Source organism: Opisthocomus hoazin, chromosome 16 (genome assembly GCF_030867145.1).
Source record: "Opisthocomus hoazin isolate bOpiHoa1 chromosome 16, bOpiHoa1.hap1, whole genome shotgun sequence".
In the NCBI taxonomy this organism is placed as follows: domain Eukaryota; kingdom Metazoa; phylum Chordata; class Aves; order Opisthocomiformes; family Opisthocomidae; genus Opisthocomus; species Opisthocomus hoazin.
In genome coordinates, this window is record NC_134429.1 from 16519752 (window position 1) to 16657761 (window position 138010).

The following is a 138010-nucleotide window of genomic DNA, read 5'->3' on the forward strand; positions in this document are numbered from 1 at the left end:
CCAGCTCCAGGGCATTTCATGGGAGTCTTCTGACATGAATCTCTCTGTGCCTCTCATCTGGAGCTCAGGAGATGTCATTGCTGGCACAGGGAGCTCCCAGATCTGAAGAAACAACCTGGGATCCCCAACATGGAAGATCTACCCCCCACTGCATGGGCCATCTTGATGTCCAGTGGGTCAAGCACCAGCTGCAGCCGAGGGATCAGCAGAGCTGGCTGGGAGTCTCAGCAGCCAAGGAGGAGGGAGGTGGCTGGGCTGGGGCAGCCTGGCTGCGGTAGGTCTGGATGCCCATCATTTATGGGCATGCCTGTCATCTAACATGTCTCTCACAGACCGGGATCTGCAACACCCCGGCTGTTTTTCATCCTTTTATCCTTTACCGGTTCCTCATGCCACACTCCAGAGATCACCTTTGAGTGCGGAGCTCTGCTTTGGCCCTCATTGCCATGCACCGGAGGACTGTGGTAGCACTGGGAGATGCTTCAATGCTGAGCGAGTGTCCGAGCAGCTCCTTCTTGCTCACCTCCCAGCACAGTCCTCTTGCGCCCATCACCTGGACAGTACGTGCGGGTCCTGAGGGATGAAGGATGCAGTGTGGCTGGCCGAGGGATGCTGGGTGAGCATCGTGGCTCTTCTTGCTGAAAGCTGCCTGGGATGTGCAAAGGGAAGCGTGTGCATGTCAGAGAGGGCACTGAGACGCACCCCTGGGCAGTGCGTGGAAAGCAAACATGGAGAGCTCTTCCGTACGCCGGGATCGTGTTACACGCCTCGCTGTAATTAGCCTCTGGCTTGCCTTGCAGAATGAGCAATCGTTTCTGTAATCTGCCAGAGCAGAGTTATGGGCATGTCAGGCTGGCACAGGGGGGCTGTAAAACCAGACCTGCCTGACCCACAGCCATGATTTGTCAAAAGGAAACCACCTGGCCAGAGAAAAAGCGATTTATTTGCTTCTTCCTCCACTCTGTTCTTCCAGGCAGAATGTCCGCTCCTTGGGGAGTCCCCAGCCCTGCCACCACAAAAAGCAGCCATTTGTGCCTTGTTTGGGTCTATTCCCCGATGCGTCTAACCCACCAACACACTCCACACGAGCATCCTAAAAACCTGTGCTTTCTGGTCCCAGAAACATCCTGCACTTCTCCCCAGTAGCACAGAGACATGTCAGGAGAGTTTTGCACTGCTTCAAATGGCTCTGTCTTCCAGGCCTGCTCTGCATGGAGTTTGGGTGCCTCTGCAGTGGTGTGCCCAGGTAAACAGCCCACCTTCTGCCTAAATCTTTTGTCTTCTGTTTGTTTCTAGGAATGTTTCATAGGACGTGTCTGAAATGCAGCCGCGGCCAAGGATCATCTCCAGCAGCATGGTTTTTCTACTGACCATGCCTCGCTGAAGATCATGCACCAGGAAAAAGTCACCTACTGGCCCCACAAGAAAACACCTTGTTACCCAACCACCTCTTATATCTTACAAGCAGGTCAAGGACTTGGGATGTAACTTCGTTCAAATTTAAAAGCACATTCCCTTGAGCTGCTGAATTTGGCCTGGAATATTCAGCCAAATTCCTGGTCCTCCTGATGCACTGTAGAGACCTGATGAGACCTTCCAGCTCCTGCCCCTTTCTGCCCATAACTGTTCATCCAGTATCTGACCCTATCAATGCCAGCAGCACTGGGCCACCTTTTCTGTGTGCCAGTTTGGATGCCCAGCGCATGACAGCATCTTGTGTTATGGTAGATGACTCATTTGGGACCTGTCCCTAGTCCCACTCTGAGATTTCCCCTCCAGCCTCATTATTACCTCCCAGCCTTGATGGATGGGCTTATTAGCCTTAGGTTACTCATGAAACATCTTTCTTCCATAGTTTCTGATTAAAAATATCTTTCTGTTTCATCTTTATGGGAAGTACAGCACTGATTGCTGGGCTGCAGCTTCATTTAACCTCTTTGGCCTAAGTTAGCCAAAAATAACTAAAGACGGCAAGTTTTCAGAAATATAGCTCCCTCCCAACCTGCTTTTCTGGATGTGGAGAGACATTCTGCTCCAGTGTTGGTTACTTGCCTCCAAGAGACCCCGCCTGTCTGGGCACTGCCAGCACATCGGGGTGTTCTTTGCCTCTAGGAACCTTTTATGGTTCAGTGGTCATGAAGGCTGGATTCGACAAAAGTCTGGGGAGATTGATGTGTTTGGGGTGTCTCCACCTGCTCTGCTTGGGTACCCAGCACCTCAACACCTGCAGTTGCCTCAAGCCTGTGTCTTGCCTGAGGTCAGCTTGGCCAAAGGCCACAGAAGCTGTCTTCCTTACCCCGTCCTTGGGCGGTGCTGACACTGCTCAGTTTGCACCTGAGAGCATACTGGTTAGAGCAGTTTGCCTGTAACCAGAAGACTGGTTATCTAGGCTGCTAGCACCAGAGGAAACTCCTAGGAAGGGCCTCACGTACAGCTTACACTTCTCACTGAGGAGCTTTCTTGTTGGAAAGAAGCAAAAGTGAGGATGTCAGACCCTTGCCTAGGGAGGTCAAGCAACTCTTCTGACCCCTAAGTGAGAACCCATGTGCTGGACAGGTCCTCCAAAGGAATGCAGCCCTTCCTGATCAGAAGGTCCCTCTGCCAAACACAGCAGGTTGTCTCCAATGTCGGTCAACCTCCAGACGAGAGACAGCTCCAGCACTGTCCTGCTTTTGGTGTTTCCTACTGTGTCCCAGCACAGCATGCTGCCCAGCCTGAGCCGAGCCCCATGTTTCATGCACAGGACATGCAGATGCCTGAATCTGCTCCTAGAGCTGAGACCTCCCATTGGATTTTGCCTGGTGGCACAGTGCAAGGTGGAAGGTCTGCAGGAGAAAGCTTCATCCCGTGTTCAGCTCCAGCTGAACGACCATTAGGCCAAGGCAGAGGACCTACAGGTGAGTGCAGGATACCAAGGCTGGAAGAACAGGGTTTGAGGGGGCTGAATTAGAGTGTGCACCCAGACTGGTGTTTCACAGTGCCTGGAAATGCTGCCTGGTGTTTGCTTCCTTTATTTCACCACTCTCAGATCCAGAGAAACAGCTGAAATCTCTGAAAACAGTGAACTTTGAAGGGAAAAATAACGCTCAGAAACTGGAAAGATCAAGGGAGCTTCAAAGGCTTTATATTCCAAGAATCTGGGATTATTTTTGGGAAGGCGAGTGGGGCAGAGTCGAGAAAGGCAGCAGACAGCCCCTGCCTCTGATCCCACCGGGCTGTGGGTGCTGTCAGGCCAGCTCATCTCGGATTCAGTTGGGCAGATCCCAGGCTGAGGAGAGCCAAGACTCGGATTTATTTCTGCATTTCCCCGTTATCCAAATGTCCTGCTGGAACAGCACCAAAACACAGTGCCCACAGTTTCGTAACACTATTTTCTACTGCAGCGCATGGTGCTTGCACATCCCGCACCCAGGCTGGGCTTCCTGGTGCAGTCAAAGAGCCAGGTGAGGCCAAAGCGATATCGCCTCTCCTACAGCACCCCAGATATTCAGATATTCAGATCCAAGATAAACAGAAGCTCCCCCACAGTGTCACCGAGAGGTGAGAGAGGAGATGAGACAGTGGATGCCAGCCCCGGAGGAGGGGACATGTCCCGACTTCATTGCTCTGTCCTGAGGTATACGCTCAGATTGTGCAGGGTGATTCATACCTCTGCCTCGACCTGGCTGCAACTTCGCCCTTCAGCTCTGAAAGCTCTTCCTCCCCTCTCCAGAAATATTTCTCCAGCAGCGAGGTAGGATCTAGCAACAGCTACGAAACGAGGCACATTGCCACCCACCGTGCCCACAGGTTAAAGATGCTGCTGTGAGAGATGCTAGAAACATTGCACTTTGGGGCAAATAAAGTCACGGTGTCCAACAAAGGATTAGCTCCCACCAGCACGAGAGACAAAGGCAGAGGTGTGATCTGTTCCCCTAATGCTGTTGTTTTTTCTGTAAAACTACAGCATCTCTTCGTGCAGGGACCCCCTCCCACTGGATGGACACGTAGCTACTCTACAAAGCCCTGGTGGCCTGGCTACAGCTGATGGGCAGGTGGGAAAAGATCGCTGTGCTGGCCGGGAAAAGCCCATGTATGTTTTCCTTCAACGTTTGCAGGTAGAGGAGCTGGGTAGCAGCTGCCCTCCAAGGAGAAGATTTTTGCACATCAACAAAACAATGCTGTCTGCAGTCAAGGCGCTTTTCTGTCAAGGGTTTCTGAGGTGGCAAAAAAGTGGCCACTCTGTGGGTTTCTGCTTGAAACACCTTACTCTTTAAAAATGTGACACTGGTTTAAGGAAATAAATGGTTGAAAGCTATTACCCCCCCCAACTCTGAACTCTAAAGCACTTCAGCAAAGCATCCATATGAGGCAAAGGCATCCCAGGTTTGGCTGGTCCAAGCAAGGTGGGTGATTCACCCTTGCCCAGAAAGCAGCGTGCTGTCTGCTCCCCTTGCCGGGAGGCTGCTCCGACTCCAGACAGACGCCTCACACACCGGTTTCGCAATCCCGCTTGGCAGCTCAGGCTGCGGGGTTGCAAAACACGAAGCTGCCCGCAGCAGTCACACTCCGGCGACTCATCCGAGAGCGAGCCGTTGAGCTCATCTGTCAGGGGTGCCAGGCTTTCCAATAGAACAGACAAAGATTTGGATAAAGCAGGATTTTAACAAGCAGTAAATTGGCAAAGTCCATATTTCCTACTGAAACTGAGCAAGGAAAGCAGCTACTGGAATGCCCCCTGCGTTGTGGATGTCAAGACACTTGCAAGGTGCTGGCTGCTGGCAGGGAGAGGGAGGGACAGGGAGGGAGGAGAGAACGTTTTTCATTTTTCAATACATTTTTTTCATTAATAAAGCACCTGCGCGAGTGCACATCAGGCCCCCGCTGTGGTGGGGAGCGGGGTCACCACCGCGCTGGGTGGTTGTGTTGGCTCCATCACCAGGCAGGGTTGTCCTGATTGAATGTGGTCAGAAGTAATCCCACACAATTATTCTGAACAAGCACTGTTTTCCTTGGAAATAAAGAGCCTTCTTTCAAAATATCCCATTTTCATGAAGTATTGTTTTTCTGCTGCCAAGTTTGATTGGGACTTTTTCCAAAAATTATGATTTTTAAAATTTTCTCTCTTTTTTTTTTTTAATCTGAAACTCTCCCAGAAAACTCCATCAGAGAGAATGGAAAGAGCAGGGAGAGAATGTTTTCTGTTGGCTCAACACCGCACCCGGACTCAGCGTGATGAGTAACCCCGGGTTAATTAACAAAGGTGCTGTGCTGCCCCGAAGCAGCTTGCTATTGCTGTGCACCAACGGCTTGCTGCAGACTGCGACTGTAAACCTGAGGCAAGCTGAAAAACCAAGAGACTCGGGTCTGAAATTGTTGAGATTACTGTAAAGGAGCAGAAATTACATGAAAGTACATTTAAGCTGCACGCGGTGGGTCAGGGAGGTGGACAGCCTGCACACAACGCTCCCTCTGCCTGCGGGGCTGGCAGACCCAATGTTCTCATTTGCACTGATGTCTGCAGCGTTCCTGAGGTCCTCAGGAAATGTTTCTCTTTCCTTCAGCTCTGAGGACTGGCTGTGTCTCTGCTCCCTGCTCTTCCCAGAAGTTTTTTCCTCAGCTTTTCCCAGATCCCAGCCCCAGCTGTGGACTTCTGCCTGCATCTACCTCTGCAACCATATCCCCCTCCTTAGGGCAGTGCCAGGGAGGTGCAGTTTGGCCGGTTCTCTAGAGCAGTTTTCCTCGCTGGAAAGATCTGAAGAATAGGTTGCAAAGAAGCAGCTCACAGCCATGTAGACATGGGGCAGGAGAAGGGCATCTGCCTGGGTGTGTTGTCACGTTGCCTGCTGAAACCAGACGAGGACAGTCCTGCTGATAAACAGCACGGAGAAGACTGAAGAGGAGGAAGCCACTAAGTGCTGGTGCTGAGGAGGAGACTGAGCACTCAGGATAGTTCTTCCCTCGGTGTTTTCTGACTGCAGGGACATTGTGGAAGAGGAGAAACTTCTCATGTGGCTCCAGCTCCTGGCAGAGAAGAGCGTGCAGCTTCATGCTCAAGCACGCAGTACACAGCCAGTAATGCTGCAATAGAGTGGCAGAAAAACACACGGAAAAAGCAAAATCCAGCAGAGTCAAATCGTCAGCACCCACCATGGGACGTTCAGCACTCTTGCCTAATGTACAGAAATTGGATTAGGAATATCTCCCAGAAAAGGAAAGTAAGAAAACCTCTTTCTCTTGGTCTAGCGTCTCCCACACAGGGAGGGGGGATTGTTAAACTGGTGTGGGGTAGCTTTTCCAACCACGTGACAACGGGCAGGGCCTCTGTGTCATTAAAATTGCCAGCCTGTGCTTTAAATGGCATAGTTTGCAGGCTGAACTTTAAAGCTCCTGGACTGTCATTACAAAGTTTCCTAGAACATTTTGGCGTGTGAGCTTGTCCCTGGCATCTAACACTGATAACCAGGCCTCGATGCTGGTGCTTTCCATCCCCAGCACTGCAAATGAGAACATCAGAGGTTTCTCTTCCCTGTGAAAAGCCCATAACCCAGCCAGGTAATTAATTTTCTGCTTTTGAGGAGAGCTTAGTCTGGCAAGGAGTTGAAGGCAGGAGCATTAGCAGCGCTCAGCTCCTGCTGAATCCCGGGAGAGATGGATGTACCTGCTCTTAGGGGCCCGCTCAGCTGGGAGGCAGCTAGGGAAAGCAAAATGGGTTTGCCAACAGGAATTGCATCCTGGGTCATTATTTTCAGATACTTGAGTGTCAGCCAAGGACATACAGTGAGAGTGTCCCAGCGTGAGCCCTCTTGATTTTGTCACCCTGTTATTCCGCCCTGCACGAGGTCGCTGCCTATCCTGGGCTTTGTGTGGTTGACCCAGCTCTGCCTGGCTTCTGACCAGACCTCGGGGCCATCCAGCAACAAGCAGGGCCCAGTGCGTGTCTCAGAAAACTGACACAATGAGGAGGTGGTGTGGCATCCCAGGGTACCAGCATTACATCATTTCCCCATCCAGCACACAATGTGGTGGGGTTTCACCGTGAGTTGTGGTGTTTCCACATGGGACATCCTCTGGGCAGGGGCAGCTCTGGTTACTCAGGGACATGGAGGCTTTTCCAAGCGTTCTTACAAACCAGATGGGTTATTGCACAAATTGCAGCAGATGTTTCCACCTTCTCCTGTCCACGGCTGCTTCAGGAGGTGCAGAGGGGAGGCTGGGGTGTTGTTTCTGCCCCCTCTCATTGTTGCAGTAGTTGTCCTAAGGGAATGGGGTAACAGCTTTCTCCACGTGCTGGGATCTGTGACCGACAGGTCCGTGTGAGGTGATATGATGAAAGAAAAACACACATTTTGCCAAGTCTTTTTGCACTGTTTGCTCTTCATTGACAACTGCTGACTGTGCCCCAACCAGCTCCCCAGTGCAGGTGGGTTGGCTGGTGGCAGCAGGTCAACATGGAGGTGCTCCTGCATGCTGACAGCAAGAGCTCTGAGTTCATGGACAGCCTCTCTGCAAGTCCAGACACTGCTCCCAGGTCAAGTGGGCTAAAATGGCCAGTTGGGTCAACAAACTGGGCTATGCCTGCCCAGCACAACGTTCCTTTCACGTTCCCAGCCTCAGCACCCGCTCTTGACCCCGAGAGATACGAGCGCCAGCCACCCTGCAGACCTCGCATCCTGGGTTGGGTGCCTTCTGCACGATCCAGGATGGATCCCTTGTTCAGGCTTGGCCTTTCAGTGCTGCTGCCAAAGCGGGCACACATATCAGGGCTTTGATACGATCCAATGCCACAACATGGCACATCACCCTGGGGACAAACGCCTGTCTCGAAGGGGTGACGCATCTTCCCTCCAAGCTGCTTCTCCCCTCTGTCCCTTCCTCTGCCGCATCCTGCTGAGCCCGAAGAGAGCAGAAAATGACTCCGCAGCAGCCTGCTGCATTTTTGCAGGGGCTGGGGATCCCCTCCCCCCCGCAGCCGCTGCTGTGTGTAAGTGTTTTATTGTTTGCCTGTTGAGGTGTGAATGAAGTAATGGGCTTTCTCTGTCACTTCATCCGTCTCCGGCTGACAGCTTTGCTTAGACACATTGTGCTGTTCTGTATAAACCCTGTCACCTTGCCATCTCCAAACAGACAGCTTCCTCTGGGAAACTGTAATCAAGCCCTCCTGAGCACTCAGCTAGCACTGTCCACGGCTCGTAAATCACGGCGGCTTTCCTGGAAAATCGCGAGAGGAGACAGACGGACCGACACGCACGCACCCAGCCATGGGGTCCCACGGCTCCCGGGCAGGCGGGCGGGCAGGAGCCGTGGGGCTGGCCACGGGCAGCGGGGCTTTCTGGGAAAGAGGAAAGCTTTGGCTGCCGATGAGAGCATGCCTGGCTGGGGTGTGAGGACCTCAGCGAGGCGAGGAAATGTTTCTGCTGACCCCGGTGCTGTAGCAGCCCGTGCACTGTCGCAGCATCTCTGATGTGCCTGAGGTTTGGGAGCCAGGGCTGACCCACTAGCAGTAGTGATGCTTGCTTCATTCATGGTTTCTGTGCCCAGGCATTAGAGGGGTGACCTCTTTCTCTTGGTGATGCTGAAGTCTCCTCTGATACCAAGTTGTCGTCTCACATCATCAGAGAGGGATCATGAACCTGGCTGGACTGCTGCTCCTGAGTGCTCAGACATCTCAGGGTGGTGCTGGGCACCCCTCAACCCTCTATGCTGGGACAAGTATCCCCTGTGAAGTGCAATGGGAGACAGCACCCAACCTCAAGGACCAGCTGCCCTGGGGTCATGGCTCTGCTCCTCCATGCTGTACTCTTGGCTCATCAACTCTCAGCTTCAAAATCCTCGGCTTGGGCATCACTCTGGGCCTCCTGGCAAGCCACTTCTGCCCAGGATCCGTCAGTCCTCTGGGATCCAAGCCATCAGTGTGTCAGCAGCAGAGCTGCCACATAAACCTCTCAGCACTGGGAGAACAATGCACGGGGCTTATCTCCATCCACCTGGGTTTAAACACTGTGTCAGGAAGCAAGCCGTCAGGTCCCATTAGCAACCTGTACCTCTCAGTTATTCTGGGGAGGATGCTCAGCCACCTTCAGCCGAGAGCTGGTGGGAGATGACCTGGCCATCCCTGGAGCTGCACAGGCACCTGTGCACAGTACCCACTCGTGCATGCCATGGGGCCAGAGTGTCCTCATCAGTCGGTGCTGGGGAGACATAGCTGAGGGTTTTTCCCTCTTGAGCCTGCATTTCTCCAGGGACCTTTCAGCTGGAAAAAAGTTGTGTGCTATTTTGTGCCATTTTTATCCACTGGCTTGGGAAACTTTATGCAGGTGGGAGCAGAAGCAGGGTGGGAATGACCAGTTGAGCACCAGCTGGAGAAGGTCTGTCCTCCCTCTGAAGCGACCAGACACCCCACTTCCTGACAGACCTCTGTTGCCATCACAGATATCCATTTTAGAGAACAACAAGGCTTTATAGACCAAAGTATTCATTTCGTCTTCTCTTTTCCCTGGAGTCCATCACTAGGCTATCAAGCCTCCCCTTGCCCAAGCCCAAACCTGTCGCAGAGGTGCCGAGCTCCAGAAAACAGGCCAGGAGCTGCCTGTTTTGCAGCTCTGACTGCAAAGCCGAGGAAGGCGAGTCACTGGTCCAGCACAGTTGGTGGGGAGGCATATATCTGGCCTCTGATGATGGAGTGGTAAATACCAGTGAAGCGGGAGAGGAGACGGGGGCCAAGGCAGAGCTGGGGCTCTCTGTGAAATACAAGAGGACTTTATGTCTCTTTTAGGAGCCTGCAGCAGCAGGCTGATGTTGAGCTGGAGCACGGTGCATTAACCTGGGATTACGAGAAGACGAATGATCGCCCGCCCAGTGCTGTCATCCCTCAGCGTGACGGATGCTTAAAGACTTCGCCGGCACAGTCCTGGAGGATGGACCAGTGCAGCCAGTGTGTGTGCGGAGAAGCTGCCGGCGGGGAGAGGCAGTGAGCCCGGGCTTTGAATCCCCAGCCCAGTTCAGGAAACCATCAGCTTGATATGCAGCCCTAATTAGAGGGGAGTAAACTTAGCAAAGAATTCAAACATAAATTTGCTCTTGCTGATTTCAGAATTCGCACACGTTCACTGAGTGGACGGGTTCCCCCAGGGCCCCGTACTGAGCTCTGCACTGTCTCTGATTTATAAGGTCCTCTTGGACATGCTAAATATAGTATTAAGTGTAATAAATGTAGATCACTTTCCTAAATATTCTGTGATTTATGCCCAGGCTCCTTCCCCTGAGAGCTGGGCTCATAAATCCTCTGTGCAGAGCTGTCGCGGGGGGCACATTTCCTCGGGCGGCTTGGAGAGTTAATAAGCAGGAAGGGAGCACCAAGCATGAAAAGGAGCAGGGGAGAAAAGCCAAGATGGGGAGGGTCAGGGAGAAAGCGGAGGGAGTTGTGGGGAAGGAGGGAGGGTTCCTATCACCCTTTTTTTGGTGCGTGTGGCACCCTCGTGTTGGGCAGCGGGATGCTGTGATGCTCCTGCCGGGAAAGGGGCTGTGGACATCTCCTCCACGCCAGGCAATGCAGCCCTAAAGCAGTCTGTGGGAAGGGTCCTGCAGCTCTGGGCACTGCTCCGTGGGTAGGAAGCTGCAGCTGTGGTTTGAAGGTTTGCTTGGATGACCATCCTCCTGTGCTGGTTTAAAACCAGTTGCATCCTACTAGCACAGGCTGCTCTTTGCTTCCCTTTGTGCAGCATCCACCATGAAGATTAAATATGGAAAATGCTGACACAAAAGCTGGAGGATGTGCAGGGAAAGTCCGGAGCTCAGCTGGAGGCAATGGGAAGGGTTTTACCTACATCCAGCAGAGCACAGCCTGGGGAATGGATGTCCCTTGGGATGCCCAGGGCTGGTCTCTACCCCTCTCCTGGGGACTACATCAAGACCTGCACACCACGATGCCCTCTGCTACACAGGGCTGTTCTGAGAGCCTTGCAGTGGCATTAACCCCACCACAGCTTGGAGACGAGGACTGTTGCAGGAAAGGGCCGAGAGGTTTGAAACAACAGGGGAAGATGCTCTGCGCATTTCCTTGCAGGGCTGTGGCAGGGGCTTCCCTCAGCTGAGCTTCCACCTTCTTCAAACTTCCCTTGGTACTTATGCCTGCTGATGCAGTCCTTCCTTCCTGCCCTTCCTCCCCTTCCCAACCCGGGTACCTCTTTTTCCTTGTCTCAGGTGTGATTCCCTCCCTGTTGTTCCTCTATTCTCCTCTGGCAAGGTCCAGACTCCTGCCCACCGGCCCATCTTTCAGCCAAGACCTCATAGACCTTCACTCTCCTCCCCACCAACCATCTCTTCCCATCGCTTTCTCCAGTTCCCATTCTCCATCCCCATCATGGAGCACTCCAGCACATCACCCTGGCTTCTCCCTCCCATGGGACCATCCTCTCTGAAGCTATTGCTGCAGCTCAAGCACTGTCTGGGCAGTGGAGGGACCAGCAGCTAAAATCATGTCTCGCCTGAGGAAGCCAGGCCACCCTTGCAGCTATTTCCCACTCCACCCAATGCGAAAGCAGCCTAGGATGGGCTGTGCTATGCGACGGGAAAGCAATGCTGCAGGCTGGGAAGGGTTGCAAGTTCAGAGGAGGAACCTCTGGGCCAAACGGGATGGGGACCTGTTTGAAAAGAGCCCCCCAAAGGAAGGAGAAAGAGGAAAAAAGAGGGAGAGGTGAAAAAAAAGCTATAGACTGACATCAGCGTGCCCTGAGGAGAAAGGCTTGTTTGTGATCGCGGACCGTGCTTCCCGAGGAGGACAAGAGGGTGATTTATCTGCACGAACAAGAGATGGGTCAGGCAGGGAGAGATGTGAAACATGGATTTGGTCAGAGAAAACGGTCCCGACAGCCCTTGGCAGAACAAGGGAGGCTGTTGTGGGAGAGAGGACTCAGCAGTCCCGTTTTTAGGAGATGATCGCACCAGTTTGCCTCCTTGGTACATGCAAGGGCAACCTCAGTGTGCAGCTTCACTGCTACTCAACCACAGCCAGAGCAGGAGGGCTAGAGCGGGGCACGGCGCCAGCTCTTTAATGACCATACTCTGCATTACGGATTTCCAGTAAAAATCCATCATGATTAACGCGTTGAATTTGTCACAGCCTAGACTTTCATGACAAAAAACACGACTTTTTGGGTTTTCTCACAACAAGTCATGTTCTTTGTAATCTAATAAGCGCTGCTCCCCCACAGTCCTTTACAAACTCAGCTCTGTTTGGTTCCCGGGTCGTCACAGATGGGAAAATGACCAGAGCTGTGAAACACTTTCATGCCATTTGTCAAGTTTTATTAAATGGCTTGGAATATTTTTATTACCAGACAAGGGTGTCTCAGTGGGGCTGGGGACCCCGCGTGGGCCCTGCTCCATCTCCAGGGCTTTTGCGTGTTTTGTGTGACTCTTTTCCTCCGTTTTGCCCCCACAAACAGGCAGCCTTAATGAGAATCTGAGATTTCTCAGCAGCCTTATGACAAGTAGGGGAAACCTAGAGGAGCATTTGTATTCAGTTGCTTGAGGTATATCAGAGGCTTACGTGCAAAAATGACAACAAGTAGGCGGCGAGGTACAAAACCCCATTAAATGATTTTTCCCTTATTTGGAGGAGAGAAAAACCACCCCGTGCAGATTTGTTCCCACTGGTATCAGCAGGGCTGGTCTCACAGGTGAGGATGGGACGTGCGTGTCACGTCACAGGTGTGACACATTTTCTGCCCTCCAGTCCTGGCCATCTCTTCCCCACGCTGTGCCATTTCGTGCCATGCCAGACCATCCTGCCCCATCTTATCCCATCTCCTGTTCCTCAGTGCTGGTCTCCTCTTTCCTTGCTTGCAATTAGTCTGTAAAGTCAGTACGAGGATACTTGCATGAAGAATGCATCCAGTGCAGCCAAGAAGTCTCTTGGTCTAAATTGTTACACTGAAAACTGAGGAAGAACATGAAATCCTGGCGGCTGATATAAACTATAAAGTAACATACTGGTCTCACTGCACAATATATATGCGACCAGAGGGTATTTGTGATCCACGCCACAGAAGGCCTGCATACAATTTAGCTATTTGCTGCAGAAATTGCAGAGATTTGGCAAAGAATGATCAGAAACATGCAGGCTTGAAAAGCCCTTCTGGCCACGGGGCTTTGCGATGAGAAGTGGGAAGTCCCCACCGTAGGAAACCATCACCGTCACGGAGGCGGGTTTGTCGGGGAGACAAAAATATCTTAATCACTTTGGCCAGACTTTAATTACCAGGCAGAAGGATGGGTCTTTTCCTGGGGCAGACCATCCGCCCCTGTCAGGACAGGCAAGGAACAGGCAGGACCCCAGATGACCTGGATGTCCAGTGGGACTCTGCAGCACCTCTGTGTTTCTGTGTCCTGGGCAGTGATGAACTGGGCAGAATTTAATGCTAAAAGTTCATTTTTCTATTTCTGGGGAATTTTCTTCCTCTGACGACTGCAGGGCTGGGGTCTCTGTCTGGACTGCTGCCAGTCTGGGGGGATGAAGGTGAATCCCAAGCACACTGGAGTGCAGACGAGAGACCCACCGGAGGTGCAGAGCATGTTTCCCAGCCAGAAAGAAGCGACAGGACAGTCCTGAAGAGATCCCTCTGCATTTGTGGTATCAAACACAGACCACTGCTCAGTGCCCGTGCCTTAGGGCAGTGAATGGCACTGATTTACCCCATAAATTTTGGCACAGTAAGTTCTGTGGTACCTTGAAGGCTGGAGACTCTGTAAGATTAACTCTAAAATTGATAACCGGTAACCCTGGTCCAGTAAACCAGGGTCTGTAAAGTAATGTCTCCTAAGTCTCAAGGGCCAGGAGTTTGATTTGGTTAAAACAACGTCGTGCACAGTGCCAGTAGAAATGAGCAGGCTGCTGGGGAGACTGCTCATCGGATGCTGCATCACGTGCTGTGTGAGCGACGTGATGGGATTGTTTATCCAGAGACATTATTTTCCTCTTTGTAAGCCTCAAAACAATCAGCGCTGCGTGCATGCATTCCCCTGCTCAGCAAAGAGTGACACACCCTCCAGCCTAACCTGTGAATAAGGAAGAAATATTTGACTTTTATGAAAGTCTCTGCAGGCTGGAGGACAGTTTATGGGACCAGATCCAGTATGTAATACTGGGGTCTGCAGCCTAGTCTGGTCAGGAGGAGGAATCCATAAGGAAAGTACGGCTAATTTCTTAGGGCAATGTATTTTTCATATTACAGGTGTCAGTCTCCCGTCACACATATATAAAGAGGATCCAGGCAAACTCAGGGAATGGTCTTCTTCCAGGAATAATTGCAGGTAGACGGATGGGAAAGAAAGGACCAAGTCCTTTGTTAGGGCTTTTGTCCAGAGTCTTGGGTTGTTTCCTGGGTTGAGGTTGATGCTGGGAACATGGCCCAGCTGTGGAGTTCATAGAGGCACAGACCTGGGACACCAAATCCCCCCGAAGCCATGTCCAGCCTCCCTCCCTGCTGCCTGCAATGGTGCTGGATCTCCGAGAGGTCAGGGAAGTGCACTGCGTCCAAGCACCTTGTGTTTACTCTTCTGCCTTAGACAATCCTTTTCACTGAGCTGCAGATTTCCTGGCTCTGCCCCTCACAAGCTTGCTTGCATTTCTTTAGAGGTTTGCTGTGTGTTTTCATTTTGCAAATTCATTTTATTTCTTTCTCTCCTCAGTTCTAAGCACACTCTGATGTTTGCAGCTTTCCTTAACCTATTTGGCACTGGCAGGGGGTCAGGATCTCTCCGCTTTATCTTATCAGGATAGTAACTTCTCTTTCCAGATACGTCCAACTTGCCTGTTTCCCTTTTCACCAATCTAATTTGCTTCTAATCTTACGGGTAGTTTCAGGGCTGTTTCTCAAACCACTTCAGCTCTTCTGTTGTCTTTTATGGTAAGACAGAGTGATCTGTGCCCAAGGTTCCCTTACAGAAGCCTGGGGGTATTTATCTTGCCTCACTACCAAAATCTGCTAATTTGATGGCACGAGCAGCAAAGCGCGTGAGCCAGCAACAGCGGTTGTTACAGATCTGTACCCATCATTTATCTCCCTTTGCCATTTTGCGAGCACCGCTTCCATCGTCTGCCCCGGGGTTCACCTCCACTTGCAAAGCGACCCTGGAATGCACAGCTACAGCAAGCGGTCTCTTGCCTCCGTCAGTGCAGCTCCTGACAGCCACTCGGTTTCTCATGAGTTCTACCTGCTGGCTTGGTGCACCGCGTGTCATCGCTCCGCTGCCACGGGACACGCTGCAGCACACCCTGTTGCCATGCAAGGTTTTGGGTTTTTAACTTTTTTCTTTTATTTTTTTTTAAACTCCTGTTTCATACTCAGTAGTAGCACTGGAAAACACAGATATTTCTGAAGGACGTGAGCTCTTCCATCTGGTTTGGGGAGGGGTGGGTATTTTCTTGGAAAGGATGCATCTGAAAGCTGTCTGAAGGGGCTGTGTGCAAGGGAAAGCAGAAACGTCCTGGACTGGGACAACGATGCCTGGGAGAAATGTACTGCTGGAAACACAGGGCTGGTGGAGAGGAGCTTGGGGGTCTCCAGACAAACCTCCCATCGGCAGGAGGACTGCCTCCAGCACTAGATTGGGGGTGTCTGTGGCTTTGTCTGGCTGAGATCGGGAATACCACATCCCACACCTCTCTGGGGACCTGTCCCAAGTCTGCAACACCCTCCTGGGGAAGAAGAGTCTCTCAATGTGCTGCCTGGACCTACCAAGCCCCCAAATGCAACCGTTGACCCTGGTACCATCAGTTTGGCTCTGTGCTCTTTGTGACTGCCCTCCAAGTAGCTGCATCTGCACTTCATCGCAGGGCATCGTCAAGGTGCCACTGCTGGACGGCCATACAGTGCCTGGGCTTGGTCAGAGCTCAGAGGAGACCCCGGAGTCAAGATGCCTGGGCACCAGTCCTCGGATATCCATGTGGCAGCCTCCCAGGGACCCCACAGCTGCCACTTGTGTGAGCAGAGGTGATTTATGCTGACTTTTCATTTTGTTGTTTAGTAAATCAGGAACTTGGAAATCAGCTTGGTTTCTTATGTGAGCCTCGCTAACGGCCGAGGTTATCACAACAGCTATAAATCCCCCACGATTCTGGATGGGAAATCTCATTATTTCTCCTCTCTCCTCCCCTCCCTAGGCCATGAGACCTGGCAGAGACACAGGAGAGAGGAGTTGATTCAATCCAGCTCCGGCTAAAGTGATCAACCATGAATCATGATCTCCTGTAGACCCTCTCCTTTGCTGAGCCTTGACTCCCAGGGAAGCTGTGCTGGCTGGTCCGTGAGCAGGCACTGCCTCCAAGGCTGAAGCAGAGAGTGAGGTGGGACATCTCCTGCCCTGAAAAGGCAGACTGTCATGTAAGTGAGGTGGAAACCATGCTGCCCTCCTTTTTTTGTCCACTCCTGCACTCTCTGTGGAGACACAAAATGGCCAGGAGATAAAGTGGACAAAGATGCTGGACAACCACCATGATCAGGTCTTCTAGGACTGGGTAAGACTGCCAAAGGTCTTCAGCCAGCTTCAAACGTGAGGAAAACCACTCATGAACAAAGACAGACCCAAAGGGAATTCCTCTCCTCTCTTCTGCTGCCTTCCCATCTCTCTCTGTCCCCCACGAGGGGACTGTGTCTGCACAACCCTGTCCCATGGATCCTGCTCTCCTGCTGCCAGCACCCCTCCTCCTGCATCTCCTTGCCTTTGGTCCTGTCTTAGACAGATGCTCCAGAGCCTTGCAGTAGGCATGTGGGGAGGACATTTGCCTCCATGTCAGCAGCTCAAGGGAGTCAGATGATTTATGACCTTCCCCTGCACTTGGCAACCCTCTGGAGAAGCTGTGGGTGTCCACGTAAGTCCTTCTTAGCTAGTACAACTTGTACTAATTGCTGCTAAAATAAGGACTGCTGCATCACAGCACATCAGTGAGTCCCACATCTCCTTTTCATCCACTGTGATTCACTCTCTGCCACCCAATTTTTGGTTAACAGAAGAGGGTGAGATGGAGGATACCAAATCTTGTGGGTATCCCCATCGCAACACCTCCTCCTCGCTGGCCCACCCCATCAAGCCGTCCTTCCTCCCCATCTCCCTGGTGGAATCCCCTGCTGTCCCCCCTGGCCTTTCTGCCCTTCTGCTCCCCTATTTCTCATGGGGCATGAGATGATGGCAGGGGAGGGTGCTGCTCCAGGGGAGGGCATCCTGCTGACTTGTGTGATGGCTCTATAATATATTCCAGATTCCTCTCCATTTGCATCCCTGCTGCATCCCATCATATCCCTGTTTTTGGGGGTTTTTTTTTGATTGCTGCTGAGTGCAGATCTTTGTGTGCATATTTTTGTTAGTAGCTCAGTCTTTTCATTCTTATGTTCCTACACAAGTCTTGGATGCATCATCGGGGCTGAGTGACTTATTGCTCTTCAGTGTGTCAATTTATTCCACCATCTTCTTCTGACGCCACCATTGCTCATTTTATAACTTGAAATGAGCAGAACCAGGGTGGCTTTCTTCCCAGCACCCTCTGTGGTCCTGAATGATTCGAAGAAACCACTCAGCTTCCCGTTGCTACTTTTTGCCATCACCCTCTGTTTCTCTCCCAGGCTTCCAGCTACTCGCAAACATCAGATTTTATGTCTTCTTATGTCTTTTTATTGCTTATTTTTGTACCTTTTTCATTTTATAACATTTTTTGCCATTTGTTCTGATGAAATCCCATCCTAATTCCCTTGTTAGGTAATCCCTGGCATGCTTTACGCTTGCTTGTATTGCCTGCGCTAAGGCTGGATTTCCTTTTTCTGAAGTACCCCGTTCAGCTCAAATACACGATGAAACCCTGCCATTTCAGCAAATGCTGTTGATTTTCTCTCCCACAAGGGCCTTTCTGCTTTTCCTCTTAGGATATGAAACCTTCAAAGCCTCATTGATGGGGACATACACAGCTTCCATATCAAAGCTATGGCCTTAAACGAATTTGCCTTTAGGGCCCTTTAAATGAACTCTCCTCATTTATTTATTTTGAAGTAAGTTCCCACTTTCTAACACTGAGCAGCCTCCAGCAGTTCTGGAGACAGCACTTCCCCCAGTGACTCTGGCTAATTGCGTTGTGATCACTGGAAGTTAATAGCTCGCCACTGGCAGCTTCTTGAAGTAAAACCTCCATGCGGCTTTGGAGTGAGGGCAGAAACGGCAAGATATCTGGTTAAAAAACCCAAATACACAACCCAGGCAGTAGTCGTAACGCTGTGTGTTGCTGTCTGGCTCAGATCAGTCACCCCTGCCTGAACTGGAACCCAAATCGTTTGTACTGCGGTTGCAGTTATTTGTGGGAGAAATGTCGATTTTGATAACAGTCATTACAATCGGTTTAGAGGGACACAGAAGCTTAATTATGAAATCGAAGCAGTTTTGTCAGATGTGTTCCGGATTCCTTGACTCCAAATGAAAGACAGGAGAACGAGGCTTGAAACAGCAGATATTCCCCCAAATACTGCAGATCCCCAAACTTTTAAAACCAGAGTAAACTTGCAAGCGCAGTTATATGCCTGCCTGGGCTGAAGTGTGTGTCTTAGAAGCATCCCTTGAAAAATATCCTGTGTGTGCTGTGTTGAGAAATGACTCCTACAAAGTGCTGGGCTGTCCCTCCACGCTGCCCAGATGCTCGGGGGCTTGTGCGGAGGGTCTGAAGGCATGTCGCACCGCTGACGCATCCCCAGCTGCCACGCAGCGTGGGCTGGCAGGGTCTGAGCGCAGCATCTTGACCGGGATGCCCCGATCAGGACGTGCCTCCCAAAACAGCACGGCAGCTTCTCCCCCTTGAGGGCTCTCTCCACACCCGCTTATTCATAAATAGCAACTTCATCTCCATGTCCCGAAGAGGGGACACCCCTCCTGCTGTCCTCAGCCCCCAAATAGCTCCTGGGTGAGGAGGGTGGGCTGCGGGCTGCATCGTGGGACCGCCGAGCCTGGCGCAGGCAGCTCCCTGCCAGCTCCAGCCAGGAGCCAGCATTCCTCAACCGGCAAGCCTCTCGCCCCGATGAAAAGCCCCGATTCAGCTGCCTGCACGTGGAGTACCTGACACCTTCCCCAGCACAAAGAGGGCTTTCTGCCTCCCGCGCCCGGCTGCTGCCGGGGAAGCGGTGGGCACGGAGAGCTGCCTCTTGCAGAGAGGGGTCACCGAGCCACATCCTGCACACAGCCCCGGACAAAACCCGCTTGTCTTGGGGGATCGGTGGAGAACGTAGCCCGGGGCAGGTGGCTTCCCTCCGGGATCATGGCTCCAAGTCTGCCAGACTTCTGGATGGGATGGCTTTCCCGGGTCTCCAAGCCTTGCTCAGGTCAATGGGATGGTGAGGCTCAAAACTGCAAAGGTTTTAGGACCAGCCCTGTGGCTGGGCTCCTGTCTCAGAGCTGCTGACCTGGCCAGGCATGCTGGGGTGACTGGTGCTTCCGTGTCCCTGTGCTCCTCCACAGCAAGCCCTGAGCTGGGATGGAGAGGGGGGTCATGCCGAGACTGCCACACTGGTGGGTTGGATGGAGCATGATGATACGCAGGCTTGTCTGGGAGGTGTGGGGTAATCTCAGCACTGAAACAGGGTTTGTGATGGATGGAGGGTAACTCATTTAGAGATGTATCCATGGGGAAGAACTGGCAAGGCCATTAGTCTTCATGTTATGTTCTTTGCTCTCCCCATTCCCCAGGAGAGACAAAGTTGGAAGTGGTCCACAAAAGGTCCCACACCCGCCAGTGCCTAAATGCAGGCTACAGTGTGTGACATGGACCCCGCAGGGTGTAAATTACTCGTCTCAGAGACCCTGCACCAATTCTGCTTTTCATCCAGGGACTGTCAAATGTGATGTACGCAAGCCATCCAGGAGGAGAGGACCAGATCTCAGGGCTCCCGTGCTGCAGCTGAGAGCCAAAGCCTCTAGACTGCAGGCAGGGCCTCCTGTGCACACTCTCTGCCTGTGCCTCGGACCCTCTCCCTTGCTCACCAATGGTCTCCTGGTCCAACACTCCCAGTGAACTGGGAGGCTGCCTGGGCCCCCTCCCCAGCTTCCCTGTCCATCATGGAGGGAACCCAGCCTTGCAAACCTGTCTCTTGATCCAGACACCTAAAAATCAGGCTGTGCAGTGCAGAGCACCGCAGCAAACCCCCTTCTTGGAGCTGGTCTTGTGAAACTCAGGGTGCCTGTTGACTTCAGCCGACTTTGGTTCAGGTCCTGTGGTCACCCTGCCGCAGAAGCGCAAGGGCAAGTCATCCTCCCCAGGTCTGGTGTCCCACAAGCCCCAGGCGCTGCCCAAAGAGGCTCAGCCCATTACAGGAGACCAGGGAGATGCTGGATGCATTTGCATTCCTTCTGAATCGAAGTCAGATGTGATGTGAAACGTCACAGTTCAGGCAGACTGGCCAAGAAACCAAAACCAAGATTGCTCTCAGTAAGCTGTGCAAACCGTTTCTTGTCTCCCCTAATCATCATTCTGCCTTTTATTGCTCTCGTGAACTCTCTTTCAGAAAGCAAACTTGGCTTAAAAACCCCAGATCCATTCTAGGTTATTGCCCATGTTTCCAAAGAAACAGCTGAGCACTCTGGAGAGGAAGGAAGAAACCACCGTGAGGGCCTAATGAAGGCATAAAACGCTGAAGTCCCTGGCAGGTATCATCAGATACCTTTCCCAAATGTGTGCAAATTTTGCACGCGTGTGTCTACGCAGGTACCCTGGCACAGCTCACACATCTCCTGGCCATCGCCTGTCTCTGACAGCAACACTGCGTGCGGACTGCCGGATGGGTGCAGTGCTTTCACAAAGAAATGGAGGAGCCTTGCTCCATCTGTACGTAACCGCTGGGAAGAGCGAAATAAATGAGGCTCCAAAGCCTTCCCTGCTTGTCTGCTTCATGCGCGGAAGGACCCGGGCTCCAAGCTCGCAAGCAGGGTTTGCATCAGTGGCTTCGTGGAGGCCACAGGAGCTTCTGCTCCCCAGAGTAAGCTGGTGAGTAGCGCAGAAACGGGCTTGTGAACAGAAAGCATTGCAGCACTCGTAGCAGAGGGCAGGTCCCTCCATCGCCAGTGCAGCCCCAGGAACAGCCCAGTTGCTCTGGAGGTTGCAAGGCCCGATGCAGGCATTCCCATGCGATCAGCAGGCACTTTTACTGGGGAGAGGATGCTGTGGGGACTGTCCAGGGAGACACTCAGCTATGCTGCTGTTGCTCTTAGCGGGATGTGCTTGGAGGTGACAGTAGACATCTCTCCACCTCCTTCTTTTTCTTCCACGTCTCAGCATCTCTCCCTTGACTTTCTCCTTTTTCTTTCTCTCTCTTCTGCTTGGAGCTCCCCCATGCAGGCAGCCAGGGCAGAGATGCTATAAACAGGATATGGTCTCTCTGGAAATCTGCAAGCAGGAGCGGCTGAAGGTATTTAACAGTATCCCTGCAGTAAACAGGGATAAAGGGGGATCAGCTGCACGGAGCAGGGACTCAGTATCAGACAGAGCTGCTCTGCCATGACGGCTATTTACTGAAACAGGAAACAAATATTTTTTTGGCTTTTGCCAAAGAAAGATTTCCTTAAAAATGTGTTAATATTAGAAGTAAAAATGTAGCTTTTAGACATGTTAAGTGGCCACATTCACTGGAGTTTTATTTACTATATAAAGGTTAACATTGGTCTGTTTATCCTACGGACGAGATTTCCAGCAAATTACACGAAGGGTCATGTAACAGTCAGCTCCTGCTTGCCTGAGCTTATTTGCCAGAGCCAAATCTCTGGAGCCTGCAGAGCTGGAGCAGAGGGAAGGGATATTCAGAAGGATTCTGAGAACGGAGGAAAAGAAACAGCAGACCTTTCAGTGGCTTCAAGTTCACTGACTGGGAAGGTGGAGGCTGGGCTCATCCAGGTGCTGGGGTGGGGTGGTGAGAGGCAGAGATGCTGCGTCGGACCCCCCCAGAGCCGTCTGCGAGAGCGGTCAGTTGGAGGAAGGCTAAAGAAAACCCTTCATCAGTGCAAGCAAGCTGCTTTACTGCTAACCCCAAAGAGCCAGTTTAAAGCCTGGATCAGGAGATTTTATCCCTTGGCCAAGACTTCTTCTATAGTTTTACTATGATTACTCTGCTTGAGATATGGTGGTGCTCCAAAGAAACATCCAGTCTCTGTCCTTCATCCAGGAAGGACACCCTGGAACTTGTGCTGAGGGAACACAATCATTTAAATTTCTCTTGCAGACATGCTGTGCCTTTCCCGAGGGGTCAGGCTGCTTTGCACCTTGCCCTGTCCCCCATGATCTGGCAGACCCCTGCCTCGGACAGGCTCGGCGAGGTCGTCCCACCTCTTCCTGCTATTTTCAGGACTTGCTTCTGCCTGCAGCTTCCCACACTGCCCCGTGGGAATTCCCAAACTGTTGTCAAAGTCCTGGAAAATTACTCTGTGTTAAAAAATACATCAGAAAATGGGTACATTATTGATGGTCCTGCTATCAGCACCACAAAATCCCAACTGAGCGACGAGGCGAGGTTTTTCTTTGATGAAGCAACGCTGGTGCAATAAAGTAGCACTGCTATCTGGAAGAGATGCTTTAGTCCAATTATTAGCCCTAACATAAAAAAAACAAGGTGAACATCAAAGGCTTGAGATACCTAGGAGGTTGAATTAGGTAATTTACTACTCTTCTGATCTTAAACTCAGTGATGTGCGTAGGCTTGTTAGCTGGAATCAATGTGACCTTACGACGGTCGCAGCAGAGGACAGGCAGAGAGCAGGCAGGGGAGAGCCCGGCTGCAGTCGAGGGATCTTGGCTCCGCTGCGGCGTGGGAGATCTGGCCCTGGTAAATGGCTGCTTAGCACCTGGGAATACCTCGGCCACGGATTTTCATGGCCATTCCTCAGAGTGGTTGGCACCAAAAGGTGCAGTGTGACCGGCTGCCCGTGCACGGTGTGAAGAGGCACACTGGCCCCAACTCGCTGGGTCCTGCCAGCGCTTCCCCCCGACACGTGTACAACCTGGAGGATGGGGGACGGGCGCCTGGAGGGGAGGGACGGCCAAAGCCAGCTAACACCAACCCATGCACATAAAGAAAAGGGCCAGGTTTTGCACCAGCCGCCATGTGTGGTTCCATCTGGCTTCAGGAGCAAGGGGACCATCTTGCCCGACACAATGGGTTTTCATGGAGGGGGGCAGTTCATTTCTCCCTGCCACGTTTCACTATCTACCCACACCATCGAGGTGCAGGAACTGTTTAAAATAAAAAAATAGATTAAAATGTCACAAATACCACTTCATCTCCAAAACTGAAGGCTGGAGGCAGCCACGAGCTAGCCCACAAGGGTGCACAGTGGAAAGTCTCCAGCAGTGTTAGCCATATCTGCTGCTGTATGCATTGGATATCACAAGAGGGAAAATCTGAATCAGAAATAATGAACAAAGAGACATGCGGATGGTGAGAGTGGAGATGACTGTTCCCTGAACACAGGAGCATCCCAGTATCAGCCTGAAAGGGTTTGTCCCTCCCAGGTGAACCTTTCCAGGACCAGTCCTCCTCAGGGGTCCAACTTCTTGCCTTCATTGCCTGGTGAATCATGAGAGACCTCCCCAGGCCCCCATTTTGCCAGAGAGGTACGAACAGCTTTCCATGACCTTCATGGATCAGTGATTCCCATGCTCAAAGAGCAGGAAAGCTGAGCTCTGTCCTGCCCCAGGGAGTTGTTGTAAGTGGAGAGGCCCTGAAGGAAATCTCCAGCATGCCAAACTTCCTCTCCACCTCGTGATGGAGGGGCAGCCTGCACTGTCATGGATGGGGAGAAGAACATCTATGCAGTTAAATCCCAGACTGGTTAACCAGGGACTGTAGCTTCTCTGAGGGATCAGCCCAATACGCCACAATGGAATTCTCCCCTGGTTTTGGAACAGCAAGATGGGACTTCCCCCACTGCGTGCAAATGTTTTGCTAGATCTCCCCAAATATTTCCCCATATTTCCATATATTTCCCCATACTTCCATATATGTCCCCGTATTTGGGAGAGAGTGTTTAGAATCAAAAGGTGATTTTATTTCAAACAAAACAGCTTTCACACACTCAGTGTCTCAAACCCACGTACTCACAGCACCAGGACAACTGTCCAGCATTCAGGCACTGAGACATATCTGCAGGTGGTCAGTCCACAGCTCCTGGCAATGACACAGAGGAGAAGGTATGCCAGCTAGCGAGTCCTCACATCTCCTGGGCTCTCAGGCTGCTGACCATGGCTTTGGATACATCTTCTGATACCATTTAAGAGTAGGTGATTTTTTTCACACTGGTCCACCCCTGTGAGTCAATGGGCAACACTGCTGATTTACACACTTTCGACTCTTTTTTATTTTTTTAAGAGTCCTTTAGACTCCCTTTTTGGGCATAGTCTGTCCTTCATTTTATGCTGTTCTTTGTTTTGGGCTGCCCTTTTTTTTCCAGTTGGTCTGTCCTGAAAAGCTACTCACAGATGTGCTGTAATCTGAATTACCTTGGTGTCATCAATGCCCGATGTTCTTTTATCCCTTGTTGACATTTCTGCCTGAGCTTTGACCCCTATACATCCTCATTCAGACTTCATGTTTCTACTACTCATCTCCATAGATGCTCACAGACAGATCTTTTGAAGGAAGTCCAGTCTACTCCTGTCCTCTGCTCTGATCAGGGAAGGTTGTGTCAATAAGGGATGACTTCTGAGAGCTTCTCTCCTTTTCCTACACCCTGCCACTGCGCAGTGTTGTGAGGATTGTGGCTGGCACATGATCAGCTAAGGGGGACACAAAGGTTTCTGCATGTTGTTCAGTCTCATGTCTGCTGGTGGTGATGGGCAATTCTGGCATTATTTCTCTTTTCCAAACAACCTCCTGACACTCTGAGACAGGACAAAGGGCACAAAGCAGTGGGTACCAGCATGGTTTCAGAAATTTTATTCTGCACATGTAAAGCTGGCATGGCCCTCAGTTAAGAGCCTTTGTCTTCCCAGGAACAGCTGGCATAGGCTTTTCTTTCTTCTCACCTAGGGAAGACTTGCATCCATGTTTCTTTGACTGCTGGCAAGGTGATGTGGCCATGGTGAAGAGAGGAGTCATGTGGCCCTTCTCCTGTCCAGCTGGTACAACTCTAATGCAATGTCCTGTCTTTCTGGCTATTGCTATCTTCACACCATTGCTGGAAATGGCGGATTCATAAACTGCAGCTCAAAAATGTCGATGAACGTGTGGGTTGGCTCTGTTGGAAAGAAGATAATTTGTGGTGAAATCCACAAAACGTCTGGGATTTGTAAATGTTTTCATGATGACTTGGCTCATCTCCAAACACTCCCATCTACTGACAAACATGAGCCATGAATCACTGTGCACAGGAAAATCTTCCAAGCCCTGGACTTACTCCTCACCCAGCTACACTAGACTGCCAGCTCTGATAGCACTCACTGCCCCATGGGGAACAAGGGCTTCAGGGTCAAGGTGAAGGAGATACTTGGCAGCCCCACAGATGCTCTGTGTAGGTCCCTGGGCAAAGCAGGTGCTGACATGGCACACTAGCCCACAGGACAGAGCAGTGCTGGGACTGTCCTAGCTGATGTCAAGGCTAGGTTCCTTGACACAGCCCAGAGATTACCTCCTTTCCCACAGAGAGGATTTGCTTTCCACCTCTGAAGGTGGAAGGATGGTGACTCACCTAGCCAGGCAGCCTGGCTGCTGGGGACCATTCACCCAAACCCAAGTAACACAATACTCTGCTCTTGATTCATAAATACAGTGGCTGGCAGCAGTATGTTGGCTACGGGGGCTCAGCCTGTGAGCCAGAGACAGACTCACCAAAATAGCTGATGATTCAGGGGCAGGATGCTTTGTCGCTCTGTCCATGAGCCCACGTTCCTACCTCAACCCCGTAGTCAGGCCAGAAGAAGGCAGAGAAGTGATTTCCAAGCAGCTTCTGGTCTCCACTGCCTCCTGGTCTCTCCAAGAGGAACACATTAAAGGGAGTCCCTCCTTGTCAGAGCTTCTCATGTGGGCTGTTAGAGCCACCATGCTCTTCAACCCTGGAGCCCTGCATCCCCTGCTCCTTGAAAAGCAGCACGTCCCTGTAGGGTGGACATCCCACAGGGTGCCTTGATGGCTTTGTGGTGTGCTGTGTGTGGAATGTTGTTCCTGGGATTGCAAAGTCACAACTAATGGCATGTCATTCTGCAGGAGGGAATCAGACTTGGGGGTCCTCTCCCTCTTCTGCTCTAGTGAGCTCCAGTGCCACAATTTTCTGTGAAAATAGAACCACCACTGCTTTTTCCAGCGCTGGTGGCTGGGAGGAAGGACATGTTCTGCCAAGGAGGGCCTCCTCTGACTTGGGGAATGCAGGTATTTATGCCACTATAGCCTCCAGCTATGGCATGGAGCCCCATGGCTCTTCTTCAGAGGCATGTGATATGTACCCTACCTGTAAATGCACTGGAGCCCAGCGATCCTAGCCCTCAGCAATCTCTGGCAAGACACTTCATGTTTCCTCCTAAGTCACCTTCACTTCCAACATGAAACACAAGGAAATGCCAGGTTTCACTCTTGTTTCCCCATGGCTATGCTATGTTCTGCTTTGTTGAAGCCCCTTAGATCCTAGGATTGATTTGAGGATGCAGTCAAAGGCCAGCCCGCTGTTTATGTCTGATCCAAGCACGTATCTCATAAAGGACAAAATGTGTGTCACCATTTTGCTGCCTGGGTTCGCCAGAGACTTGAGCCTGTTCTCCCTACCACAGAAATTGTCCCGTGCATTTTGAGCACCTCTTTCCTCCAGCCCAGATCCCATCCTTGCTTTACAGCAGATTGTTTTCTCTCTCTCACATCTCCACCTCACTTTTCCCATGATGTGTCCCCCAAAATGCACCAGTGAGCAAATCCCAATCTGCCTGGCACAAGGTGACAGTTGATCTGGAAGCAGGATTTCCAAGCACACTGACCACCTATCTGGTCCCAGTGTCTCCTCAGAAACAAGAGCTGCTGTGCTGTCTTCTAGATGACAGGGCAGGGCCAAGATGATGTGGAGCAGAAAGAAAGGAAACTTCCTCCAAAATCAGCTATGGACACAATCATCCTTTCTGTTTGCCCCTCGCTACCATCAGGTCTGGGTTTGCAGAGGCAGCCTGGCCTCTCTGGCAACCTTGTGGTGATGCTGCAGAGATGGACTGGGCACCTTTGAATGGCAAGTAGAGGAAAGAAACATCTCTCCCAGCTCCATCAGAACAGTCCAAAGTTGGGATTAGAACAGGATACTCCACAATTTCTACTGAAGAACATTGCCGCTTGTGGGAAAGACATGGGAATGTTGTTTTGCTGCTTCCCGCCTCCTTGTTAGTGATGGGATGTTAGATTGCACCTGCCTCCCTCTTCCACTCACATTGTAGGAGAAGTGCCAGGAAGGGAAAAGCACAACAGAGCAATGTTTCGGTGGTCAGACATGTGCCCCCAAAGCTCTGCTGACTTTTTGGCAGTGGCAGTACTTAGCCATCACATGGCAGAAGTGCTCTCCCTGAAAACAGATTGAGACCTTAGGAAAATGCCTTATTCTGAATTGGACTGACACACAAACCTCATGAGATCTTTCACAGGAGGAAAGCTACTGAAATGTTCTGTTTTGGAAACACCTGTGGTCCAAACAGTTTGCTATTTCTGAAACCAAACTATCCGCAACTTCCTGCAAACCTGGAAGCCACTGCTTCCTGCCAGATGCTCTGGACATGGCTGAGGAGCACAGGAGAGATGGAACTTGTGGTTGCCTCAGAGCTGGGTGGGCAGATGAGCCAGCAGGAAAGCGGACAGAGCTCAGATACAAGCTTGCACTCCATCAAAATCTGCACATCGCATGTTCAATAATGCTGTGTTCTGCCAAAAAAACATCTGCCACCAAGCTCCCCACCTGTCCCAGAACCACTTCCCAAGGAGATACGTATCATTTAGCACACTGTGGCAGAGGGCAATAGCAGCCAGAACGGGTAAGCACTGGGCAGTTAGGTGTGAAGGCTGAGCAGGTGGCTGCCATACCGTACAACCAAGAATGCTCTTCTTCCCTTGCAAACCTTGAATTCATGCTTTCAGGGCAATGCATGAAACAACCTGAATAATGGTACCTTAATATGGGAAGGTGATGGTGTCGATGATGGGATGGTTAGACTAGACAGTGTGTGGCATGGGCCAGTTCTCTTCCCACAAGGACATCTTCCACCGATTGGTAGATGTGACTCTTCTGACTATAGAGAACATGACATCTCCGGTGGTCTCACACCTTCCTCTGTACAGGTTTTCCTGCAGGGCACCTGCCAAGGGGTGCCCTTGAAGAAGGCCAGGATAAGGACAGGATTAGAGAACCAACAAGCTAGACACAAGGAAATATTTCAAACTCAGAGGCATGGAAAATGTCTCCTGATAGTGGCTTTCTGTTAAATGCCTCTTGGGTGAGTGTCACCCTTTACTGGTAGATGTTTTTCTTTATCAGCAGATTTCCTTCTTGAGACTTCTTTGTTTGCTGAATGACTCATACCCCCAAGACATTATCACTGATGTGGCAAAGGGAAAGGTCCTTGCTTCTGCCAGAACTGCAGGGGCTCAAATCATTGGCCATATCTGTCACTCCGTTCACGGCCACAGGATCTCTGCAGATCTTCCCAAGAGATTGTCTCTCTCCATGAACAAGTGTGGGTTTGAGATCAGACCTCACTCGTGGCACTAGGCTTCTAAAGAGGTCATGCTGCATTACAGAGGCCAACTGGTAATTTAGAGAGGTTAGTATTAGAGGTCTCATGCTAATGATGTTCAGCCCTTCATGGAAACGAAGTTGCTTGAGTGGAGTTTCCAACCAGAAGCAGGTATCTAGAAGAGACGGTGTGGGAAACACCACAGGGAGTTTGTGGAGTGTGGAGAGCAAGTCTCCCTCAAACACGTACGGTGTAGTCTGTGGGGAAGGAGTCTATTTTCTGGGGATTTGCAATGAAGTTTTCATTCAGCACTGGAATTAAAATTCATTTTATTATGGGACCTTTAAATATTTCCAGAGCCTGACCTTTTCTGGAGGCTTTTGACTAATTAATGTCTGGTCTGGTATTCTTCAAACTTTCCACATAGTTCAACTTGTTGCCAGCTGCTTTCAAACACATTTTTTTCAAGAAATTAGGTTGTAATTAAGTAGAGTTATTAATGACTGTTTTTCCTGTCTTTCCCATTGGGTTTGCAACGTACTTTTCTCCATGTGGCAGCAAAGATGGCCAATATTTCACAGGGTGAGTGAAGGAATGTCTAATATGATCTTTGACATGTTGATTTGACTCAGCTCCAACTCTGCAATGCATAGTGGTGACCACCAAACCACACAGGAGAGACCTGGGTAGAAAAGTACAGAGTCAGGGTTAAGTCCCTGTAGGCAAGCTGACAGATGGGGCAGGGAGCTCCTTCGCCCTTGGAGATCCAGTGCATGGGGTGAGCAGTTCACGCAGATGGGACGATGTGTTGGTTGCTCTTTGCCCTGCTCCCCAAAGGATGGAGAGGAGAAGCTGCAGACCCACCGAGGTGAGGGGAATCACTCTCATGCTTAAAATTCAGATCATGCTGATCTGGCCGTTTGGCAAATGATGTCAAGCCCACTCGTGTGAACACTCCTCTCCTGCCCGGTGCTCTCTCCGCCCAAGAGGGACTAACAGGGAGACCCGTGTGTGGAGAGAGCAGATGGAGCCAAAAGCAGCCAAGAAGGGAAGCGGCACTCCTACGCAGAGCCCAGAAAGATTTTACACGCTCTCTGCTCTCCGGTGTCGCTGAGGTCACTCCTCTTTGTCAGGCACATGGCAGCAAATCCCCCTCTAAGCCCCAGATCTCGAAGGCATTATAATAATAAAAGCCTGGGCTGAAGCGTCTGAGCAAACACATCGTCTGAGCAAGTGTTTCTCCCCAGCCCCGGGACCAGGTTATTCTGGGAACTGGCAGCGCTGAAACATCAAGGCGGCAAAATCATCCGGCAAAATCTGCTGCCAGAGGGTCAGCAGGGGTGCGGGGGGCGACAGGCAGGTGAAGGAGCCCACCCACGGCGGGGGGACAAGGGGGGCCTGTAGCACCTATTTCATTTCCTGACTGGCCTTCGACTGAGTCCTGGCAGGTCCGGGCAGCCAAGGCACGAAGGTGGAGGCAGATAGATGCTGACAAGTAATGCACACGTGCACGGACACGGGGGTGAAGACGTGAACAGCCCCTTGCCAGAGGGCTGGGATTTCTCCAGGCATTTCACATCCCCCTTTTTTCCACGGTCTTGCCCTTTTCCTCCTCCTTTCTCCCAGTGGTCCAGATGCCATGCATTCCCAGTAGGGAGGAGAGGCCCTGCGGACTGGAAGCACCTTGGCCATGCACACAAGCACACGCAGGCTCACGCACAAGTGATTCTGGCACACGCGTCCACACGTCGTGCACAGCAGGTCTGCGGGCACAGCGTGTCCCACAGACCCACAGACAGGTGCACCCTCACATGCACTGAGTGATGTGCCAACGCGGACGCTGATGCTAGAGGCATCATGGTACAGAAATCCATCTGTGCTCTGCTCCCATCTGCAAAATCCACGCTCATGAGCGAATGATAAAAACAAGCCCAGCGGTCACCTGCCTGGAGAGGTGCTGGAGAGCAGGTCAGTCCGTAGAGCATCCTTTCTTCCCATGCAGCGCCAGTCACAGCTGGGACCTGTCCCTCCTTGTGTTTTATCGGCAGATGTCCACACATCTCAGCCAGGCTGCGTTACAGTTTATCAGCATCTACAGTCTGCCCTTCAGCACCTGGGACCTGGTTCTGGCTGATCTTTATGGGCTCAGTACTTGATGACAGCCCTGGAAGCAGCTGGAGGAGGGAGTCAAGAGGGAGGTGGTGAGAAAGGAGATGGGGAGAAGAGCCACCGATGGAGGTGAACCAAGAAAGGTGGGACTTGGCCTTGATCAGGACCCAGGGCAGCCCGTGGCCATTCCCAGAATGAGAGCAAGGCTGGCTTCTCCGAAAGGATGAACAACAGGCCTGCTTCATCAGCTCAGCCACTAGGAAGGACAGAGCAGAGCCAAAAATCCAGGAGAAAAATGTTATGCAAAATTGTTCATCTGTTACTGATTGGGAGGCTGAGAGCTCAATTCAAACCACCCAATAAAAGCGGCTTGGACGAGAATTTCCTGAATCCCAGATTAAGTGAATAAAGATGTTTCAGGAGTTCAGGGCCGCAGTTGGGTGGTTTGCACACGATTTGCTGTTGGTTTCACCCTTTGTTGCTTAATGAAGAACAGAAGGAGGATCTCCCATCTCATTCGACCAAGGGAAAAAATTATTTCTTCTAAATTTAAATTAATTTCCTGTTGCAGGCACAGCTCTGTTTATCTGACCTACGCAGAGGCTCCATCTTGGATTGCAGCTCATTCTGCTCCATGCAACACTCATCCCCTCAGTGACTGCGGTGTCCCCAAGCTGGTGGCATCAAGTCAGCATTGCAGGGTTTTTGCAAGTGGAGCTCAGAAGCTGAAAAGCTAACGGTAAGTAGTGCTCTGAAAGACAGCCCTCAGTTCTGGGGAAAAACCTGCAATTTTGCACACCCTGTGTGTACCCAACTCGTTCAGGGAGCAGGTCCTTCCTCTCTATACACCTCACTGCCACCAACGTGCTCCCCAGGCGTGCCCTTGGAGGAAGCCCCGAGGAGCAGTGGGTGCTTGGCTTGACTGTGAGGACTGAGCGACAGCCAGGTTCAGGGAGGAGAACATCCCACACCGCGCTCGCTGGGGGCCGAGGGGATTCCCCACCCCTGCAACATCCGATGTTGGAGAGCTGCTCTAACAGGGGGGTTGCCCAACCCTGAAAATCACTTATTTTAATAAGCCTTACATTCACAGTGAGGGAAGGGGGGCAGGCTGTGTGTACTGAAGTCTAGAAAGTTTCCCAGTCATGGCTACATCTCTTCCTCCTAAAGGCATCAGTCTATATATCTGCCTATTCCCCTTTCCCTCCGTCATTTGCCTTGCTTGTAAATGCTGAAGACTCTTTACAAACTGCAGACCTTTAAGTCACCTGGCACCTGAATCATTCCTCTAAGTGGCATGCTGGGACTTCAAACTCTGATTAAGTGTGTAAAAAGGACGGAGATCCCTGGAGAAATCACAAATCAAATTTTAAAGAAGGAAAACTAGATCAGAGCAGAAGATAAAGTACCATCACGAGAAACTTCAGAAATATGGGGACAGGCTCTTCACTCAAGGACCCATCTGTCCAAGCCCCATGCTTAATTTTGCTTGAATTTCTGGGGAATACGACTTCTTAGGAGCAGTCCAAAGGCTCCAACAATGAAGAAAGCTATTTGCAGCCTTGGGTCTGGAGTCATTACCACCACACTGTAAAATGCAGCTTGTCTAGATGGCAAACCCAGGGAAAATATGACAGTAACTGTCAGCAGGAATGTGATGGGTATGAACACCAAGGAGACACATGCTTTCAGAGAGCCCCATGGGAGGATCAGCAGGAGTAATGGGACGTATGTGAGCAACAGCATATTTAGGCAGAATATCAGGAAACATTTCCATCTCAGCTATTAGTTTTATTAGGAAAAGTCTCCCGTGGGAAACTGGAAGCTGCATCACTTGACTCACTCCAGGCTAAGCACTAGATAACATGAAGCAGAGAACAGGCGTGTATTGGTGGGGACAGATGGCCCAGATGACCTAATGGTCTTCTCCATCACTCCGATTACAATCTAGCCCGGGTAGAGGCTCTTCGCTCGTCTCCGTCTGACTCAGGGTAATGACAGGCTGGAGAATAACATGTGAGTTTGTTCCAGTGCTATTTTCCAGTTTCTTCATTTGAGATCTCTGGGTAAAAGATGGGCTGCGGGGTGACCTCAGCTGAAGTGACAATATTTCCCAATCCTCTTGCCAGGTCCTCCTTCTCACTTGTGTGTGTTGGCGTGAGGGAAGCAGGACGGCATGGGCCCCAAAGGCCAGGCCCTGGTTCAGAAATTGGTGCTTGGCAAAGGACTGGAGGACACACAGATACAAAAGCCATTCTGAAAAGCTAGCAGAGCCTCTCATCAGCTTTTGTCATCTGAGACGCGGCTGCTCCAGAGTCGGTTATTGCCTTCTCTTGGTGGTTGCTGGTTTCCTGCAGAGGGATGGTGGGAGCAGAAGGAGATGCAGGACGTTTTGGTGCAGCCCAACAAGCAGAAGGGGCTGAGTGCATCTTTCCAGTGCTCAGGGAAAGCACAGTTCTGCTGAGATGGGGTCAGGAGAGATCAAGGAATTAATCTTGTCCCCAAAGGAAACCCTCTGGAGAAGGCCATACCTTTGACAACAAAGATTTTCTTGGCTCCTCAGACCTTCTGCCATGGTTTGAGCTGGCCAGAGGTGCTCAGACTGCCACCTGCTTGGCTGATACCCATGTGGGACCCTTCCTGGGGTCCTCCTCTCTTCCCTGTGGTGGAGGTCTCGGTTTACCCTGGATGGGGACCTCCAAGCCCTTGGTAGTTCCCTGTTCTGTTATCCTTAATGTCTGGGAGCAATACTCCTTCTCAGCTGACTTCACTCTCTCTCTCCTCCAAATCCCCTTTTTAAATTATTCCATCAGAAATCCACCAGCCTCTGACCTCCCAGCCTGCCCAGGAGGTCCCTCAGAGGACACAGGGCAACAACGTAGGGCACATGCTGCCCAAGGTTGTTCAAAGCCGAGACGAAGCAAGCCGATGATCTACCAAACGGTTTGCACAGCCTCAGCCCACCCCTCTCCCTGCCACGCGCAGAGCCAGGGGGGACGTGCAGGCAGACAGCGAATGGCTCTGCCCTCGCACTGGCGGCTCTGGGGCCTATCCAGCTGCTCTGCTGAAACCTCCCAGGTTGCTTCACAGGGCTGGGGTTTGACACCTGCCCTTCAGCGATACAGCTCAAACAGGTATGATCCAGCTGACTTTTCCATGCTCCTGCCATTGCAAAGTATTTAACTGAAGTTCACCTCTTAACATTAAAGATATTTCTAAGTGCTTTATTAAGGGGCACCACAGCCTCTTAAATTGTTAACTGAGAGCCTTGACATCTAGACGGGAATTAGCCCCTTGAGACGTGCAGCGAGTGCATCCAGAGGAGAGCGTGCGAACCCAGCATCTGCTGCGGGGAAGGAAGGGCAGTGCTCGCCAGAGCCGTGCTCGCGGTGCAGGGCGTGGGACGCACGGGGATGCTGGAGCCCCGGCTCCCATCTGTCTCAGGGGTGGGTGAGGATCCTGAGCTCTGCTAAGAGGCACATGCACAAATGCTGCAGCAAGAATTTTGGGGGATTTGGATGCTGCATTTCATTGACTTTTGTTGGCTATTTGAAAAATGGGATTTTAATTCTCTTTGCTATTTGGCTTCGCTTCACTTTGCTGTCTTGTCTAGGAGCTGTCTGGGATTCTCTGCAGCTGGAGGAGAAAGGTGGATCCCTCCACATGGCAGGTCCTTTCAGCATTTCCGCTGCCGTTTTAGAGTCGGATGCACTGTCTCTGTCAATCCCATGATACCCTTCCCAGAATGCAAACTTGGGACTGCCTGTGACGCTTGCTAAAAAGTTCTCATTTTAGAAATACCTGACCACGCTATAGAAATCAACTGGAATGGTCTGTACTGTGCAAAGTGGTGGCAAAGATTTTCTTTCCCGGTGGGAAGCAACTAGTAAGCTGCAAGCACAAGAACTTCATGGGAAAAGCTTGTTTATCGGATTAGTGACAGCACAGAGCAGTTGCCTGGGATGGGATAAAATCTTATCTAAAGAAAAACACAGGCAGATACTTGGTGGTACAGGAAAAAGTCAAGCTGGAGGGATGGGGGGTTTATAGGCACGGGAATCCAGAAGAACAAGGACACTTCAGTCAACATTTGATGATTGCTTGATATCGGATGTGCAGGCCACTTCTACGGTGATGGACCAGGGAAAACAAGGACTCTGGAGAGGGTTTATACTTCAGCTGAAACCCAGAGAACAGAAACTCCCACTGCTGCTGCGAGGCCGAGTATGATCCTGATACGCACAAAGAGGGAATATCGCAGAGGTGGCATTACTGCTGCATGTGATTTTAGTGACATCATCACCAAAATGGCACATTCACGTCTAGTGCTTATGCTTGAGAGTGACACTGAAAACTTGGAAAAGACTCAGGAAAGAACTAGAAAATTATCCCAGGGCTAGAAATCATTCTCAGTGAGAGACTAATGGAACATGATCTGTTTAGTTTATCTAGTTTTTAAGAGGTGATTTAAACACGGTCTGTGAGAACTGATGCAGGGGAATACTTTGAGTGCAAAGGGCTTTTTAAGAGGGCAGACCAAGACAGAAAAAGATCCAAGGATTGGAAAGCAAAGCTAGCGGTTGTTGGGCTTGAGATAAAGTAACTATTTTTAACAGTGGGAATAACTGACCATTGGAACAAGGAGCCCAGAGATGTGGTAAACTCACCATCTCATACAGCCTAGAAACACTGACCGGCCACTCCTCCGTGAATATGTGGACTGAAACGCAAGCTGTTTGTCTTGGTGGTTAGAAATGTGAATTTTCAGCTAAGAAAACCTGAAATGACCCATCGTGGTAAGAGAGAGATACTTCATCACATGCTGACATGGTGGTAGGGCCAGGCTTAGCTCCTACTGACATCTGCGAAGGCAGACGAGCACAAAGCTGTGTAAAGTTCTACATGAGACTGCAAAACTTCTGCTGTTTGAACGTCCCTTTTCTGGTACGTTCACCCATGTTGATCCTTTCTTCTCTTGTATCAATGCAATGTACCTGGGAGCTCTTTCTGTCTCCGGCAAATGTGAAAGAATACATCCCTACATCTGACTGATATTTTGAAAATATGTTTTGAAAATGTATTTTCATGAGGAGAAAGCTCCTGGGAAGTGACCTAGAACAAAACTTGCTGAAACAGGAGTGTCATGGCTGGGTCTTGTGGCAGTTCAGTTGCTCCGACTCACATTCAGCACAGCTCACAGCTTCTCTGTCATGACTGGCTGTAGCACTTCTCAGCCCAGCCTGACAAAGATGATATCATGAAGTATCAAGGGCAGGATTTCATGAATGTGCAGACTGTCACCTTTGGTGAGGATCCTGACCCTTGGAGGAGTGGATCTCCCCCTTTTCCTCAGCATACAATAAAATTAATTTCCCTAGGCATTGGTGGGACACAATCCCCAGGTCTCGTTATCCCCAAACTCATTTGGTTGCCCCATTTGGAAATTTCTGTAATTCCCCAATGAGACAGATCTAGAACAACAGCAGAAACAAATTTTATTCTAGAAAAGCAAAAGCTTAAGTTATTCAGGACAAAACTGAAAATAAACTTGCTCAAAGAAAACATGAAATGAGGAAAACCCGTGCCTGAACTTCTCCTGACAATGTCTGCTCAGGGGTCAGAAGAAGGGATGTTGGGTCCTGCAGATGCAGGTGCCAATGAGCAGCTCATGTCTGCCTCCCTCCCCAAACACACTTTGCTTAGGAACTCCCTTGTCCCAGTTATACTAGAGGGTTAGCAGATATTCTTAGGCTCATTTTGGGAGTTCACCCTCCTGCCTCTAGGAAGGATTAGTATCATATCATCATATCTTTCATGGCTGCACTGATGAAAACTATGCTAGACTGCAGCTGCAGCAGCAGAAGAGTCTTATATGGGCTGCTTTCACCCTGGAGGTGTTAGTGGACTCGCCACTTCTCCAGGCATCTTCTGCGGCATCACAGCAACACATAGTTTCTGAATTAGGGAGACTGTCATTCCTGGGACACAGTGAGAGGGCTCCCAGGGCATTGCTGGATTATAATACAACAATTACAGCACACAAATAACGGAGCTTTGCTCCGTGGTATGGGACGCTCCTCCACGTCTCATGAATCTAAGAAGTCACAGCACTGCCAGGGTAAAATGTCTTCTGGTCGGTCAGATGAAGCTTTGTCTAGGTAGGTCTTTGCACCTCAAACGTCCTTTCTCTGATGTGAAAGGGCTCAGACAAGCGTCGTGGCAGGAAAGTTGCATCTGACATTGACGTGACTCAAACCGCAGGCTCCCCACATGGCAGCCAAGCTGGCCACCTCTCTGGTCGACTGCCCAGGAGGAAGGCTGATGCAAATAGCAACTGTGGATGCTGGCACTCGCTGGAGGACAGCACAAACACGCATCTGTGCCGTTTGCTGGTTGCTATTCAGCACCCATCTTCCTTCTGTTTGTAAAGCTTCAGGTCCATCCAATCCATGGCCAGAAACCGTTGCTGAGCCGCCAAGTCAGGCATCACGGCGAATGAACAACAAATAAGCAAAAAATGTTCTGAAAATAGTTTGAGGCTAAATATTGTTTGTCCAAGTTACTTGACTGAGACTCCTGAATAAGGAAGTCACTGGCAGGAACTGAGATCACCCTGGGAAGGATTCAGAAGAGAGTGAAATTCGTGGGCTCCTTTGTCCCGCTGGACAATCGCAGCTTTGATCCTCAACCAGTTGCATTGCGACACGTGTCCCGTGCTTGAAGCCAGAGTAGATGCTTGGGTCAAACTATTCAGGACTCTGAAATCCTGGGAAAAAACTGTACTGCTTAGCTCATTGCTGCAGACAAGGTTTATCCAAGCGTGTTACCAAGGCTGTGAGGAGTCCTGGATACTGATACAGACATGAAGAAACACAGCTGCCTCCATATGCACCAGTTTCTGGGCCCTGGGAAGGACTGAGACCTTCTAAATGACTTCTCTGTCAAGCCGGGACTATGTTGGGAACTGAGAGGTGGAGATGGAACTTTGTTCCTAAGCCAGTCCAACCCATTTTACTCATCGCTAGTTACTTCTGACATATCTCTAATGAGCACTTTCTTGCAATGCGGCACTTGCAGTGAGATCCTTATTGGTTGGCTGGGAAGATGGTTAATTATCATGATGCCCCAGGTCCGCCTGAACCTCACACCAGGCCTCCTGTTCAGGTGGGATTAATTTGTAAAAGAGTCTCAATAATTTAGGGGCAATATGTTTGAGAAAGCAGGTGGGTTATTTGCCTCTGCAAAGACCCTGAAGAGAAAGAATTACAACTGAATGGCCTGCATGGGTCTCTGTATGACATGTGGTACACAGCTTCCACTGATGGGTGTACAGGATTTGTGCGACACTGGCAAGCCCCCACAGGACCCACGCTGGGACAGGCTGTGTCTTCTTGCCCCTGGACCAGGAACAGCTCTGTCCATGGCCTGCATTTTCTTTTCGAGGATGTGCCTGGAGCTGTGGCCCACGCCTGGGCTTCACGTCCAGCACAGAGAGGCACAGCAAGACCGCTGGCTCCAGTACGAGCCACAGGCACTTCAGGGCTGTGCAGGCCAGCATTTAAGGGCGTTATATGTTTGTAGCTGAATGCAGATTGTCTCAATGCCTGGACACAGACACAGCACACGCTTCCCTGTGTGCTTCCTCCCTATCAGTAAGAGCTTGCCCTCCCCATGCTGAGGGTGGAGGTTATCCTCATGGGCATCTCCCTCACTCCCACTGCTGAGATGCCCCATTAGCTGAGTGCTAACTGATGGCAAAATCCTGCAGGAGAAATTTGGAACTGGAGAGGGAATGGGCATATAAGAGAAGCCTTACTGGGTCAGAGCTACAGCCTGTCTAGCCTGCATCTAGCAGGGGCAATAGGACACGCTGTTTTGGGTGAGCCTTCTGCAGCCTAAGCACCAATACTAAACCCTCCGCAGTCACTGGGCTTGGGACAGTAGAAAGCACATCCTTGCCTGTTCCGTCTGACATTCCTGCTGTCCATTAGCTGGTCCAGTCCCTTTCTGACATGCTAACAGCATCTCCCTCCACAGCCTCTTGTGGCAGTAAATTCCTGAGGTTTTAATCACCGCATGAAGAAATCTTTCCTCTTCTCTGTTTCAGGGTGATGTCCTACCAGTCCCACTGACTGCCCCCAGTTCTTGTCCTTGGGATTTATTTCATGGGCACCTGATTCACCACATTCGGGATTTTGTAAACTTCAGTCACATCCCTCCCAGCTTTCTCCTCTCCAAAATGATGAATCCCAACCTTTTCAGTGCCTCTTCACAAGACAACTGCTCCAGCCCCTTGCTCGTTTTAATTTTTAATTGAATTGCCCTTCCTATATGAACGTTAAAGCCTCCAGGTTTGTTTCTATCCTCTGTTTAGTTCTGGAGAAGATCTGGCAGATCTCCTCTAGGGGCTGTAATTGTGGTTAGCGAATACGCAGCTGCTTGGAAATATAACATAAAAATATCAAAAGTCTTGTTTGTGATGTTGGCTACAGTCCTTCTGAATTTATAGTTTCTTTACAGGGTATTGCTCTCGCTCCAGCGACCTGTACTGGTAGTTGAAGATGTAAGTGACCTACAGCTAAAGAAAATCCCAGGATTTTCTGCTTTGCAAAAAGAAAAGGCTGTTGTGGTTTAACCTCAGGCTGAGGAACAGCAAAATGGTGAAGACAACCTCAGACTGAGGTCAAAAATCTCACAGGCCGATGTCCCTGGTGGCTTACCATAAACATGCATTTATTTAACACTGGGCTGCATGTGGTCCTTGAGAACTTGCAGGAGCATGGTCGGTGTGTCTCACGCTGCTTCCAGAGCTATCTGGAGATCCCAAGTCCTTGCTCGGCAGAAGCACAGCTGTGCTTAAGAGTCTCTTCTCAAGGCTCACTGCAAAGGTTAAGCTGTGTCAAAGGAAGTTGTTTTTCCAGAGTCAGGGTTGAAGGACAGAGCTCTGGGATACCAGCACACAGTTTGTGTGGTTGCGACAGTCCATCAGGCCATCAGAAGGGCTTTGGGACAGAGAAGGCAGACATTTATTTGTAAGTTTTCTGGTCTCCTGAAATGCTTACTGATGAGTGAATGAATAAAAACTAACCCTCTGCCATGTTTCATCTGCTTCACCTTCTGCAGAAGCATACACCTCACTCGCAACTGAATGGGGTGAGTTCATCTTGAGCACAGGATCAAGCTAAGCACCTTCCCAACTTTATATTCATCCCACATTTCCTGCTCCTTCATGGCCCCAGGCTTTTACGTCCCCACCCATGGAAAGACCAGGCAGAGCATGCACTTGGCTCTTGACCCTGACGCCCATAGTGGCAGCTCTGCGGTGCGGATCCTGGTGGCAGGACACAGCTGGCCGTCAGGCTCCTGCTCACTGCCACCAGCACACTGCACGCAGGAAGCCACGGGACAGGATGGGGCAGCACCAGCGCTCAGGTGCCTGCTCTTTGCAGAAAACCAGGTGTGCAAGCAGCAGAGAGGAATTACTCCAGAGAGCAGGGACCATGGCACAGGGACTGCAGTGCAGGGACTCACTCGATCAGGCGCTGCTCTCTCCTGCACGCTGAACCATGGCAGGCAAGCAGGGACCTGGGGGCTCTCTCCTCCCAGGGAAGGAGGTGTTCTGCTGACCAGGTTCACGACTCACGCAGAGTCCCTTTGCCATGGCCACAGAGCCCAGGGAGCAGAGGGTGGTGGGTGAGGAGACACCCATCTGCCCCGCTCCACTGCTCGGAGACCTCTGCATCCCCTGCGGGCAGATGCAGCCTGCCCTCGGCTGTCTCCACACAGATCCCGCGCAGCACAAGCGGGACGCTGACCTCTCCCTGCACAAGCCTGGACGCTGCAGCCTGTGCTTTGGGACCTGCTGACTCACGCATCTGACACACCAAGGCTGAATTTCCATTGCCCAAAGTCACTCCTTTCTGCTAACCCCTAAGTCCCCCCCACCCACGGGGATCCTCGCCCCGTGGCAGGGAGGCTCTCAGCCCTGCGGCAGGAGAGCAGCAGCTTTGCTGAGAGTCAGCAAAGTGGCTGAGAAATGACAAATGGGTTCGTGGTTTGGCTACAGCATGTGCAGAACGGAGCCCTTGCACACAGCTATTGCCTGCACTTGCTACCTGCTCACTGGGGCAGGCAGGGGAGCCCAGGAGGCCAACTCCAGCCTCCAGTGGTAGCTTCCAGAAGGAGTCTGCCCAGGACAAGAGCTGTCTGACTGCGCCCATCTGCAGCTGCATGGCCTCAGCCCAAAGCAGCCACCCAAGGACCTGCCTCATGTATGCTCTGCTCCCAGCTGGCCACGTGCATCACCAGTGGAGCTCCTGGCTAGTGCTGCCTGGTGCTGCAGGCTCGGCCTTCTGCTTTCTCCTCTGGAATGGGGCACATGGAGCAATCTGCCTCTCTGCTTGGGAAGGGATGCAGAGCCTTGCCCAGGTGGTAAAAGCGGAGCAAGATGCAAAGCTCAGGAGGAAAGGAGAGACCAGGACAGAATCACAGAATCACAGCGTGGTCGGGGCTGGCAGGGCCCTCTGTGGGTCACCCAGCCCAACCCCCTGCCCAAGCAGGGTCACCCAGAGCAGGCTGCACAGCACCGCGGCCAGGCGGGGCTGGAACATCTCCAGAGAAGGAGACTCCACAGCCTCCCTGGGCAGCCTGGGCCAGGGCTCCGTCACCCTCAGAGTGAAGAAGTTCTTCCTCGTGTTCAGATGGAACCTCCTAAGCTTCCATGTGTGCCCATTGCCCTTGTCCTATCGCTGGGCACCACTGGAAAGAGTCTGGAATGAGTGTGTGCCAGCTCAGAGCTTGCTCTGGCTGCCTGGTAACAGTGGCTCATTTTGCTTTACGATTTCCAGTGTACTCTGTGCTTCAAAGTCCATCTCACCAGAGATCTCTCACCCCCAGAGAGATGCCAAATCCTCCAGGACGCTGTCATAGAATCATAGAATGGGTTGGGTTGGAAGGGACCATAAAGATCATCAGTTCCAACCCCCCTGCCGTGGGCAGGACACCTTCCACTAGACCAGGTTGCGCAAAGCTCCATCCAACCTGGCCTTGTCCCTCTGCCAGGTCCCAGTGCTGTCTGTGAGGTGCAAGAATCAGCTCTTCCCTTTAGGTGCAAGAAGAGGATCCACCCTGGGTCAGGGAGAGCAGGGCTGGCCCTTCAGTTGTCCCTGTTGGTCCCAGCAATGGGGTCTCCTCAGCCCAGCTTTGCTCCCAGCCTGTGCTATGGCAGCTGGAGCAGCAAACCCACTGCGCGGGGACAGGAGGGCAGGCTGGCTCATACCTGGCTGGTCTGAGTCAAGTGGTGGAGGTGTCTGGGATGGTTGTTGTCACCAGAGCCTCCTGTGCCTACCCTGGCACCTGCCTGCCCACGCTTCGTTGCAATTTACTGGTCAAAACCCCCACCAGATCCCACTAGGACAGAGAAGTTTTGTGCTCTCCCTGGGGCCTGGCCAGGCTGGGGGCTCCCCTGGGAGGATGACCAAATGCTCACCATCCATCTGGCCTGTTGTCCCCATGCCTGCCTTCCAATGTAGGAGATCAGCTTCAGGAAGAAATGTCCACAGCTGCTAGGTCAGAAGAAACAGCAAAAGGTCTCTGAACTTTATTATAGAGAGGAAGACTCATGGTTCACAGCTCCCTGCCCAAGCGACCCAGATCAACAAGCACAGGTTTTGGTTGCTTCTGCTACCTTGCTATGGTCACCTCTGTCTCATCCGTACAACGTCTCAGCCAGGGCAGTCTTATCCACACAAACATTTAAGCCATCGTTGCTACAGTGAAGACGTCCAGCACTGTCTCCTGAGGGATTACATGGCTCGTAGGGTCCAGCACCCTGGCAGGATGATGGTGGGATATGCCTCTAGCTCCAAACGGGAGCCTCATACACAGGTGTGGGAAGTTTGGATGGTGTAGTTGAATTTGAAACCATTTATCATGATTGAACTACTTTCTTTTTCTGGAGGTTCCTCATCCCAGGAGATCAGGCTAGATTGAGGTGTCTGGTTTCTACCCAGATGTGTCCAGATACAAGAACAGTGTCCCAGCCCAATAGAGCATGTGCCATTCTTCATCCTTTGCAGCTGGAGTAAAACACCTCCTGAGGGCAACCCTTAGCATTCAAAGGCTGGATTAGAAATGCGCTCTCTGTCACGAAACCCACCCATGAACTTTCTGGAGCTCTGAAAGGCCCTGGAGACCTTTTGTCACCCTATTTCTGAGTCTCCTCTCCATTTTCCAGATGGTGCAGATGCCCGGGAGGCACGGTGGAGGTGTTTTTCCCAGAGGGTGAGTGTTGCTGGGTACCACGCATCAGGGCAGAGCATATCGAACAGCCAGCACAGTGCTACTGCTGCCCTGAGACAGCTCGGGAGGGGTGAGTGGATGGCTGTGTGAGAGAGGACTAAAACAGAGGGCTAAAACACTTCCCTTGCAAAGAGTTTTGTGACAGACCTTTTCCAGGTCTGCCCTGCCCAGAGAGACCCCAAAATAAAGACCCCCGAGGCACCGAGCCCCAGGGGAGAGAGGAGCAGGAGCGGGCTGGCACGCTCAGCCCCGTGCACAGGGCAGCCACACAGATCCACGCTGTTGACAGAGCCAAAAATAACTCCAGCATCTCTATTTAATGCTATTTAGAAAAACCTCCCTCTCCGAAACGGTGAGCTTCGCCAAAGACAGGATCAATATTTATAAACGCCGCAGCTTCCGTGCCCCAGTGATTTATTCGGGAACCGGGCTGTCGGGCTGGGCTGCTGCAGCCCCAGCCGGGTCCCCGTGCATTCACAGCGCCAGTCACTTCTGCTGTTCCCCAGGGGAGCGGGACGGGCTGGGGCAGCTGGAGGAGGAGGTCTGGGCTGTGCAGGGAGGCTGCTGTGCAGGGGCAGCTCTGAATCTTCCTCCCACGTGAAAATGTAATGAATTTTTGAGGAAATTCGGTGCCAGTGCCGACCCAATTGGGTTGAAGTTGCCAGGTAACGTTGGCCGGAGGTGAGCTGCTCTCCCATGTCAGAACGTTTTGGGGGCTCCTCTGTGATAGCAGAGGGAGCATGGGGCAAACCCCGGACACAGGAGGTTGTCTCCATCCTCCCGTGCCCAGGATTCAGATCAGCTTTCCTCTTCCCAGGAGCTTGTCCTGCCCACATGGAGAAGAGTCTGGAGGTCAGTGCCTCAGCTTTCCTAGGCACGACCAATCTTTGAGCCAATAAGCAAAACTGCAGATAGCCATTCTGGGTCAAAATGAACTGCATTTTCTGGATCGCAATTTTCCAGGCCACAAATCAGCCAGCAAACACAGTGCTTGCCCAGCCCTGGTCGGGATGGCTGTCCCTTCCTACCACACCGGCTGGCAGTCCCTCTGCCCCCTCTCAGCACAGCCGGAGTAGCACAGCATGTTTTCCTGGGTGACAAAGATGATTTTAATAATTTCTCTCGTGCCTTGCCATCTCCTCTGCTGTTCCCATCCAGCTGACTGTGGACTGCTGTAGAAAGCAGATGGGGGTTATATTTAACCCCCAAGTCATCTCCACGGCTCAATCTTTAGCACAAACAAATGTGTCAACAGATGGCAGGGACAACAAGCTGTGGCACGAGGATGGAGAGATGATTACCAGCAACTCCATAAACTGACTTTTCCTGATAATAGAGTCTCCTCTGCAACACCGCTCCCCAAAATGTCCTGCCCGGCATTTGGACTGGGATACCTGAGGGATGGCATATGGGCTGCAGGTTGTTCTGCCTGCATCAGCTAGATCTGGTCCCACCAGCCACCAGGACCTCTCCTACTTGGCCTTCATTGGTCCCAGTCCAAAAGAAAGGACCCTTCTGAAGCGTTTGGGGCACTGCTCCTCTGTGACAGAGGCCTGGAAGCAGGACGCTTTGCTGGCAGGCACGCAGGGTACAGATCTACCTGCATGGCTGAGTGATGGAGAACATCCAGCCCTTCTCTGTTCTGCAGCTCAACTCTGCTGGCTGGAAAGGAGCTCGTGATCCAAACCATGGCACTACCTTGGCACCGTCAGGGAACTGCAGGAGTCTCCGTCCCCTGCTCCTCCAGCAGAGAAAGCAAATCGTGATGGTGGGAAAGCCGCGCATGCGTTCCACTTGCAGCCAGCAGCAGGCACTGGGGTGCAGCTGCCTGCGTGCGCTGAGGGCCAAAGAGGGGACAGGCAGGGGTCTCTGCCCCAGCAGGAGCATGGTCCATGCAGCAACTGGGCTGGGACGTGCGGAGGGACATGTGCCACGGGGGGCAGTTTGGAGGGAGAGCAGCTAATTCAGCAGGCGAGTGCATGGCTGGAGCCTCGCCAGCACCTGCCACCTCTAGAAATAGCTTACGGCGAACTGGGTGACAGGCATGGAGTCCCCTTCCCTGTGTCATTACACAGCGTATGATACATGGAACACGTTGGCAGCGGTCAGTCTAGGGAGAGCTGCAGCAAGGGAGGGAGCGAGATTAATAGGAAAACAAATCAGCACCTAGAAACGGAGCAAACGGACAACACGGAGGGATCCAGACCACCGGGGATGCTGGATCGCAGACAAACCCATGCACACACGTGGAAGGAAAAACAGGCTGTGAGCAGAGCCAGCCACCAGGACTAAAGACAGGAAAACGAAAAGAAAACCCTTTATTATCTAAATGGGGATATGATTTCTGGAAGAACAGACTCTTCAGCCCAGGAATGGTGTTTGAAGCACTAGAACAGCTGAGAGAGGTGTTGATGGGTGCTGTCACCAGAAAAAATGAGAGTACGGAGATACTGTGTTTTACCTAAAGCCAAGACACGGGAGAAGAAATAGATACCTGATTCTGGAGCAGGGAACTCTGCATCAGCAGGGGCCTGCAGAGGCAGTGAAGTGGAACACATAGGGGAGATGCTGAGAGAAGCAGATCTAATACAGAAGAAAAGTCACAAGACTGTTACGAGAAATGATCAGTAATGAGCGGTAGCTGCTGGCGTTTGAAGCCCGCTGTCTGAGAGACACAACGGACACACGGGCACGGAGTGGTCACGAAAACGTGCGGCTCTGGGCAGCAGTGGAGGAACTGCTCGGTGCTCAGTGCCCAGCGCAGTCTGCAGCTTGCAGACCTGGGAGCAGGGATTGTGCCAAGCCAGAAGCTTTTCTAACAGAGCATCTACGGACAGCAAGGAGGCTGTGCTTAGACAGAAAAAAAGCTGCTGACTGTGTCTGCTGGAAGGGGGTGAACCCACCAGCTCACTGCAGTGCATACACTGAGCGATCCCTCATCACCATGAAGAACCCCTACTGAGGAGCTTTGGAGGTCAGATTGGAGGAGATCAGGTTGAGCTGGGCTTACCTTGCACTGCACAGGCAGATGGACTGGCAGTCTTTTACCTTGTTACAGAACTGGCATGGTGGAAGGAGAGGCTTAAGGGATGTTACAAAGATCCCAGCAGAAGCGGGTACTGAGCACAATAATTTGTACAGCAAGGTTGGTGAGATCACAGAAAATCAACGTGACAGATACCAGCAGCTCCTACCAGCAGGTGAGGGGTGAGTTCTGGGCCACATTTAGGGTGGGATTTTTCTTAAAAGAGGCCAGGCACTAATACCAAGGGACTGCAGAGGTGACATCATGGACAGATGCCTAGGCATGCTGAGTTGAGGATGAAGGCATGCCTGGAGTGGTGCCAGGGCTGGATACTGATGCTCAGCTGAAGCCCCATCCTGAAAGGAATCTCTGCAGCCTCCTGAAACTCCAACCTGCCTGTGAAAAGACGGGAAGAAACCTGATCACATTTAGTAATGGATCACAGATATACTGTCACTGCAATAGCAGCCACAGAGCCCAGGAACCGGACTGTCTAGAGGCCATTCAAGTCAGAATCTGGCGGAGAAGGTGAAGATGCACTGAAGATGCATTTCGGAAAACCTGATGTTCTCAACATTCTGCTTAGACACTGGGCCACCACACTCGGCAACAGTGGACACAGTCTGGTGTCCTGTGGGAACCTGGACACAAGATAACTTTCCCCACACACCACACAGAAGGCAGCAGGAATGGCAAATGCCAAGGAGCTGGTCCCCCTTGGGAATCCTTGCAAGAAATAGTAATGAAGCCAAAAGCCAAGGAAGCTGGTGAACCAGAAACTACAAGAGGGCATTAGGAAGTCAGTCTGGGTGCCAGTAGTCCACCTCTTAAACAAAAATTCAGTTTGGCTTGAGAAACACAGCAGTGAAATACTATAAATCCATTTACAGTCCCTGCTTCTTAAGGTCAATGTCCCCTTCCCCAGAAGACCTCATCAGACTCTGTTTCGAGGGCAATTTAGCCCTTAGGGGGCAACTTACAGCCTCTGAGCACAACCCTGGAGTGTCCCAGCAAAGGCAAGAGGATGGGGCAAAAGAGGTGACAGAGACTCCTCTGCCATGAAACAGCCGCTCCCCTGGAAGGAGGGGGAAGGGCTGCGGTGGGAGGAAATCTGGAGTTTGGTGCACGGAGAGTGCACTTTGCTTGGTTACTCCCAGTGTCTCCTCTGGGACAGCTTGGAGGGGTTGTGCACGGTGTTCTGCTCCATTAGTAATTACTTTATGCCAGCACATGTAAATAATTATTCTGGCACAGCTTCCCAGCAGAGTGCTGTGTGCAGTCCTCCTGAGCCGGTGTAGCAGTGACCCCGGAGCACAGCCTGCTCTGCTGGCTCCCTCGGAGGCCGATACCAGGAGCGATGGGATTTGTGTTCGCACGTGGACAGTCCTTCCATCAACAGCACTTTGGAAACTTCTAGTATCTGTGCAGGTGAAGGGCATTTCTGTGTAATCAAACTTGCTGCTTCCCCTCCAGAGGTGACTGTGCAGCTCACCCTTTTCCCTGAAATCAGACCCTCAAGAGAGAAGCTTTGGGGTTAAAAAGATGGGAGAAATACTTACACAAAAAGGAAGATAAAAGAAGTCTCCACTACCTGGTATTTTCTGCAAAAGGTTTTGCCTGAGACAGGGCATTCATGCCAAACTTATAAACCCCTGTGAACAGCATGGTTTCCAGTGGAAGCCGGAGTCCTTGCAAACTGGTGTGCCTCTGCATGGTACGACATGAAACGCATCTTTCACCCCAGAAATCTGTCTTTCCGAACTCCAACAGTGCCCTCAAGTGCTCAAAGGAGAAGCCGCAAGGCAGGGATGGAGCTTGCTACCACCCAGGCTGCGGCGCAGAGGAGAGGTTATGAACTAGGAGGGGAAAGACGTCGAATGGCCTTGAGCCTGGCTCAGTGCTGTCCCTGCTGTCCCTGCCTGCGCTAAGCCGAAATGGCTGCACCCCCCCCCCCCCCCCCCCAATCTTACTTCTGTTCCCCTGCGTGGGCAGATTGCGCCATGTGACAGCCCAGCTGTCACCAAGAGATGCTCCAAGAGCATCCAAAGCAGATCCGCGGTCTGTGTTGCCTGGAAAAGATGCACACATCAAAAGCTTGTGAAAACAGTGTGGTTTGGATTTGACCACTGGAGTGATCCCACCCAGTCAGACCTCCTGAACCCGGCCCTCCAGAAGACGTGACCTCCTCTGGGGAGGAGAGGACTGAGTCTGTGTCCCAGCTTTGGAGGGGAGGCAGTGTTTCACCCCATCTGACTCCCTGCTGTGAGCTTTCCAAGCTGTGTGGAGACAGTTTTGGCACAGCAAGGCAGGGCAGTCCTTGCTCGTTCAGTGGGCTGCGTCTCAGCAAGAGGGGCTCTTTCGGGGAACAGGAGATAAGGCCTGTTTGCATCTGTGGGACCCCTGCCAGCTCCCAGTGAGCCAGCGGGAGCTGGAGCCACTGTACATGCTCATCTGGGCTCCTCTGTGTGACACACAAGTGACTCCTGGCAGGATGGTGAACTCGAAACCAGCTCACCTTGCTCAGGTCTTCCCCTGCGGGTTCCCTGGAGAGTCACCTGGTGGACCCTTATCCTACGGTCCTGCACTTTGGGGAAAGAAACCACTCAGCTGGTACATCTCCACTCACTGGTACTTGCTGTATGAGAATCCAGATGTTTCCAAAGAACAATGGGTGATACCATGATGGGAACTGGCAAAGGTATATTGGGACACTGTTCTTGTCCCTTGTTTCCTCACCCATTTCCTTACCTGGGGAGGCTATTCTTAGCATGGATCATGGCATTCAGCTTCCTCTTCCTCTCTGTCATCTTGGTGAAAAGCTGCTATCGCAGGTGCCTGCTGCAGGTGTTTGCTGGAAATACCACAACACAACACTAAAGCAGACACTATCCAGGCAGGCTCACAAACATGGAGCCAAAACCTCGTGCCCCACCAGACCCCTTTTAGTGCCAGAGCTGCAAGTTCCTTCCCTAAGGACCAATTCTCAAGGTACCAGAGACACCAGGGATCTTCTGTGCTGTCCTACACTTTGCAGGAAAGGTTTTGCTGCCCCAGAGAAGGCACCTGCTGCAACACACAGCTCCTGCTCTGCTGTGGTTCATCACTGCCTCAGACAGCATGACATGACCCTGACAGCAAGCTCAGGTCTGACGGTGACGGGGATGGTCTTGCTAGTGTAGCGGGCAGTGCTCGCTGCCCTTCATCTCACCGATGCTCATTGGCAAGAGCCAGCCTCTCCCTGCAGCAGATGGGGAGCAGGTTTTTCATCTGCCACAGCCTGGTCATCATCTTCAGGTCAGCTGCTGTCAGCAGCCACAGAGTAACAGACACTAGTGACTTCTCAGGGCTTCAGCATCAACTTGCTTTGATCATCACCGCCCTGGGGATGAAAACAACCAGAACTGGGTCCAGCGCTCTTTCTCGGGCAAGTCTTCAGCACATAAATAGGAGCACTTACGAGAAAACCGGCGGAGAGGGAATTGACAGCTGTAGCAGAGACAACTAGCTGCAGGAGACCAGCGAAGGACCGTGGTCTGAGCAGGTCCCCCACGAACCTCTCTCCACCCCTCTGTGAGAAAATGTCCCATCCTGCTTTTCTTGTATTCACCAAAAGTGACCTTGAAACCTGCTGCTGCAATGCCATTTCTATTCTAACAGCCACAATAACTGGCTGTGCCACTCACGGCTGAGGATCCCAGCCAAAAGGCATTTCCCTGGCAGAGTGCACAGGTCCCAGAGCAGAGCAGGTCTCATCATGACGTTGTGGGTTTCTAATTAATACCCATTTGTTTGCAGGCTGATCTGCCAGACCGCCCGCCAGCCCCAGAATTTCATCCGCATCCCTGCGGAGTGGGCTTGACAGTCGCCAGGACCCACAGTCCCAGGCCCTGCCTGCTGCTCTTTACCAGGTCACACACAGCCTGCTTTCAAAGCTACATAACCGAGGATATTATTCTTCCCACCTCCACGCATTTATCCTGAAATTAGCACTCGTTCACGCAAACGCGTCGGCTCATTAGGCCATCCCCTCAATCCACCAATAGATGGCAGCAGATAGCCCCCTCCCAGGCCTGGGAATGCAAACGGCAGTGCCTGCTCGCTGCTCCCTGCAGCGTCCGGCGATTTATGGTTTTTTTCATGCAAAATATGGCCGAAATCTTTCTGCTTCCACAATGACACGGATCAGACAAAGCCCTGAGCTGCGGGCAGAGGAAACAGCAGCTTTGAGGTGTGCACGGTGGCACGGTGCAACTGCTCGGTTAAGAAAGCAGAAAAAACCCACCCGACGTAGCACCGGGAAGGGATCACATCACCGCCGGCCAGGGTGTGATCCCGTCTTAGTGAAGCCAGCAGGGACACTTGGTGGCCCGGCTGTTTGATGGCTGGGGGCAGTCCTGCTCACCAGGGCCATCTGGAAGCTCTCACAGCCTGCTGAAACGAAATGCACCCAGAGACCCTCTCTTAGCTACGGGCTGGGTCAGATTACTGACAAGAGAGACAAGGAACATAAACACACCAAGGTCTAGCCAGGCTCTTAAGAAGGAACAAGGAGCACCCCTGCTATGCCAGCCTGTGTCCATGCAGAAATACAGATTGGGGTCTGCCCTGAGAGCAGGTTACCCGTGCACGGGCTCAGCAAAGGCAACCTGTTCCCACCCCGCGTCCCACTGTACGCAAACTAACACACGCCACACCTACACAGGACCTTGAAAAGCAGTGTGGCCTTCAGCAGGGTGGCAGCTTTGTCCCTTGCATTTCCTGGGGTCAGCCAGACACCCTGGGGGTCCTGGCGACCCCCTCGATTTACCTTCTAGGCCTGGGGGCCCAGGCGGCCTCCTCAGCTGGTGCTGGGGCTGCAGGTTAGCTGGTGAGAGGGCCTACGGGTGCAGGGGACCACAACAGTGAGCTGGCCACCGGGAGGGAGCGGGCAGTCATAGCAGCAGTGTGCTGTGAAGCCAAGGGCTGGAGAGCAGCTCTGTGGAGAGGGACCTGGGTGTGCTGGGGGACGATAGGTTGACCATGAGCCAGCAGCGTGCTCTGGCTGCCAAGAAGGCCAATGGGATCCTGGGATGCATTAGGAGGAGGGTGGCCAGCAGGGCGAGGGAGGTTCTCCTCCCCCTCTACACTGCCCCAGTGAGGCCCCATCTGGAGTGCTGTGTCCAGTTCTGGGCTCCCCAGTTCAAGAGAGATGAGGAGCTACTGGAGAGAGCCCAGCGCAGGGCTACGAGGATGATGAGGGGACTGGAGCATCTCTCCTACGAGGAGAGGCTGAGGGAGCTGGGCTTGTTCAGCCTGGAGAAGAGAAGGCAGAGAGGGGACCTTAGAAATGCCTCTAAATATCTGCAGGGTGGGGGTCAGGAGGACGGGGCCAGACTCTTTCCAGTGGTGCCCAGCGACAGGACAAGGGGCAACGGGCACAAACCGAAGCAGAGGAAGCTCCAGCTGAACCCGAGGAAGAACTTCTTCCCTCTGAGGGTGACGGAGCCCTGGCCCAGGCTGCCCAGGGAGGCTGTGGAGTCTCCTTCTCTGGAGATATTCCAGCCCCGCCTGGACGTGGTGCTGTGCAGCTTGGTCTGGGTGACCCTGCTTGGGCAGGGGGTTGGGCTGGGTGACCCACAGAGGGCCCTTCTAACCCCGACCGTTCTGGGATTCTGTAAACAGGCAAGCGGGTGGGTGATGGAGCCGAAGGACGATGCAACCCCACTGCCAGGCCTGCGTCCCCCTGCCCGCTCCCCTCCCACAGCCAGCACCCCCGAAGCATGCCCACAGCCTCGGCTCTGGAAGGCCCAGCACGTCCTAGGCCCTCCCTCCCCCTCAGCCCAGCCCGCGGGTGAGCGATCCAGCAGCCAGCTTCCCTCCGGCCTGGAACCCCCCTCCTCAGCCCGGCAGGCCCCACCACCGCCACCGGGCCGCTCACCCCCGGCCCGCGCCCCGCCACCGCCGCCCTCCCCAGGTAAAGGGCCCCGGATCAACCCTCCGAGGACGACGCTTTACTAACGGAGGCGCCTGAGGCAGCCGAGCAGCGGGCAGCGCTGCCGGGAGGAGCCGCTCCTCCGCCGGCCGCTCCCTCAGGGCGGGGAGGCCCGAGGAGGCCTCGGGGGGGGGGGGGGGGGGGGCGAAGCCCGCCCAACGGCACCGCGCATGCGCAGCCTCCGTCTCGCGGCCTGGCCCCTCCCTCACGTGCTCCAAGATGGCGGCGCGGGGGCGGCGGAGGGGAGGGGAGGGGCGGGGCGGTGGCTGCTGCTGTTGTTGTTGAAGCTTTATTGTTCCCGCCGCCGCCGCGCGCCGTGTCCGCCGCGCCGCTCCCAATAAAGGTAACCATGGCGACGCCGGCGCCGGCCGGGCTGGGGGCTGCGGGCTCTTCCCCGCCCCGCTCGGCCCCTCTGCTGCGGTGGGGGGTGGGAGGCTTCGGCCCTTCCACCTCCGGCCTCCCCCGCTGGGGCCCGGCCTCTCTTCCCCGCCTCGGTACGGAACGTGGCGGGGGGGCCCGGCTGGGCCTGGGCTGCGGCCTCCTCCCGGGGCAGCGGGACGGGAGCGGCTGCCCTCCCCCGCAGCGAGGTACCGGCCCCTGCGCAGCCTTGGCGGGCGGCCCGAGGAGGCCGAAGGGGCCCTGCGGGCTGCCCTCGGCGGCCTAGCCCGGCGGCGGCTCGCCCGGGAGTGCCCCGCTGCATCCCGGGGTGCTCGGACGGTTCTCCGCGGGCGGCCGGAAGGCGAAGGACCGGTTCCCCGCTGCTTTAAAGCCGCTGCTCGTGTCTCTTCTGCCGGGGGGAGCTGGCTGGTTGCATCGCCGCTATGGGAAATGTGGCGGGGGTCTTTCCTCTTGTAACCGGCACCCAGGGGCAAAGGTGCTTCCACCGGGATGCCGGCTCTCCCTGGGCGCCAGGCCCTGGCAGCCGGGTACCGCCGACCCCCAGAGACGTTTCTCATCAGATGTGCTTTAGGGGCTCCTTGAGCTATGTCCCCTTGGGCAGAGGCTGTGAATCCCTCCAGAAATTTTTTTTTCTAAAGGTAGGCGTGGAAAGGAATTACCTTCCACGCCTTTTGCCACAGCAGATTCCTCCCCTTTGCTTTGGACCGCTAATTGAGGTGATCGGTTGGAAGACTGACCCATCAAGAGGTGAATAAATAGGTTTTTTTTGCGTTACGTCAAGAAGTCTGTGGTCTGATCCAGTTTCTTGTGTGATCACCAGCATGATAGAGCTCTTGTGGAGGAGCAGAGCTGCCCCGTTCCTGGGTCAGGTTAGATTTGTTATGGAAATGCACCATGAGGGGTCCTGGCCAGTAAAACCCATCTCCTCCCCGGAGAGAGACAGGCTTGTAGGTGAGACTGGGAGCTAATGGCTTCAGCTGTGGTGGGCAGGAAGGCTGGCACAGCTGACTTACTGGCCCAGATATGGCATAAGGCAGCATGATCCTGCAGGGTTTTGGTTAAGAAATACGAGGTGTCTTTCGTTTGAGGAGGAATTTGGGTTTCAAACCCTGGTCTGAGGACAGGGTAGCGCAGGAACAGCCTGTTGGAGTATGGACAAGAACGGAGGTCCTCTCCCAGCCGACCACCCCAGCCTCGGTGCCCTGCTCATTCGCTCTTGTTTCATCTCTGTTTCGAGTGTATTTGAACTGCCATGACGTACGGCTTAAAGAAGGTGCTGAAAATGTGGCTGTTGTCACCCAGGCCGCAGCTCGGCAGTTACAGGAGTCTCCCAGGAGACAGAGAAAGCCAGTTGGCTTCCTGGGGTAGATGCCGTTAGGCTTTGATGTTGCTGTATCCTTCTCTGTGTGTAGTTTAAAGCAGCTGCACCACGTCTGAAGAGTTGTTGTGGGTCCTTTTGCCTTAATGGAGTTTCGGGGCTGTGGAGGTCCCTCTCTGACGGCCGGAGCAGTAGGTGACAGTGGTGGAAGTCCAGGTGCCTCCTGGGTTGCTGTCTCAATAGATTCAGCTCGAAGTAATTCTGTGTACTTTACTGACAAGTCTGAGGTAATCGGTCCCTGTTTTGGGCTGACCACGCTTGAGAAGTGTCATTTTAAAGCTTTTTGGTTTTTTTTCCCCTTTGTGACTGGAGAGGCCTTTGGATCATGGATCAAGGCACCTGACGGGTGCAGTGTACCTTGTCTGCTCTGGAGTGTAGGGACAAATGTCTTCTGCGCTTCTGCTGACAGCAAAATGGATTGCAAAAGCTGATCAAAGAAGTTTTTTTGTTGTTTTTAAAAAAGGCCACTAATAAATTGCAACACGCAGTGTTCTCTGATAATGGAGTTCAGATGTCCATCTTTTGTTTTTTGAGGACGTACAGGAATCTGCAAAATGTAATTAGCACTTTACGTGTTCTTGGGCACAGCGGGACATGGATGAGCAGCGGCTGGAGCAAACTTTGGCTATTGCTTTGGGTTTCTGCTGGTTTTCCACTGCTTGATTTTGTGCTCTCCTTGGGGCAGCCCTATTCCAGGAGGGACAGGCAGCAGCTCTCGCTTTGAAGAGTAGCGGAAAACTTGCTGTAAGAGTTGGAGCATGCCTATTTGTTTTTCAATCTATTACATTTCCCTTCAGAGCATCAGCGCAGAGAGATAGCCCAAGTGTTGCGTGGGTTTTGAGCGGTGTGTTCTGCTGCCTTTAGAGACTGCAGAGCGCTGAATGTAGTCAAAGTGTCGCTTATTTTCCTCTGTTATCTGTCTGCACTGATGCTCTGAACTGAAGTAAAATAGATTGAAAAACAAATTGGTGTGCCCTGGCTCCTTGTACTGGATTTTACATTATCCTCTGGGAGAGCTGGCTGCTCTGGCCCTTTGGAGCACCCCAGAGAAAGGTAATGACCCTTCAGCCTCTTTCAACACTTCAAAGACTGAATTACTTTTAGTGGGAGAGGTAAGAAAATTGAATTGCAGTACATGATTTTCTGGCTTTCCAATAACCCTCTTTATAAGGTCATCATCTCAGTAACAAGAAAACAGGAAACTGGTAAACACACACAAAAAGTATTCAGATTCTGATTTAAGGCTGTCACTGTCCTTAACTCCTCAGAGCTAAAACCAGAAAGTTGCCTGTTGCTTGGAGGCTGCTGTCATACCCGAGGGACTGCAGGGCCGAGGAACACGAGAGAACGAATCTCAACTTTCTGTCCTGCTGCATTTACTGATTTACGGGAGTCTGTTGAAATGAGCCTTTGAGTAAGTGCAAAACGGGCAGCGACGGGGTGAGCTCCTCTCGGGGGGGCAGGGAGCCTTCCTGGGCTGGGACCCAGCCTTGTGTCGATGACCATTTTGGATTTTAGCTCCTGTGAGACCCTCTGGTCAGCTCTAACAGAAGTGGCATTTACTTAGGAGAGAGCTGTTGAATTCTTCCGTTTTGCTTATCTCTTTCTGTCCACTTTGGGTTTTTTTTTTCTGCCTGCTTTGTTTTAGCTTTTTAGAGCTTGCATAGGAATTGCTTTCTGCTGTGCCGGGTGTGCAGGTTGCTTTTAGCAAGGTTCATTATGCGGCTGAGCATTGCACTGCCCTGCGGTGTGCTGGCACCAGAGGGAGCGCCAGGCTGCGGCTTGGTGCCTTGAGAAAGCTGCTGTGGTTTTGCTTAATTTCTTGGCAGTGCAGCAATATTTATTTTTTAATATATATATATATTAAAGCTAAAATAAGCCTGCTCCATGTGCATCCCAAGAAAGAATTTCAGGCATGGAATGCATCTTCAGGCTGGCCAGTGAGATGCTACTAAGCAATGTAGGGAGCAGCTTTTGTGATTATTTTATCAATGCCAGCAGGTGTGTTGACCAGCACCTTGTAAAAGCCCTTAATTATGACAGCGAGGGATGTACAGGATCCTTTTGCTGAGGCCGTGGCAGCATTAAAATTCTTTCTGTGCCTGGTGATGGGCGCTCTGATGGGTGCTGCGGTGGCCTCGTAACTGCAGGGGGGTGATGGTCTCCTCTGTGCGGCTTTGGAGCACCTAGCACTGCAGTGTCCAATTGCTGAAGTGCTCAGTCTGAAATTTTAGTTATCTTTTGATGAACCTAGTGACATGGATGGCTTTTGAATCTGTTGAATCTGGGTCGAAGTAGTTATATGAATAATGAAGTAATTTGGAACCCCTTCTCAGTTATGTAGATGGAATTGGGTGTTCCTGTTTGCTCCTCCTCTGTGGCGAAGCGTTGTTGCTATCAACATATCCTTTTCCTGTTCTAATGTAGCTTAAAGAAAAAGTCATGATCCCCTTGAACTGTGGAGATATGTGAGGACAAAAATACCTGGGAAAAGGAAGAAAGAGCTGGAACTGGATGGTGGAGGGTAATGTTTGCTGTGGACCCGTTCTGGACCTCGTGTACTTGGGAGGTTCGGAAGAAGGGGCTTCTTTGCTGAAGTGCGTGTCCTGAGAGCAGTCACAGGTGGTAACTGCTGCATAAGGGCGACAGGAGGATTTCTCAACACGTGGTCAAGGAGAGCCTCAGGAATTTTAGGCACTTTTGAAAATTTGGCTCAAATTGATTGACTTTGCAGTCTCACTGGAAGTCGGTGTGACGAAAGCTCCTGAGGCACCTGGTGTTCCTCCTGGGCAGCTGGCAGGATGAGGCTTAAGATGTTCCCTGGTGTTCCTCAAAAGATTCATTTTGCAAAGCCCATTTGTTGCACAGCTAAGATGAGCGAGTATCTCGGACTTGTTTGTCCCCCCTTCTGACTGAAGTGAGCTGGTATTTTGGAAGAGGGCAGTGCTTGTGCGACTCAGCTGTCAGAGGCCCCAGGAGCAGTGTGCTTAAACCATGTTTTACCTTAAGTTTGAAATTCATGATACATCCCCAGGGAGGCTCCAGAGTGGATGCAGAGAAGCAGTTTTAAGCTGAAAAGGTAACAAATGGCTTTTTCTTGCCAGTGGTGCTGGCAGAGGCAGAGGGCTCGTTCTCTGTAAGCACGCATCGCTGCCGAAGTATTAGTTACCTGCTCTCAGAGAGACTCCCAGTTCAGCCCAGTCCCCCAGCCAAATCTCCTGAAAGCCATCTAAAAGATGGCTGGGAAATGAAGCCAGGCAAATTCAGGTAAGAAAGGAGGCGTGTAATTTAACAGTTAGAATAACTATGGCAGTGGAGGGTCCTCCCTCTAAGAATCAGTTCTTACCGTGACTGGGCACCTTGCTGGAAGAGAAGCTTTAGCCAAACCCAGGTTACTGAGTCTGGAAATCTGGGAGGCAGTGACGGGTGAGAGATGAGATTGCTGGTAGTGGTCCCTTCTGGCCATAAACTTCGAAGAAAAGCCTGAAACGCCTTCTAAGCAGGGGGCAGTTGCCTTGAGTGTGGTTTTTGCCATTGCCCCTCGTTAAAAAATGTCTGTTCTCTTTGGCAGTACCAGGTATTTGATCACTATAATTAAAGAAATTAAATGTATTTAAACAAATGTCTCTGAACTAATTGCTTAGGACACATTTTCCAGTGCTCTGAGTGTCTGTAATAAAGACGGGGAGGTGCTGCTAGGCTGCTTAGAGCGTTACTGTTTTGAGCTGTCGTGGGCAAATACGTCTTCCATATTCTTGCCAGGAACAGAGGGAGCAGACGGTGCTGCTGCTGCTTCCAGCTTGCCACAGTGGAAGCGATAGGTTTTGTGCAGAAGGCTATTCGTGGAACAGTGAACAGCCATCTCTTCCAGACCATTGATGTTTCCTGCTTCCTCTTTTGTAGGAAGAGCTACAGCTATTATTATTTAACCAGCAGACCCAATTTCGTCTCAGATACTGGAAGCCCCTCAGCTCCAGGGAAGGAGTGGGTGGACTAAAACTGCGGTTACATTGAGCCTAGCAAAAGAAACGGGTCTCTCTCTTCTCCCATGGCCAGCAGCAGCTCCGCTGATGGCAGTGTGGTTACTCATGATTTACAGTGGCGTGGGAGGAGAGCGGAGTCTGCGTGTTCAACAGGCTGGAAATGCCGGTGGCCAGACCTGTGCACGGGCGAGGGGGTGGCTCTGGTGCTTACGAAGCAGCAGAGGTGAGCTGCAGCCCAGCCAGCCGTTGGCAGCGATGCACCCGGAGGAGCTCTGGCTCCCGGGAAGCAGGAGGGTGGGGTGTCAGCGACGGCTTGGGTGTCCCTGCCTTCCAGGAAAGGACCCACCTACCCTGTGCTCTCGCTTCAGAGCTATTCAGATGGAGAGCATCACTCCTCTGCTCTGAGGTGATGTCAAAACCATCTGTGATCTCCTGATGACTGAAAAGCAAGTTCCATAGTACTTCATCTTTAAAGCACGGGGGAGCTCTTGGCTGAGCCAGGAGAGCTCTCATGCACAGGTGGCATCCACCAACCAGTTGCTCAGCCATCTGAAGCGATGTCTTGGCTGCGTCTGTCTTCCCGCAGCCACCGCAGGCAGCGCCGTGCGGAAGGGCAGCTGGGGTCCTGCCTGCCTGTGGGCAGGAGGTCCTGCTTCCCACGAAGCCTGAGCTCCAGAGGGGTTGGTGCCTTGCAGGAGTGAGGCGCCAGCTCAGCCCGCACCCAGCGTCTGCTTGCAGCTTGCAGTTTGGTGCAAGCTGGGAGTTACTCCGAGCGTGCTTTCGTGCGAGGCAGCGCTTCGAGGTGGTGGATGAGCATCAGCTCTTTGAAGCTTGTGCCCTGGTGACGGGCAATATTACTCCTGTTCTCTACAAGAGAGAAGCTGGGCGCAGAGATTTTGAGCAGTTGAAGGCTGTGTAAACCGTGCCCATCCAGGTGCTCTTCCTCTAGCACTCATGCTGTTTTCTTTCAGCATCATTGCCAGCACCAGTGTTAGGCATCCTGGTGCGTAGGCAAGGCAGTGACGTCTTTATCTTGTTTAGCTTAGGTGAAAACTCCAGACATCCTGCTGATAAAAATACTCTTGGCAGATGTCCTATCTGTTCTCCTTCCTGTGACGAGGGCGGGGGAAAAAGTAAAAGGGAGGCTCTGATAGATGGGATTATGGCTGTGGACTTCTGCAAGAAGTTACAGCTTGGGGGTCAAGACTTGTAAATGGATGAGGTAGGACCATGGTGTGCTGAGAAGGGAGGTGCTGGAGGCCCTGGGCTGCAAGCAGACGTCTATCTCCAACGCTTGCGTGCCCATGCTCATCTTAGCAGTGATGTGGGGAGAAAATTAACTGGTCCCAAACCACACAGTGCTCTGCAGGTCAAAGCCAACACTTCAGATTGTCCTCTGTGTTTGCTGGATGGTCTGAACAGGTCTTCCTGCACTGCTTCCCCACCTGCCCTTTCAGAAACCAGCAGCTGAATTCAGCATCAGTGCCTGATGTGGGGAGCGTTCACACCTCCTTGAGCTCTATCACGGGCACATCAGGGAGTTTCTTCTCCCTTTTTATAACTCCCAGGACTCGGTACTCATTTCCAAGCTCTTTCTGAAGTGTTTATATTGGAACAGTATCTGGACTTTTCAGCTCCAGTGGGGTAAGTTGCTGAATTTGAGGAGTGCGAGTTGAGAAGGGGGCCTCTCTGCTGTAACCACTGAACTCCAGCACAGTAAGCTACAAAGGTGTAAATGCAAAAGTAATTTTTGCTGACTCTCTGTCTTGCTGCTGTCTGAGGAATGTTCTAACAGGATCCTTTGTTCTTTCGCTAGCTGGGCTTTGTGAAAGCGGTGTGGAGTCCACGGCGAGAGGAGGCCGGTAGAGCCTGGTGTGATGGAGCTTCCCAGTTACAGCAAGCAGCTGCTGCAGCGGCTGTACGCCCTCTGCAAAGAGCAGCAGTTCTGCGATTGCACCATCTTCATTGGGAATGTGCATTTTAGAGCACACAAGGTGGTTTTGGCAGCTGCCAGCCTGCTTTTTAAATCCTTGTTGGACAGCACAGACACCATCTCCATCGATGCTTCTGTGGTGACCCCTGAGGAGTTTGCGCTCTTGCTGGAGATGATGTACAGTGGCAAACTCCCGCTAGGGAAGCACAATTTCACCAAAGTAATCTCCGTGGCAGATAGTCTGCAGATGTCTGATGTGGCTGTTAGTTGCAAAAACTTCCTCAGGGACCTCATCAGCTGTTCAACTCAGGACCAGGTAGTGAGAGAAGTCTCCAGTCAGGCAGCAGACTCATCTGGAAACCATGCTGAAAGTAATAACCCGCCCCAGTCTGAAAAACCTGCTGAAGGAAGAACAGATATCCTCCTCCTTCAGAGAGTTTCCCCTTCTCCTGGCACTGCAGAAGCAGAAATGGAAGCAGATGTATCTCCTTCTGGCCAGGAACTTGCCGTGAATCACACCTGGGTTCACCAGGATGCGATGCCGCGTGACTCCGGATCGCTCCGGGGGGATTCAGGCTCTCGTCCTGATCAGCCCACCCATGCCGAGCAGGGTGGCACTGCAGAAGAGGAGCTTGCTGAACCTCCGGAGGAGAGAGGAGGAGCGAGGGATTTAGGTGAGACTTTACGGGTGTGGGCACAGCATTGCCTCTTGCAATTGTGTTGACTCACGTTTTGCTCTTACGGGGGATCTTTTCCTCACTGTTTGTTGTTTTTAATTAGCCCTGGGGTGGGAGCAGCACCAGCGTGTACCCCCTTTCTGCAGGGGCTTTCTTCCTTTGGTACTGTGCAGTACTCTCCTTTGGCCTTGGCAGTTACTTCACTTTCACCACTTTACCAGAGCTGTAGCAAACAAAACTTTTCTTACCCACGCATGTGATTGCACCTGACGTGCAGTGGGATCTGCGTTAGTGCAGGACACGAGGTTGGTGAGGCAATCTAACAGTAAGTGAACAGAGTTGTCTGCTAATGCTACTTTATCCTTTAAACTCCTGTTCAGTATGGGAGGAAAACAGAGGCTGTACTGGGTTTAAAATAAATTTTCCATTTATAACTGGTGTTAAATAAACTGTTGGTTTTCCCTCCAGGCTGTGTGATATCTTTAGAAGGGATTTGTGAGTCACAGTTTCCCTATTATAGCCAATGCGCTGGTTACAAACTGATGCCTTTCAAATCACATCATGCTTTCTGCGAATCCCTTCAATTAGCAAATAACTCATCTTGTTTCTGTCACACAGCAGCAGAGAGAAAAAGCTGTAAACTGGATTTCTTTCTTCGATATGAAAGTGTTTTCTCTGAGGCCCTTTCTGATGCCCGGGCTGTGCTGGAAAGACTAGAACAGTGCAGAGAAATTGATGCCTCTCAAAAGGAGGTAGGTGTGTTTACTTGGGTAAAAGATACAAGTTCTTCACCCTGCTGAGGGCTACAATAGTTTGTGCCCTGTTTGGGAAACTGTTTCATGGGAAACTGGGGCTCTGGTGCCTGGTTGTTTGAAGGACAACACGTGCTCACCTGAGCAAGACCCTGGAGAGAAGCATCTGTAAGTACAAGCTGCTCGTGCACATAGGTAAAGAAGTACATGTCCTGCCCTGAAGACGTCCTCGTTGTGTTGTAGGAGAGCTCCAGCGCCGATTTCTCTCCTCCCATTTATGGCGTTTGCTTCGGGACCTGTATCGACTTGTAAACGACTGACATACGAGATCCCAAAATAGCCTTCCCGAGCCCTCATCGAGGGCTTGCTGCAGAGCGTCTGCTCGGCTCTGCCTGTGGGGAGCGTTACGGGGGGGTTACGGGTGCCACCCCGCAGCGCTTCACCTGGCAGCGTGCCACTGTAAAAGCAGTTCTTGCTGATGAGTGGTGCTCGGGTGACTGTTGGAGGGGATATTTGAGTCTTGTGCTTGGTTAATGCTGAAGGATGCTCTGGGCTCTGAGCTATGGTAGCCAGACACCAGCTGCTGTACCGGCTCAAAGCCACCACAGGAAGAGCAGGTTGTGGCTGTGTTGGTGTGGCAGTGGTGCAGGAGGACATGGAGCTTGGGCATGTTTGCGGCGGGGCCGGGTGGGCCCTCACGCTGGCTGCAAGCAGCTGCGCCGAAAAAAGCTGTGGCTGCTGTGGAGCGAGGGTGGGACTGTCCTTGCTCTCCTCACCCTGGCTCTTTCTGGTCGAGCGTTTTTCGTACCAGGCTGCATGAAGCGCGCTGCTCACCTCTTCTGTACGTGGAAATATGAGAATGTGACTGTTTTATTGCTGGCTTTTCAGTGGCTCCGTGGTTAGCTGACCTTTTGAAGCTGAGAGATGCTGTTCCGTAGGCCGGGGGGCCTGCGATGCTCTCTAGGCTCCCATGTGCTTGCTGGCCGGGAACTGTCTGGATTCAAGTCCCTTGGTCCCTCCAGTACCTGTATGACCATTGGACACGGGACATTTTGGCTGTGGCGGACTTCTGCTTTTAAAAACCCAAGGCAATGTGTTTGCTAGAAAAAACCCCATATGACAGCAGAGAGGAGAATTCGCTGGAGTCAGGGAGTGCAGGTTTCCGTTCTGATGAGTCTTTAAATGTTTACGGAGGGAAGCCTGTGTTCCCTTAGCGACCGACCCTCTTGATGGTGTTGGACTTCACATCTCTGGGGCTTTAGGAAGAAGATGTGTGTCCGAACTCCTGTTTGCAGCAGCAAGCCCCTGCCTGACGGGGTTGACAAGCACCTGTGAGTGCATTGCTCTTAGCATGCCTGCGCGCCCCACGAAGGATTCGGTTTTTGTGTGTTTCTTCGTTGCCCTGATCAGAAAATTATGTCACGTTGAAGGTTTTACCTATTCTGCAGCTTGGCAATCGGAGCAGAGCTGGGGAGGGCGCTGAGCGATGTGGACGGGCGCTGCCGGGGGGAGGACCTGGGCAGCTCGGTGCACCCATGGCAGCAGGCATCGCCCGTGCTGGCACCCCTTCCCTTGCCCGCTGGTGCTGCTTCCACGGGCACAGGGCAGAACGGCACCTGCGAAGCGCCCAGGCAGGGGTGCTGCCTTGCGTCCGCTCTGCCGAGCACCCCATTTTCCGTTGCTTCACGGTCACTGTTGTTTCGTGATTCTTCAGCACCCCCGAGACCCAGCAGGTGAGGTTCAGGCCCGTGCCGGGCCCTTTGTGCTCCCAAACGAGCTGCTGCAGCAGGAGCCGAGCGAGACGTCGTAGAGCTCAGAGATGGTTTGGGTGTCTGACCGCAAAACGACAGCTGGACAATTTTTCTGTGGCTATAAATAAATGCTGAATAAATGAGAAATGGATTTTCTTTAAGCCTTCCCGAAAAATCACTTCTCAGCTGTGACAAGCATGAGAAGTGTCAGCCCAGGGGCAGTGGAGGGGACAGACTGCAGCCGGTTGTAAGCAAGGGCTCAGCCAGGTCTGTCCCTCTCCGAGCTCCCCTCTGGGGTCAGCAGGACCTATGGGACCGGCACCGAGCCTGGGCTCTGTTTCCAGCAGACGAAATAGCTTTTTCCCACAAGGTCGTGGTGTTATCTTCGGGGGGAAACACAGTGGTGTGTGTTTTTTAAGTCGTGTTTAAAGTGCAAGTTCAGCTGCAGAGAGCCCAGCTCGGGATGTGTAATTAAGGCTGAGATTGTGCCAGTGGTAAATGTCAATGGAATTTTTTTTTTCTCCCCCCCCACCCCCCTTTCTGTATTATTTTGCCAGTCATTTGCTTGAAGTCTCGTAGGTGCCTCGAGGCAACTCGAAGTTGGTCTGGAAGCCCGTGAGATGCTGTTTCTTTGCATTAAGCAGTCTGGCTGGGCGTGCTTGCCCTGCCGCGGGGAACCTCTCCCACCCCTCGTGCGCATCCTCCGTCTGCTCAGGAGCCTTCTGTGGGTGACTTGTCCGTGGGCGAGCACCGATGTGTTCTGGACAGCAAAGCCTGGGCAGTGTAGGGGCTTGCGGGTGTTTGGGGGGGTTTTTGCAAGCCTGCCCGTTGACGCCGAGGCTGTCCTGGAGTTTGGACTCCTCTGGCTTCAGTGACATTTTGCCTTGGGCATAGCCTGTGTGTTTCCATTCCCTGTACCTGCGTGGGTGCCCTATCTCCTGCTTCCTCCAGTGGAGATTTGTTAGGCTGTGGGCTTTTTTCCCCAAGGAAGTTTGTGGTGCAGGGCTTGCTTTTGTGAGAATCGTTCCTTCTCTCTAAGTCTGATGTTATGTTCTGCTCCCTGGGCTGAAAAATGCGGACACTTTGCTTTTCTATGTAAGCAGATGTGATTTTGGGGGTTGTTCTTGTTTTAGAGTCTCCCTGTGTATCTCACATAAACTATTCCTATCTAATTTGGTTCTGGCCTGGATGAAACCTGCTTGGAAATGAGAACAAGACTGAAATTGCAGTAATTTGGGGAAGCGTAGAAGAGCTTTGCTGGTGTCAAGTCTTATCTTCCTGTGCTCTCTTAGAGAAACTCAATTCAAATTATTGCACAGCTCATTTGTTCCCTCTACTACTGGGTTCAGATGAAGTGGGGGAGCGTTGATTCTCCTGTGTGGAATAAATGTCACTGTGCTTGTGGATCATTTCCATTGCCTGTGGGCCTGTCCAATTATTGTCGTCCTTCGTTTGCGGCTGAAGGGATTTCTGGATGCGGCAGAAGAAAGAAGTTTCCCATTATCTTCTGCATCCTGATTAGGAGTGATAGGTTGTGAGGGTTTTATTTCATGGTGGCAGAGCTGGGAGAGCTTTTGCCCACTCTGTTCCGGTGTACTTGTGTGGAAGTTTGGGCTGAGCTTTTGTTCCCGGCTCAGCGTTGGCCACCGAGCCTGCCTGGTACTGGGGTCTCCTTCGTCGGTCACGTACAAATGCAGGCTTGAAAAAAAAGCACTTCAGAGTTCTGAACTGGAAATGGGAAAGTAGTTTTTCTCTGATTATTGTATGCCCAGCGATAGTTGATTGGCTTCGTGGTGTGGTCATGGCCTAGGAGCTGCTCTGTGGTCCAGACGTGTCGAGCCAGTCCCTGTGCTGTCCCTGCCACGGACCCTGCGGGCAGCAGCTCTGTCTGTGCAGATTTCCAGTGGCTTTTCACCTTACACACATCAAAAATTAACAGTAAAAAACCCAAAAGCAGCTTTTGCTCACAGAAGACTGCTGGTTATGTTTCTGGAAGTTTCCCCACAGTGCCCAGCCTGCTGCGGTCAGGGACTTTGCAGCTCACTGAATGGCCAGCACAGCTCTCCTTGGAGAGATGTGGGCACAGGATTTACCACGTTCAGCGGTGAGTCTTGTCCATCAGCTTGTGAGGAAGGGATCTGAAGGGAGCTAGCTGCTTCTGTCACCCTGAACAGGTTGCTTTCCAGCCTGTGTCTTGCAGATCCCTCGCCACCACCCTTTGGGTGCTTGCATTCGCTCTGAAGCCGATGCTTGGGGGACATCACTCAGTCATAGTTGCTGAAGTGGCTTTTTGCTGAGTTGTCCTCTTGTGGTGGGAGTGGGAGCATGGATAAGGCATGAAAAGCCATAACCCTGCTTGCCCACCTGCAGGAAAGAGGCTGATGGCCAGCTGGGCTAGTGGCTGCCCTGCCCTACCCTCCCTCTCCCCCCACATCCCTCTTTAGGCTCAGCTGTGGGCCATCGCGTTCTCGGGTGGGATGCGCATTACTTGCCCACCTGGTTGGGATCCTCTCTGAGTCCCCAGATAACCCTCACGTTGGAACACCAACCACGTTCGGCCCAGCCTGGGCTCGGGGTCGGTCCCTGCAGGGCCACCCACCAGCTGCTCCTCGAGCATCCCTGTCCCTGTCCAACAAAACTTTATCTCACGATCGTGTTGGAGACGGAGGTGGAGGTCTTGGAGGCGCTGACTTACTGGGAGTGTTGTGGGTTGGTGTGAGGAGTGAAATGTGTGTCTGGCTGGGAGGACACAAGGCTGACTCTGCTCCTGCACCTTTCAAAAGCAGGTTGTGGCTCTGCACAAGCAGCCTTGTGCATCTTCTTACTCAAAGCAGCACGGTATGTTGGAAGGAGCCGGAAATAATGAGCAATGGGGCAGAGCAGGAGATCCTGCTGTGGACACAGCAATGTAGGCATTGACTGTCTTAGGAAAGAAATCTGGAAAAATGTAGAAGATGAGGAGATGATGTGGAGATAGGAGACCTGCCTTCTGGGCTGTTACCTGCAGAGGTTCCTGTTCAGGGCTTGCCTTGGGGCTGCCGTGGAAGTGGGGAGGTCTGAGGTGAACTAGGAGGTCTGAGATGAACTGGGAGGGCTGCTTCATGGTGTGTGACCATTGCAGTACCGAGTTAGGAGCGTTGCGGCAACCAGAACCGGCATCCGCAGCTGGGACCAGACTTCTTGGTGGACATTGAACCTGTTTGGTGGCAAAGCTCAAGCTTAAGCCAAATCTTGGTGATGTGGTTTCCATACTTGGAGCGACGGTCTCTTGCTCCAGTCTGGAAGCTGGGTGTGTGCTCATTTGTGCCGATTTGGCCATGGAGGTTTTGCAAGCGTCCCAGGCAGCAGAAGCCTAGTGGATCAGGCTGTAATGTGTGGGCACGTTATGACTAAGTGGAAGCTGGGATTCCAGCTAATATCAGCATCTCTCCATTTTTTCCAGGATCTTTGGGAATTGTTAGTGCTTCAAAGTAAGTCTGAAATGCACTGTGTGCTCTTTCAAAACAATGCTAAAAGGCGGTTGTTCCCACTGAGCAACGGGTCCGAGGAAAGGTCTTCCAGAAGGAGACTATAAATAGCAGAGCCCTTCAGTTTCTGAAAACTCATTTCCATTAACCAAATCCGTGCGCTGAGGAAGGGATGGTATCTGGAGCTCTGCGTAGCAATGCTGTGCTGACTTTAATTTAAAAAAAAAAAAAAATGAGTATTGCGACAATGCAAGCTACTTTTCATCCATATTAGTAAAAATATGTATTTGGCAGGATGCTGAGCACCTTTAGGATGGTGAGAATAAAGATGTTTTGTGTTTTACAGGATCATTTTGATCTAGAAGGGGCCAGGCATGCAAACCTTGAGAACAAACATGATCTGGTTATCAAGTCTCATTACAAATTAATGTTTGCATTAAAAAAAAATACCTTTAAGCTTTTTTTTTTTCCCAGCACGTCTGTGGCTTCTCTTTTCTTCCTTTATAACAGAGCCCTTCATGTCCACGTGTCTCTGTTCGGCAGGAAAAATGCCGTTAGCGGGTAGGAGCTGGGGCTCCTGCAGCTTCCCCTCTGTGGATACTCTTTGCAATAGGTCATTGCACTGTCACGCTGCCCTAATATATGAGCATTTACACCTGCTAGGAAAAGCAAGTCCACCATCCCCCTGGTGCGGCCCCAAGCAGTTGCATTCAGTCTTTTTATCATAGAAATAAAAATGACAATGACAGCAGAAAATGGCCGCTTTCTCTGGAGCTGGGCTAAGCTCTCCACTTCAAAGGTACTTTTATAGCATCCCTGGAGTCTCTAATAAAGGATGCCTGCTCTGAAAGGCTGGCATCTCTCCTGGAGAGCTGGGGAGCTGTGTCTTTAGGGGCAATATTTACAGCGTTAAAGGGCTCCGGGGAAATGGGAGCGAGAGTTACAGCTTATTTCTTTTCCTTTTATTTCCATAACTACGCAGGCATGTTTGCCACTGGTTGCTCTTTCGGGTCAGTGGAGTGGATTTTGGAGCTCTGGGCGTGATTGCCAGGCGTGCTGAGAGCCCACAGGGTTTGCGTGCCTCCTCTCCAAAGCTTTCTCTGGGAGATGCAACTGCGTTGTGACTTGAGGATGGGAATTCCTAAAATTCACTTAAAATGCTCCCTGCTTTCTGTGCAATTGCTCTCCTTGTTCTGCAGTGAAACCTAGTGTCCTCTGCCCTAGCCTTGGACTTCCAAAGTAACGGTGTTTAAACTGTGTTTCGTTCGGTCCCTGAGACTTGGTGGCGTTTGGCTGTTAGGGGAAGAAATGGAGAGATGGTTGGTGCTGGAACCAGCTCCAGGCCGTGGGACTCGCTGTACAGATGAGAGCTGGCTGCCCTCCCGCCCGGGCCGGTGTCTGCAGAGCACAGCACGGGCTCAGTGCAGGACCCGGTCTGACAGCGAGCTCCGCGTCCGTCTGTCTGGGGGTTTTTGGTTGTTGTTTGTTTCCATTTTTTGTCCCCTGAACAAAACCCACAGGGTTCTGGTTTTTGCGTTGGTTCGTATGGGGCAGTTGGCTCTGCTGTTACAAGCTTCCCTGCGTTTGCCTGTTCTGTTGTAGGCTCTGGTTGCCCGTCTGGCAGAGGCGGGGGAGCGCTCGCTGTTCACGAAGCTGCTGGACGAGGTGAGGGATGCTCAGACCCTGGATGCTCAGACTCTCTTGTCTTTACTGGAGCTGTTTCAAGACGCGAATCCCAAGCTGAGAGCAGCTTTGCTGGAGAGGGAAGGGAGCAGCAGAGAAGCCCTGCAGCAAACAGGTACAGATGCGGGTGCAGCCCCTGGCAAAGTGCGTGGGCAACCTCACAGGCAAAGCAGATCTCCAGAAACCCTGTGTCCTTACTCGGATGCAGGAGGTTTATTGTGTGCTGGCCGAGATCCTGGGGTGTTTCTGTCCCGCAGCAGCAGGGTGCGGGCAGTGCAGGGCTCTCCCCGTCGCTACCTGGAGGGCTGGATCGATAGCTGCTCCGCCAGCGTGGCTCAGAGCGCAGCTGAGCCTCAGGATTGAAAGCTCCTGTCTTACTTGAGTCTGACACAAAGCAGTGGCCTTGCAAACCTGATGTTAACCTCCAGCTTGCTTTATGGCTTTGTGCTCTGTTAGATAAATGAGACGTTTTCCTTTCATAGAGTTTAAAGAGAATAGTAAAGTGGTTTTCCTCTGCTGCTTGTGCTTGGGATGAGCTTTGCTATTCACTTAGATCTTTCACAGAGTTTCACTCGCTTCAGGAGCCTGTCAGTTCCTTCAGACTGACTTGTTTCTTCTCTTGTGTTCCTGAATCCTTTTCCCCCCAGAGAGCGCAGACGAGGGAGAGACGCTGACCACTCGCTTGCTGGGATGCAGGGAGGAGCTGATCCGGAGCGTGACACAGCTGAGCCCCATCGTAGAGTTCCTGGAGGCAGCAGAAGAGGGATTCCTGACTGCCTCGGAGAAGCGGGTAAAAGAATCTGAAATAAGGAAACCTCTTGGGGGGGCGGGGGGTGGCGGTGGTCTGCAAGGCACCGTCTGACTGCTGGGTTTGCCAAGTGCTGTGCGAGCCTCACCTGGCAATTTCACCTCCCGCTTGCACGGCGCGGGCTGCACGTGTGTGTTGTCTCGGGTCCTTCCCCGCTGAACTGCGGGAGCGCTGAAAGCTGAGCCATGAAGTCAGCCTGGAGACCAGGATGAGCGCTGCCTGGCCCGGTGGCAGACTGTCCCTGCAAGAGGAGCCTGGGACAGAGGAGGTGCCTGCTACTCTTTGTAGGCCCTGAAAATGCCTTTTTGTGAGCCCGAGGAAGGCTCTGTAGTAGCGTTTGGTTTCAGCAGAACCGCTGATACCCCTGTGCTGCCTGCTTGCCAGCTGTGTCCTTGTGTACGTGATCATCAGCTTTCCTTTCAGCTGACTCTCCCAGCTTTAACTCCTTTCTTTAACTCTTATCACACAGTTGCCTGCAAAAATAGCACATTCACTGATTATTTTTTTTTTTTCTAATCTGTTGAATGCAGCAGTTGTTGGGGAGGACTGTTGCTTTCCTGTAAGCAATTGCATTATGTATGCTGATCTGCAGATGCCATAATGAACAAAATCTGGTGTATACCCTGCTTTTCTTTGTGTTTCGGGGGGAGCTGGCTATACCCTGCCTGTGCAGCTGGACCTTGCAGGGTGCCCTAGCATGCTGCGTTCGGTACGCAGCTTGCAGACCTCCTGTCCTAGCTTGTCACATCAGTTAGTTCCCCTGACGCAGGATTACAGTGAGTGCGAAGCGCTGTTGTGCTCAGTGGCATGAATGATGTCTGCTTTCTGTCTGGGTGAGCCTGACCAGAGCCACGACAGCTGGCCTGAGAACCTCTGCTCATCTTGTAAGTCCCTCAGTTACTGTCTTGATCACTTGCAGCAGTCCCTGACCAAGTGTCCAGCGTGGAGCATCCCTGGGGGTGGGTGCAGCTCGGTGCTGGAGGGCCAGAGAAGGTGGTGCCAGCAGAGTCACACACCTTTTCCTCATGGGCTGGGCTGTGACTGGCGCCTGATAAATATTCCCCTCGGAAAGCAGCATGGCTGAGGCTGAAACGGGGATGTGAGAGGAGAGAGCGAGGCAGGAATGCAGCAAAGGACTCGGCGTCTGCCGGGGATATTGTGGCTGTCAGCAGAGACCCGCGCGGGGTGCCTGGAGCTGAGCTCCTAGCCGTGAAAGCTGCGTCAGCAGTGGGGAGATTAAGGTTTGTCGTACATGCCTGATCGTGTTGCAGTAAGGCATTTCTTTCAAAGGCTGCACCTTTCCCCTGCACTCTTCTTTTTGCCTTTATGAAATTAGGTAGTTAAAATGAGGCCTTTTTTAATTTCCCTTCCCATTGGGGGAAAAAAAAACCCCAACCCAAACAATAATAAACCAAAGCCATTCTAGCATCATAATTCTGCTCCTTGGGCTCAGGATACAGTCTTTAATTGCATCATCTTATACTGCGGGACTGCTGCCTCGTTTGGTGAAGGGGTAGCGTTATTCAGTACTTCTTTTTATCCTCTTCAGTGACTGTATACTCCGTTTGCTGCAGAGCTTCCAAACCCTGCTCTGAATACAAAATCCTTCTCCTCTATGAGATCCTTCGTGCTCTTGTTTTAGCCCACAGGTTCCCAGCAAATAACAAATGTATTTGGGGAGCCCTCCAGCAAGACTGGGTGCGTAGCTTTTTCCCCTGTTGTGGCACCGGAAAATAAGGCAGAAATTGCCACATGTAGATTGACCTTGAGGGGTTCCCTTTTTTTCAGGCTTGTTTTATTTGTTTATTTTTTTTTTCCCCTCCAGACAAGTGGAAAAGTGCTTAATTATTTCAGAATTTAATTGATTAAAACGGTGGGCCTGTGGCATGTGTGCAGTTGAGATCTCTGGTGTCTCAGGTGCGGTCCTGGGAAAATGAATGTGGAATTAGAAGCCACCTCTGAAGGTTTCACCTTACCTGATTCATCCAGCATTGCACGGGAGCTCTGGGCTGGCAGAGATAAGATCAGATTCTCCAAGGATTCTTAAAGATGAAGCTTTCCTTTTTCTTCTCGCAGTCACTGCTTCATTAGCTACACATTTATTCAGCAAGACAAGTGCGAGTTTTGTGTGTAACAGCCTTTTTTCTAGGCAACTGGGTGCTTTCTGTGCCTGGTTCAAGCTATGCATGGAGCAAGTCTGATTTTCTTTGCTCAAAAGCCAGCACATGATGCTTTGTGAAGCCCCTTTGTAAATCCCTGTTTTTCTGGGGAACTTTTTACCAGGAAATTGTATGTTTTGAGTGCTTCATTTTGTGGCTTTATTAGCGTTGCTGTAATGTGGGGAGGTAGGGTAGAGTGTTTGGGGGGTGGCTTAGGTGCAGATTCTCACTTAAGAGGAACAAACTTGGATACAGAAGAAGAGCGGGTGACCGCTTGTGCATGGCTGAGGTCATCACACAGTTCAGAGTGGCCAGTCCACAGTACAGCCCAGAGCTGGAGCGTCAGAGTAGCTGATCAAAACCCTCATCCTTTCCTTCTGTCCAGGCTCTCTGCTAGAGGGGACTTGGGCAGTTTGAGCTATGTGCCTTCCCTTCTCTGTGGCTCCGGTGCCTGCATGGCTTGGTGTTCAAACCACGCCGCTTCAGAGCTAGCACAGGTATGGACGACAACACGAGCGAGGTTACTGGCCGTTGCAGGAGCAGTCTGAACTGGATGCACCAGGGGATGGAGAAATTCCTTTGCAAGCAGAATGGGGGTATGTTTTCTGACTGTCTCACCCAGTTGTTGTCAAAATGAGTCTCAAAATGTCAGCGCTGCGTCTGCCGCTGCCAGGGCCATCACTTCTGAGCCTGTCGACACTTGCCTGGGAGCAGTGGTAGGTTACAGCACGAGCTCCCCAAAAAGATCCTGCTCTTGTACCCCTTTTTGTGTTCTCTTAAAAGATGGCTTCAGACTGAGCAATCCAGAGTCAGCTCAGTGTGAATTGGATGGGAGGATATGTCAACAGGTTCACTAATGGAGTTTTGGCTATAAAAGGACAGATTTTTAGAAATGAGAAAAACTAATTAATTAGAGATCAGCTGCTCGTAAGAGCACGGGAGGAGCTGTTGGATTAGTTTCTTTTATGTTAGAGGCAGGAGAACTGTCTGAAGTTTGCATCCTCAACAAGAGAGGAGAGTTTGTATGAGAGGTTACAGACCTGAGTGAATGAATAACTTGAGGAAGAGTGTTAGGGACCTGCAAGGAATGGCTGAAATGTCCAACAGGCAAAGAAATGTACTTTAGAGGTATGAAGAGAGTCTTGCAGTATGTCAGGCTGCTGGGCATCACAGCCTGTATTGAGACAAGCAACAAACGTTTCTCTGATCAAGTAAAGAAAAAGAAGAATGAGAGGAGATGACACATAAACTCAGAACTGAGCCTAGGGACAAATCCAGGAGAGACAAGGAAACAGAAATTTTCTGCAGCTGAAGTGAAACCACAGCTCAAAGGGCATCCCCTGGCAGACTGGAGGAGTTGACACGTGTAGCTATGAGAGCAACAGCAAGGTTCATTACTGTATTTTCCAAGTTGAGAGTGGTCCCTACAACTGATAACTAGGACAGACATATGGGAGAGGGGGGCAGTGATCTAGGCAGCCAGCTCTGTGGGTGCACAGGAAAATGTGCTGGGACAGGCTGGAGGATGCGTAGCTGAAGTGTGTAGCTGAAGCCCTGCCTGTGAGCAAAAAAGCTGCATAAAACGCAGGAAAGGGTGCTCAAGTAAGTTGTTTCTGCCTGACCTGGAATCTATATTTGATGAGATAAAAATGGGTTTTTCTGCCTCGATCTAGACTTGAGCAAAGCATTTGAATTTCATGTGAGGAAATTGTTAAACTAGAGGAAGCGGTGACATTAAAAAAAAAAAAAAGAAAAAGATGTATCTTGTTGGGAGATAACTACAGATTGTGCTGAAGTCAGAACTGACAGGTTGGAGCAAGGTTACCAGTGGTATTCTTGGCACTTGCTTAAGATTAACACTAATGTTATTGACATAAAAACATCAAAGCATGCTTAGCAAAACTTGTTGATGAGCAAAACCGGGTTCTTTTGTCCACACAGAGTAGGATCTGCAAGAGGGAGAATCACAGGATGGTAGGGGATGGAAGGGACTTCTGGGGGTCATCTAGTCCAAACCTCCTTCCTCAAGCAGGGTCACCTAGAGCAGGTTGCACAGGACCTTGTCCAGCTGGATTTTGAGTATCTGCAGAGAAGGAGACCACAAACCTTCTGGGCAGCCTGTTTCAGTGCTCTGTCACCCTCAGAGGGAAGAAGTTCTTCCTCATGTTCAGCTGGAGCTTCCTCTGCTTCAGTTTGTGCCCATTGCCCCTTGTCCTTTCGCTGGGCACCACTGAAAAGAGTCTGGTCCTATGCTCTTGACACCCACCTTGAAGATATTTATAAGATCCCTACTTGGTCTTCTCCAGGCTGAACAAGCCCAGCTCCCTCAGCCTCTCCTCGCAGGAGAGGTGCTCCAGTCCCCTCATAATCTTCGTAGCCCTCAGGTGCACTGTCTCCAGTAGTTTCTTGTCATTCTTGAACTGGGGAGCCCAGCACTGGACACAGTACTCGAGATGGGGCCTCACTGGGGCAGTGGGAAGGAGAACCTCCCTCGACCTGCTGCCCACACTCCTCTTGATGCACCCCAGGATCCCATTAGCTTTCTTGGCAGCCAGGGCACACTGCTGGCTCATGGTCAACCTGTCATCTACCAGGACGCCCAAGTCTTCCTCTGCAGGGCTGCTCTCCAGCAGGTCCGCCCCAGCCTGTACTGGTGCCTGGGGTTGTTCCTCCCCAGATGCAGGACCCTGCACTTGCCCTTAGTGAACTTCATCAGGTTCCTCTCCGCCCAAGTCTGCAGCCTGTCCAGGTCTCACTGAATGGCAGCACAGCCTGCCGGTGTATCAGCCGGTCCTCCCAGGTCTGTGTCATCAGCAAGCTCGCTGAGGGTACACTCTGTCCTTTCATCCAGGTTGTTGGTGAGTAAGTTGAACAAGACTGGGCCCAGTACTGACCCCTGGGGAACTCCACTAGCTACAGGCTTCCAACTAAACTCTGCGCCGCTGATCACAACCCTCTGAGCTCTGCTCTTCAGCCAGTTCTCAATCCACCTCGCTGACCGCTCATCAAGCCCACACTTCCTGAGCTTGCCTTTGAGGATGTTATGTGAGATGGTGGCAAAAGCCTTGTTGAATTCAAGGTAGACAACATCCACTGCTCTCCCCTCATCTATCCAGCTGGTCGTGCTGTCATAGAAGGCATCAGACTGGTCAAGCATGATTTCCCCTTGATGAATCCATGTTGACTACTGATAACCTTCTTTTCCTCCACTTGCTTAGAGGTGAATAAGAATTACTTGGCTGGAGAACTAAGTAGTGAGAATTGGGTGACGTGTTAGTATGAAGTGAAGGACATGCATTTAGATGCAGTAGCTAGAACTAAGAATGAAGACTCATCTGAAATTTCTATGTGCAGATCCAGTCTTGTTCAAAAAAGGTGAATTTGTGTTGAAGCAGAGACAGATCTGCAGTCACAAGATTAGGAGAATGGAGAAACTGTTTTATGAGAGGAGCTGCCTTATTTAGACAAGTGAAATTAAGACAGAGGGACTATGATCGTGCTCTTATAAAGAAATTGGAGAGGAAGGGTAGGGTAAAAACCTCAGAGAGTTTAGAAGGCTTTTTAAGCTAAAAGATAATGTTAGCACACGAACAAATGGGTATACGCTGGCCATGAATAAATTTAAGCTGAAAATGAGAAGAATTAACAGGGGAATGAGGCTGTGGAAGAACTTTCCAACCAGGGGAAAGGGAGCAAAAATGTAACTAGTTTTAGGACAGATCTTAGTAATTCTATTAATGGGACTGTGTAGCGTAGTGCTTATAACAGCAAGGGACGGGGCTGGTGACCTACAGAGTTTCTTTCAGTCCTACATTTCAAGTGCTTAGGAACACCCATTTGCAGAGGGGAGGTCAACCTGTGTTTGTCGACTGGCTTTCCCTTGTAGGAGCCTTGTAGGTGTCATAGTGGCATGCTAGAGCTTTTCCAAGCTACAGTGATTGCATCTCACATAAGAGATGTCCCATGTGGCCTCGCCACAGAAATAATAATTCGTTTAATAGGATGCTTATTTAAATAACAAGAGTCTTTTATTTTTCCCCCCCTCTCCATCCCTGTCTTTCGATGACAAGCAGAAAAATTTGGGAGACAAGGGAAACGAGACTGCCAATTTAGAAAGTATTTGCTAAAAATATTAAATGAAATATTGTTTTGAATCCTGTCTTGAAGTCTTTTTTTTTTTTTTGTTCCCTTTGAAAAAATGCTTTTTGCTTGTCAGCCACTTTGAAGAGCTAGACTTGGTGGAAGAACCCACCAGCATAGTTTTCAAGGTGACACATGTCAGATATACCTGGGACGCCTCTAGATGTTCCGGTAACCAGCACCCCATAACGCCTCTCGGTTAATCAAATCAGTGAAAGTAGTGGATGTGGATTTACTGCAGCACTGTGCATTGTGAGACTGTTCCTCTTTCTCTGGTCTCTGTTGAGATCCAAGAGTCTGTAGGAAACTCTCACAGACAGGTTCTTGGCTGTTTCTTTGTCACAGGTAGTCTTGGATTGCTGTGAAAGCGGCTCTCAGAGGGAAGCTGTGGACAATCTGCTCAGGAAGGTGGATGAAGAGAAAACCCTGAAAGCAGAAAGTTTGGTCAAACTTCTGGGGGCTGTGAAAGCATCATTCCCTGGTCTCCACCTGCTGCTGGACAACTTGATAGCAACAGCAAATGTGTCTGATGGCAAAGGTATGGGTACACTAAACTTCAGATGCCTGGGGACGCAGTTCATGGAATTACCAGGAAGTTTGGATGCTGGTTTGTGCCTCAGCATGCTCTTAAATCTTACTTGCATGTAAGGGAATGGGATGGCAGTTTTATGCAAACACAGATGGCCTGGGAGAGCTGGAGTAGGGGGACTGTGCCAGCAAGGAAGCCCCCGCTCTGCAATAAAACGAGCAGTGTTGGGCAGCAGCCTGTTGTGCTCCTTCCTTGAGTTTGACACTGATGGGGTAGAAACTAGGATGTCGTGTCTGGAAAACAGGAGAGCTGTTCCCTGCTGTATCAAGTTACTTTTTGGTTTTCAGTCAGTTAAAAGCAGCAGCATGTGTCTCCATAATAAATAGAACAATTTTCACTTAAACCTTCTGTAGGTGAAGGCATCTTTACCAAACTCTGGTCCATTGGTGACTTTAACTCATGGTACTTGCTGGCTTTGCAAGCAAATACCTAAAACTTCCACAAAGCTGTAGATGTCTTGAAATTAAATGCAGGCAGTGTCTTACCCGGCTTCAGTCTTTGTGAATTCCTCGTGACTGAGGGAGATTGTGGGCTGTGTGTTTGGTTGGGTGGTGTTTCTGCACCTCGTGTGCTCCTGTGTGGAGCTGAGTGTACTGATGGGAGTCCCACACTTAGTATCTCCATTAGACATCGTTATCTTGGACACTTAATCCCCTTCTTTTTGTTTTAGTGGGGTTTTATTGTTTGTTGCCTGCCACTGGTGGTTCAGGGACTCGTGAGTCCTAATCTTTCAGCCTCTGGGACAGCCTTCCAAGTTTGGTGGGTTTAGGCGCACCCCTGAGCAGTTCAGATAGGCACATTTCACCAGCTCTGAAGTCACTTAAAAATTTAAACCTAAATTAACATGCAGTGAAATGTAAATGAGTGTTTAATAGAAAGCAAAACTGTGCTCATAATGCTGATAATTTCCTATGTAGCAAACATTCCCGACAGGCAGTTTGCTTTGTCATTTGTTAAGCACGATTGCTTTCTTGAAACACCAGACTCCCAACATGGTTAATTATCTAGTGGTAATACTCATTCCAAGGAGGAGCATTCCTTAATTACACAGAGCTGAATCTCCTCAAATTGCAGCTTGAACAAACAGAAGCACAATATTTCTTATCGTGGAAATGAAGAGGGAGGGAATGATTTGGGCTGCTGACGGCAGCCTTTGATGTCCTGTGCTGTCCTGCTGACAGAAAGGAGGATGTCTGGTACCACCACACAGGGCACGCTCTGGTGACGGAGCTCACCTTGGTACAGCAGCACGCCTGAGAGCGCGTTCGTAACAACTCACATTTGTGGGATGAAATCAGAAACATTCCGATGGGAGAAGGGGGAAAATATTTTTATTTGTAAACCATCCCCTGATCCTTGTGGGGCACATCCAAGTCACACCTGAATCCTATGGAGCTCAAGTGCTTAATGAGGTTCCCTTAGCTTTGCTGTGTCTCCAAGAAGTCTTTGTCCAGGGAGTTTTTCATATTAGCTCAAAGTCTTCTGCTGATTATTCCCGCAGCCTGCCATTGCCTCCTTCACCATCCTGGGGAGCTTTCTCCACTTACCCGGTGCTGTATGTCTGCTGGGTCCCAGAGACTGTATTTTCTTTTTGCCAAGCTGTGTGTATTTAGCTGCTTTTCTCCTGAGTAGTGCTGTATGAATCATAGATTTTTTTTCTGTTTGGTACTGAACTAAAATGATTAAAAGACTTAAGCACACAGACAAAAAACACTCACAGATGTCTTGGATGAACTGCAGTTTTTTGTTTTGGTTTCTCCTACAGAAGTATAACTATGCATCTTTTCCAATTTAGTAACTCCAACAGTGAAAAAAACCCTTTTCAGATTCATCTATTTGGCAATTTCTAGTTTTATTTATCAACTAATCTGATGATAAGTACAGTCATACATTACATTTTGTACACAACGTATTTTGCCCAAGTCTCTTCATTATCCTGAATAAACACTATTCATTTTCTTGAATTAGTCCGTTGCGGTCTGATACTCGGGTGTCTTTAAAGGGCTGTGGCGTTACTCTTCAGTAGTCGTTTCTCAGACTCATCAGGGCAAACCTCAGCAGACCCAGCTTGGAATTAGATATGGGAGGAGGAAGGTACGAGGTTAAAATTGCATTTTTTTGGTGTAAGGGAAAGAAGAAGGCGTTACTGCAGCTTTGCAGTCACAACTCTGGTTTGTGTTCCCTTGACATTTTCACCAAGGACAACTCAGCTCACTGAGCTCTTGATTACCTTGGACCATCTGGGTGTTTGTTAAACGTTAGTATGTTTGAGTCATACACCGCTGAGATGGAGCGTGTTGCAGAGCTCCTTCTCGGTGGAGTGGATCAAAGATTCTCACAGATCTCTTTCAATCAAACAGCAATTAAGAGTCAGTAATGGGGCCTCCTTGATTTTGGGCGTCAGAAGAGACTGATGAACATCTCAAGGTGTTGTCTTCACAGACAAGGCGCCATGTTTACCTGCTGAACCTGGCTGAAAACCGATACTTTCTTCTTCTGGGCTCAGACTGGGACTGAGACTCAGAAGGCATTTGGGTGCCCAAGCTCGATTTCTGTAGGCACATGTGGGAAGGGGATGTGTTGTGTTGTTTGTCTTTGATTTGGAGAAGTTTTGTTTGTCATGTTGATCCTCTACTTGAAGGCAAATCCAGGTGTCCTGAGTATAAGGCTGTGTTAGTTACCCCGGGAGAGCTGGCTGCTTTGGATTTTGTGGTCCCCCCCAGCTCTGAAGCCCTTTGGGAAGATGCTGAAAGCTGAGGCATTCTTATTTTCATTCATTTGCATTCAGCCAAGTGGAGCCCAGAGGATTATGGAGCCAAACTGTTGCGACGATACCGAGAAAACTTGGTGGAGCTCCTCACAGACACCCAGGTGCTGCTGCAGGGCATCTCTGCTGCACAGAGCCTGGCTCCTGCTGAGAGAGAGGTAAGCAGTCTCCTGCACGTGTGCAAGCAGATACTGAGCTTTAATCCCCATCTGGGATCCATATCCAGTCCTGAGGACTTGATTTACTGCCTGTCATAGAATCATCAAGAGATCATTAAGTCCAACCATCAACCCAACACCACCATGCCTGCTAAACCAGGTCCTGAAGTGCCACATCTACACACTTTTTGAACCCCTCCAGGGATGGTGACTCCACCACTGCCCTGGGCAGCCTGGTCCAAGGCCTGACCACTCTTTCAGTAAAGACATTTTTCCCAATATCCAATCTGAACCTCCCCTGACGCAACTTGAGGCCATTTCCTCTCCTGTCACTGGTTACTTGGGAGAAGAGACCAACCCCTGCCTGACTACACCCTCCTTTCAGGTAGTTGTAGAGAGCGAGAAGGTCTCCCCTCAGCCTCCTCTTCTCCAGTCTAAACAATCCTAGTTGGCCAGGTCATGGCTTGGTTTGGGGCAGTCCTCCAGCAGGACTCGGTTTAATGATTCCTGAGTATCCCATAGTGTGAGTGAAGCAGGTGAAGTATATGAAGCTGAAGGTTGGCAAGTAAGAGTGGCTGATTTGGGCACTGAGGAGAGATGCTCAGCTTTGGAGCGAGTTGAGCAAATGGCTGATGTGTTCATGTGAAGAGCTGGGCTTCGAAGTGGTCACTGCTTGAGTGGCACCGTGAGCCAGGTCTTCAGCAGGGTGGGAGCAAGGGAAGGCTGGGTGTGGGGCAAGCCATGGTCGTGGCTGGGCATGACGCAGGGTGGATGGTTGGGGTCCCTTGTTGGTGCCTCACTGTGGGTCTTCCCAAGGCGATGGAGCAGGCTGTGAAGCGTGAGGCCGGCGGTTTCGCCTCCCTCGTGTCGGCGGCCCTGGAGGAGCGGTCTCTGTCGGTCTCTGCCGTTTGGCAGCTGCTGCTGGCTGTGCGGGAGCCTGCACCGCTGAACCTGCTCATGGAGGAGATCCGGAAACAACCCGGCGCAGAGTTCTTCTTCCAAGCAGGTAACGGCCTTGGTGTTCCTCCGTGCTCTCCCTGAACTCCTGCTGCTGGCAGGAGCTGCTTGCTAACTCCTCAACCTCTCCTCAGCAAGGAACCTCTGCTTCCAAGGGGTCCCAACACCCATGTCCTTGGTGAAACAGTGGATTGGTTGGGAAAGCGCTTCTGTCCACAAGCGTGGCTGCTTTGCTTCTGACTCTCTGCCTTCAGGTTTTGTAATGAGCAAACCTTTTGAGAGTTGGCCACCATCCTGTGCTGATAACCAGCTGGAGGCCCATCAGACTGAAAGCACGGGTTTCGTTGGAGGTCTGTGTACAGCAACCACCCTGTCCTCCTAGAGCCTTGGCCTCTGGCTTGGAGTTTGCCTACTTTAAAACCTAAACTGTGCTTTTCCCCCAAAACTGTTGCCAAAATATCATGCGAGTGTGAGGAGTGCTCAAGCTGGTGGTCTCAGGGGGCAGGGGAGGGAGGCTGTGCGGAGCCCGGCTCTGTGTGCTGGCCCTGTGGGTGCAAAGCTGGGGTCTACCTGCCTGCAGTCAGGTGCCTGTGGTGTAGCTGCCTCCATCCGAACTGCTCTCCTCCATCCCCTCCATGCTCAGCCCAGAGAAACCGAGCTCTTCTGGTGCTTGGTGCATCTGGCTGCTTTTTATGTGGCTGTCCTCGGATGAGGCAAATTGTGCCTAGAAATGCCTGTTTCTGTGCAGAAGTCAGAAAGGGAATCGGAGGAGAGAAGAAATCCTCAGTCTTGGGAGAGCCATGCCTGCCTTTTGAGGTTGTCATTGTCTCTTTCAGCCACGTGTTTTGGAAAACCTGATCTTCTCACCCAAAGTTGGACAAGCAGTGAGAAGTGAGATCTGTTGGGGCTTTATGCTGGATGTCGGTGCTGCATAACCAAAGCTTGCCTGTTCTTGTTCGCTGTTTCCTATGCCCTAAAGAAGTCACTCTTGCTGTTAACAGCTCACCTGCAGGAGTGGGCTGGACAAAGCTAAGCGAAACTAAGGCCTTCAGGTTCTCCTTGGGTTTTGTGTTTTTAAATACCTTCACTTTTCATTTTCCTCTTCAGTGGCCACCAGTGAGAGCACAGCCATTGAGATCATCCTGCGGCACAGCAAGCTGATCTCGGAGGCCATTCAGCAGAGAGCAGACCTGGAGAGCTTGGCTCCGGGGGAGGCAGGACTCACAGAAGCAGTGAAAGAGGTGCGAGGGGATGTTCTCAGAGCCAGCATGGTTTGGGGCTCAAAGGGTGGACAGGCTGTGGAGTGCACTGAAATGAAGGGACATTACTTAGGTTGAGGAAGCCATCCAAGTTGGAGGATTCCTAGAGAATAATAGAATTGTTAAGGTTGGATAAGACCTCTAAGATAATCAAATCCAACAAGAGATGAATAACAGAGCTGCCAGGGGGTGGGTTTCCATTTGAGTTGGTTATTCCAGGACAGATGAGAATGAAACACTGCTAGAAGATGCACTGAAGATGCCATGATCATGTAGCGTCCCAGAGTGCCTTGCCTGTCTTCCCTTGGGTGGGAAAATGGGCTGTGTTAGTAACGAGCTGGCCCTTTCAACCACGTAGTCTGCAGTTGCTCATTCCTCTTCTTGTTAGCTGCTGTTGGAGATCTGGAAGGGTGAGATACGTATGGGTATGCACAGATCCTCACCTGGGTTCTCACTGCGGTGGCTGTCTAAATTGGGTTTGGATTTGGAAGGGAGAGAAAAGCCCAGAGAGAGTTGTGTGTGATGGACAGGTTTGTGAGTTAGGTAAGCCTGGACTGCTGTAAGGCATTGAGGGACGGCTCTTTCCGTGGAAAGGTGGTTTTAAGTGAGCTAATACCAAAACAGAAAGTCTGAGAGTTTAATTTGCTTTAACTTTTTTTTTTAATCCTGAAATTCTGTCAGCTCGTGCAAATACATCAGTGGAGGGGCAAAGACCTATATGGAAAGGGATTTCTTTTCTGCTTTCTCAAAGCAGGTTCCCAGCAGTAGAGATGAAACAAAGTGGACGTGCCCTCACTCCCAGACCATCTCGACCTTTCACAGCCCAAAATTTCGGTCTTGTGATGTTTTTTCTTCTGCTTACTTCTTCAGCTGCTGAGCATTTCTGCTCAGAAGGAAAGTTCAGAGGCCTCCTTGAAAGCAGCTCTGAGCACAGCCCAGGAGAAGTCTGTCCCAGCCATCAAGATCTGTCAGCTGCTGTGCAGTGTCCACGAGTCCTTCCCAGACCTGCAGCCGGTGATGCAGGAGCTGGGGCACGTGGGTGAGGAAAGCACAGGCTTTCATCCTTGTGTGATCTCTTACACACGGTTGTGGGAGTCGTGGGCAGTTTGGTAGTGGACCTTGGCGTCCTGGTGGCCTGAGGTTATTTCACAGAACTACCTGTGTCCAGATGCTGGGGTTGGGCTTGCAGGAGGGTTCACAGGGGTGACCTCTGGATCTAAGCGCAGGAGTATGCATTTCTCCTGCCAGTAAAATACACCAGATTAAAGTTTGGAATGTTACAAGGGTTGTAGAGGTTGTAGCTGCCCCCTTACTGGTATTCCTTAACTGTGTTTGCATTTTTCCACCCCAGCCATTGCTCGGTAGCATTTAAGCAACTTAGTTATGTAATTTGTATCTATATTGGATTATTTTTCACAATTTTTTTCCTTAACCTGTGGGGTTTCTTTGGCTCTTCCTGTACTGTTGGATCCGTGTGAATTTGACCTTGCATTGCAATCCTTTGACTTTCTCTGTGTGCGTGTGGATACTTCACAGGCTGATTGTGAAAAGGTCACATCGGAGCGCACTTGTCTGGTGCGAAGATGACCACAATGGTGCATTTTGTGGTCCCAGACTAGTTTTTGAGTCTGTTTTCTCATTGTGCTTTAGTTTGGGCTTGCTATGCATACACTTCACAAAGCACATGATCCCCTGGGAGGGTCCCACAGCAGTAGGGGAACGTTAGGTACTTTACTAGTTTGGCAAAGGTGTGAATGAAATTTATGCCGATAGCACTGTGGTGAACTCCAGAAACAAAAGCATAGCAATAACCATGTGTGAGACCCTGCCCTGAGCTGTGGGGTGCTTTCCAGCTGAATTGTATCTCTGCATCCCTCATCTGAAGGAATAATGCTTAACTGAACTTGGTGCTTTAATGAAAAAGGTAATGAGGGCCGGGAAGCTAATTACAGGTTTGCATTCTCTTGAAAAGGATGCAAATGTGACTTGCTCATTCTGTTTGCTTGCATACATTTTTATGGCATTGTGCTTCCCAGCGCATCCAAGTGCAGATTCTTTGGGCTGTGGAGTCCACTGGGATGTACACAGTGTGATTTTTATCCAGGCACAGGTACTGGTTCAGCCTAGTCCGTCCCTGTTTACTCGTGGTGCCAGAGCTGCAGTGTAGAAATACTAGCAAATTTCTAGGTAGAGTAAGCAACTTGTTATTAATGTCTCGTCCTTTTTTAGGGGTAGAAAGTTTGCTGGAAAATTTGGGTCAGGACCACGACCGGTCTTTGTGAACGAACAGAAGCCTCCTGGCTCTGACACTCGCCGTTGTTTCGTGTTTGACAGTGACAGGCGAAGCCAGTGTTCCCCGTGCGCTGGAAGCAGCAGAGTGACCTGTCCCTAGGTCAGTCTCTGCACCCTGGGTTTGCCCCCATTCCAGAGCAACGGGGGCATTTTGTTGGGGTGGTAGATGGGACTGGGTGACTCGGAGCAGTATGCATGTAGAAGAAACTGAGGACCTGGCTTACTGCTCTAGCTGTAGGGCTCAGAGGGTGAGGCATGTGCTCCGCTCCCCTTTCTTGACTCGGGGGCCTTAGGACATCTCTCAGGGAGACCACTATACTGTAGATCCGGTATTCATGCCCAGTTCAGATCTGGGTCCTCTCTTCCAACTCCACCAAGAATTGCCACTGATCCAGTTGACTTTTTCACCACATCACGGCTGATGATTTCCAGAGAAAAGGCAATTCATTCTTATCTTCCATTCCTTCTCTGTCTCCTTCTGATGCTGCAGGCACTTGCTGCACTCCCCTAGATCCTGTCTGACCATGGGATGTGCCAGGGCTCATGCCCTGATGGCTCTAGAGGAGGTAAGCCAACAAAAGTTGCACGTGCCTGTGAAGGTGCAGCCCACCTTAGCTCCTGGACACCGTACAGCGCTCACCAGTGAGGGACTTGGGGAGTCAGCTAGATTGCTCTGGCAGATGCCTGCTTCTCTGGCACCAATATCAAAGAGAGCGACTGCTGTTACTAAATGTCTTTGCAGGGCTTCAAGCCAAGGTTGAGACAAAATCAAGCAAGAAGCAACATCAAAAACAAAAGCCCTGGAAAAACAGTATTTACTTGGCAAAAACATATATTCTGTGTGAAGCGTCCAGAGGAGCGTTGCCACTTACCAGCCCCTTCTTGGCATCCTACAGATCTTTACACTGAACTTCCATACCTTAATTTCTAGGCTTAATTTCTCTTCAGCTCCAATACCACTGCTTGTCAGCCCTCAATGTTGCAGGTGGCTTTATGGATCAATAGCCATGTGGCTCTTGGCATGATGCATGAATTATAACTGTGGGCCTCATGTCTGAGGGATGTGAGCTTCTACTTGAAACAGAGGAGTTCTTACATTTCTGAAAAACATATGTGCCACATGGAGATGCATACAGTTTGCATTTCCACTTGAAAGCGACAGCTTTTGCATCTCTACCGCAATTAAAAAAAAAAAAAAATCTGACACTTAATTTAGGTGAGCTGAAGCACTTGGAAAGCACCAGGCATCACTGTAGAGGAAACTGTCTGCGTCCATCCCAGCCATGCTCATCATCATCAAAGTGATGGGTTGGATTCTTAGGTGGAGGTACAACGTGAAATCTGTTGCTTTCTCCTTGGGTCCCTTCTGTAGTCGGAGCACTTTCACTGTTGGCAGCTGGTGCTTGCAAGGGTGAGGCTTGGCTCTTCCAGCCAACTCCGTAACCTCCTCTCTAGCCATCTGCTTCTCGGGTCTCTGTACAGTCACTTTGTGGGAGATCATGTTTGTCAAGATATGCCTCACTTTCAGATTTCAGAAATGTGTCAAAAACTCCGGCAAAAACGCTTTTCCTCTGCATAGTCTTGTGTTTAAAAAAGACAACATAGAACTTTGGCCTGATCCAGCCCTTGGAAGTGTTAGCTGTGGGGTCTGCAAGCAAAATGCCATGCTCCGCTGTAAAGATTCTGCCTTAGAAGCCACCATGTGTGTCAGCAAGCATGGGAATGACCTTCAAGATGCAAAGGGGTAGGTGGAATTTTCTTCCAGCTTCAGCTGAAGAAATGGGAGACGGGATGGTCGCACACCAAGACATCTTCTGCTTCTGCAGTCTAATACCTGTCATGAGCTACAGGCAGGGCAGAGCAGCCACCAGGATTACAGACTCAGCGGAGCGCTTACAGAAGAGGAAGAGAACTCAGTATAAAATACGTTGTAATGGACAGCAGGATTTTTCTTTCAGTGCTGAATGTCTTTGCCACCAGAGAATGGAAAGTGATGCAAAGTCCAGAGTCCCGGAGGACCCCACAGTCGGGAATTCCTGCCTGGGACATTTCTGGTGTACTTTTACCCTCGGGCTCTGTCTGCTCCCAGGAGACTCAGCCAGGGGCATGGACAAAGCATGCTGAGTTCCTGCCCCTCAAACTTGATGTGCAATCACTTCTTCAGTCTGGTCTTATTTCTCACGAGAGCACTCGGGTTTACCTCCAAGCTTCCTGCATCTCCAAGGATGGAAGCTGACTGGGTAGTGTCTGTTGTTCAGCGCTGCTCTAACGAGGTATGAAATGTTGACTTCATCCGTAGGAGGGGTTCTGGGAGACATCCTGGGTGCCAAGTGGGAAGGAATGGCTGCCCTGAGATAGCAGTGACACATGTCCCCTCTTCTGTTCGGGCAACAGCCAGCCCCTGGTACTTGATGCCATTAAAGAAACCTGCAAGTCCAGCAACCTGACACCTTGACCTTACAGTCACATCAGCTTTGCGCCATGCAGTTGAGCGTGTCTCCCATTCTCCTGTCTCATGGTAGCCAGACTTTGAAAGACTTTTGAGGGTGTATTCCGCCATCAGGCGAGGTTCCTTCTGCCATCCAGGATGTGTGTATCACTCTGGCATGGGACAACAGGGTGCAGGTACGTAGCCATTGATTTCGTGTGATCTGCTTCAGCTTTCTTTCAAAACTGTTCTCTGGGAATAGTAGCATCCCCCTGAAGATGGAGAGCTGTTCCTGGAGCCCCTTAGTGCATTTCCCCATGAAGCTGGACTAAGGTTCAGAGTTCCCCATGCATTTGTACCGTTACAGTCTTATGCTGTTGTGTAGGCTAAAGGTTTATAATTCTGAACATTTTCACAGGCACAAGAGCAGGAGGACCGTGAGCCAGGGCTTGGCGCGCTGGGGTCCATAGCAAATCTCCACTTCATCTGACTCAAGTTACACCCCTACTGCCATGGCACTTTTTGCGGTGTCTTCTAGACATTTCCAGTCCTGGTTTCCTTAGTGCTCAGACCTTTGTCCACATTCATCCTGCCCAGCAAGGTGACTCTCTTTGACGTTCAGTGTTTCTGGAAGATTTAAAGATACTTCTTCACTTGGGCCACTGACAGCGTTGGTTGTAGGGATGTGGGAAGAGACCTGAAAGATGAAAGGCTTGTATTGCTGTCTTGACAGAGCAGGACAAACTGGCAACCAGTCTTCCAGTTTGTTTTTCTCCCTTGATGTGTTTAGAAGTCAGTGGGTTACCACTTGACATCTTAAGATTTCCAAGTGTGTTGGAATATGTCGCCTGGTTTCTAGCTGGTTGGAAATCCAGGACAGTATCACTGTGCAGGGAGGAGGCTCTGCTGAGCATTTCCCATAGCGAGGAAGGCAGAAATGGAGTTTTGCAAGCACAGGCTGAATTGCCTGTGCATTGGCAAAAGAAGTCTGCACTGGTTTCCATGGCCGCGCAGTTGCATGGTTCTCATTATAGCAAAGAAGCAAAATATATCTGTTTGTATTTTGATTTCTTCCATACATGTCATCCCTGTGGGTCTTTTCTGTAGACTGAGATCCTAGGTGAGTTTTCCAGCTTGTGCTTTTTGAGATGATGGTGTTACAGGGACTGAGAAAAGCATTAGACTTTGTAAGAAGTGAATGTAACGAGTGATTTAAAATACCTCAGGGCCCTAACTAGAAGACCAAAAGAGTCACAGTGAGATTATCTTTTCTCTTTCAAAGAGTTTGTGTTTGGGAAGTGTTCCTGAGATTTCTTGTAATTAATGGCTGGGTAGCTACTCTCAGTGGCAGGCTTAGTATCATACCTGAGGCTCAGATCTTCAGACATTTAAGCACGGCCGTAACTTCACGTGTCTGAGCAAGAGGCAGGTGCTTGGAAGCAACAGTTGTTCCTGTTTGAGGAGGAAGCTCTTTGGAAAATTTGGCCCTGGCTCTTCCTGTCTAATGCAGCCCCTGGTATGTGTGGGCGGAGAAACTCAAGGACTGCTCTTCATTCATTGTACCATGCATGGCCGCAGTCGCTTTTGGGCAGTCATGTGCCACTGTTGTGATGGGACAGCTTGTCCGATGGGTCTCTGTTCTTGCTGTGCAGGGACAACTGTTTGTGTAGGAGCATTCGGGAGGTGGTAGACCAGGGGGTTCTGAAACAGGAATTGGTATTTCTGCAGGTCTCTTGACTGAGGGAAGCGGGGAGAAACCTGGGATCAGGAAGTGGAAGGTGAATAGTGAATCCCAAGTTGAAGCTCTGGACAAAGATGACGACAAAGCAGGAGGTGTCAGTGCCAAGGAACGGAAGGAGCCTCAAGAAAAAGCGACATCCAAGAAAAGTTTTGTCTGCAAAGCCTGCGAGAAGACCTTCCACTTCTACTGCCGCCTGAAGGTGCACATGAAACGTTGTCGGGTGGCCAGAGGAAAGCAAATCCAGTGTAAGGAGTGCAGCGAGGTCAAATCGACGAAGAAGGAGCTGGAGAAGCATCAGCTTGAGGTCCATGGGGTTGTGGGGACAGCCAAGAAGAAGAAGAAGAGGCTCCCTGTGGCCTGTGACATCTGTGGCCGAGAGTTTGCTCATGCCTCAGGTAAGGTTGGTGGAAGCAGGTGTATTTGGACAGAAGCTTGGACGATGCAATAAAGCAATATTCTGAAATCTTCTCCTCCTCCCTGCAGCTCTGTGAGCATTGTGTGTGAGAGATGTGGCTCAGCTCATTTCTCCTGCCCCACTGAGCACAAGCGCTTTCTGATTAGTTCTCACCTAATTGGTTTTCCACATGGCTCATCAAGGAAAAGTGGGGCTACTGGCAAATTTAAAAGCTTCCAAAAATAATCAAGCTGTTCCAGTTCTATGGCTGGTTTATCAGGGCGAGTAAGAGGAGATGAGTCTCTTTGCCTTCCCCGGGGCAGCTCATGATATCCTGGTGGACATCCAGGCTGGAGGACACTGGTGGACCCCTGGTGTCGCGGGTGGGCTGGTGGACCTCCAGGCTGGGCGGAGTGGTACCTCTGCAGCAGGGTTGGGTGGGTCTGGCACTGGGTCCCACCAGTGCCACCCTGGTGTCCTGCCTGCCTCCCCAGGGATGCAGTACCACAAGCTGACGGAGCACTTTGATGAGAAGCCCTTCTCCTGCGAGGAGTGCGGGGCCAAGTTTGCGGCCAACTCCACGCTGAAGAACCACCTGCGGCTGCACACGGGGGACCGGCCCTTCATGTGCAAGCATTGCCTGATGACCTTCATGCAGGCCTCGGCCCTCGCCTACCACACCAAGAAGAAGCACGCTGAGGGTGAGTCTTCCCTGCGGGAGCCTGGCCATGGGCTTGTCATGCTCCATCCACCCCTCCCTGCCCTGTCCCTTCATCTGCCTCCAGGCCGCTTCCACATCCTTTAGGGGAGCCCTGGGCAGCTGGCTGCTCCCAGATTTCCTTCACCCACATGGCTTTGGGGGCAGTTCCTCACTCTGCCTTTCCCCCATCCCCTTCTCCAGGTCCTCCGATTAGCCACACTGTTAGCTGTTTGCTCTGCATTAAGGGCGTCTTCATCTGGCTCCCTTGTTTTTCTCCTCAGTAGCTCTGTCCCCTCATATCTGGATTCCTGCCATGTGTCCTCCTCCCTCTGGTTAACCTGCTTTCTCCCATCCCTCCCTCTGGCTGAACTTCACGTAGTTTTTCATGCCAGTGCTTCTCCTGCCCCTGCACCCAGCCCGTTCCACTACCAGGGCATGCGCATGTTGCAGCTGGGCAATTGATTTTGCACATGAGACACACCAGCATGTAGTACCTCCAGACACTTGAGATCTTTAGTAATTTAATACTCCCTGTGCAGGTGTGGTTTTCTTCAGCACCTCTAGGACCCTGCACTGAGATGCTCTGGCTACCCCAGGAAAGCCTGTCCACTGTGCAGTCTTTTCCCTCTCCCTCTGAAATCAGGCGTAGTCCAGGCAGAGCTCCTGTCCCGTCAGGTGCAGGCTCTCACCCTGGGTGTCTCTACAGGGAAGATGTACGCCTGCCAGTACTGCGACGCTGTGTTTGCCCAGTCCATCGAGCTGTCACGCCATGTCCGGACTCACACGGGGGACAAGCCGTACGTCTGCCGGGAGTGTGGGAAAGGCTTTCGCCAGGCCAACGGGCTCTCCATCCACCTCCGGACCTTCCACAGTGAGTGTGGCCAGCTGTCTCCCTAGCTTGGGCAGCCAGCCTGCAGGGCACAGCTTCTGTGGGGTCATGGCAGACCCATCCATGCCAGTGGAGGCTTGCGTGGGTGTTACTGGTGCCTGCAAGCTGGCTGGGTGTCTCGTGGTGGGATTTTTCCCTCCCAAGCAAATCACAGAATCCCAGCAGGGCAGGGGTTGGAAGGGCCCTCTGGGGATCATCCAGTCCAACCGCCCTCCCCAAGCAGGGTCACCCAGAGCAGGCTGCACAGCACCGCGGCCAGGCGGGGCTGGAATATCTCCAGAGAAGGAGACTCCACAGCCTCCCTGGGCAGCCTGGGCCAGGGCTCCGTCACCCTCAGAGGGAAGAAGTTCTTCCTCGTGTTCAGCTGGAACTTCCTCTGCTTCAGTTTGTGCCCGTTGCCCCTTGTCCTGTCGCTGGGCACCACTGAAAAGAGTCTAAAAGGAAGACTCTGTAGTGGTTTTATGCTGTGAGTAGTGTTATCCCAAAGAAAATACCAAGGGTGGCTTCCAGCAAACCTTAAGCTGCTGGGAACCTACCATGGGAAGCTGTAGGTGAGCAGAAGCAGCAACATCTCTATGCAAAGCTGAAACTCCAGTGCTAGTTTTTGTCTGGGAAGTAACAAGCTGCTGTTTCCCTTTTTCTTTCCTGCCTCTGTGAATTCTCCTCTTAATTCTTTTCTTTTTTCCTTGATTTCTTTGTCCCCTGTGCTTCTCGTTGCATTTCTGGGTGGCAGACATCGAAGATCCCTACGACTGCAAGAAATGTCGGCTGAGCTTTGCCACGCTGCAGGAGCACCGCAAGCACGTCCACGAAGCCCACTCCCGGGAGTACCACCCCTGCCCTACCTGCGCCAAAGTCTTCAGCGCCCCGTCGCTGCTGGAGCGCCACGTCGTGACCCACGTCGGGGGAAAGCCCTTCAGCTGCGAGATCTGTGACAAAGCTTACCAGGTGAGCTGGTGCAGCGAGGATTTGGTCTCGTGTGTTGGAGGTTGCCGTTGCCTGGCTCCTGCAGCAGGATGTCTCTCCTGGCCATGCGCGCTGAGTGCAGCAGTTTGTGGTCAGCAGAGGGAAAAATTGCACTGAGGAGGAGGCAGAATCCGTAGGGAGAAGGCAGGTCCATGGAGAGAGATGGGCTGTGACTGCAAAGGGCTACACACCAGTCCGTGTGGACTCTCAGGAATCTCTTTCACCCAAGTTTCTAGCTGCCAGAAAGCACAGGAATGAAAATTCTCATGTTGCAAATGGCGTGCCACAGTGGGAGTGTGTGTGTGAGCACATCCCTACAAGGGAACAAAAATTCATGCCCAGAGAAGACCTACAGTGAGTGAGACGAGGGTGAGGGATTCGGCAGCGTTCAGCCCTGCAGGGGCAATGGAGAAACAGAAGTTGAGGTGTTAGCTCTTGTCCTGTGTGAGGATGAGCAGGTCTTGTACCTGCTGAGCACAACCTCGCTATTGCTGCTGCTTTCCACGCAGTTTCTTGCTGTCATGATGCCCCTGGAAGAGCTTTGGATTGTAACCATGGTTTGATCCTTATCATTGCAGCAGTTGTCAGGGTTATGGTATCACAACCGGACCCACCACCCTGATGTCTTTGCAGCTCAGAATCACCGCTCCTCCAAGTTCTCCTCCCTGCAGTGCAGCTCCTGTGACAAAACCTTCTCCAGCACTGCTGCTCACCGAAAGCACGTCAAGGCAGAGCACGCAGGTAACGGCCCGTTTGTCAGCGAACAAAAGCACGCAGTGACTGCTGGGAGAGACGTAGCCATAACTCTGATAGGACAGGGTTGTGCATCTCGTTTACCTGCAAATCACAGTAGATTCTTTGTAACCTGTAGCAATCTCTTCTGGCAAGTCTCACCTCGGTATCTTGCACCTCGCTTGCTCTTGGCCTCTCCTTTTCCTGCCTTGTCTCCAAAGATGCTCCTCATGTCTGTATGCATGTGTGGTGTTGCTGAAATACTAACAGAGCTCTGGTCCAGAAGGTCTCTTGTAGAAGACCCTGAGTGCACACTTTTCTGTTCTTGGCCTTGTTTGCAGATGTGAAGTTCCACGAGTGTGAGGCGTGCAAGGAGCTCTTCCCCACGCTGGCTCTCCTGCAGGTCCACGTGAAGTGCAGGCACTCAGGTCTGTTACCTTTGCTGCTGTTGGTGTTAGCCTTGTGAGCAGTGACTGCTCCTCTCGGTAAGTGAGGTCTGAACTGCACGTGGGAGAGTGAAGATGGACATGGTAAGGAAGCGGAATGTGAGGAAACAGGAAATACAGATGAACTGGAAAATCACTGGTTTTGGTGAGGCTGACACAAGTTTAAGCTTCTGGAGCCACTGGAGTTAAGGAGGGATCTGTATTTTCTTGTTACAGTAGAGAAGGGAGCTAAGTGAAGGTGAGGAGACTTCAGCGCAGAGGAGTGAGGAAGTGAACCTTGGGCGTGGGGGTTTGTAGAGGATGAAGCTGGTGGGAGACTGGAGAAAGAGGGAATTTAGCACCAGAAAGATCAGAGAGGGACCTGGGCTTGAGGAGACCACATCAAGGGCCCTTTGGCCAATGGGCAAGCTGAAGCAAGGCTGTGTGGGCAGGGTGAACTGGCAGACCAGGTACTACAAAAGGTGAGCTGTGCATGGGATGGCAGGAGAGGAGATGGATCAGGAGATGTTGGAGGGGGCAGCCAACAGCAGCCTGGAGAGCGAGGAAGAAGACCTAAACATAGCTCTGTCTGAGAGGAGACAGCCCCTGGGGTGGACAGTGGGTTTGGAATAGCTGAATCAGGAGGTGCAAGCCTCGTCAAGGAGCAGTGCTGGATGGTGTAAGGGAGCAGGGAGAAGAGATGTTTGTGAGAAAGGACAGTCAGATACACCAGCCTGGCTTCTGAGCGCCCATGCTGCAGGGAGCTAGAGCTAAAACAGACCTCAGCAGCCACAGACTGTCTGACAGACAGAGAAGGGACGCTGGCACACGCCGTGAGTCCCTGGTGGGTTTCAGCCCTGCGTGTCCTGGCCGTTTGCAGCTCCCTGTGCCCTTGGACCGGCCCTGGCCGCCACAGCCCGGGCTCAAGGCCGGCCTTCTCCCTGCAGGCTCCCAGCCGTTTCGCTGCTTGTACTGCTCGGCGTCCTTCCGCTTCCCCGGGGCCCTGCAGAGCCACGTCACCAGCGAGCACTTCAAGCAGACGGAGAGCACCTTCACCTGCGAGCTCTGCGGGGAGCTCTTCCCCTCCCAGGGTGAGCTGGAGGGACACTACAGCGCTGAGCATCCCAAGGTGGTCCTCTCCCAAGCCACCACGGCCCAGATTGTGCAGGTAAAGACTGCTCTGCGCTGCAGCCCCTGTGGTTGTTCATCCATCCTCCCCCTCCAGCCCCCTTACGCTTCCCAAATCCACCCTGCGGTTTCTGTCACCCCTTCTGCTCCCTGATTCCCTCTTCTTAGAAGGGTCCAGGGTGCAAGCCCCCCAGCCCCCAGTGCGCTGGGATTTCTGTGCTGGTGTGAGGCGGGCTTGCTGGAGGGGAAGCGGCTCAGTCCTGGTTGTGGGAGCCGAGGGGGAGGGACTGACAGCGTGTGCAGAGGTGCCTGGTTACTCAGGGGTTATTAACACAGAGCTCTTATTGTCTACAACTGCTTGTGGAGCTAAATTATAGCAATTTTGTGGAGAGAAATATTTAAATTACTCTCCTGTCTTCTCTTTTGCATCGTCGGGGTGTGTGTGGTTTGGTGTTTCCCATTAGTCTCACGCCTCTTGTAATTGCAGACCTCTGGCGTGGAGCTAAATGTTATTACCAGAGCCGGGGCTGGGGAAGATGTGGGTGGCAAAGTGATTGTGGGGAAAGTGGTGCTGTGAGTGTCTGACTCTCAGGTCATCTTCCGTGCAGGTGCTTCAGACGTCGGAGCAAGGAGCAGCAGAGCACATCATCTCTTTCGACGAGGCCCAACTCGCTGGCTCCCAAGTCTTTGTGACCTTGCCTGAATCCCAGATGAGCCAAGCTGGTTCCGAGCTGGTGGCAGTGACCATGGAGGACTTGTTTGATGACAAAGTCACTCTGATTTGTGAAGAAACCAAGGGAGACTGAGAGGTGGGTGCCCATGCATGGCACCTGGTGTCCATTAGACTTGTTCGGGAGCTGTGCCTCAGCGTGCTGCTCCAGAAGCGAGGTTCAGGGTTTCTTTGGGAAAGCAGCCCTGGCCACGCAATGCTGCAAAAAGAAATGGCATGCAGCAAGCAGAGCATGGCCAAGGACAGGAGAGGCTTGTAGACATTCATAAGGGCCTGGGAAGTCTCCATGCAGTCAGCAGCTGCCAGCTTGGGTGAGCTGGACCGCTCATCCCTCCCGGCTTGAGAGAAATAAAGAAGCAGAGGAAAAGACGGGAACTGAGTGTGTTCACGTGTGGTCCTCCACGGCTTCGAACAGAGTGGAGAGGAGGAGACTAGTGCAGGACAAAGCTGGGGTGGTGTGCGTATGTGAAACCAAAGAAAAAGCTGCCCTGAGAATTCAGGCTGGAGATTTTTGGGGCTGAAGGAGTGCTGTGCTCGCAGGTACCTGCTGCTCTGCAGGCTGAGTAAGGGCTGCTTTGGTTGTTCTGTCGCTGCCCCCTGTACCATTGCGCTGCCTGTTGTGCCAGCTAGAGAAGTCCTCCAGCGCAGAGCTGACATTTGGGCCTCTCTGCTCAAGTGGAGACTTCTCAAGAGTTGTGCTAAACGGCTTTGGAGCTGTTCAGGTGATGCCTTGTGTGGCACAGGCCTGATCCCATGCCTTTATTTGCTGCGGCTGTCCATGATGAAGGTTCATGGGCAGGCACGGACATCCACATCCTATTTGCGAGCAAAGGGCCCCGAGATCTCCCACCCCTCCTCTGATTCACCGAGGACGTGCTGATATCTGAGAGAGGAGAAGGAGCTGTGCCTGCGTGCCAGGGCCTCTCATTACTGGTATCAGTGGTTTGGCACTAATTAAGACATTTCAGTCGGAGTATGCAGTAGCTGCTGTGACTGCGCATAGATATTCCCCGTGGCACGCAGGGCACTGCTTTGTAAAATGCATTCAGATACCTACTGTAAAGTTTGCTTCTGTGCTGCCGGCACGATGCAACAGCTTCATTGCAGCACGCTGGCCCCTTTAAGGCTAGGTTTCATAAAGGTTTTTTATCTGCAGTTTCCTAAAATATAATCTGATAATTAATGGTTTGCTGAATCCATTATGAAGTGCAATTAGATAGATGCAGGGTTCCTGTGGCTCTGAGGGAACTGGTAGCATTTATCTTCCTTTCCCGTGTGCCGTAAGGCTGAACTCTGCCACTGCCATATTTACAGACGGAGCGGTGATCCCCGCCGCATTCTCGCAGTGGGAGACCCTGCGGCGAGCAGCGCCCGGTTTATCACGCTGCCCGGAGCCACGGGAGCACGGGAGATGAGCAGGCTGGAGTTTTCCAGCAGCATCTTGTGCTGGCTGCTCACAGCCACCAGGCAGAGATGGCCGTGCAGCAGCGTGCCAGGCTGGTTGTGCCAGTAAGATCGTTTGTTTTTCCTGTTACAGCTTGGAGAAAAGAAGTGAACAGCAAGGGCTGACCCCAGGAGAGCTGCCTGGTGGAGCTCATGTTCTGCATGTCATTTTTTTTATGTGTGTGTGTGGCAGCGAGCCTGTGACCCTGTTGAAGTGTTGCATGTGTCTCGAAGGGCTCCCAGCTTACTCTTCCTCGGTTGCGTGGGTGGCTTTGTCCCCCAGGCTTCGCAGTGCTGCTGAAATGGAGGAAGCACGAGGTGAAGTTGCCACTGAATCCAGCAGTGACCAGGAGATGGTGCTCAAGGTCTTGAGGATTAGCACTAATGGCCAGGTGCCTCTGCACCTTTGCTGAAGCTGCTCTTGGCCTTCCCAGGCCTTGCCCAGCTCCTGGGCTGGCAGGCGTGGAGAGACCTTGAGCCACTGCCAAGCTGAAGGACAACTCCAAGCCCTGGACAGGACCCCTCCAAACCCTGTGTCACCAAAACCAGAACACCCTGGATATCACTGCTTAAAGAGCCCAAAACTGGGCTGTGGCCACTTGTGGAGTGGGTAAATTACGTTTGTGACTGAGGTAGAGCAGCGAAAAAGCCTGGGATCCCCCTCAGCCAGGAGGAGAGCGGAGAGGGAGCTGCTGAAGACCAGCTCATGCCTGCCTGGACACAGAAGAGCTGTGCGTGGCACTTAGGACGAGCACAGGGATAATGACAGAAAAAGCAAGTACATCTCGATGGTCTTGGAGCAGATGTGTTGGGAGGTAAGCGGTCGATGTCGTCCCACCGGCCGGTGGAGATGGAAGCTGTTCCCCCTGTTCTGGCTCCGCGGGGGCTGGGAGCTGTGGAAATCCTGCGCAGGCTGTGCCAGGGCTCTGGAGCAGGGGGCGAGTCGTCCAGGCAGTGCTTTGCAGATGTCCTGGCCCTCGTTTGGGAGCCAATATCCGCAGGGAGCGTGAGGTGAAGCTGATCTCCCTTTGTTCCTTGACGACACTGGAGGAAGACTAAAGGTTTAGCAAGGCTTGGGGAGAAGTTGCCTTGTTCATAGCCCTCTCAGAAGGCAGAAGGGGAGAGCGTGTGAGTGATGCATTTTGGCTTTGGTCTGTGTGGTCCCTGCTGACCGAACGTGGTCGCAGTTGAAGGGGGACGGTGTGGATCACAACAGGCGCAGTTCAGGCTCCCGTCTCCTGCTCAGGGCCATCTCTCCTGCCTTTGTGTCCAGCAGGAGCCTGCATGGACGCATCCTCAGCAGAGTCCTGCCGGCAGTATACACCCAGTGAGAGCTCTGCAGCTGTACAGAGACCATCAAGCACCTCCTGTATCATTATGAGGAGATAATAACTCCGATCCCCCTGTTCCAGTTCCTTCCTGATGGATGAAATACGCACGTCAGAGCAAACTGCAGTGTTAGCAACACCTGTGTCCTCCTGGACATTTCCCAGGGCACATCCTGGTCTGGTGTGCGCGCCGCTGAAGATGCTGATGGCGAGCAGTTTCTTGTTATGCTGCATATTCTTTTTTTTTTTTTCTCTGTAAAAATAAAACATGGAGAATGAAAGATGTAGCTACAGATTGTCAAGTGGAGCAATTGACTGGAAAGAAAAATCCTTGTTTCTGAAATCGTGCTTTTTGCGGGTCTTCTCCCAGGTGCTGGAAAAAGGGCCGAGTGCCTGCAACAGAAGCCTGGGGAGTAACATCTGATGGAGAGTGTTAGATCAGTTAATGATTTATATATCTCCATGCATTAATTGGTGCTATTTAGGGTGCAGGACTAAGCTTGTGACTGGTTGGAAATGTCTGCTTTCTGCACAGCTTTCGTTCTGACCCGGTGTCTGTCCTGTTCGCTGAAGGATCCTTTGGAGAAAGGCAGGGTGCTGCTGGGTACGGCAGCGGCTGCGAGCAGCCCTCGCTTGGCATTTACCAACACAAAGTGTAATTTTGCAGCCCCAAGGTGTTATTTTAACACAGTATATGCAAATTCTGTGCTCTGGGCTTTTTTTTGTTTGTTTGTTTGTTTTTGGTTTTAAATCCTACCCATCTGTGATTAGGTACAAAGATGCTGCTGCCTTGCCCGGGAGCGAGGAATGGAGGTGACGGGAGCACGGAGAGGGCTCGGGTGCTGCTTGAAGCCTCTCCCGGGGGAGAGGAGGAGGAGAGCGGGTACCAGCGGTCTGACAACCCTCCCCGTGGGCCGGGCAAGCCCTGGCAGCCCCTGCGCCCCGGCTGATGCTGACGTCTTGGCCGATTTCATTATGGGTCTGGCCGACGGCCAGCGCGTCCCTGGCGCATTCGAGCACTGGAAAAGGGAAGCGACATTTCCAACGGCCTCCAGCCCAGCAAAGGCCGAGGGGCGTTTCGCAGAGTGGAGACGGGACGCGTCGCCAGCCCGAGGGAACTCCCTCTCCCGAGTGTCGGTGGTGTGCTGCAGACGGCGAGAGCCGAGGCGCTTCCCTGATGGGCTCAGTAACCTCTTGTCATGGGGAGGATCAGGCTGGCTGGTGGAGGGGGCTCGGCTGCCTCTCCGGCGTCAGTTAATGGGTCTGATCCCCCAACACAGTCAGCGCTGCGATGCCTCACTGCGCTAAGTCACCACAATTCCCAATTTCCTGCGCTGAAATAGTAATTCCTCTTACCGGGTATGCAGCCAGCCTTTCGCACACCGTCAGAGCGCAAGCAGAAGCTCTCGCTTTGCCTTCCCTGCACCATTTGTGTTTCCTCAGAGCAAGAAATCTGCCCAGGTTTCTAATCATATTTAAGCAAACCTATAAAGTGCAGCTCGTAGTCCACTTAGTACGAGACACGTGGATGCTGCGTAGCTCCTGCTGGGAAGTTGCTATGTATAGCTCTTATCTACAGAGGGGAGCGGGGCTGGGAAGCGCCCGTGGGTCAGACCATGGCACCCGTTTCTGTGACCTGCAAGGGAACGGAAAGTCCTTGCTGGCAAAGCCTGTGGGTGAGGCGGAGGCGGGGGGAGCGGTAAGGAGCAGCGGGGATCCGGGCGCGCGGGCGCAGTCGAGCTGTGCGCGTCTGAGCGTCGCTCAGTGTCAGGCTGCGTGTCGGGGAAGAGGCGATGCCGGCCGCGTGGGGAGAGGAGGGGACTGTGGTCGGGATGTCTGACAGCGTCCCGAGGTCTGCTGGCTGTCACTGGACGTGTGTGGAGCCCTCGGCGATGTCTGGGGGCTTCAGTAGCGGCTTCTGGCAGAAGCCTGGACGTGTTTGCTGCTGCCCCTTCTCCGAGCGTTGCTGTGACCAGATGTCATTCCCGTACAGCTGCTCACCCACAGCAGCGTATGACAAGTAAGTGACAAACCCGAGGCTGTGCAGGCAGTGACAGAATCACAGAATCCCAGCATGGCAGGGGTTGGCAGGGCCCTCTGTGGGTCCCCCAGCCCAACCCCCTGCCCAAGCAGGGTCACCCAGAGCAGGCTGCACAGCACCGCGGCCAGGCGGGGCTGGAATATCTCCAGAGAAGGAGACTCCACAGCCTCCCTGGGCAGCCTGGGCCAGGGCTCCGTCACCCTCAGAGGGAAGAAGTTCTTCCTCGGGTTCAGACAGAACTTCCCACGCTTCAGTTTGTGCCCATTGCCCCTTGTCCTGTCACTGGGCACCACTGAAAAGAGTTTGGCCCCATCCTCCTGAAACCCACCCTTGAGATGTTTATAAACATTTCTGAGGTCCCCTCTCAGCCTTCTCTTCTCCAGGCTGAACAAGCCCAGCTCCTTCAGCCTCTCCTCGTAGGAGAGATGCTCCAGTCCCCTCCTCATCCTCGTAGCCCTCCGCTGGGCTCTCTCCAGTAGCTCCTCGCCTTTCTTGAACTGGGGAGCCCAGCACTGGACACAGCACTGCAGATGGGCCCTCACTGGGGCAGTGTAGAGGGGGAGAAGAACCTCCCTCGCCCTGCTGCCCACACTCCTCCTAATGCATCCCAGGATCCCATTGGCCTTCTTGGCACCCAGGGCACGCTGCTGGCTCATGGTCAAAAAAAAAAAGCCTACCAGCACAAGTCAGGGGCCGGAAGGTCTGCCTTCTTGCAGGAGCGTGCAGGAGCTCCAGCTGCTCGGCGTGGCTAAGGGATGGCCTGGTGCCAGCCTTCACCCCGCAGTGCCAGGGGGCTGTGTCCGCGCCCGCCTCCGTACTCCAGCAAAGTGCTGAAGGGCATCAACGCTAGTCAGGGTCCATCTGTCCAGAGCACAGATGCCTGGATTTGCCGTATTTCCCTTCCCCTCCAGGACCCCCTTGAGATGCCCAGCATTGAGGGCAGTCCAGACAGCGACCTTTCCACTTCTGACGGGAGCAGTCGATCCCTTGTTTTCTTCCCGGGGAGCTCAGGGTGAAGTCTGCTGGTCAATATTTCTTTCATCCCCTGGGTCAGGGATGCTTGGAGCCCTGCAGTGTGTGGGAAGCCTGGTCTGGGCAGGCTGTCTGCCTGCATTCTCTGTGCTTCCCAGACCTTCTCCTGCTGCCCCAGAACCTCTTGCAGATGGGGAGGGCTGGCTAGGATGGGTCTGTTGTCCACATCCTCGCTTGGAGCATGAAGTAGATGCCAATAAATCGGTCTATCCAGATAGATTAGATCTAACTTCGTGCCATGCAAAATCATCTCAGCGCACAGGTTCTTCCAGCCACTGGAGCCTTCCTGCCAGAGATGGAGTTTGCTCTCCTCCTCTTGGCTGTAATAAGGTGAGCAGAGCCCTGCCTGAGGTTTCAGACTGCCTGTGGAGATAATCCGTGCCTTCCAGCTGTGCTGAACCTGCTAACAGGCATGACCATGGCTTTCCCTGACGTGCGAATCTGGCTTTCCCTGTCCGAGGAGGCCAAGGCCATATGCCACCTACTCTGTGGTGCTGGCTTTCTTGGTCAGCACTGTGGTAGAGAAGGGTTGAGCTCCAGTCCACCCTCATCCCTCCGCTCTGTTGTGCTTCACCTGGACAAAGCCTCCCTGCAGGTTCACCCCAGCCCTCCACCCACCTCACCATCACCCAGAGCGTCCTCCCCGAAGCTCATCCCATGGACACGGCGCATCTCGACGTACGCGTGTCATGAGCTGAGCCCAGTGCCGGGCTTTGCTGTCTGTAGAGACTACAGGTGGATGCACAACTGGGAAGTCTCCAGTTGCAGGTAAATAACTCCGGTTCTGGCCTTCTGCAGGAGTCGCAGGGAGGGCTCTGCGCTGGGTGGAAGATGGGTGGAAGGGCTGGAAGGACCCCTGGACAATCAGAAATGTGAGTGGTTCCCTTTATCCAGCTCGTGTTGCTTTCACTTGTTCCAGCCCAGGGGCTGCAGCTGAGACAGTGTTCAGAGCAGGGCTGCCCTGTCTGTTGACACTTAATGCCGTAATAATATTACAGTTGTTTAGTCCGTTGCACTTCAAACCTGAAGTTGTTTCTTTTGTCTCTGAGCATTTAATGATGGTTGTTATTGAGCTGTCTGGTGACACACAGGGCTTTTTCCAGCGTGGTTATAGATGATAGTGAATTTGGTGGTACGCAGGAGTAGGTCAGATGATCCCTATGGCGTGCGTGAACTTCCATTTATCAACACTGCGTTTCCCTTGCAGCGAAACTGGTCTCTGTTAGCAGTGAATTCCCTCTGCAGCTCCCCACCGCCTCTCTCATCGACTAACCCAGATAATCCTCTGCTATCTGCCACATCTCGGTAGATCTATTAAACACACAAAAGTTCTGGTGTCCTTGTGTATAACCAGGGTAGGCTGCAAGATTTTAAATCCCCCAGTGTAGGATGCTGTCAAAGTTTTATTGAAAGTCTAAATAAATAAACCCCTTTTACTCATCCGTTTCTGGGTGGTTCGAGAGGGCTGCTCTTTTTCAGAGGTGAGGCGTTGCTGTTCCCTTGGTGGGCTAGTTCAGATGATCAGTGGTACAGCTGACCAGGAGCTGATGCAGCTGGTGGGACCCTGTGGTAGGTGATGGGATGTGGGATCCCGGGAGCTTTGCACAGCTGGGTTTGGGTCTGCTTCGGATCTAGTGGAGGAGGAGGACAGGTAGGACTTGCTTCGGGGGTTCGCAGTGACGTACTTCCACACTGGAGAAACCAAACCGTGAGCCCTGCTGTGTGTCCAGACTGCCTTTGCCTGTGTCCCTCTGGGATATGCCCAGGCAACTGCCAAGCTTCGGCAGGCCCTGTCCCCTCCTGCGCTTGATCTCCAGAGGGCCAGCAGAGCAGGTAGCACCGAGAGCGCGATGCTGATGGTGCTTCAGTGCTGGAGTGCCGGTACCTGTTCCCCCTTCCCATTTCTCACTGCAAAAGGCTCTACCGCTCCTGCATGCCTAATGCAGACACTGCAGAAGGGTGATTCAGCACTTGGCAGAGAGCTGTGAACGCCGGAGAGGTGATTTTGAGCATCTTGGCCCGGCTCTGGGAAGCGACGGGGTGATGGGGGTCCCTGCGCTCCTCCGTGCGTCAGCCGCGTCCCTGAGCAGGCGTGGGACGCAGCCCCGGGACAGCCTGGCACGCTGCCAGCTGCTGCGTCCGGCCTTGGCAGCCCCCCTGGCTCCTTGCCCCCTGCCAAAGCTCCGCGGCCCCGGCACGGGCCCTCAGCTCGCCTTTCCCCTCCCGGCGGGTGGGAGCTCACCTTGCCCAAGCCATCGAACACAATTTCATTTTTCTGTGGGGCGAGCCCAGTCCTGGGGCTGTGCTCGTGCCGGGTGCTCGCAGGGAGACGTCTCCTGTTGGGAGCGATCCTTTCCCCTGGGCTGGAGGAGGGGTTACTCAGACCTCTAATTTGAAGAGGGACTAATTGGTGTTGGTTTGAACGTGAAAGCAGCCAGGCTCTCTCCCGCGAGGGGAAGCAGAAAGAGTCTGAAAGCAGCTGGGATCCCTCCCTGCCTTCAGCAAGTTCTTTTGGAGAGTCTTCCTCCATGCGTGTATGCAGGGCTGCATGGACCTGGTCCAGGTTTCCCCTGTCGACCCTGTGGAAGCATGGCCAGAAGAGTTGTCTGCTGAGACCGGGTGCCTCCTGCCTTGTCCTGGCATCGCTGGCCAGCCCCGTTGGCGCGGGGTGCAGGGGAACCAGCCTGGAAGCTCTCCCGGCGAGGAACGAGGAGGTGGTGGTGGGGCACCAGGGTCTTCCAGCTGCCTGCCCAAGGGGTGGTCCAGAAGGGCATCTCGTGGGTACGCATGGGTGCCCTGCTCCACCCAGCTGCTCTGCTCTGGGTGGCCCTGGGGCGGGGGGGTGCAGGGGGTTGCTCACACAGGGCCGCGTCGGCACTCGGTCTTGTAGGAGGAGCAGTGGCAGAGCGGAGCGGCTGTTGCTGGGCAGGAGGATGGAAGAAGAGGATTATGACAAACAGCATTACCAGCCAGCGCGTTCCCACTTCCTTTCTTTTTTTTTTTCCCCAGCTCAGATAATGCAGAACACATCCACAGATCTCGTCTCAGTTTTCCCCAAAAAAACCTTTCGGCTGTGATGAAGCCTGAGACACCTCCAGCACAAAGAATTCTCTTTTTTTTTTTTTTAAAGTTGTTAACGCCTGAAAAGAGGGGTTTAGCAGAGAACGACCTTAGGTGTCGGTTACAATCTCGCTGCACGAGTCTCTAATATCCCTTGCTCACACGAATACATACACCCAGCCTCCTCCAGAGCATCCTTCAAGAAAATCGATGAGGAAAGGGGATTTGCCACGCTGGTCCAGCTCGCTCGGGGTCCTCTCTTCAGACGCGACCGGTCTCATGCTCCAAAGGTGAAAATCCTCTGCCACCGACACAAACACTTTGGCAGCAGCTGGATGGGGAAAGAAATCCCTTTGGAGCACTGCGCTGCCCCTTGGCTTTGAAGTAAATGTTTTGGTCATTGCTGTTGGAGTGTCAAACCCTATTACACTGCTGCGAAGCCTGTCAGGGTTCTCCAGGTTGCAATTAATTTAGGGGTTGGTTGGCCGGACTTGCTCCAGGCCCCTCATGTCCAGGGGAACAGCTCTGGTCATGTATTCTCCAGGATGCTCCACCTGGGCAGTCACGGCCTCAAACGCGGTAAGGAGAAATCGCATCTGATGGGCACTGTTGAGGGTCACCCGTAGAAGGATGCTGCTGAATGTCCTGCTGTGCCTCCTGTTAAACCCTGCGGCGTGAACCATCTACACCAGCATGTGATCTCCAAGTGCGTTGTGATGTTGGGAGGAATAAGGCACAGCAAGGATTTGAGCTGGGGGACTTGAAGTAGATGAGCTCCAGAGGTCCTGTCCAGCCTCAACTGCTCTCTAAGATTGCAATTTTTTTGCAAATCTCTCCAGTTTTTCCCCCAAGGAGTGAATCCATGGCTTTGGCTGGGCTTCCCTACTGCAGCACAGAGCAGTATCAAGCAAACCCTGAACTCAAAAGTGCTGCATCCATTTTCCTGCTAGAGAAAAGATGGACCAAACCCAAGAGACCTTTGGTGTGGGCTGCAGTGCAACCGTAGTGCTGAGATGGGGTGGAGCAGGACAACTCGGGGTGGAAAATTTGTCTCACCTGGCTCCTGGGGGAAGAATGTCTGGCTCCCAGTTATGCCGTGGATCCAGACAGACTGGTGCATGGTGCTTTGACCCGCTTCTGCCAGAGCCTGGGAGGTTTCCCGTGGTTCAGGTGGCCATTTGGCAGCTCTGTGCCCACTGCAGTAGCCCCGTGGCAGCACTGTTGCAACTGCTCCTACCGTTGTGAAGAAATGAAGGGGCAATTTCTGACCTCTTCTGCTTCCTACTGGTCCCATCAGCTGTATCTTACTGTGAGTGTGATTTTTGACCCAGCTCTGGGCATACCAAAATGACAGGTCCCTCCTTCCTGGACCATGCTGCTCTCTTGTCCCTGGTTTGTTAATCTGACCTTGCAGTTTCCATGAGTACCCAGAAATCTGGCTGGCTGGAAGCCCCATCCCACCAGTACTTCAGTTTTGGAGCCTCAGGCTTGTTGTCACCGCAAGGTAGGTCCTACAAGCAGTGGGACCGCGCACCTGAGCAGTGCATCACGGTGAACACCCGAACTGGGGGCAGGCAGAGATGCCGGCGCCTCTCTCTTTGTGTCCAGTCCCCGTGCTGGCCGTGGCTGTTTGCCAGCCTGATGCTGTCCTTCCAGGGTTTCCTTTCTTCGAGGAAGCTGGTCTTGGTACTGCTTGATGCCTGTCCCCCTTTCCCCTGGCAGGGCCAACCGTCCTCCCCCCGCGCTGCTGCTGCAGCTCCAGGCCACATGCTCCATCTGTGCCGGGGACACGGCGTCTCTTGCTGCCTGCAGGCACGTCCCAGCATTTGCAGAGTTGTTTTAACTTTACCCTTCTGCCTTCTGTTCACCATCTTCCAGATCTGCCCTTTCTGGTTTTCTCCACGCTGCTGTCTCCAGAGCCTCTCCAGCTCTAGGATGGCATCTGGCCTTGTATGCAGGACACTCCTGCTCTGGGTGAGCTCCAGTCTGTCCTTGGTGGGGCTGGAGAAAACTCTCGTGGTACTGAGGCATGCAGCCGGGCAGTGTTCACTTTGAAAACCCCTCGCTCGTCCAAGCTGTAATGCACTCAGGTCACCGTTATTCCAACCCAGGAACCATGCAGCAGGTTAGCTTGACTTTATTTCTTTTAGCAATCAAGCTGCTTAAAGAGCAGGTACCACAAAGGATGCTGACTCACTGCCGACCGTGAAACGGGGCTGCAAAAACCAGGCCCTCGTGTCCCACCACCGCTGCGGTGCTCCAGGCTGCACCTCCAGTGGGCTAATCCGGTCCGCTTGCAAGAGTTCCTCTCCCGCTGAGCACACAGGGGCATGCAGATCTTTTAATGACAGCTGAGATTTGTGAGTATTGACTTCATTATTCAGTGATTAAAATATTCCAGCTTCATTGCGACACAGGGGTGCATTAATGATTTATGGTATTGCATTTTGATTCGACACCTTAGCAAAGTTTGAAAGCGGCTCGTGCCATGGATTCTGCTGAAATCTGGAAATTAAAGGTGAGAATTTAGTAGCTCACTGGCTTGAAAGATAGGAAAATGGGCTAGATGCACCATGGAGGAAAAAAAAACCCTTAAAGAATGTTTGAGAAGTGACCGTAACCCAGCCTGGCACGTGGCTGTGCCCGCTGCCCGAGGAGGCGGCCGGCCCCGGGGACACGGCATCCATCTCCGACAGGGCAGGGGGCCGGTCCCCGGCTTGGCCGCGCTGACCCTCTGTCACTCTTCTTTAGGCAGCTTTTGCAGAGTTTTAGATCTTTCCTAATGTGATGGGTCCTGGGAGCAAGGGGGTTTCCCGACAGTGTTTCTGGGCCATGGGGGCTCTGAGCCCAGCACCTCTCGCCGTGTTTCCATCCCACCTCCCTGTGGGACACTGCCCATGAGTGTCTGTCCCAGCAGAGCATCCCAACCCTTTCGCTCCGCTGGTGTAGGAGGCTGGGAGTCAGACATGGCTGTGTTTGCTGTCTCTGCGAGCATCCAGCATCGCTGAGTGTCTGTCTCCATCCTCTGCCTCACCTGCTATTATCAGCAAACACTCTGAGACCTGTTTGTCTGAATCTCTTGTACGCGGTGGGGTTCCTCATCGATCGCTTTATTTGTTGCCTCTGCTCTTCGGAGACCCCTGGGGCTGTGTCTTTTCCTCTTGCCTGCATCCTGAGACAAGCAGCGGGGACAGCGAGGGGGGCAATGCGACCCGCTCGGGTGTTTCGGAGGCAGGGAGGCGAGGAGGGACGTTCCTCTCCAGACGCTCCCGTCTCAGGATCTGCCCCTTGAACTGGTGGCTGCGGCAGCCTCAGCCCTTGGGGACCCCCCGGGTCCCCTCCAGGTGTGTCGTCCCCATCCCCTTTCATCCCCGTTCCCTTCACAGCCCAATTAGCTGTTTGCTTAAGGTTCTGCAAACCTCACTTGATAAGTTTACCTAATTGCTTCACTTAAGTTAATTACTTCTTGGCTGAACAAGAAAGCAACGTAATTGATGTCAAGGCGTATTTGTCACTTCGATTAATGTCCCGGGAGCGGGGAGCTTGGCTCTGCCCCCCTCCACCCTTCCTTCCCGGCTGCGGCCCTGGGAGCAGGCAGCAGCTTCCAGGCACTGCGATAGATCCCGTTGCACGGCACTGCCTGCCTGGTGTACGGGCAGAGGAGGTGAAGGCGGGGAGGCTGCCCAGCGCGTCCGTAACGAGAGTGCTTACCCATCATCTGGGCAGCGAGCACCTCTCCCATCAACCTGTCGATGGAGAAAGCGGTGACCCCCGTGGCTCCAGCCCTGCGTGGGGCCAGCCCGTGGCCAGACCCAGCCCACACCCCACGCAAGACAAAATTCAGCGCGTGCCCTGGCCGCATGCGGGCTGGGGTCGGGGTCAGGACGCAGTCCCAGGTGCCTTCTTCGCGTCCCGGCTGTTAGGTGGGAGTTAGGATAGCTGGCGGGGTGCTGGGCTGAGGTCTCTCCTGCTAAATGAGGCTGGCAGTGATTGTCAGGGAGTTTGCACCCGCTTCTTTCTTTTGGAGGTGGTTTTTTTTTTCCTTTCCATCTGAAAAGATTTGAGGCAGTAGGTTAGCTCATAAAAAGCTTTCCCTGGGAGCGGCTGCCTGCTGGACTTGGGGTGAATGCCCCCGAGAAAACGCCTCCCACTCCAGTGAAATCTTCCTCCCGTGACCTGCACCAGGAGGTGAACTTTTGTGCGAGAGAAAGATAATCCCCTTTGCTCACCGGGACTGAAAGCTCTGTGATAAAAGCTTTATTCAAGATCAAAGACATATGCTGCTTTTTTTTTTCTTCTTTTAATTTCAAAAAACTACTACCTTAAACAAAAAGTTTGGTTCATGCCGGGTTGAAGCTCCAAACGGTGACAGCTCCGGAGCTCATCTTCCTGGCCGGTGCCGGCGGGGAGCGGGACGGCGTGGGGATGGAAGGCACCGAGACCATTAGCCCGGCACAGAGAGGGTTCGGGGGCTCAGCTCCATTTCCAGTTGCCCCAAACCACTCGGGGCTCAGGTTCCCTTTTAGTCCCGGGGATTATCCAGGCAGCTGGAGGAGGGGGGAGCCTGGGGAATGGTCTGCGTTTGATCTTGCTCAGCAGTTTCGTCCCCACGAGTGTCCGGCGGGGGCTTTGCTCAGGATGGAGGTGACACAAAGGGTTGAGGGCTTTTCTCAGCAGCGAGCTGGTCAATAGGGGGGTGTTGTGCCAGTTTGCACTTCAAAAGCCATGAGGTGGGCTTCCAAAACTGTGAGCTCAGCTACAAATTGCCGGGTTGTTTCTTCATTGTCGGATGCACAGTGCTGGACCCCTGCTTGTTGCTTTCTTCCCAGCTGCAGACTTCTCCCTGCAGCCAGCCAGGCTGGCACCCAGTAAAAGCTTTGTGAAAATCAAGCCCAAGTGCCTCTTATCAGGGTGCTGGATGTCCGGTGTCAACAGTCACGTCCTCAGAACATCCCACGCTGTGGGGTACCCTGTGTCTGAGGACACCTTGTGCTGTTGGGTGGATCACAAGGCACCCAACTGCGGGACTCCCCGCATCATGGGACCCCCCCAACACATGTACCCCCTCTCTGCAGACACCCTTTAGTGTAAGACACCCCATATCCCTTCCTGCAGTACAGAAGGGCAGCTATAAGATAAGAAGCTCGATCGTCAAGAGCATCCATTTCAGACAGTGAAACCAGTCCCACGTAACCCTGCTTTCACCCCTCAGCACCGGTTTTCATGTCACAGCCGTGTCCTCCTGCGTGCAAAATGGCAGAGAGTGTCGCTCACTTCCACGGCGACATCCTCTCCGCGTTTAGCCCTTTATAAAACGAGGGATCACAGGTCGAACTGTGTGCTCAGGATAAGTCCTCTGAAGCTAATGGACTTATTATGGTCCCTCATTTCAGAGCTAAGCTCAGCAAACCTGGTCTCAGTGGGGGAAAAAAAAAAGAGTCTCTCCAGGAATGAAATTCACTCTGTCATGTGCGACACATTTTGCACCGAGATAAACCTCACTCCTCCGTGTGGCTTCTGCAGGGGCTGATCCCTCAGCTGTCCTCAGCTCTCCAGGCACTGCTGGGCAGGCAGTGCATGAGCCCAGGCCCAGCTCTGCTGCACCCAGACCTGGAGCGAAGTGGTGGGTCCCACCTGCATGAAGCAAGGGACATTGGATGGTGTTTGCCAGCTTGTTCTGGCGAAAATATGTCAGTCCACAGGCCAGGGCATTGGGAAAGACCAACTTTCCTTAGCTGTTAGAGAAATAATACCATTTAGAGAATCAGGGTTGACCCTAATATATCTGCTCTCCAGCTGGCTCAGGCACAGCTGTCTCACCAGATCAGCATTAGGCTGGGAGATCATCATCCCTGGCAGGACCAAGAAGCCAGGAACGATGGACAGGCAGCTGTATGGCTGATAGGATGTCACCACCTGCAGTCTGAAGCCTCCTTTACCTTCTGCTCCTGCTCCACAGCCTGCCCCTGCACCCACAGGCGGATGCCAACGTGGATGTGGCACTGAGAAGATGGCTACTGAGGCTGAAATGAGGGAAGGAGGAAGCCCAGGGGACTGGCTGAGTTTGGGATCTCATGGTCCAAGAGGAGAGAATGGATTAGCCCACACAGATTTGGGAAAGGGGACAACTTTTCCTGTGCAGCCCACAAAGACCATGGCCATATCGTAGGCTGCTGCCAACAGGTGGGTTTGAAGAGGCTGAGATAGAGATTGCTCCTGATTCCTGGTGGGCACAGGTCAGGAAACTCCACTGAGACTCCTCATAGGGTGGGGTGTAAAATCAGCAGAACGTCCCATGTCTCCAGGGCCAGGGGTAGTATGGACACTTGGTCCCACTGAAGGGTTGCAGGGCTCTACCTTGCAGCTTGAGGTCTGTCTTTAATTACAGGAGGGAAACTGTGTTGGGGTCATTCCCAGAGCCTGGGGAGGATTTTCCTTCACTGAGAAGAAGATGCAGGAGGTTTGTAATGTGGGGAAGAGCTTCCCCTGAGGGCTGGGCTAACACCAAGCTCTTCTGCTCTGTCTTCTGTGGTGGAACAATGTCACCCTCTGTGCTGTGCGGCAGCTTGTACCAGCGTGGCTGCCAAGGACATGGCCGTGAAACGTGCAGAGCTGTCTGAGAGCGGTCAGGGAAGAGGTGGGGAGAGGAGAGGGCACAGCCCAGACCTCTTCCGAGGGAATTTGTCCTTTTCATTAGAGTCAAAGTTCCACTGTCAACGGGGTCGTTCTGGACACGGGGGAACCAGCAGCACAGCAGCTGATGGAAGTGCACTCTCACTGGGTAATCCAAGAGCTCTAATGATCTGCCTTTGATCTCCTATTCAACAGGGAGATTTATTACAGCTTTCATTTCAAGTCAGAACTGATGAATTTCAGTGGACCTGTCGAGTGGCTACAATCTGGAGACATTTATCTTTCAGGAGGAAGAGACAGTCTCCTCTCTTTGTCTCTTTGAAATGATGGGGGGAGACACGGTACCCAGCTAGTGAGGGTCAAATGATAGCTGCTGGGTGCTAGCAAGGTCCACCTTGCTCGAGGCAGGCTCCCTGCTCCAGCTGTGAAACAGCTCTGGAAACGTGGTATCAGAAACCATCTCTCCTGCCTCGGGTTGTGCAAGGGAACTCTGTTGCATATAAACGATTTTCTGCAATTTCACCAGAATCAACACATTTTGCTTCTGACTGCTCAGGGATGCTGGAGGGAGCCCGTTTCATTCTCTTCCACGTAGGTGCATTTTAGCTGTCCCATCTAACTGTTTTCACTTAATGCCTCGGCACTGAAGCAAGTCTACATCAGCAGATCCCTTAGAGGAACAGCGGGGTGGCCTGTGCCATCCTGCGGCACGCGGAATAGCTGCTTTGTTCCCAGATTGGGGATGGTTGCTAAATAACAACAATTTTATCATTTCTAAGAGCCGCGGAAGAGCTCTCAGGCATTATTTGCAGCCTCTTATCAGTCTGAAGGCTGCTCTTCAGCAGGGCTTGCCCTGAGCATCTCTTCCTTCTGCCACTGCTGCTCCCCGCCTGCACCCAGTGGCAGGTATGGCAGGAACGTGTTTTCTGTTCCCTTCTGGTGCTGGTTTGGGCTTTGACTTGGACTGGGAGATGCATGCTAGCATTTAGCATCTGCAGCTACTTCTCTCAGTCTCCAGAGCTGGTCCCATTGCTTTGCTTTGCCCTCTACCCCACCATGTCCCCATCTCTCCCACCAAAGAAGAGGCTTTCACGTGGTTGGAGACCTCACCTTCCTGATGCTCTGTCTCAGTGCTGCAGCGTTTGTCCTGCGAGCTGGTGACAACAGCATCCTTGCAAGATTCCACCGCTCTCCTGACCATCCTGGTCATCTTGGCCCCACATGACTGTGCTGATGTGGTCCCACTGACCTCACAGTGCAGCTCTGCGTTGTGTCCTGGCAAGCTCTGCACCAGCAGTGCCACCTCCATAGAGCCGTCGCACTCCCTCCCATCAGCAGACAGCAAAGAGTCCCTGATGTGCTTCTGCTCTTGAGCAGGGATGGGCTCTCCTGGGACAGGCTTGGCTGCCTTCCCTGGCACGGCTCCGCGTCACGAGCGGTTGTCTCAGTATGCTGCCAGCCCCGCAGACTCCGTGTCAAGCCCTTGGTCCTTTGCTTTAGCAGGACCTGTGGTGGCAGTGGGAGATCTTTCCTCTTCTTTCTTCCCTGGTCCCTTTGAGGATCTTGCCCACGGGAGCCCCAGGGCCAGGGCAGCAGCAGGATTGCTGGGCTGCTTGAGCTCCCCTTGGCCACGCATGGTCCCCCAGGACCCTGGTCACACTCCTTGGGGAAGAGCCACGTTCCTGCACCAGCACAGCTCCGTGGCATGCAGGGGTTTGGATGGAGAAGAGCTTGTGCAGCCAGGGGCAGGAGAGATGCATGTGGTCCATGCAGACAAAGATCAAATGCTGTGGAGAGGTGGCACCATCCCAAAGGGTCTTTTGAGGAACCAGGGTGCAGCCAGAATGCTGGAGTTACCCTGATCCACTCTGCAGTGGGATGGACATGGGACTTTCTGGGAGCAATGCCTGGCCCAGCTGCCTGCATCTCTTTAGCTTTGGTTTGTTACAAGGAGCTGGTTGGTTTGGGCTTGCAACAAGACCAGTTAAGCCGATTTAAACCCAGGGTGCTGAGCTAAAGCCTTTTCTTGCTCCTGACCGTGACGCCTGCTTCCTGGTGTTCATCAGTCTCCCACCGACAGTGGGACTGCGTGTGACCTGCATGGAAGGATGCTGGTGGCACCATGCCACGTGCCCTGGGCTGTTCTGCTGGCCCAGCACAGCTGTGGTCGTGGGTTGTCCCCTTGCGCTGAGGGTTGTCACCCTGTGCTGCGTGGTGTCCAGGGAGCACGTGGTGCCCCGTGGGGCCTTGGAATCAGAGGGACCCTGTGAGAGCCAGCACTGTCCTCCAGCACATCCCCGAGCCGCAGACATGCGGGTGTAAAGCTGCGTGGACGGGGTGTGTGACCTGGTCCCCCGTGCCTCACCCCCGTCTATGTGCCTTGCTGCGGCCGTGCAGCACGGCTGCGATTTGTACGTGTGGGTGGCAGTGGCGGGGGAAGAGCCACCCGTTGTCAGCCCGTCCCCTAATCCATCCTACAGACGAGCAGATAGTGCTGGGAGGGCTGCTGCTCCCTGCCAGCGACTGCGAAAGAGCAGCCACTGTATTGATTGGCCCTGTCACCGCTTGAGGGATGTATTCGTGTGAGCAGCCTCCGGCATTAGCAGTCTGCTCGCCTGCTGGATGCATCAAGGGCCACCAAGTTCTCCATCCCCGGCAGGTGCAGCAGGGACAGGGCTGGGGCTCGTGGCCGCACTCGGAAATTCCTGTCCCAGAAAGCCAGACCACAAGGATGGCTGAGGTAACCATCAGCAGTGCAGGAGGGGGAAGGAGAAGACCAAGATGGTGGTGTGTCCAGGGATTCAGGAGATGAGGAGATGCTTGGTGAGCACGTCTGGTGAGCTCACCATGGGCACAGGGTAGAGGTGTGGATCCTTCCAGCTCGTGCTTTGTGCCTGCTGAATTTGATAGACTGCAATGTCTTCAGTGGGCTCAAGGATGCAGGAAGATGACTGGCGCTGGACAGTGATTATTTTTTTTTTCACAGAAAATGCGTGTTTGCTAATCTCAAAGCCATTAGTATGAAATGGCTGGCTTGGGGAAAAATACCTCATTGGAAAAAATAAGATTTAGGAGTCTCCAAATTTCTGAAGTGACCCCTTTGGATGCTCTCAGTTTGGAGAAGCTCAGGATCTCTTCACTGGGAGCTGGTCTGTGCTTTGACAGGTGAATGGTGATTCCTCTTCTGGTTGGAGATGTAAAACTCTTTCACAGTCCTTCATGTGCTTGTGGGGACGGGGTTTGTGTTTGCTGGGCCTGTGCTGTCTGCACATGGGATTTTTGCTCCTGGAAGGAAAACAGCGACCCGGTACAAGTGAGAAGAGTTGTGATGTGCTGCACCAGCCTATCTAAATGGCCTCAGGCTCTGCACCAGCCTTTCCAAAGTCTGCTCGCTCTAGTTAGTGGGTTGTTTATTTATCTCTTGAATGGGCAAATAAGATATATGTAGTTTTCTTTTTCATCTGCCCCCTCATTAACATAATGCTGAGCAGGAGAACATATCTGAGTGGTACTGTCAGACTTCATTACAGGGATCCGGCCCAAAGAGACATGTAGCTCTGGGAGCTTGCTGCAAGGCCATCCGTCAAGCCAGACCCAACTGTCCCTGTGCAGACAAAATGTCAGAACCCAGCAGAGAGAGGCGAGCACGTGATTCCCTCTGCCCAGCACAGACTGAGCTACTCTTGCCATTAATCCTTCTGGAGAACGTGGCTCCTTTCTTGGGTAGCATTAAAGATATTCTTGGTTTCTAGTTACAGGTCTGCATTGTGCAGTCACCCAGTTTCTGCCTCTTAAGCTGCCCCAGTGGACGCTGGGTTATTGACCACCAGACACCTAGGCTGATGCCAAACCCAAATGAATGATAAAGCTTTTCATGAACACTAGGAAACTATGTCTGCCTCTCTGACAAATCCTTCTTTGAGCAAGACATTGAAAGCATGCTCTCTACAGGTTGTGCGTGTTGGTTTGAAGTCCCCTTGGAGCAGCAGATGGTAAATCCTCACCAGCTGCAGAAATTCAGACTAGTTCTTCCTTCTCCACAGAGCGCAGACCAGACCTCTCCTGCAAACACCTCATGAACTGGGCTTCTCCCTCCATACCCGTCCTGCAAACCCAGCCTTTCTGCCGTGCCCTGGGGAACAGCCTGCAGCAGAGGAGGTTAGCTGAGCTAGTGCTGGGAAAGACCTCCAGAAGGAAGGCTGTAGCCATAGAAATGCAGAATGAGGACGCAAAGAAACACAAATTAAATGGGCAGCAACCTGGGCCACAGTCTGCAATGACTGAAGTAAGCAAGATCCCAAGGCGAGAGATCACCCTGTAGTCATCACTGCCTCCCAGAGGGTGTTAAAGCCGGTGTGTTATCACTGTTGCTGGAGATGGGATCACTGACAGATGTCCTGTGTCCCCTCTGTCATGCACAAGTGATCCTGGCCAGACCACATGGACACTTGTGGGTGCTGGGGGTGAGTGGATGGGGTCATTGTGGAAATGGCATTAGAAAAAATCCCCTTCCCATTCATGCAGTCTTCCACTGAGTTTTTATATCGATTTCCTGCTTTTTGGGATTATCAACAGGATCATTTCTGGTTAAACCAAGCAGGTTTAAATGGAGAAGTCTCAAGCTCACTTCCTGATGAGTGCCTTGTGGGATATTGTGGCCATCGTGCCGGTCCCTGGACTGACACCGTGTTCGTGCTTGGGACATGCATTCCACACTCCCTCCTCCACCCACTTTTCGAGGCCATCTCATGGGCTTTCCAAATCACTGAGGAAATGTCCTGAAAAGGGACTCCCATGACACGTGAGGCTCTCTGGGCTCTGTGAAAGGGGATATCTGGGGAGCTGACATCCAGCCTGGTGGGACCCCGTCTGCTCTTGCAATCTCCATGTGCAAGGGCTGAGCTGGAGACCTCCCCAGGCTTGGGAGTGCAACGCAAGGACTGCTCGGCATGTGACGGCCTCTTAGGTTTTTAAAGCAGAAAATGGTGACGTTTAAAGCCTTTCTCCCTAAGAGGAAGTGGCAGATGCAATGAAAAGTTAATGATGGTGGCTGTGCCTTGCCGAGTCTGGGCTCTCCCCTTCCCTGCTGTCCTCTCCACTCCTCAGTTAACTCCCTGGCTGGACGGCCGGGCCCAGGTGTGTTTGCCAAGACAGGAGGCAAGGGTGGATGGGAGGAGGCACCAGCTGCTCCTCTCGTCACAGGGAGCAGATGAAAGGAGCAATCCTCTGTGTGTGTGGTACGGGAACGGGGCCCCTGCGCTGCCTCTGCCTCTCCTCAGTTGATGCCGGGTGGGTTTTGGTGCTCGGGGTGAGCGATGCAGTTGGGGCAGGAGGCTGCTGCCCTTGCCCCAGGCACGCTCGCTGGCACTGCTGGTGCCCGTGGAGGGACAGCAAGCTGCCATGGGACAAACAAAGCCATTGGAGCCTGCAGCATCCCATCCTCTGGCATCATCTTAGAGAGAGGGCGAAGAACAGCCCAGAGCTGTGAGAAATTTGTTTCTGGCATGTCTTTCTGACCGTCCAGTCTGCTGGCAGCCAAACTGACAGGGGTTCTGGGGGCATGCAAAGGGACGAGGTGGGACACTGAAAACCAGGTTCAGAGGTTTGAACCTCCAGCTCAGGCAGCGCCTTGCCCAATGTGACCAGGATGTGATGCCACCAGTTGCAGACCAGCTAGCCATCAGCTTGCCAAAAGCGACAGTGGTGGATGTGGCCAGTGATTCCTGGGTACTGCTTCTCCTTCCAAACTGGAGGCTGATGACCCTTGGCAAAGTGCAGTTGCTGCTTCAGGTCCTCCTCCTGCCCAGAGGATTTTGAGTTGCATGGCAGAAACATGCTCATAACCCTGGCACTGGCTTCCCTGCTTGCTGCTCTCGCCTGGGAAATTGGGGTGGTGGGCTACACACAACACAGTCTGCATGACCCCCAGAGAGTCCCTAGCCCATCCAGACCCTGTGGTGTTGGACCCGACCGTGGTTTGGAAATGCAGCCAAATGCCACGAACTAACCAAGAAGGTGGAGAAAAAACTTCTCACTGTGCACCCTGATGGTGCAGTTGTTAGATTAGATCCGTGTGTCCTTGTGCCCCTTTGTCAGAAATCCAGGGCAAATCCACAGTAAGCGGCTCACAATTTGGAAGAGGCATTCAGCCCTGGACCGTAGTGACCTTTCTAACAAAACCCGCGGCTAAAGCCTCTGCTCAGCCAGTGCCATGTGTGCTTGGGATGGCAGGAGCTCATCTCTCCGTCTGTGCTGGTGCAATTTGCATTAGCCCAGGAAAATGTCACAGGTTAGATGCTCTGGGGCAAGTTCTGCTCCGTCTTCTCCTGCGGTTCATGGGGGAATTGGCCACACTTCCCGCCCCTGACCCGCTCCCAACCCCTCTCAGAGCTGTGTGAAATCTGCAGCCGATAGCTCTTGGCTTGAAGACATTATGTGTAAAGATGCAGGAGTGTAACTAGTGCCACTCAAAATCCCATCACATCAGCTCAGTAATGAAAGAAACAGCTCTATCCGAAAGCAGCTGACAGCTCAAGGTTTCAGGCTGACAGGAAAACCTCTGCTTAGAGATTCAGGGCAGAAAGAGAAAAGTGGATGCCCTGGGCTAGCAAGGCTGGGGAAAGAGCCAACAGTGGCTGTCTGACTCCTGAGTAGGCAGCAATGCTGTGCTCAGCCCCTCGGAGAGGGGAGGGTGGTGTGGTGCAAAGCCTAGGAGAAGAGAAGAGGGTTGGTACTCATCCTAAGGGCATTAATTTCTGGGAAAATGCCTGGGTTGGACTGGGCTGGAGCTGGATGTCAATCCAATTTTATCTGTGTTGAGAAATATTCACTAATAGGAGATGCTGCATCTGTTCTTGGGGCCACTGGCCACCACCCCACAGTGGCCAGCCACTGGTTTCCAGTGTCTTGGTCTGCTTCCCTTAGTCCCACCACGCTCTTTGGCGCACGAGGACCTTGGAGGCCATGAGCCTTGTGTTCAGGTCCGACACCCACCTTTGAGATGCGAGGCCCCTTGGGGTTTGGGTTAGGAGCAACCTCTGCCAGGACTGACCCTCTCTTTCAGACCAGTGCCAGATGATCAGAGGCGATCCGTCCTGGGATCCTCCTGCCTCTGCTGCAGCTTCCCAGGGATGGTCTGGGGGTCTCCAGGACCCTTCCCTGGGGCTCAGCTACCTCTGGGGCAGTGGGATGCTGACTCTGGTCTGTCTGGAAGCTGCTGGAAGAAGGCACAGCGTGGAAAAAGCCAGAGTTCAGGGGACTGGACCTGCTTTCACGGGACGGATCCTGGCTCTGCATCCTCCCCAGAGGGCTGAGATGAGCCGCGTGTTCTGCACATCGCATCAACTCTGGGAAACGCCGGTCCCCGGCTTGGAGCTGGAAAAGGCCCCTCTCTCCTCGTCACCAAGCTGGCTCTGCTAACGAGGCAGCTCCTCATTTGCATGGGCTGGCGATGCTGCGGCCGGGAGGTTGGCTCCGAGGGCACGAACGCGGGGACAGCACTGACCTGTCTTTGCCGTCTCCCCTCCGAGTGCCAGCCCATGCCCCTTAATGGGGAGCTTTGAAATGACTTCTTCATTTATCCTAATGCAATAAGAGCCCGGTTGGAGTGCAGGCTTTGTGCAGGAGCAAACTGTCTCTGCTCCCTGGAAAGGCAGTATTATGCTGTCTCTCGCACTCCAATATGCTAATACACCAACTCCCTGCAATTTCATTTTCAACAGGGACTAATTTAAAAGAAATGACCAGCCTGCCAGTGGACTTCAAAGATATCTTTTGATGAGTTTTAGCAGCTTCAGCAAAACTCTAATTTGAATTTCAGTGGCTGCCGTGTGATTTTCTCGGTGACAGTTAAGAGAGATGATAGCGCCAGCTCCATCTGTCATTGGAGCCTCTTCTCTTCCCTCTTTTCACTGATTTGTTACAGAGGGGGGGAAAGGAGAGAGGGGAAAAGTTGAAAGAGAGGGTGGCTAAATTCTGGCGCCCTTGCGCAGAGGCGCACAAAGGGGAAATGTGGAGCTGGGAGGCGGGAGGAGGCGATGGGGGATGCCGGTGTCATGGCTCAGGCAACCCGGGTTAAACTGATAACGGCACAAAAAACGCTGTCACGGGGAAATTAGCAAGCGTTTTCTGTCCGAGTTGGCTGCACGGGCCGGCAGCCCAGGGAGGGTGAGCTCTTGCAGCAGGGGAAAATGGCAGTCGGGTTTTGGGCTTGTCTGTCAACAACTGCCCCCCTTCAAATCTACAGCCTGGGTGCTGCGATCCCCTTTGTGATTCAGTGCACTTCATTCGGGGCTGCAGCAAGAGGTGGCAAGATCCAGCGGCTGAGGTCTGCAAGCGGCGGCATGGCCAGGACTGGGGCAATGTCACCCATTCCCAGAGCCGGTGAAAGACAGGGGCAGAGCACGACCAGGCAACGGGGCCGATGGAGGGACTGTCTCCATCTCATATGTTGGTCCTCCACCCCACTAAAGCACGCACCACTCTCCACAAAGGCGGCAGAGCCTCCATGGTGGATGCAGCACAGCTCCTGCTCCCCCATTCACGCCTGGAACTGCCCCTGTTATGGCTGTCACCCGTGATTTCATGCTCCCTCTTACATCTTTAGTTTCCCTTGTCAGAGACAGCTTCATCGCTGGCTCCCCTGCGCCTTGGGGAGTCCTGTCCCGCTGAGCTGGCAGCTTTGGGGGCAGAGGCGCCGAAGCCTTTTGTTCCCGGAGACCCGGATTTACATCCTCCGTCTGATGCCCGCAGACAGAGCCACGGCTGGGCGCGTTTGAGCGCCAGTCCCAGCAGCCGAGCTTGCCCTCTCCTCACAGGGAAGCCCTGGCCCGGATGGTGGGAGCCACTCGGGGCTGCTCTGGCTGGCGGGGGCATCCGGGCAGCGTGGGAGCAGCTGTCAATCCCACTGTAAGCCCCAGGCAAGCTGATCAGGACCTGCTCAGCTCATGTAAAATCTGGGATTAGAGAGTGGTTCAAGTGCCCCCGTTCCCGATTACAGCTGCTCCCAGAGATGCAGGCCAGGAGTCACGCTGGCAAAGCCTTGTTCCATGCTTGCTCTCTGGTACCCCACATTGCTAGCTTGTCCCTGGGAATGGGATGCTACCAGTTCAGGTTTCTTACTGGTGAGCATCGTGCTAGTGCTCCACCCCACACTGATGCCAGGCTGGGTCCCTGCCCTGGCAGAAGAGCCTGGAGAAGGAAAGCATGAGCCTCATGCACGTGCACCCATCCCGGCAAAGTGCTGCCCGTGCGCCCTGGAGCTGTGCAGTCCCAAATCTCTGGGAGCCCAGCACTGCAGGGGCCAGTGCCAGGAGGTGCTCGCGTGGGGCATGGCATGCTGCCAGAGTGGGCAGCAGGACCCCGAGCGCTGGAGGTGGTATCTCTCTGCGGATGCAGAAGGTGCTGGAGATGTGATAAGGATCCCATCCTTGGCTGGGATGAGCTGCATGGATGCCCTGCCAGCTTTGCGGGGCTCTTTGCACTGTATGAGAAGATGACATGGCATGGAACAAGACAGGAGCAGCAAGGCAACCCTGCACAGAGATAAGGAGAGCAGGCAGGTGAGAGTGTCCTGGAAGGCAGCTGCGAGGCAGAGGAAGGGTTGGACCCTGCGCCTGCTGAGCCCGGGAGCTGCTGGGGCCGGGGCTGGCGGTACTGATGGAAGAGGCAATGGCACTGCCCCAAGTTGCCAAGAATGCCCCTCTCTTCAGGTTAACACAGCCAATCCTTCTGCTATCAACGGCTGATGAACAGAGCGCTCGCCCATCCCACCCCTCAGCTCGTACCCCAGGGCTGGGGACCCCTGCGAAGCACCCCCGACGCTTTCATTGTCTCCCGCAGCAAAGAGCCGGGGTCAGTTGCCCGTCTAAGCCCATCTGACAGTGCCCGCCGAGGCTCCGCGGTGGAGACCGCAGCTCCCGGAGTCAGCCCAACCGCTCTGAGATCCGCCGTGAAATCGCTACGACATTAGGCACTTCCTAATAAAGCTGTCACAGACACCCCCATTATCTCTCGGCTCAGCCCCCTGCCCTCTGTTTAACCAGATAATCTGCTTTTTAAAAATACATTTTCCTCTGGCTCAGTGGAAGCTCAGGTCTGTCCCAGTTCCTTGTCAGTGAGGCGCGCTGAGGAATTATCAGCACGCAGGGCTTTTTTATTTTTCTTTGTCATTGTGTGATACTGAAAAGTCTATTTTGTGGCTAATTATGCTGGCATCTGCGTGCCTCCCTCGGCGTGCATTTGAGTTTGTCCCTGCTGCAGTGGAACAGCCTGTGCGGGGAGGCATCTCTTTCCATTAGACATGCAGAGATCAGAGCTGAAATTTGCCCCAGCCCTGTGCACAATGCTGATGTTCAGGGTCCTCATCCATCCTTTTGTCTCCGACCCTGGGAAATTCCCATTTCTCTACCACAGCCTGGGGGATGAACGGGTCTTCTCTCCACCCTGCCACCAGACAGGGGCTATGGGATGTGTCAGGATTTCAGAACATTCTGGGGACCTGCTTGCAAATGTTGACCGTGGGACCGTGGTCATCCCTTCCTTTCCCCCAGCCTGGGCACGTCCCCCTGCACCCCTGCCAGGAGCCAGCGCCTGCGCGGCCACACGTCTGTGGGCAGAGCCAGTGTGGCCCCACGCTGCACCCCTGCCCGCGGCCCTGAGCTGGGTGGCCAAGTGGGACAACGCTAGTGCAGGTGTCACTGCCCTTACGCTCACCCCAAGTGATTCACCACGGTGTGAGTCCGTTCACCTTCTCCGCTGTGCCCAGGCCAGGTACGTGCCCATGACGCTTGTAGGCTTTGGTGTGGGGGGACTGGTGGGGACAAGCAGCACAGCTGTCCTGGTTGTTCCCACCATGTGCAGCAGTGGGGCACCCATTAGGCTCATTAATCACCTCTGAAGTGCCATAATGGTCCCTGCTGTAAGTTCTACCCTCCCTGAGCCCAACAAGAGTTTGGGCAGAGCAGCATCTCCCTCGGCTGTCCCCAAGGCTGGTAATTTCTCTCTGCTTTGGTCAGCTGGTTGTGGCCCTTTCATTACCTGACCTGGGTCTACAGGGAAGGGACAGGGTGACAAGGGTTAACCCTCTGCTTTTGTTCTTCAATTTTGCTGAGAGGTAAGGGAGAGGCAGGGCGCAAGCCCCACCATTTCCAGGCCCTGCTGGTGGTGCTGGTTGGGCTTGGCAGGCATGACATGTGGTCATGACCTGGAGAACACACTCGACAGTCTTTTGACTATGAACTGGAAGACCCTGAAGACCAGCTGCAATTGCTAATGCTTTGGTTAGTCACAGGGGAAACACGGTGTAAAGCATTGCACCACGCTCTGGGGATCGTGTGAAAAAGGTGGCATGTCAGCCCAGGGAAGAGGCTTGATTTATATTCCAGGACTGAGCTACCATCTCACGGGAGGATGATGTATCTAATCCCACGAACCTTGCTGAGAGAGAGCACCTGTAACACCTACAGGCCTCTCAGAGCTGGAGGCAGCTCCGGATATAATTATCCAAGTTCACACCAACGTGTCCGGGGTTAAATTACTGCTTTGGAGAACTACTGGAGCAGCACTGTGGATTTGTGTCAGATAAGAAGTGTGACATTGTTTTGCAGCATAAAAAAGAGCCTTATCAGGAATGTGCCAGCCCGAGTGTTTGTTCAGCTCTGCAGGAAGCTGACTCGGCAAGTGGTCAGGCTGGCTGCGGCTGGGGACGGCTGCCTGCTCTGTCGCAGATGGGAGAGACGCTGCCCTGCAGCGGAGACGGGTCCCAGCGCTGCGCCGTTGGGTGTAGTGGAGAGACGGATCCAGGCAGCGTGAGCCTGACCTGAAGAAAGTGCTATTAGCATGATGCTGGCAGTTCTCTGTCGGCTGAGATGGGACCACACCGTGCGTGACCCACAGGTGGAAATGCCTCTGAGCTGCTGTGCTGAGCCTTGATGTCCAGGAGCAAAGTGGTGGGGAACCATGGAGGGACACGTGGTGCTTCTTCTTATACTGACGCGAGAGCATGAAAAGAAGGAAATTAAAGAGGGCAATGCAACAGCTAAGAAGAGAATCATCTGAAGCTGGGAACAAGACCCTCACAATGCGTTTCCGATGCCCCTGCATCAACAAAGGGCCTGGGAACCACAGCAATGAGCTCTCACCGGGGGACGGTATCGCCACTAAAAGGGAGGAAATGAGTTTTTCCACATGCATTAAGACAAGACACGCCAGCGTGAAGGAAGATGTTCCACGTGCCCAGAAATGCACAGGGAACCGCTGCGTCCTGGTGTCTCATCACAGAGGATACAGCAGAAAGTGAAATCATGAAAATGATAATGGGTGGAGAACGATTTCCACATGAGAAGAGAGAAGAAAGGAGCTATTTAGTTTGAGAGGGGATGAATGAGAGAGAACACGGTGAGATGGATATAATAATGAATGGGACAGGGAAGACATATCCACCAGTCACCCTCGACAAAGCAAGAGGTGCCTGGGGAACTGAAAGGGTCCTTCTTGTAAATGGATGAAAGAAAGTGCTTTCTGGCAGAGTTCCAGTGATCTGCCCGTGGGATCCAGGGCATCAGGAAGCTGATGGCCAAGTACCAGCTCATTTCTGCTGGAGCCACCTGCATCTGCCTCCATCTTCCTCCACTTTCCCGCCAGCGTCATGCAAGGCAGGATCTCTGACCTGCTCTCTTTACTCCCCAGAATGGCAGTGATCCCCAGCAGCTTGCCAGTGTGGTGTTTCCCTCTGGTTTCTCACCAAGCGGGTTGCAGCTGTGGCTGCTCGTGGGCACAAAAGCCATGGTGATGGCCACAGAGCTCTGACACGTTGCAGATGAGTTGGCCAGGTATGAAAAGCCTGGATTCCCTCTGGTAACAGCTCTCAGGCGGTGTGGGGCATCAGATGCCTTCCAAAATGACTGTGTGCCCAAGACACGGTGGCCACAGCCACAGGGACTGGAGTGCCCCCACCCCAGCTGAACATTCCCACCTCACCATGTTGCACCCCAAGGCAAGTTGTGGTGAGTTCAAAAGCAGTCTCCTGCTGAGTCTTGGCCACTCATTGCATGTGTGGCTGGGCAAGGAGCTCTGGAAATTGGAAAATATTGCTGGAGACGCAGTTGGGTGCTCCGAATTAAAGGGAATGGGTGATGGGGAGCCGGCAGCCGGGGAGCTGCGTTGCACAGAGGCTCCGAGGAGGGAGTGATGTGGGCAGCGATATCCAGGGGATCCCCGCAGGATTTAGGAGTGGTCAGAAGGGAGTTACCCACCCAGAGCGAATGGGGAAGGAAAGCAGTGTTAACTCCACCTCTTTGCATGGCCCTTCCATCACATTCCCCCTGTGTCAGAAAGCAAGATGGCTCCTGGGGCTTCATGGTGGGACAAGGGAGCCGCTCTGTCCTGTCTGAGGGGAGAGGGGAGCCACCAGGTCTCTGTGCCCCGTCCTTGGGTCGCTGCTCTGCTGGGCACACTGGGCATACTGGAAGCTGGCCTCAGTCTGCTGGTGGAGCCAGTCTACAGCCCCATAGCCCTGACCCACATGGTGACAGTGACAGGAGTGGTATGATGTGATGATGCCGTGGACAGTGCCGTGGCACATGTGTGATGTGCACTACTCCCACAGAGCTTCATTAGGATGGTTTCTGGTTTATTTTCTCCCCTGGGGCTGCTGGTGTGACACTCCAAAAGGCTCTGCCTCTGCAGGGAGGTGCGTTGCTGGGCATTTCCATCCCAATTTGTGTCCCCTGCTGCGGCTCGCCTGCGTCCCATCCGCATTTGGGCCAGACAGAGCAGGTGGGGATGGAAAAGACCTGAGAGCTGCTCCTCCTCACTGCGTCCCACAGCATCCCCTAAGGTTTTCCTAGCCACACTCCGCTAAACACCGCTGCCTTGTTGTCTCATCTGGCTGCAGAGCATCTTCCCCGCCCCACACCCCAGCTGGGCGCTGGCAGCGGGGCTGGGCAGCTGCGGACGGCTGCAGTGGCAGGTCCCCACCAGCAGCCCATCTACGCCAAGGAGCGATGCTCACAGTGGCAGGGCCCCACCAGCAGCCCGTCAACGCCAAGGAGCGATGCTCACAGTGGCAGGGCCCCACCAGCAGCCCATCAACGCCAAGGAGCGATGCTCACAGTGGCAGGGCCCCACCAGCAGCCCGTCAACGCCAAGGAGCGATGCTCACAGTGGCAGGGCCCCACCAGCAGCCCGTCAACGCCAAGGAGCGATGCTGACGGAGAGCTCGGGGCGAGCTGCGGGGCGGTCTCACAGGCTGCCGCTGCCCTCAGAGCTGTGTCTCCCCAGGATGAGGCGGGTGCATCGGAGTTCAGCTTTTCAGCCAGGTCGGAAAACAGTTCTTTTAAATCAACTCCTGGGACCAATCCAGAATAATATTGGCGCTTTTTTTTTCTTTTTTTTTTTTTTCCACGAGCATTTCCCACAAATCAAGAAGTCAGAAAGAAGTTGTTTTTTGGGTGAAGCAAGTGATTTTTGGGCTTCTGCATTGTTTAAGGCTCAGAGGCTGCAGGAAAAAGGATACACAAGCAGGGAGCTGGGGTTGAATTTTCAGGGCTATGGACCTTGCAGATGCCTTGCCAGGGAGAAGGAGAGCACCCAAACCCAGAAAGTTTCCCGAAGCAGGCGATGCGAGGGGATGCATTGTGTTTGCTTGCCAGCCACAGCCTGCTGCACGTCAGCTCCTCAACCAAGGAGACCTGCACTGGTGCTCCTTTCTGGAGACTCCCAAGTGCTCTTCTGGTTCCACCACCAGGCTGGGGCTCGGCCAGCACACGGCTCGGAGGAGTCTTGCCAGCCCCTCACATGAATCGATCGGCAGGGCAGGACTCTGTGGTCCGGTGCATCCCTCTACTTTCCAGCCGGGAGTGCCTCCACATCCCGACACTGACGGGGTAATTGCAATATTGTCATGACATGTAGAAGATCAAAGCCTGGGTGCAGGGGAGGTGGCAGTGGTGGTAAGAATGACATGCAGTTTGCATTTAGAAAGCACTTAAGAAGCAATTATCCAGTGCTGGGAGCCCTGGCCAGAGAGTGCGGCTCATGTATTTTAATGTGTATTTCAAAGAGATGAAGATTGGTGCCCAGCGGGAGGCCCGGCGGTGGTGGAGCAGCTGTGTGCAGCGTGCTCCGGGCCAGGCTGCGCTGCAGTGGCCTCACGCAACGCTGCGGGCTGCCTGCAGACGGGCCCGGGCAGCTCGCCTGCATCCCCTGCCCCTCGCCGCTCCGCTGCATCCAACCGTCTCTCCCTCTCCCTTGCAGCGCCGGGATGGCGAGGGGTTAGGAGGAGAAGGGGGTCTGGCGTGGCCCCCGAGCATCCCTGCTCCGGGACGGTTCCTTATTCCTGGAGAGGGAGATGGATGCTGTTTGGGAAGGGATGCTGAGCTCCGCTCTGGTTGCAGCACCCGGCTGCAGCGATGCCAGCTTTGCTGCGCTGGTGCCGGGGCTCGGGGTCATCCTGGCACGCTCGTACCCGCCGCCGACCGCGACGGGCCTGTCTCAGCCTCTCCTGACTGCAAACCCCAAAGCAGCCGCGCATCCCTCTGCAAGGAAATTGGGTGCCTCCCCTGCACCCTCCGGCGCAGCGCACAAGGCTCCAGCCCTGCTTATCACAGAATCACAGAATGGCAGGGGGTGGCAGGGACCTCTGTGGGTCACCCAGCCCAACCCCCTGCCCAAGCAGGGTCACCCAGAGCAGGCTGCACAGGACCACATCCAGATAGGTCTTGAATATCTCCAGAGAAGGAGACTCCACAGCCTCCCTGGGCAGCCTGGGCCAGGGCTCCGTCACCCTCAGAGGGAAGAAGTTCTTCCTCGGGTTCAGCTGGAGCTTCCTCTGCTTCAGTTTGTGCCCGTTGCCCCTTGTCCTGTCGCTGGGCACCACTGAAAAGAGTCTGGCCCCATAAATGTCTTCCCTGAACCAGCCAGACCCACCCCCTCCCCTCCCCATCTCATCAGCGCTGCATCGCTGGGCTGCGGGAGGGCAGTGGTCCTGCCGGCTCCCTTTCTGCTTAGCAGTGGGCATCGCTAATGGAAACGGCTCTTTAGGGAAAGAGACCACCTAGGAGAGGCAGCCTGGTCCCCGTTTTCTAATTAGAAGCAGGCTTAGACAGACTAAACGGGTTAACCAGTAATGAATAAATTATCGCTCTTAATTATCTTCTCAGTGGTGGCTGGAGAAGCAAGGAGCATGAGGGACAGCCCCCTAAACTGGGCTGCAGCCCTGTCATCCTCCAGGGAGCATCCCACGGAGATGTCCCCGCTCCTAGGCTGCCCCAGGGTGGGGGCAAACCCATGGGTGGGTTGATGCTCAGCTGGACCTTCAGCATCAGCGTGTGAGGCGGGGAAGGACAGGGAGAGGACAAGGGAGTGCAGGTGATGCCGCACCACGGATGGGGTTGGGAACATCCCAGGTGCCCAGGCACCCCTGTGCAGGGCACCCCATCTCCTCTGTGGGACCACATGGAGCTTGCCTTGCAGTGAGCGCAGACGTGTCTGGATGAGGCTGCCAGCATCGCCCTCAGCCCACACCCTGGCTTGATGGGCTGCTGACAGCCCCGGGTGGGCACTCCCCAGCCGTGGGGTCAGCAAGGGCAGGCTTGCAGCCCCGACGCACACCCCAGGAGGTCTGCTCCCCCATCTGTCCATCAGGCCATCCCCGGGGGGCTTCACCACCCCGGCCTGCCCGCTGCCTTTGACAAGCCTCTCCAGCGGAGGTCTGACAGTCCGTTTCAGGGGGAGGGGGTGCGGGGGGGGCCACGGCATCTCGCTGCAGTTCTTGAAACGCTTGTCCACATCCCACTTGGGTCGACGACCCCCTGCCTTGCTGGGCGCGTGGGGATGCTGTGAGCTGATATCAGCACCCACGGCACGACTTAGTGGACCCCGCCTGGTCTGCTGCTTTCTCCTCCCAGCATCACCTCCTCCGCTCACCAGAGACCTCGGGTTTCTGCAAACACTGTGCTCTGAGTTGTGGTGGAGACGCTCTGCTCTACCAGGGGCTCGGGAAAGCTGGCGGGGTGTCTCCAAAGAGCCCCAGCGGCCCCTGTCCTCGCTCCCCTCTGGCAGTCGGAGCAGGGAGTGCCTTTGCGGGAAGGTCAACGGATTTGTGCCAAAGTGGGCCAGGCTGAAGATAATCCCAGAGCTACAGGGATATTCACACTGATCCCAGATCGCAGTTCTGACTTCAGTCTGAAGCTCTTTGCTTTCTGTTGCTGTTCCCACGCACAGCAACACCCACTGCAGTGCCTTCACGCTGACCCAGGATGACAACAGTAGGGGGAAGGGAGATGCTGCCATCATCTCTGCTGGAGGGAAGGAGGTGTGATCAGTGGATCTGTCAGGCCCATGCAGATCATTCCTGGCCCATTCCTTGACTTCACTCATTGATTTCTGAGCATTTTCCTTGATGATGTGTACATCTTACCCACATCGCTAAATGATTTAGACAGGAGAAATGTTCCTGCTGAGGTTTAGGACCTGTCTCCTCAAGCATGGCCATTCAGGTTGTCTGCTGCATGGGATACCCTGGTGCAATTCCCCCTGCACCAGGCTGGAACCTGCCCCTGGGTATGGGATGTCCTCAGATCCTTTCTTCTGATGCATGTGAAGTCCTTGCAAATTCTTTGGGAGCATTTTCCAACCCAATGGGTCAGACGTCACCCAAAGGGCAGGACAAGGGCATTTCATTTAATGTGTATGTGGAAGAAATTGAGAGATGGTAGCCCAGCCAGGACATATGCCTGCCTAGGCTTTAAGGCAAGGCAAGACTTAAGGTGTAAACCTGCAAGCAAAGGAGAGAACAGGACTCAGGTCTCCATCTGCTGTGCAAAGGCAGTCCTGTCCTCTGTGCCCTGTTCTCTGCTCTTCGATGCACTTTACATCTTCAATCACTTTATTTAATAGTTGGAATCAGCAGCATTTTCTTCTGGGTAGAGGAGAAAAATGGTCTGGAAATCCCCAGACTGGATCATGTTATAGGGATCTCTGCCTTTAAAGACTGAGCATCTCAAATAAGCAGGGAGATACGATTTTTATTTGGCTGGTTGAAGCCTGTTACGCTTCACTTTAAAGCACCTCAGCCATGTGGGCAACATCTTTAGTGGGATTTTGGCATCACGATACCAGCTTGGTAGGTGTAATGCACCTTCCCACCTGATAATACTGAGGCAGACTGGAATCTTCTGGAACTTGGGAAAAGCTGGGGAGCCAAAATTTCCACTCTCTCTAAGGTTGGGGCACACCTCTCAAGTATGATCTCAACTCCGAAATGATCTTCTGAGTTTGTTCGCCCATCTTGTCCTCTCAGGGACTTCACTGGGACAAAATCTGTCCCTCTAAGCCCCATGGGAGGCTGATCTGCTGCAAGAGGCTCTGTGCTGATGGCCCACATCTGTACGTGCAAGCACAAACCAAGGGTTGCCCAGCCATGCACCCCGGGAGAAACATCTCTTGCCAAAGGCTGGGGCACAATCTGGAGAGGTGAAAGATGGGGTTTTAATCCTCTTGGGAAGAGGGAGGTGTGGTGCTTCTGTCCCATACCACAGGCGAGTCTGCTGGTCGCTTTCGCTGCTGTGTGACAGGGTTGAGTCTGCTCTTGCTGTGCTCCTCCAGCTTCTTGGGTGCAGACTGGTCCATGGGAGGATGCTAGAGCTCCTCTGGATCTGGGCTTCTCCAGAATGGTGAAGGAGCTTCAAGCAGCTTTTCTCACCGCCTCCATAAGCAATTGGTTGCAGTAAAAAGGAAGATGTCAAGGCCTTATTTTTGACACTGGCTGGTTTTGAAGCATTTGATTTCTCTGGTAACTTTCAGTTGACAGAGGCCAAGGAAGCCAATTATGGAAGTGCAGCACAGAAATCCAAGATATGCGGGAACACCATAGAAAAAAAAGGGAAATATAAAAGAGATGGTTTAATCAGGATTGAAAGAAAGAGAAATCTCAAAAGAGCTAGTGACTGATCTGCGGCTGGAGAACAGGCAACGGAGAGACAGAGGCAGCGAGAGAGGTCTGGTTGCAGAGCTGACTCCAGGCAGTGCAATTAGAATTTGCCAGGCAGCAGAAGTCACCCTGTCCAGAGTGACATCTTTGAAGGGTGAGCAGCGCGTAGCCTTCATAGACACAGTTGAAAACACCTGACACCACCAGAGTGACCCGCGGCAGAGATGAGAGCGGATCTGAAAGCAGGAAGGAAGCCAGCACAGCACCTGGATGCTGCAGGCGCTGCGATAAGCGGCGAAAGCAGAGCGCCCGGCGTACTGCGGAGAGGCAGCAAATGGAGGAGTCTGCAAGCACCAGCAGATGCACGGGAAGGATAAAGAAGAAGGTGACCATGCTATTAGCTCAGATGATTTCTTCAAAGGAGCAAAGGACAGCGCTGCAGCAGAAGGCAAAGGGACTCTAACTCTTTAGGCCAAGGCAACTTGCTTTACTTTGAATACATATATCTGAGAGCAAGCCAGAAAGTATCTCTACCAAAGGAATCGCTTCTGATAGTGGTGAGGAAACTTCTCTGCTATGTGTGGACGTCAATTGAGTGGGCCACTGACCAGATAAGAACCTATTTCTGCTAACTTCATCACCCAGTCAAGTGTCCTAAGACTCAAGTGCTGCAACTGGAGGACCAAAGGAGTGGAAGATGTTAGGAGATGTCCTCCTATGTGGCCAGATGAGGGGAACAAGGAACATGGAGTCTACCATAAAGCTTTCAGTAGCTAGATTGAGATGAGAGACCCTCAGGGCATGGCATGGTCAGGACAAGTGCAACTGGCAGCAGAGCTGCCTTCAAAGGGAGTCTAGTGCCTAAATCTTCTCTTAGGACACCTCGAGACCCTGGCTGCACTGTTACAAAGGTGAATGACTGGCTTGCTGAGAAGAACTGTGAAAGATAGCTTGGAAAGAAGACATTGTCCTCGGGGTGGTGCCTTGGTGGGCTGCAATGCCCAAGCAGGAGATGGTGTCTTGCCTTGCAGGCAGGCCAAAGCCTTGGATGGTCTCTTGCCGGTGCCTGGTGCCCCATGGGACCTCAGACAACACAACAGGTCCTGTGCAGGGGCTGCTAACAATGGGTGAGGAGCTTTGCTGCAATGTCCTCAGGATGGGGTACTGGAGAGAACAACCCATGGGGAAGCTGGAGTGATTAAATCAGCTCTGCTTGGGGCTCTTTTTACTTTACCTTATGGAGAGAATGTTTCCAAAAACAGAATGGGAAAAACTGTATATATTTAAAAATTAGAGACAGCTTGCTGTCAGTTGGAGCAAGAGGAAGATGACCCTTGGATGGATGTCCTGTCAGTTCCTGGGCACTTGTCTCAGGACTATTAATATCTGGGGTTTGATGATGCTCCCTGCTGAAGCCTCTTGACTTCAATTTAGTCCAAATTCCCCAAACCAGAGGACAAATAAACTTCACCCATGCTGTCCTGTCAGTTCCTGGGCACTTGTCTCAGGATTTGTAATATCTGGGGCTTGATGACGCTCCCTTCTGAAGCTGCTTGGCTTCAATTTAGTCCAAATTCCCCAAACCAGAGGACAAATAGACTTCACCCATGCTGGGGGCTAGGTAAATTTTACGATGTTTATAAACGTGGCATGGGGAAAAGTGATGCCAGAACCTGGCAATGTGACATCTGGCTCCTGACCTGCCTGCTGATACCACTGTCTTTAGATGAGCAGGCAGCAGCATAACACGTTCTGGGCAAGCCCTTGAAGACTATCCAGCGGCAAAATTGAAATCCAAACCCGGAGGTGTGAGATGAGAGAGCAGCGCTGTGGCTGGTTTAGGTGTAAAGAAGCTGTGGGTTGGCTGCCAGAGGCGCACGGTGATGCCGTATGCTGCCAGCCTTGGCTTTAAAGCACAGTGACTGCGTTGAACAGCTCCTGGCTCCTCCGTGCAGCATGGACTTGCTTGCCCTGCGCTTTGGGGGCCGCAGGCAGCCTCCTGCTGACCCTCAGCAATCGTGGCTGTGGCTTCTCCTCTGCCTCTGGCTGCCGTGGCGGTGTGGTCACGCACGGTCCTTCCTGCAGCGATGCCTGGCCACAGGCTGGGGTTTGCCTACATCTGATTCCCAGATCTGAGTCCTTCTCTTCATGTGAAACACATAGCGTGTCCTCCCTGACCCTTCGCCACCTACCCTTGAGACATAGATTATATTCCTGACAATTTCCAAGTGAATCAGTTAATTAGTTCCTGAGATAGTATTATTTAAATACATGTTCTTTACAAAATTTCAGTCTGTTTGCTCATCTTCTGGTGACCCTTGAACTAATGAAGGGCTTTTCACTGACCCCTCACACCCCACAGGGAGTTAAATCTCAGTGAAATAAGGTGGAGAGGTGAATGGTTGAAGAAATTCCGCTGCAATTCTACAAGGTTATCCAAGGTAACCAAGTTATAAATAACTTTGTATAATAGCCGGGGCTGTGTGGGTAGCTCCAGTTCCTCCTTAAAAGTCCTACATCCAGCATCCCACGTGAAGGAACACAGCTCCTAGGCAGGAGGCAGGCTCCAAGCTGCGTACACCAAGACCTATGGTGGGCGATGAATAGTCCCAGCTGGTGGCACGGTCCCTGGTAGAGCTGGACTTCATCATCAGAAGGAGCAAATATTCAACCTGAAACTGCAGCTGGAGATCCTGTGCAACCAAACTGGAGGAGAAGATCTTGGCTTGGGACTGTCCTTTGCTGTTGCCAGCCCCACCTTTGCACACTGGTGGCCTGCTCCCAAATTCCTGAGGAGATGAAAGATAAAGGCAGAGCCCAGCTCTGTGAGCGCGTAGCCCGGGCACGCGGGACCGCTGGCAGGGAGCCGATGCGCTGGCAGCTCGTGCCCAACCAGTGCCCCTCTCTGCAAAGGGGCGACCCTGGCTGAGCTCTGAAGTGGCTGTGGGTGTTCCCATTTGTTTCACTATTGTCCCCTCATCACTTGCCCCATTTTAAACAGAGCTTTGTTTGGTTATTTTTGCAGCATCAAAATTAATTTCGGAGAGTGCCTCGTTGTAAGCTTTCAAAAGGATTAAGCCTGTGCCTGCCCAGCTCTATAATTAAGTCTTTTCGAGATTTCCACTTCCAGCAGAAACAAAGCTCTTGAAATAAAGCTGGCAGTTTAGGCAGCTCTCAGCGCATTTTGTCGTCAGTGCAAGGGATGTCTGAGACGGGGCTGGAGGTCTTTTCTGCCCGTCTTGTGGCTATGCAGACAGCGCTGGGGTTCGGGGCCCAGCAGAGGTCTTTTGCTTGGGATGGCAGAGGCTGGGGCTGCTGGACGGTATGAAGACTTGCTGTAATGTTCTTCCAAGGGAGGCTAAAGGACTTGGAGGTGGCTGGTGTGGGTTGTTCTGCTTTGCTTTCCATCTCATTGCCAGCATCCAGAGACAGGCTTGACTTCTGGTCTGGGAGCCTGGAGAAGAGACAACCGTAGAAATGCACCCTCGGATCCTAGGGAGGATTTGCGTCCCGTAGCACAGCTAATGGGGTTTTGGGTGCCTTGAACAGCACTTGGCTAGTTGCTACTGGAGAAGCCTGATGGTGCAGGCAGGGTAAAGGCAAAGCTGGTATCAGGGAGCAAAGCAGGGACCGGCTGTGCAGAGGTGGCGGCGGTGGGTGGCAGGGGCTGGGGACTGAGATGCCACTGCCATCTGGCAGACACAAAGCAGGTCATCTGTCCGTGTGGGATAAAGCCCTGGAGACAGGAGAGAACAAGCCATGCACAAGAGAGGAAAGAGGAAGGACAGAGGGGCGTGAAGAAAATAGTGTGAAATAAACTGGGAGGAAAGAAGCACAAGCTGGGTTCAAGAAACGCGAGGGATACCCCAGAGCAGGATGATGCCGCGGTCCTGTGCGGCACAGAGGTAGTGAACTGGGTTGCAAGCTCAGCTGTCCTGCAGGAACCCTGTGTTTTCCCAAAGTCTAAGCGTTTCAAACCACCTGCTTAGCCCACAAAGCCATTCCCTCCGGCAGTATCGGAGCTGCTGTGCTCTGGAGACTGGGATTAAATACACGCAGGGCTGCCTGGGCTGGTGGCCGCCCCTGATTTATTTGCTCCAGCTGATTTTTGTTTGTTTGTACCAGCCTTTCCCGAGAGAGCGCCGGGGCTGACCCGGTGTCCCTTTCTTTTCCAAATGCACGTAGACTGGATGGGGAGAGGGGACTTCAGCCGGCTGGTCCACTGCCTTCCTCCGTGGTTGCTGGCTCTCACAATACCATGGGCAGCCTTGTGTTATTTTTGGATGCTTTCAAGCCCCGGCTCCTGGAGGCGAATGATTATAACAGCAAAGCCTTTGGCCTCTGTGGCCGTGCAGAACAGAGCCATGTGCATGCCAAGGTTAGAAACTGGAAAGCAAAGGAGAGGAATGATGAGGTGTATTTGTGGCTCTCATGCCATTTTAGTGCCTGATTCATAAGTTTTGTGTCCTGATGTGTCTTTGAAGGGCTTGGACTTGACTGTATTGAATCTCTGCTTCTTCAGCCAGCAAAGCATCACTGTTTGGGCTGTCTGCGGAGAAATCCGGAGGCTGTCACAGTCTTACCCGGGTGTTAGAGCTGCGAGGGTGGCTGGAGGTCTGGCAAGGGTTCAGCTGGCCATGCCAGAACTGCAGCCAGGTCTGAGACCCTCTGCAGAGCACCCCAAAACCTCTGCCGTGGGCCCTGTGTGTCCCCAGCCCTGCTGTGGCACTACCTGCTGTGATGGCTTTCCTCCAATGCTCCCCACAGCAGTGTCCCACACAAGGGATGGCCCCTGGAGTCATTGCAACACTGGATGCAGAGGGAAACATTAGAAGGGAGCAGAGATGTTCCCCAGACCTCCCTTCAGACAGGGTGCTAACGTGTTTTCCTCCATGTCTGCAGATCTCTTGGGATCCCCAGGACTTACTGCCATATCCATTTCAAAGCGGTGGCCCATCCCTCACCAGCCTGGGGGTATTGTGGTGATTTTGCTTGGGCTGAACTTCCTCTGACTGCTGTCCTCTCTTCTTCTCAGGAGTAGGCTGCCCCATCAAGGCATGAGCATATATCTCCTTTTGGGCAGCATGGATGTGGTGGGCCCTGGAGATGCTGGTACCAAAAAACTGGTCCCTGGGAGGACCCTGCTTTGCATCTCTGTATGACCCTGGTCCCTAACAGCTTCATAGCAACTGTGCACCCACCTTAGGGAGCAGGGACTTAGTTCCACTTCAGCAAGACGGAAAATAGCCAAGAAGGCAAGCACAAGCCAGCGCTCTTGGATAAAAGCACATTAATGCCGTTAATATCCAGCAATCAGAATTTCTTAGAGAGAGCACAGTGCTGCATCCCCTTCCCTCCTGCTCATCCCCTGCTTGTTTAATGAAAATCAGAGACAGCCATTAAAGAGCTGCTTAGCATTTCAATACGTTTAATATCCTCACTGATAAGGGAACGATGGATATTACCAAAAGGCCTTTCTTAAACTCTCCCCTTCTGCAGCCAGTGCTCCTGGCTTGTGTTTGTCTCAATTCCAATTCCAAACCATCTCCTTCAACGAGCAAAAATTATGAGATTTTTTTTTTTTATATAAATGGTATTAATACACAGCATTTCTGATAATGACAAGGAAGAAAGGCATGCCAGGCCTCCCCAGCCTTGACCTGAATTAATGGGGCGCTGATTGCTCGGCTGGCCAAGGGCTTCCCATAGTTGTGCCTCATCACCACTGATACCAAGGGCTGTCCCCCTCCGCTGGTGTTAATGGAAGAAACCAGGCACCCGCCTGCGGTAACGGGGAGGGAGGCTAAACCCTCTGCCTGGCTGTGGTGAGGGTCCGGGTGGGATGCTAAGCCGTGACATCTTGTGAAAGATGCTGGCTCGATGGCTGCTCCACTGGGGAAGAGGCCAGGAGGTGATGGGGATACTGGTGATCCCCAGGGAGTGTTGGGGCAGGCAGGGAAGGCACCACTCCGCCTGCTCCTCAGGGCAAGCACCTCGCTGAAAAAGGGGCCTGAAAAGAAGGGGGGGAAAGAAAAAACCCAGGGCACTGGAATCACAGAATCACAGAATCACAGAATAGTCGGGGTTGGAAGGGACCTCTGTGGGTCATCTAGTCCAACCCCCCTGCCAAAGCAGGGTCACCTACAGCAGGCTGCACAGGACCTTGTCCAGGCGGGTCTGGAATATCTCCAGAGAAGGAGACTCCACAGCCTCCCTGGGCAGCCTGGGCCAGGGCTCCGTCACCCTCAGAGGGAAGAAGTTCTTCCTCGGGTTCAGCTGGAGCTTCCTGTGCCTCAGTTTGTGCCCATTGCCCCTTGTCCTGTCGCTGGGCACCACTGAAAAGAACTTGACCCCATCCTCCTGACACCCACCCTGCAGAGAGGACACCGAGCCCAAGGCAGGCTGCCCAGGAGGCGGGGGGGGGTGAGGTTCCTGCGATGTTCAACCTTGCTGCCGAGCAATCTGTCCCAGCCCCGATACAGCACGAGGACTTGCAGTGATACTGATGTAGCATGGGTATTGCTCCAGATGAATTGTCATATTGATGGAGATAACATCTCAGCAGGTTTACAGAGAAGATGCCAGTTTAAAGGGCTTCCCAATGCATCGTTGCATGGGGTACACTGAAGTTCGCTGGGAATCACTGCTCGGGCTGGGGCACAACGTGCAGCTTTTTCCAGTGGACACCACAGCCACACGAAAGTGTGGAGGGGGGGAAGTACAACCTGCGTGGGTCCAGCACCCCCCTCCTGTCCTGCTCCCCATGGGGCTTTGCTGGGTAGGCCAGGGCGGGGGGCTCAGGGCAGGGGGGGAAGGCAGTAGGACCTTGACTTGTTTAATCAATCCCATTTTGGATTCAGGGCTGTTGCCTGTGCAAGGGATGGAGGAGGCACTGTGCATGGCCATGTCTATGGGGAAAGCCCCCCAGGCCTCCTGTCCCCCCACCCACAGTGGCACACAGCTTTGCCAGGAGGCTCTCAGATCTCTGCGCAGCGTTGCCTGTGCGCAGGGCTCAGCTCATCCTCCTCCTCCTCCCGCAGGTGCCTTGTGAGGGGGACAGGGATGAACACTGGGCTTGGGAGAGGGCACCCACGCCCCATCATCTCTCAGCATTCCTCCTCCTGGGAAGGGGTTGTACAGCAGGGGACAGACAGATGGACAGGCATCCAGGGGTCACAGAGACCTGCAGCACGGCTCTGCTCCGTGCCCTGAGCATCCCCTTCTCTGCGGCGCTGAGAGGGGGGGTCCTGGCTCTGCTGGTGACCCAACGCAGAGTGGCATGGGTCCTGGAGATGGTGCCACTGCCTTAATGACTCTGCCACCCAGGCTGCCTGCACCAGGCTGACCTAGAGGCACCTGGCCCTGCAGACGCTACGGGAGAACAGAAGTGCCTGGAGGTTTCTTCCCCGACCCGGGAGGAGCAGGGCACCGGAGGCAGGGCTGCCCTCCCCGCTAGCCCAGGCACCGATTCGCTCTTGCAGGGCTGTGATGGGCAATCTTTGGGTGCAAAGCCGGGTGAAAAGGGCAACAGCCACTCAAGCCTGAGCTGCTGAGTTAGCGAGGAGGCTGTGGTCTGCCTGGTAAATGCACAATAACCTGGGTCGTGCTAAAAGCAGGCTTGGCTCCCCTCCTTCGCTGATCCTGCCTGCCTGAGCTGCGCTTTCCTCTCTCCGCAGCATCTATAAATATCCTCCCCATCTCCGTGACAGCCAGGTGCGGGACCACGTCTGAGGGACGTGGCGACGGCAGGAGACTCGCCGAGGAGCAGAGGCAGTGGCACGCAGTGAGACGGGGGAGGCAGCCGGTGGGTACGTGTCGTGCCCCGTGCAGTTCAGGCCAGGGAGAGGTGACTGGGAGTCTGGGGAGGGATGCAGGTGGGGAGAAGGGCCCAGGAACCTGGTGTGATGCCCTCTATGTGTCTGGTTCCTGGGCTGTTTGGGGTTCCTGGGATGCCTTGTGACCGTGTCTGCGGCTGCTCATGGATCCTGGTACAGAAAGGGTCCGCATTTCCAGACGGGAGCATCCCAGGCTCGTTCTGAAGTGTTTGCACCAGCTCACACACTCCCAACAGTGCCCAGCCTCCAGGCACGTGCACTAATTACGCACACGAGGCACATCCTGACTGCAAAACCAAGTGTCCAGTGAGACCAGGACACCTGCTCGCCCCCCGACACTGCTTCGGTGCTCAGCGTGCACGCGCTGCGTTGTGGCAGTGCCGGCACTGTCCTCCACCAGGACTCAGCACCCTGCTGCACACACCACTGCGTGCAGGCACCCCAGTACCCGTCATCCTCTCTCCCCAAAGCTGACAGTGAATCTGAGAGGACTCCCGTTCCCTGGGAGGGATTTGGGGCACACTGTTCTGGCATTACTGTGTCCTGGATCCTGCAAAGCCGCTTTACGCTCTGTAACAGTGCCCAAGCACCATGGCTTCTCTAGGACCCTGGGTCACGGCAAGACCAAAAGCTGTGGGGAGATGCAATATCTGGTAGGCTTGGGTACCTCTGCAAGACCTGGAGGATCCAAATTCCTGGGACACGTGGGGCTGAGATGGTACCAGGGGACTGGAGAGCCTGTGTGGGTGCCTGGGTTGTGTTGGAGGTCTCCAAAGTTACCCCCCTGTGTTAGGACATCGCGCTGGGAGCGGGCATCACTCAGTACTGCAAGTCCAAAGCTGGCTTCTGCTTCCCCAGAGGTTCATTTCCAGAGCTTGGGACTGAGGTGGTGGCAATGTGGATGGTGTCCCTCTGGCATGCCTTGGGCACCGGGTGACAAAGAGTTGAGGGATCCAGCACCGAGCTGTGACGAGCCCTTTCGGCACAAGGAGATTGCTGGGTGGGAGTGACAATTCGATAGCTGGCACCAGCTGCAGGGGTGCAACCATCATGGCATCAGCACTGCTCTGGGGCTTCCTGGTGGCTTGGTGCTGTTCAGGAAACCTTCAGCCCTGACCCCTTTGCTCCAAGGCCCCTTGCAAAAACCATTCGCTGCACCCCCGGCCTGACGACACTGCTCAGCCTCTGCCAGCTGCCTCGGGAACTGCTGGAGTCCTCCCCGTGCCACAGCGTGTCCCTGCCTGAGCCGCTCTGCAAGCCCATCCCGTGATGCTCCTGATGACAGGATCTCTCCAGCACTGTCTCCGGACGGACGGCTTCCCAGGCAGGCAGAGAAAAAAACCCGGAGGGACCCGACACCCCGGGCTGTTCCCAGGTCCTGGTGACGAGAGGTGCAGACACGTCCCTGCAGGCACCGTTCTCATCCGCTCTGAATGGGGAATTGTTGCCACCGCGCGCTGTGAGATGGACGTGGAGCCCCTCTCACTGTAGGAAGCTGCTCGCAGTGCTGTGGGATGCCCCTGCGTGGGGTCTAACATCTCCTGGATGGAGGGTGTGCGACAGTCCCCACCACCCCAAGCCCACAGAGCAAGTCTGGGGTGGGTTTTACCCAAGGGACGCCCTGGCAGTCAGCAGAGGGAGATGCCTGTCCTCCCTCAAGTGGCCTTTTCTTGGGGTGGATTCCTGGGGACAGGGGAGGGCTGCAGACACACATCGGTCCCCTGGCCACCAGCGCTTGGAAAAGCGAATAACCCCCCCTGCATGTGGCATAGGTGGGAGTCAGCATCCGTGGGCACCGTGGGCAGGTATCAGCGATCGTTCAGCGTTTAGATGGGGAAACCGTGGCGGCCGCGGTAGGGGGTCTGTGACAGATGCCGAGTGTTTAATGCTGAGCAAGGTGCTCACCGGATCGGCAATCCCGGCGGCTCCAAGTGAGGGGGGTGCAGAGGCTTCCTCAGCAGGGCCAGGGGGAGGATGCTCGGTGCTCCCGAGGCAGCCCAGGCCCCACCGCAGGACCCCCTTGCCTGGAGCCTGGCCTTGCCGACCCTGCGACAACGGCTGCGTCCTCCCAAACTCTGCTTTTGGGGGGGGTTGGCCCTGCCTCAGGTGGCCGACATGGCTGGGTGTTGTGAGACCTGCCCGTGTTGTCCCCTGCCCCTGCTGCCCCAGCTCAAGGGCAGGTGGAGAGTGTCTAACCCAGGAAGATGTGTAATGAAAAGCGTCAGGAGAGGGAGGTTCTGCCCGTCTTCCCTGGCCCCAGGCGTGCAAGGGGAGCACGTGTGAGGGGTTTTCCTCTCTGTGCACACTGTGACCGAAGGGCAACCCTGTCCCCT

General features: G+C 52.8%; 1 protein-coding gene across 9 annotated transcripts; it reads left to right on the plus strand.

Moving 5' to 3' along the window:
• Positions 1–52345: 52345 nt before the first annotated feature.
• On the plus strand, positions 52346–97100 carry ZBTB40 (zinc finger and BTB domain containing 40). Of its 9 annotated transcripts, none has more exons than XR_012765676.1 (20): positions 52372–52432; positions 55135–55280; positions 59666–60456; positions 61078–61211; positions 68032–68227; positions 68760–68902; positions 75565–75757; positions 78597–78733; positions 79550–79739; positions 80798–80931; positions 81820–81988; positions 87398–87805; positions 88299–88505; positions 89211–89375; positions 90127–90341; positions 90938–91100; positions 91433–91519; positions 92464–92684; positions 93253–95945; positions 96094–96801. XR_012765676.1 is itself a non-coding variant. In XM_075437251.1 (20 exons), the coding sequence occupies exons 3-19, from the start codon at positions 59727–59729 to the stop codon at positions 93448–93450; spliced, it is 3690 nt and encodes a 1229-aa protein (XP_075293366.1). In that variant the 5' UTR covers positions 52372–52432; positions 55135–55280; positions 59666–59726; the 3' UTR covers positions 93451–93453; positions 96917–97100. The 9 variants fall into 9 exon arrangements, 8 of the variants coding, with proteins under 8 accessions (XP_075293363.1, XP_075293366.1, XP_075293365.1 ...); XM_075437251.1 differs by lacking the exon at positions 96094–96801 and adding an exon at positions 96917–97100 and having other exon boundaries at positions 93253–93453; XM_075437250.1 differs by having other exon boundaries at positions 93253–93453; positions 96094–96797.
• The last annotated feature ends 40910 nt before the right edge of the window (positions 97101–138010 follow it).

Bases quoted from the DNA above. Each gene is read 5' to 3' on its own strand.
- ZBTB40 (XM_075437248.1), top strand. From the start codon at position 59,727: ATGGAGCTTCCCAGTTACAGCAAGCAGCTGCTGCAGCGGCTGTACGCC. The intron at 78,734-79,549 runs GTAAGCAGTCTC...GGTCTTCCCAAG, and splicing joins TGGCTCCTGCTGAGAGAGAG to GCGATGGAGCAGGCTGTGAA. The intron at 91,101-91,432 runs GTAACGGCCCGT...CCTTGTTTGCAG, and splicing joins CGTCAAGGCAGAGCACGCAG to ATGTGAAGTTCCACGAGTGT.